Source organism: Sinohyriopsis cumingii, unplaced genomic scaffold, assembly GCF_028554795.1.
Source record: "Sinohyriopsis cumingii isolate HCF-2022 unplaced genomic scaffold, ASM2855479v2 utg000622l, whole genome shotgun sequence".
Lineage (NCBI taxonomy): Eukaryota > Metazoa > Mollusca > Bivalvia > Unionida > Unionidae > Sinohyriopsis > Sinohyriopsis cumingii.
In genome coordinates, this window is record NW_028315918.1 from 1,170,641 (window position 1) to 1,314,819 (window position 144,179).

The window sequence follows — 144,179 nt, forward strand, 5'->3', positions numbered from 1 at the left end:
TGAGTCTTGCCATGGTGATTGTAATTGGGCCCAAGTTTCGAGTTTGAAATAGTATTTTATATTCGGGACCGACGCATGGTACTCGAGTGTTGAAAGCAAAATATATTAAAAAAGATGATTTTAAAATGAGACACCGCCTCCAGTTTGATTGAAACAAGGTGATTGGTGACTGAGTTATCAAGGGTTTACTGTAATTTCTAATGTGTTTTTCTATGAAGACCTAAGCTTCTCCCAGCACGTTAGCTTTAATGCATATCAGATATGCTTTAAAGATATTTGGTGGGTTATTTATACAACGAATTACTTTTGACAATTGGTTGCGGGAGGTCGTTGGTTCGATCCCCGGCCGAGTCATACCAAAGACTTACAAAAATGGTACTAACAGCTGCCTCGCTTGGCGCTCAGCATTAGGAGGTTAGTGTTAGGACTGGTCGGCCTGGTGTCAGGATAATGTGACTGGGTGGGACATCATGCTACATGTCTGCGGTATGATGCCCCAGTGCTAGATATCACCATAAACTGCCACACTGCAGAAATCGTAGCAATATGGCTGAAAAATTGTTAAAGCTACGTTAAAAAATCCAAATCACACACTTTTGACAGATATATATTTGTAGGAAGCAGACGGTTCGTTTTGGAGACGGGCAAGGTTTAATCTGGCAGTAAATCTCTTAATTTTCGTGAATATCAAGGTTTGAAAATTGTGATAGATTTCATCTTTCCATCCATCTGGCCTTCACAACTTCAAGTCTTAATCACCATCGGACAAATTAATACCAAAATAAGAAAAGAAAAAATAAATTCACATAGTGACACTGTCTTTTTTTTCCCCCAGATCCACACCCTGAAACCCAAATGCGAAAATGAGGCCTATGCTTTCAATTACATGGACAGTTTCAATGTTCCAGGGTGGAAATGTTTACTTTTAGTCGAAAATGTATATACAACTATGAATGAAAATGTCATAGATATGTGACAGATTTACTAACACCATCCATAGGTTTTGGGTTAAATTTCTTCTCTTCGTCGTTTATTTTCGGAACCCAACATATATCTCAGGAAAAAAAACGTTATTATGAATGAAGCTGCTTTTAGCCTGGCATGTGAATACATGAGAATTGGTACCATGAAAAGGTATCTAAGAGTGAAGATTTCCCGGGGAAGATGTGATATAATTGCTGTTGTCAGATAACAGTTTTTATTTTTCGCTATTTCAGTCATTGCAATGTGTTACAGGATCTTCACTATTACTAACCACATAAAATTCACATGTTAACACATGTGTATGTACCACTGAGGTCAATTCAGGACAGTTCACCATATCAAATACAGGTCAACCGACTTTATTTGATTGTGGCACGAGAATAGACATCACCAATGGAAGCATCTCGACCACTTTCCAGTGTAAACAACCACAGCTGTATAATAATAATGGAGTCTCCTTTAATTCAGGACAAATTACTTTACACAAGCAAAGCAACAGTACAGAGGACGATGTACGTTATTGCTTAAATTTTATAGGTATATCTAGTGCGGCAGTCTTTATTATCACATCCCTTACAATCGTAGACGGAGATTTACCAAGTGGAACTAACATCATCCTGAAAATTATTATCTCACATCCCCTATCAGTAGGGATAGCACTTTTCCCGGCTTTCTACTGTAGCAAGCGAAACTCTAATTCAAATTTACTATTATACTATGCGCAAAAATCATTTTATCTCAATAAAATCTATTTCTAAATAGTTACGAGATCGGAGTTTTTGTACATAGTATTATGTATGTATATGTATATATATATATATATATATATATATATATATATATATATATATATATATATATATATATAGAGAGAGAGAGAGAGAGAGAGAGAGAGAGAGAGAGAGATTTTTCATTGCGTCGCTGTATACATTGGTATTTCCCCAGTCCTTTCCCCGTTAATAATTGCATACTGACAGTGGTTAGAAATCACCCGTCCGTCATGATTAACATAACTAAATACAAAACACTTGGCAAAGACGGATTCGTTAGCGGTGACAGCAGTTATCTATACTTGTCCAGCGGCATAATTAGGTTACCGAAAGGGTCTATACGTGAGCAAGAGTATTCCCACGTAAGAAAGCCTTGTTGGTGGGATAATCCTGTCCTACATGAATGCAGTAGATGACACCAAGGAAACGGCATTGTGCATATGACGACGTGAACATCTGCAAAAATTTTTTTCTAGCGCTTTCACTTTTAAACAAGCAAATTTTGCAAGCATGTTAACAGTAATTACTCGAACCACAAGGTGTTTGATGTAAATTAAACGTGTTGTGTGCTTTCTAATAACGTCAACATTTTAGGAAACTTTGCTGTATTTCTGTTTCGAGTATTTCTATAATGATGATCCATCCTTTCCTTCACTACCCCCCCCCCCCCGACACACTTTCCAGGTGAGAAATATAAAAAAAATTAACCAGTCGGATGCGCTAGTGCGGGACAGGTAAAATCCTACCCTAAGATTCGAACATGATGAGAGGAATGAGACTTTACAAATGTGGTACACTTTGATTCTATTAAATTCTACCTCACAAGACTTGTCCTCACTTATAACATCAATATATCGTTTTGATTGACGCGTCTTTACTCTCGTGAACTAGTAATGCCATCTTCACGTTCTCAACGTAACGTCATCTTCCATGTTATCTATCGATTTCATTTCAGAAGGCAGTTTTCAACCACATTTCCTACTACACACTAAATATGATAGTGTACACCAAATCGTACATGCTATTTTCCAAAGGTCCAGCTATTTCCAATAGATACCTTCGGATTTAATGCTTTAATTGTAGCAACAGTATCCCATTTTGTTCTAAACTCTTTGGGTTTTATTCTTCAATCATATTTGGTGGGGACTTACATCTTAAGCCACAATACGTAGATAATTAAGATGACCGCTTTCAATACATGCATTCGGATAGTTAGGAACACACTAATAATACCAAGTTAAGCATATGAATTCCATTGGTCCTTGCGGTTGATCTGTATACAAGTCCTTCTCTTTCCTGCGACATAACTCATGTTGATAATTTGGAATCTATTGCAATTGCCATTATGCTATCATATAATAATAATAATAATAATAATAATAATAATAATAATAATTAGAAACTCTAAGCGTTTTACAATAATAGAAAACACATAAAAACACAAAACGACAACATTACAAAAACAAACACCATGAAATTACACAACAAAACAATGCTGACAGTAATTAAGGAAGCAAACATTATTACGTAGTCGAAATAGGTGAGGTTTAAGAGCACGCTTGAATGAGACCAGTGTCCTTTTGTCTAAGATCAATGGGCAATTCGTTCCACGTAGTTGGGCCCTGGTATGCTAAAGAACGTTGTCCGTATGACTTTGTTTTAACTATGGGAATAATGAGATTACGAGTGTCGAGAGAGGAGAATAAGGTATACATATTGGTGAGATTCAAATACGTATATTGGACTGGAGCCAGGCAGTAAAATGCAGCATAGTAGCCAGTTAAGGGGAGGTGTGTTCAGTTCTTTGTACTCTTAGAATGATCCGAGCAGCCGTGTTTTTAACCTCTTGAAGTTTCTGTAGTAGATACTGAGACAAACCAGCTAGTAGTGAATTACTAAGGAGCACACAAATGTTTTAGTGGCATCAACTGAATGAAAATTGCAAATGGAGCTGATGCGTTTCAGCTTCAAATATGTAGCCTTGCATATGTTCATGACATGGTATAATGACAGAGTACTGTCGAGAGTGGAAACTATGTTTCGTACTGACTGTGTGAATTTAATATTGGCATTGCTGATACTTATTTATATGTTTGAGATAAATGATGTGAATGAGAAAGTCTTTATGTAGTGATCAGAATGGCAAAAGTTATATCATCATTGATTTAGATGGTAACCTCAACTTCAGTTGTTCCACTAGATTTATGCATTTGAGTGACATCAGCATACAATTGGTGAGATACCGGATGTTGATACATGACATTTGAGAGAGGCTGATTGTATAGAATGAAGAGAACGGGGCCGAGGAAAGAGCCTTATAGAAAACCAAGATATAAATCAGCTAAGTTGGAATGTTTTTCATTTACAGACACCATTTGTATCCTATTGTCTCAGTAAAACTTGAACCATAGTAAGTCTGTATCTTGAACACCAGATACATGTTGGAGACTGCGAAGTAATATATCGTGGTCTATTGTATCAAATGCAGCAAGCAAGTCAAGGAGGGTGATGACTATAATCGTTCTACTGTACAAAGCAGAGACAAGGTCAATAACTAGCGTGAACTGCAGATTATACATTGCTAAAACGACTAATTGAATTCAGATGAGACGAAATGTGGGATTGAACAACTTTATTTTAAGTCTTTTTATACATGAATGGGAGCTTAGAAACAGGACGGTGGTTCTTTAAATCGTTACTGTCAAGTGTCGGTTTCTTCAACAAAGGCTTTATCATGACGGTTTTGAAAAATGTTTGGAATTGCATGGATTGGAGATAACTATTGATACCATCAAACAGTGAAGGCAATATTGAATTAAGCACTCAAGAAGCAGTGAAGTTAGAATCTGATAGATTTAAATTTATTTTGGGTCATATTTTACCATAATTATATGTACTAAATCCATACAGACAGGTTCAGATGATGTTAAATCCATACGAACATGTTCAAAATGATGTTAAATCCATACAGACAGGTTCAAATGATGTTAAATCCATACAGACAGGTTCAAATGATGTTAAATCCATACAGACAGGTTCAAATGATGTCAAATCCATACGGACATGTTCAAAATGATATTAAATCCATACAGACAGGTTCAAATGATGTTAAATCCATACAGACAGGTTCAAATGATGTTAAATCCATACAGACAGGTTCAGATGATGTTAAATCCATACGGACATGTTCAAAATGATGTTAAATCTATACAGACAGGTTCAAATGATGTTAAATCCATACAGACAGGTTCAAATGATGTTAAATCCATACAGACAGGTTCAGTTGATGTTAAAGGTTGCCACGCATATTCTGCATCACAACTGTATGTTGACGAGGAGTCAACTGAACTTGCGCTATCAAGCTTATCTCTAATATATTGAACTTTGTCACGGAAGAAATTTGCAAACAGGTCCGGAAGGTCGACCGGATAGAAGGTCGTCGGAAGAGATGTACATTTATTCTTTAATAAATATATGTATATGTAAGCATTAAAATAAAAAGGTTGAGGTAGTAATAATATTGGCCATTGTGTCCAATGCAATTCCCGGTACTTAGTCAAACTACGTTGCAAGTTGATTTCTACTCCTTTATTTCAGAAACTCATGCTCTTGTTTTTGCATTATTTTCAAGGAATTCGAAAAAAGTAACGAAAAACGTTGACATGTTAAAACATAGAACCGTCAACTCCAGCACTGTTAATCTAGACGTTTTATTTTCTCTAGCTAAATTCAAAGTTTGAAAGGGCAACTTCAACAAAAGCTGATCCCAGAGTCACCTGGTGGTGCATGCAGTGACGTTATTTACCTGTGTCACTGGAGAGTTGTTTGATCTTCACGTACTTTTATGTCATAATTGATGTACTGTTACGTCATACTGAGTCGCAAGTAACGCATTTCGTTCCTCATGTACTTAGCAGTACACAATAAGCGGATAACAACGGTCAGTAGGTGTACATTGTACTTCATGACACATGATGCATTTTTGGAGGCAAAGACGCTCTCTTTCCTGAAATGATTTTCGGAACTTTCCATATCTCAGTATTGACCTATGACTAATGTCACCTGTCTCATTATGTATGCAGGATATAAATAAGTACTCAAAGTCTTTTGGTCATCATTTAAGTTGAAGAAAAGCATGTATCACATGACAGCCGTGTTATTTATTTTAATGTATTCAGTTTCCGTCAGTGGAGTCTAAGTGAGACATCGACTTCCAGTGAAAATTGTTTGTAACATCATTTTAAACGGGAAAAAGTTGTATCATTTGCTCATACGGTTAATCGATATATATATATATATATATATATATATATATATATATATATATATATATATATATATATATATATATATATATATATATATATATATATATATATATATATATATATATGTTGTTGTTGGTATCCGTTAGTCTCGTTGGCGGAGGAGTGTGATCATGCTGAGAATCTTGGCACGCTCGAGCACCTCGTTGTTTGTTACTCGATCGCTCCAGGTGATCCCGAGTATGCGTCGGAGGCATCGCATGTGAAAGGCGCTCAGTCTTTTCTCTTGTGAGGCTTACAGAGTCCAGGTTTCACTGGTGTACATGAGAGTGCTTAGCACGCAGGCACGGTACACGGTGATCTTAGTGTTCATGGTCAGCATGCTGTTGTTCCACACTCTCTGCGACAACCTGGAGAGAGTTGTTGATGTCTTTCCGATCCGCTTGTTGAGCTCAGCATCGAGCGAGAGGTTGTTGGTGATGGTAGAGCCGACGTACATGAACTGACTCACCACCTCAAGTTCGTAGTTGTTGATGATGATGCTTGGGGGGTCCGCGTCCTGAACCATCACGTTTGTTTTCTTTAGGCTTATGGTTAACCCAAACTCAGCGCATGTTTTAGCAAAGCGGGCCATCAGGCGCTGAAGCTCAGCTTCTGTGTGGGTGGCTAGAGCAGCATCGTCTGCGAAGAGCATGTCCCTGATGGTTACTTCACGCACTGTGCGGGTAAATCCCTTCTGTGGACGTGCCAAAGGCGTGCTTGAGCAGGACTGCGAAGAAGATGCCGAAGAGCGTGGGGGCAATGACGCAGCCCTGTTTAACTCCACTGCGGATGTCAAAGGAGTTGAATGTTGAGCCATCGTACTACACCGTGCCTTTCATGTCATCGTGGATGCACTGGATCATGCTTAGCAGCTTTGGAGGGCACCGAATTTTCGCCAGGATTGTCAAGAGTCCGTCTCTGCTGACCAGATCGAATGCCTTGGTGAGGTCTATAAAGACCAGGAAGATGGGTCTGTGTTGTTCTCTGCATTTTTCCTGCAGTTGCCTGACAGAGAAGATCATGTCGATGGTGGACCTCTCTGCGCGGAACCCGCACTGCGACTCTGGTTAAACTTTGTCAGCAAGCGTCTGCAGTCTGTTCAGGATGACGCGTGCGAAAACGTTACCCACGATGCTGAGAAGTGATATGCCCCTGTAGTTGTTGCAGTCGCTTCTGTCGCCCTTCTTCTTGTACAGGGTTATGATGTTAGCGTCTCTCATGTCCTGAGGCACTGCACTCTCGTCTCAGCACTGGCAGAGGAGGTCGTGCAGGTCTGTGAGCAGCACGCTACATCCGCACTTGATGAGTTCATGTGATGCCATCCTTCCCTGTTCCAAGTTTCTCTAAGGCCTTCTTTAGTTCGTCTACAGTAGGTTTCTCGTCCAGTTCGGTCATGAGAGGGAGGTTTTTAATGGCGTTGAGGGCATCATTGGTCACGTGGTTCTCTTTGGAGTACAGTTCGGAGTAGTATTCCACCCAACGCTCCATCTGCTTGCCCTTGTTGTGGATGGTATCGCCTGTGGCAGACTTCAGTGGTGCTGTCAGTTTCTTCGTGGGACCCATTGCTTTCTTTATGCCATCGTACATGCCTCTTATGTTTCCAATATCTGCTGCTGACTGGATGCTCTGACAGAGCTGAAGCCAGTATTCATTGGCACACTGTCGTGCTAATCTCTGCACTTTGCTTCTAGTAAACCTGTATGCCTGTAGTGTCCTCTGGCAGGGGGATTGCTTGTATTGAAGGTGAGCACTGCGACGCTCTTCTATGGCTGGCATGAGTGTGGCAGAGTTAGCCTCAAACCAGTCATTGTTCTTTGATTGCTTCTTACCAAAGATCTGTGTGGCTGTGCTGTACACAGTCTCTCTGATGTGATACCATCTTTCTTTGGCACTGCCGTTGGGGGTTCTGAATCAAACGTCATGGAAAGAGCATAGGTGAATTCCTCACCTTGTCTGGATATGATGTTTTGCTCACATCAATGCGTGGTTTACCCTCTTGCCTACAGCGGTGGATCTTCATCGGCGGTTGCTTCATTTTTTCAACACACCAGCGAGTGGTCGGTGTCTTAGTCAGCACTGTGGAAGGTACGGGTAAGAAGCACACCCTTCATGGCTGACCGTCTTGTAATGATCAAGTCCAGCTGCTGCCAGTGTTTAGACCGGGGATGCCTGCAAGACACTTTGTGCTCTGGCTTCGTCTGCAAGAATGCATTGGAGATGCTGAGGTCGAGGTACGAGCACATCTCTAGAAGGCGCTGCCCATTCTCATTAATCTTCCCAAAGCCAAACTTGCCAAGACAGGAGGGCCAAGAGTCATGGTCGGCACCCACCCTAGCATTGAAGTCGCCCAGCAAAATGAAGTTCTCTTCTTTGGGAATTTTGTCGATGAGCAAGTTTAAGTCATCGTAAAACTCATCCTTGGTATCTGTGGAGAATGTTAGTGTGGGAGCGTAAACGCTGATCAGGTTGACAGGCCCGTTTGTGGTGTGGAGGCGGAGGGATAGCAGTCTTCCATTTCCTTGTTGGCAGGGTTCTTTCATCCCCAACAGAGTGTTACTGACAGCGAATCCAACACCAAACTCTCTGGCTTCGTCGGCGTTCCTTCTTTGCCAGAAGAATGTGTAGTTCTTTTCTCTGAGGGACCCGGAATCTGATAGTCGTGTCTCCTGTTGTGAGGCGATGTCGACCTGGAGCCTTGCAAGTTCGTCGTTGATGACTGAAGTCTTTCGAACATCACTGATTGTCTGGAGATCATCTGAAAGCCCAGTCAGCATGGTCCGGACATTCCAGGTACCTAACATGAGGATTGAAAGTTCCCTTGTTGGTTTTCTTTTGTTATTTCTTGGTGCAGTAGGTGTAGTCCGCTTGTCAGGTACTCGCGTACCTTAAGCCTTACGCACCCAGAAGGCAGGCGAACTGTGGTAGGACGGCACCTTATTGGCTGGGGGCTGCCCAGTTTGAGGCGGGCGGTAGCTGTCCATTGAAACCTGTTGGTCTCTCCCACTGTCAGAAGCAACCCCTGGCGTCTGGCTCTACGTCAATCGAGCGGTGATTTATAACCGGTAAACTGCTGCTTCCCGTATTGTGTTGACGCTATGGAGCGAAGCTGGAGTGTCCTCTCCAGGGCGCAAGCCTGGGCAGGGTGATATAGAGAATCAACTATTTGGCCATGCAGCTGATCCCCATCTCCACGCAGCTGATGGATCCAAGGGAAAGTACAAGCCGATACGTCATGGCACCAGCTGCGTCGCATGAGTTGCCGAGATGACACTGAAATCAATGCCAAGTCGCCTTAGGGACTCCTTCTCCAGATTTTCTGTTGGGGTTTACTCCCTTAGCCTTCCCCATGAGAGGGTATAGTCGCAAGGCAGCGAAGGTTTGAAATCGGAGTTTTTACCTTCTCCTAGATGGGAGACCACACAAGGTTAACGAGCCCCATCTGCCCGAAGCATCTGGTTTTGAGGCGCCAGAAACTCGCCTGTCATCCCTTCTCCAGTCAGTTTAAACAGGTTCCGCCACTCGTGAAGGCCTGGAGCTGGATTTGGTTGTCAGAGGCTCTATCAGACGCAAGCCATTGGGAGATTTCCAAGGGAAGTGGTTGCTTATCTCCCACATCCGCCCCCGGCGATGATAACCCTTAGAACCCAATATATATATATATATATATATATATATATATATATATATATATATATATATATATATATATATATATATATATATATATATATATATATATATATATATATATATATATATATATATATATATCTGCCATTAATGATCTTATTAAAAATCAAGATCTCTGACATAATATAAATATGAGGGACACCAATACGAGTTAAAAGTTCTGTTGACCTTTTTATTCACCATTCAAATTAAAACTTTCACTTTTCTGAAAAGAATTTTTTTCATTTGGAAGATCCCATTTTAGCCATTAACCAAACCTTAAAATAAATTCAACAATGTATCAATAGTTTACTAACAAGAAGTGGACTGGCAATGACAGAATCACCAGAATATTAACTTGTATCGGTGCTTGTCAGATTTGCTTACTATCAGAAGATATCTGTGTTCATCTGGTTGATCCCATCCATATTTAATGGTTGTATTAGTATTAGGTAAACGAAAAATACCTTGACAATGTGAATCTTGAACAATCCTTTACAACTCTACCTGACAAACGGAGTATTTGCATGCTTGACGTTAAAATCAGCTAGTATTCCAGAATGTCAACGTATAATTTCAGGATTGTGTTCTTTGGAGTGATTCTTAAAAACGGTTTGTCTGCTACTTGATTTGATTCACTGTCGATGGTCTGGATGACCTTTTGCTAGCTCATATTTACTGTAGTGGTTTCTGTGGGAAGGAAAACAGAACAAAAATTATTTTGTCCGTTTTTTTTAAACTTTCCTGACATAACATTTCTCCCTCACACACACACACATACACACACACACCATAATCTTAGTGTTTCCCCTCTGGCGTTGATTCATTTGTTGTCTTTTCGTCGCCAGCGAGTGCATTACTATACTACACGGTCTGCCCAGCACCACAGACTTCATTAACCAATATTCCACTTGTTAACATTGGGGCCCCGTGTGGCTGAGTGGTCTAAATCGCTCTCCGTTACGGATCACTGCCATCTCACCTCTGTCTGCGTGGGTTCGAGTCTCGGATTCGGCCAATGTGGGTATGTGAGAAAGCTTGCCAGTAGCTTCTCGTGGGTCGTTGGTTCTTTCCTGGGTTTTCCAGGATTCTTCCTCCACCATTAATACTGGCCGCCATGTATAGCCTATCGTGTGCTGAAAAAATGGCGTTAAAACCCACAACAACAACAACAACAACAACAACAACTTGTTAACATCCATCTGTGGCATATTAGTGACTGGTACTCTACGGATTACCGCAATTCGGAACAGTGGAAACATGTGACGAGAAAGCTGTCATATAATTAATTTTGATTGACGCGTTGGATTCTGTGACTGATTCATAAACTTTATGGGTCTGCACATATTCCTTAGTTTAAAAGCACAAATGTCTGTACTGTGACAGTTTGCATGGAATATCCTTGTGGCGTGCAGCCATCCGTGAGAGTCTAAGAACAGGAGGAAACTTGCTCCAACTTGAATAATTGGGTTAAGTCTACTTCCAAGATTCATATACACTTCTAATCAAAACCTTTATTATGCTTTTGTTATTATATTACCATTTTGTTATAAAATAAGCAGTTTTCGTACTATTTTTCATATATTATTTTTGATTGATTAATAAAAATAGATTCTGTTCATTTAAAAGGTTATTGATTGCAATACATTTTATGACATACATACATACATACATATATTATGACATATATATACGCATTCATATATTTATTATATTCTTAAGTGTGAAAAATAAAACATTATTGGCTAAATAATTTTCATATTTTCCTCATTGCTACATTTGCACATGAGAAAAATGTGTCCATATATTTCCACACGTAAATATACAAGATTTCCCATTAAGCCACGTGACGCCTGATTGGGCGTGCTTTCAGAAGTTATAGCTGTATAAATGTAAGTCAATAATTTTGTGAGCTACAACAAAATAAATAGAATCGGCATTACCTTTTAAATGAAGATTGTATGTTGCTGACAAAATTTGACACCATCCCGATCACGTTTCTATTAAATTATTTCCCCTTACTATATGCACAACAATGGTAAATCTACTGTGATCCATATCGGAATCGAAGTTTGTTTTGGTCAGATAGGGTCAAATAGCTTCCAAAATGTCAAAAATGTAATTTTACTGCAACAAAATAGGTCATAACAATCCTACCACCCCTTAAATCGCTGATGTTTATTTGTCCAGTCAGTGAATATGAGGCGAATTGTTGAAAAGGGTGGTGTGCTTCAGTACAGGATTAATTTTGACATAAAATAAAAATACTTTCTTTTCCTGTGTAAATATCAGATGTATTTCATATACGATGCAATATGTTCGGTATTAACGGAGGAAAAACTCTGCCGTAACCGGATAATTACGTGGGGCTAGCACCCATCCACCCCCACACCAGATAAAACAGTCACGCTGCAGAAACCAATACAGACGAAACTTTATTGGATCAGAAAAGACGATCCATGTGAGAGTATTTGAAGCAGACCAGCTAAACCTGCGTTGGAACCGACTTGCCAAGAAATCTTCTTTCCACCAAAACTGCTACGAGCATTGCGACACGAATACGAGAACACTGTACGAGACACGGGAGTGAACGACCTGTCAAAGACATGACAGGCACAGGCTGGAGACCCTAGGACTGAGTATGGTACGATGAACAACATTAGGCCAACTCACCATGGCGTCGGAATATCTCTACTCATGACGGCCCAACTAGGATGACGACCACAGAACAAGAGTGGGACTGATGCTGAGCAATACAGCAACATGAAGCATCGTGGTGAGGAAAACAACGAGAGAAAGGGTTTTGATAAACTGTTTCCAGTCAAAATTCAAAACGACCACCATTTTGCAGTGTTGCAAAGAAACGAACTTGCAGACTAAGAAACCAAGGAGGAATGTTATGAGTGACTGCAGAACGTGTTTGAAAGTTTGGGCGACATAAATGCAGCGAAAACATCGGACATGAACTCATCATGGATAAAGACTGGGAAAGATGAATTACAACGGAGACCTCTCTGCTGAGTTATGTGGACTGCACGACCTTATGAATGGCGACGCAATTTTTCCCCTTTGTACGTTCCACAAGGTTATATGGAATTCACAGGTTCAGCAATAGAAAATCAAATCGATTACCTTGTATATCCCACAGATGGAGGAGAATTCCGGTGGATATTATTATGCATAAATATATTGTGTGTTTAATTTTGTTAATAATTACATAGCTAACTTCTGTCTATGAGTGTATATTCTAGTTTAATCAGGGTAACAAAAGACAATCACTCAATGTCGAACAGGAACAAGGTCCTGAAATCTCGTGTTTGTTTCATGGGGCTATAAGAGACACTGAATCCATAAAAGTATCAGTAATTTATTATGCGATAAATGGGGTCCTAATGAGAAAATGAAGTCCACCTGATATACACGTTGCTGACGAGTGGTCAATGAGCTATCAAATTGTTTTTCCTAAGTTATATTGACGGGAAATTCTTAGTTTAGCCCGAGAAATTCCCTTGGGTGATCAATTAGGGGCAATACGACCTATCACAAGATCTTTCATCATTTCTATGGGTCGAATATTAAAAGTGATGTTTCTTGATACTGTAGATTTTGTCACACTTGTAAAGTGGTAGGAAAATCCAATAAGAGGATACCTAAGGCTTATCTACAACCTATTCCTGCATTTGACGAACCATAGCAGAATAATGGTAGACTGTATGTCCCTTACCATAGACCAAGTCAAGCAACCAACTGTTGCTCAGATTATGTGCAGCCACATGATTTACAGAAGCGATACCTTTCAGGAATATTAAAACTAAAACCATGGCAAAGAAATGCCTTAATAATTGTCGTTGCCGTTTTTGTTTTTTGGGGGTTTTTTTTCGTTTTTTTTTTTCCTCACAGTTTGTGACCTTTCCAAATCTGTCCAATCTAATCAAGAGTCAAGTTAATTGTTTTGAATTTTCCAACACGTTATGCAGGAATTATTCATTCAGCAGTCGAAATCTTCTGCCTCTCGCCGTGAAAGTCAATGGGCTTTGGAAAGATTTCATCAGACTTTGAAGAATATGATTGTGTCATATTGCTAGGTTACAAGAAAACATTGAGTTGAGGGGTGTTCATTTACCGTTGTTTGCTGTTAGGGAATCAGTTCAAGATTCATTAGGTTTTAGTCCTATTTTTATTAGTTTTTGGACATACTTTCCTTGGGACATTAATGTTTCTAAAGAGTAAATTTGTTCAACCGACGGTTCAGGAATTAACATTTTGGATTATGTCTCTTACTTGAAATAAGCGTTTACAAAGGCTTATGAAGTAGCAAGATCTCATTTTCACTCCATTCAGTCACAAGAAATTTAAGGGATGACACAAATGCAAAAGAAAGGACTTTGCAGCTGCGTGACATAGCTCTCACTCTCTTGCCCGAACCTCAAACTCTTCTCCACGCTATTCATTATATTCCGTATACAAATGCAAAGAAAGTAAGTGAATTGAATTACATCATTTTCACTCATTGGAAGCTGGAACAGAAATAACTTTGCCATATAAATATGCCAAAGGAGTAGTATGTTGATCGAGACAGGCTTGTTAATTATTAAATCAGTTTAGTGGTCCACTCCCACACAGTGAAGATTTACACGACGCAATGCAATCAAACCATAGTGACTTTGGTCAAACTAATCTTCGGAATTCTGAAATATAGTACAATCTGTAACAGAAACGTTTCGCATCTGCAGCCACAAGAAAGTGTAAACTAAATCAGCTATTATCTGAATATGATCACTTGTTTCCAGATGTTCCAGAACGAAAAAAAAATCTACATTGACTTTGTAGATTTTACACCTGTGAAATAGCCGGATGAATCATCTCAAAGATGAACGTTTGAGAAAAGAAATTTCCTGGTAAACAATATCATCATTAAGCACATCAAGGGAAAAGATAATCTGATTGTAAACATGTTTAATGAGATCAAAATTAGGGACATTGGTTTTCCTCTCGGGAATTCCTAGTCTACTTGATTTTTGTCATGTTCTTCACTAAAATGTCAGTAAAGGACCTAAATTTATTTACATCTTAGAATGGAAATGAAATTTTGACCCTCATCCTGATCCTCTTAGTATGTCTAATTTTTTATATTAAGGTAGTTTTATTACTGATTTCATATAGTCAAATTAAAGCATATATATTTTCAGTTGAATCTGTTCGATCAGACCATTTTACGATTTTAACACATGCTTGTGAAATTTGGGGATTTGTAAGATCGAATATAGTTGAACCAATTCATCTTTTCTTCCTTATAACTTGGTCGGTGCCCATTAAAACTAATGGGCTAGACTACTTGTTTTCCTTCATGCATATTCTCTCCTATGCAAACATTTTTGTGATAATTATGACAATGGATGCTAGAAGTAAAATCTGTATTAGAATATATGGGTGTAGCTACATATGGAGAAATCAAGTTTTATGTCAGTTAAATGGTGAACAAAGTTTGTAGAACTGCGGTTAAAAATCAATACAGACAAATACCTAAAGACTAAAGTTCTAAGTTTTTAAGACTAGTTATGGTTTTGAAAAGATCTGTTTTACATTGCCAAGAATAAAATAAGAATCGTAATTAAGTTTAGAGCTGCAAATTATAAGTTTCATGTTGAAACCGGTAGATGGGACAATGTTTCCGATAACAAAGTATATTATAAAATATGTTAGTCGCTAGATAGAGGTGATGAAAATCAACGTCTTCTGTCTTGTTCTCGTTTCCATAATGAAAACCAAAAGCAATGTTTCCTCATTTTTGCATTTAAAGGATGAATGTTTATAAATATAAGCAATTAATGATTAGCGGTAAAAGAAGACTCTTGAAAAATATTTGCAGGTTCTGAGAAAGTGTTTTCCGAATTTGTGCTATCCCTCTGAAACATTATGCTATTATATTACATGCTATATTCATGGTCTCATCCTTATAAACCCATATGGTGTGAACGTTACAACGCAAGTGTGACAATATTTTTGACTTGCATACATGACCGATGTAATAAACAAAACCCGCAGGGAAATATGGAGAACGACGATAGCATCTCAAATTGACTGGAAGTTGATAGTGTTCTCTTTTTCTATTGTATATAAAATTACAATTGATTAGGACTCCTCAGGCCCTTCGATGGAGACAGCAAAAGGGTTTAGAACGAGAATAATTGGAAGAAAGATACGTGTTCAGTAGCTTTTATTTAGTCAATCTTTAAGGTTATTGTTGTTGTTGTGAGTTTATAGGGTCAGTATAACTGCTGGAGGAAAAATCCGGGAAAGCCACTGGGTCATTACCTTCCTCAATCGTTATTGTAGATATGATAAATAAAAAATGAAGAAGTGCTAATATGGTCCAAACTTCATGGGAGTATTTTATATACCATGAAATAAAATTCATCCCTTGTTGTCACTATATATTCATCCCCTGTTGTCACTATACAGAATATAGATAATGTAGGAGGTTAATAGATTTTGGGGTTCCACCCATAATACGCCAGTCAAAATAAGTTCTTATAAAAACAGATGTATGTATGCATGTATGTATGTATGTATGGTATGTATGTGTGTGTGTGTGCACGCACGTGCGTGCGTGCGTGCGTATCTATGTATTTTTTGGCTGCATCTTCCATATAATTCCGCCAATGTGTACGCATAATTTAAGTTTACGTGTATTTATTATTAAAGTGCTCGACGCCATTCTCTCAACTAATTTATTTAGCAAACAATTTCAACTGCTGTATTTGCCAAGTACATTCCAGACTGTTTTACATGCATTGAAACCGGTCTTAAAATTAAGTACGAAGAAAGAAAGAAAGAGAAAGAAAGAAAGAAAGAAAGAAAGAAGGAACGAAAGAAGGAAGGAAAGAAAGAAAGAAAGAAAGAAAGAAAGAAAGAAAGAAAGAAAGAAAGGCAAGTTTGTAACATTTTCATTTTGTGTCCAGGCGATGTGATCAAGTGACGTCAATAATAGCGTAAAGCTGATGCATATAAATAGACCAGGATGGAAGCTTCTGAAGCATATTTTGTAACTAATGAATTGAGAGTATTGGAAAATTTACTCGAAAGTTTGTATCAACATCTCCCTCTCTCTCTCTCTCTCTCTCTCTCTCTCTCTCTCTCTCTCTCTCTATATATATATATATATATATATATATATATATATATATATATATATATATATGTATATATCTATGTATATATATATGTATATATCTATGTATGTATATATATATATATATATATATATATATATATATATATATATATATATATATATATATATATATATATATATGTATATATATATGTATGTATGTATATATATATATATATATATATATATATATATATATATATATATATATATATATATATATATATATATATGTATGTATGTATGTATGTATGTATGTATGTATATATATATATATATATATATATATATATATATATATATATATATATATATATATATATATATATATATGCCAAACGCTTTGATCGGTTTATACTTGTCGCAATCAGGGATTGATTTCTTTGCCGTGTGCTTGTTTATAATTCAGTTGGGCAAATAGACTATTGTCAGCATGAGTGAACACGAAATCCCTCTGCTGAACCGTACATACTCATACAGAAACACTCCAATTAAGTGCGAAATTGTAGTAAAGATGGAGTTCGTATTGTAGAACCTCTAATATCTTTCCAGTTTCTAAATGTAATGTTTAATATCGTCGTCGAAATTTCTCTAATACTTCAAAACCTAGGTTGTGTCACCTACGTCCGCGAAATCACGTCACCTCCCCTCCCTCCCCCAAGTCTGCATATAAAAACTGCAAACATTACTGCTAAACTTAAGCGTTGATGACACAATACCACCATTGCTCAGGAAAATATTATGTAAGTGTAGATCTAAGATATTAATATAATCTTTAATAACGAATGGACCCTATTTTCTTCGATCTTGAATATTAATACAAATATGTCAATTAATGCTAGAGATGGAAGCCGTTTTCTTGTCTTGATCTGAATATAAATAGAGAAAATTAATATTAGCGCGTGAACATAACAGTTTCCTTTCCAAGTTTCATTAGCGGCTATAGTTTCAACAGGAAAAACCGCTAGATAATCCATATTGAACAAGCATGTTCTTTCATCCTTCAAGGTGTCGGAAAGAACCTTCGAAATGGTTCATTACTATCAACAAGCTATCTGTTTTTATGTTAGTGTGTGTGTGTGTTGCTTTTTCTGGCAATGACAGCCATATACCTGTCCTTAGCAACACCGTTAAATATTACATACAATTTTAGTAGTCTGTGTTTGAATGGTGAGTACGATTTTATAGTAACAGTAAGCTTGTATGTTCCTATTTAAAGTGTCTAACTTGACTGTTTAAGTCGTTTTGTTAAAGTACATTAGAGACAGCATTCTAAAATGATAGACAAGTTTTTTAAATTCTAAACCGTTATAGTACCAAATTATGATAAATAAAATTTGAAGTCAGAAATCGTAAAAAAGATAATCATGGATAATCAAAATACGTGTAAGTTGTTCTTATTTTAAAAAGTAAGTATCACGTATTGACTTTACATGATATATTGTATAGAACAATAATCAGAAGTAAGTTATCACGTATTGACTTTACATGATATATTGTGTAGAACAATAATCAGAAGTAAGTTATCACGTATTGACTTTACATGATATATTGTGTAGAACACTAATCAGAAGTAAGTTATCACGTATTGACTTTACATGATATATTGTGTAGAACAATAATCGGAAGTAAGTTATCACGTATTGACTTTACATGATATATTGTGTAGAACAATAATCAGAAGTAAGTTATCACGTATTGACTTAAATGATAGATTGTGTAGAACAATAATCAGAAGTAAGTTATCACGTATTGACTTTACATGATATATTGTGTAGAACAATAATCAGAAGTAAGTGATCACGTATTGACTTTACATGATATTTTGTGTAGAACAATAATCAGAAGTAAGTTATCACGTATTGACTTTACATGATATATTGTGTAGAACAATAATCAGAAGTAAGTTATCACGTATTGACTTTACATGATATATTGTGTAGACCAATAATCAGAAGTAAGTTATCACGTATTGACTTTACATGATATATTGTGTAGAACACTAATCAGAAGTAATCGCCAACATCAAGCCAAGTTAAACCCAACCACGAACTGAGACTAACCATTACAGGTAAGGCTTAAGAATTCAAAGGAATGGTCCGTATACAATTTGCCCCAAAATGGCAGAAACGTTCATGCGACTCAAACAGTTCCTCCGACACACACACACACACACACACACACACACACACACACCAGCAACAACACCAGTCTTAGATTCGTGACTACAAACCGCTAGATAGTCCATATTGAACAAGGCGTCTATTTGTTAGGTCACACCAGTGGGTTGGCCATTACCACTGTCCGTTCTATCGTACGTTCATATTTTATTTAGGTTATTCTAGGCACTGTGATGGTAAGTACATCTTTATTAAACATATTTCAGTTCTGAGTATTGAAGGTGAAGAGAATTTAAAACACCTATCTATCTATGTATCTATCTATCTACTTACCTACCTACCTACCTACCTATATATCTATATATCTATCTATCTCCACACACACACACACACACACACACACACACACACGCGTCCTTTCTTGCGAAATAAGACATTCTTGGAGGTTATACAGATCATGGCTATGAACACAAGTGCATTGTAGAGTACTTACAATTTAGCCTTAAAGTAATCTATTCGGACAGAACACCATTAATCCCTTTTACGCTTCAAATTAGCTCGACTTTTGACTTAACTGAAATCCCAGTGAATGGAAAAACGATGATAATATATAGTTGATACCTCCACTCCCTTTTTACGGACTTAAGTTCCATTACATATAGAAATCATATAGGTAACTAATTTTAGATGTGTGTGTTCATACAGGCACAAAGCACTAAGTGCTATGTCATTTTTCTATAACCGGTAAAAATTCAACTGGAACTTGTCCGTACATGCTGATGATTTTAGTGTGTGTTATTACAAGACAGGGGAGTTTTGTGGTGGACGGATAATTATTCCTCACACAATTGGCTATTATTTTTACTAAATACCGATATTCTCGAAAAACAAACAGGCCTTTGTGAGTTGGTGTTCTTGTGTGGCTGCGTTTTCGTAACCTAGCTCGTGTCCATTTTATTCATAATATCCATGTACTTGGTATTTATTTACCTGTTCAAGCTTCAACGAGTTGACAATCAAACATGAAATTTCTACAGCAATGGTGTATTGATTTTTGGCTCTGAAATCCGGAACAAGGGACCAGACTGCAAAACAATTCACAGCAATGAGTAGACTGTCATCTGAATGTACACAGCAGTGAGTAAATAATTTAAATATACAGGAAAGCTTTATTCACCTGGAATAATAAGCCAACATTATTAATTACTTGTGGTGGATTATCTATTCCTAATGGAAGTTCGGAATATACGTGTTTAAGTGTGGAACAGTCTGGACTTCTTTCGGGCAAAGGTATGTTTAATCGAAAAGGATAGGTTGCTATAGGACTTGTCGTCGTCATTGTTGTTGTTTTCATTGTTGTTGTTTACAAACTCATCGTACCGATATGTATCTATCAGTTTGTACATACATACATACATCCATAACCTCTTTAGTTGTTAATAAGCTAATTGCCTGCTATCTAGTGATTTATGGCTAGCGTCGCATTCCTAACTCCCACTCAAACAAATACACTTGAAAATCCGCAAAATGGCGCCCCCTGCCCCACCCGTTTATGTCATCCGCATCACCCGCCCCTTGAGGACGTCCTTTTACCTACCATTCTACCCACCTACTTACAGAACATACATTCATCTATACCTACGTCCATAAAATATAAATAGGCTGATTGCCTGTCAGCTAGTCCTTGCCGTCTTCAGTAGCTTCAACCACTTCTAACTTTGCTGGCGAAAGATACCTACCCACCCAACAAACATTATATATATTTTTCTCCAGTACATACGTAGAACTTTACATACATCTGTCCTCTTCAGCTTTCAAGAGGCTAATTGTCTGTAAGCTAGTCACTGGTATACTCAACAAAATATTCTTCACACGCCTACCCCACTGTCTTCCTACTTACCTACCAACTTTCAATATATTACATATATAAGATATAAGCATCGTCTTCAGGTTTTAATTGGGTAATTGTCTGTAAATGAGTCATTATTTTCTTTAACAAAGTCGTATAAACCCACTCATCTTTCTTCCTACCGACCTACCTACAGTATTTACATATATAGATATACATATTCTCTTCAACTTTGAATAGGCTAATTGCCTGTTAGCTAGTAGTTATTATTGTCTTCAACTAAATCATCTCATGCCAAACATTATTAGCGAAAGTACTTTCCCACACAACTAACCATCCATCCTTTTTCCTCTCTTTCTTCGAAGAACCCACCTGGATATTGACGTTCTTGTCTCTGGTTTTTGTAATTTTCCATCTTCTACATTAATTAGACAAAAAGTTAAGAATTTGCTAAAGTGTTGTTGTGGACGATATGTCTTTCGATTAATACACTGGACCCTCCCTTTATATACATTACAACCAACAGATGGTTAAATGCCATGAAAATTTCTCTTTCTCAGTTATCCCTACTCAAATTATAGCGGTGGATCATTTGATGTGGGGGGGGGAGTAGCTAGCAGGGGGAGGGGTAGCAAGTGAAGTCTTCTTTACAGTTACATGACAAAGGTCGTCTTGGAAAGTCTTAAAGCGCTGTAGCTTTGTGTGGTCTCTTCCTCTGGACGACCACAAGGGATTCCGTCCCCATAACCACTCAACCATTTGTTTCCGACCGCCCTGCACATTTAGATTTCTGTTTCCGCCACTGTAGTTATACATACATAAGCAAATGTGTTCCAACCTCAAGCCCGGCTTCTGATAATGAATCCTAAATCTTGAACCATTGTGCACTACTAGTATATGCATAAGTAATTTAAATTAAAATTACTTACTTAAGCTTGTGGGCATGCATTGTATATTTAATTTACTTTGTTTGTTGTTTTTATTTTTAAATTCATTTTATGCGATGGATAACTGTACATTGGACTTGACCTTGTCCAAAATCAAGTTCATTTTCTACCTGACCTGAATCGATGATTTTGGTTTTGTAATCATGTTTATCTTAATCTGAGTGCAGAGCATTGGAAATTCCCCATGAAATGCCTACCTGTTGTTTGCCACATTTTATATTATTCTTTTAGCAACAGACCTTCTAATTATAACTACGATTTTATCTTGTAAACATTTGGAACCTCCCAGAATGAAATTTTCCATTTGGTACGAGTTTGTTTGGGGTTTTTTATTAAGAAAATGCTAATTGTGACCTAAGGTCAAGTAGAGGACTGTATAATCTTGTTTATCTAGAAATTATCCATTCGTGCTCTAAAATCTAATCAGAATCAGTTGTATTATTACTGTATCCAATGTTTCATTTGGGCTGGAATTTATAGATTCAAATTATTTAGTCAGTGGAAATACAAAGTGCTCATCTAAAATAATATTCACGGATATAGAGACTTGCCTTTATAGTGAACTTCAAATATAGATATAATCTCCGTTATTATTAGTAAGATTCAACAAAAGACTGCTGGAAAATCATTACTTATCACTCCATCACAGGCACATCAACACTTTTCAGCGTTGGATTTATTTTGGAATACCACTTAAGTTGATTTCATTAGGACTTGTTTTTTTTTTAGAAATTCTGGGGTTATTTGGAATTTAATTCGCAATACCGTAAGTTAGGTGTTTTTTATATTTTCACTGCGTATTTTACCGAAATAAATTGTTTGTTGACGTTTACAAAACTCTTTGTTGGTTTTCATTTTTTCTGCTGCTTTAAAAATTTTTTTTAAAGTCTTCTTGTTTTGGAATTGTCTTAGTCCCAGGTATTATTTCACACAAAGTTTTAATGAAACCAACAAGCTTGTACAATGTCATATAAAGTGAAGAACGTTTTTAAAATCCTTCGCAAGAACGGTTAAAGTCTTTGAGAAAGGATGAATTGCTCCAGCTTGCCATACAATTTGATTTTTCTGAATTAAAAGGCTTCTTTAACAAAGCAAGAAATAAAAAATATTTTGGTCCAGTATTTGGTAGACAAAGGTTGTGTCAATATGTGCTATAGGTTTGATTAGTAAGTCTCCATCTGGCTCTAACTTGTAAATCTTGGAATTGAAATTAAAAAGGAGAATGAAATAGAGTTATGACTGAAGCTACTTCAGAAGTAGGAGATACAAAAGCAGTTGCAGAAAGAGTAGAGACAAATGCAGTTAAAAAAAGAAACTGTGCAGTTTCAGAAAGAGATAGAGAAAAAAAATGATAAAGAGAAGATAGACTAAAGCAAATGCAGATGCAATGTGAAAACGAAGAAAGATAAATCCAGAGAGAAAAGGAAGAAAGGGGATTTCAGTTTAAATTAAAATAATTAGCTGGTTAGCAAACATCACCCTGCTCACATTACACAAAAAATAATATTTTGATAATACTAAAAATGGTACGTTAGTAGCACATTTTAAGGAAAAAGTAGATACACATTTCCCTCATTTTGAAAATATTACTGAATCTTTGAATTGGCCAGGAGAGCACTGGTCTCTGTTATTAAAATGAGCACGTTTTGGCAAAGCTCGTGATATCTACACTTCCCTCTTAATATATCAAAGTGCTGATTATAATCTGGTTAACGAATATATCTTGAAGGGTCATGAGCTGTCACCTGAGGCTTATCGACAAAAGTTTAGGGATTATACAAAAAACTAGACAAACCCATGACCAATTTGCAAGAGAAAAAGAAGATTTATTTGATAGGTGATGCTTAGCCAAGAACGTTGGTCAAGACTACGAAAATCTCAGACAGATCATATTAGTTGTAGAGTTCAAGAACTGCGTCGAAAGTGATGTTAAAACTTACCATGATATGCACGAGGTCGAAACTTTAGAAAATGCAGCTCGTACAGCTGACGGTAATTCCTTAGCTTATTAAATTTCTTTTATCAGTGGGTATTCCACTCGGCCAATCTTCTGGTAAAACAAATATTTCGGCATATTACGAGCACTTCCAAGTTTCAAACTGGCACAACTTGTAGCAAGGAAGTTTCTGGTACGATTGATCAGAATTTTTTTTCTCTTCCTACGTGTACCAATTGCAAAAAGACAAGGAATGTTATTTGGTATTGATACAGATTGAAGAAAGGCTAAAGAATCTATTCCAAATGTTCTTATTTCTAAGAGGTCGCGATGATAAATTGTAAGCAATACATTTGCTGAGTCTAACAAACCCCAGTCTGATTTTATTATGGAGAATTATGAAATATTTATGCCAAAAGGCTCTATATCACTCATAAGTGATTCTGCCAATCTTATCCCTATTAAAGTGTTAAGGAACACGGGAGCCTCTTGGAGTCTTTTATCATAAAGTACTTTACCTTCTTCTAATGAGAGCGTTCTCATTCACGGCGTGGAATGCGGCTTTGTTAATGTTACTCTTCATTGTGTAAATTTGTCATAAGACAGTCTCAGGACCTTGACGGTCGGAACAGTGCCGTCTTTACCCACTGAAGGTATTCATTTATTACTAGGCAATGACCATAGAGTCGTAACAGGTGTAGGTCCTCTCCATGCCTAATGATGCGGACCACAATGCACTGCATGCCTGTATATTAGTCTCAGATAACATGTCCCATTATTGCATTGTTCTGTTCATCTTTGTATTGTTTGTTGCATTTCTTGTTTCAACTTTGTCTAATTCATAGCCATTTACTTTAAATTTTATTTTATTTTTATAATATTACAATCCCAGTTATATTCCAAAGTTTAAGACCTTGATCTAGATTGGTGTAGCAAGAATTATATAAGATTAGTCGCACACGTTTTGAATGACAGGTTGATACCATCCCCACCCCTTCTTTCAGAAGTGTAGCGATAATAAATTTAGCTTTGGGGACGTAGACCGGAAGCGGTAAATATCCCTCTTGATCTTAACACTACAGTCTGAAATTGTCCTTTCATTCCGCATAGTCGCGCAAAAGGACAGGACGTGGCATACAAGCAAACGTACATATTGACGAACTGACAAGTGTTTTAACGAAAGCACAGGGAAATATAAGCTGTCAAACTTAAACCAATATAGAAGTCATTTAAAGTGTCTGCGTAAAAAGGAAGCATGTCAAACTATTGAGGAAAATCGGTTTTTAAAACCCTTAAAGAGATCTCCCAACAATTGTCTTTAAATAAAAGCACTGCACACAATTTCCTTTAAATAAAAGCTCTGCGCACAATTTTCTTTAGTCGTTTAATTTGTTTCCAGCCAATAAATATATTATGTTGGGTTTATACAAAACTAAGAATGTTTGGTAACTGACCAGAAACGTTTCTGTTTCCTGGCCCATGTCCAACCCTGTCAGCCGTTAACTTCCTCATTTAATTTCTTTTACTGGTGACACACCTTGAACTTCAAATGAAAAGTACAAACTCAATGCACCATTCAATGTATGAAGTGAATCTTCTCATATTGAGTACGCGCACAATACACACAATTGTATTTGGTACGCAAGAAATAGATTGCAAAGTGTTTAAAATGAATTGCTGTCTAATGCTCACTAAAAGTCGCAAGCATTTGGTAAAAAAATTGTGTTACGTTACATCTGAAGATTGTATTGACTGATACTTCAATAAGGATATATAGACTTCAGACTACAACTATTTTCCCTTCTTTGTTGTGTATAACCAGTCATTATTGTACGCTTGGTACTATAACTGACATACCTTTGTACGTTTCTGCCTATAGTAGGTCATCTTAGTACATGCAATCCTGAAAGTTTTATCGTGATTTGACTGGCTGAATTTTTGTATATTAATACAATAAACAGAGTAGTCAAGAGAAATAACAAAAAGGTGCTTAACTGACTTATATTTAGGGGACATTTACATATCATTGTCTTCATTGCAGAGCTGGCTAGATTTGTAAACTTTGAAGTCTACATTTATATTACTAACATAGCTTGCTAAATTTCGAATAAGTCACCTGTAAAACACACTTTGAACCTGATATTATTTTCGAAATATCTTCCTTAATTTGGTCAACCGAATACTTGTTGTCTGAGATCATTACCTACTCCACTCATTTGTAACACCTAGGCTATTTCCACCAATGTATTGACCCTAAGATTGACAGAGAAGTTGCGAATAAAAAACTAATTCCAGGAATTCACAGTTTCTCGGTTAATTCTGGTTTCGTAAATAACATTTGGTCCGTATGAGAGCTAATGCATCTATCAGCGCACATTCAAGGCTAGTACAATAAATCAGACTTGCAAATCTGTGTTGATACTGACAGACGATTTGTAGGTATGATGTTACCTGTTTATTAAAGTGTGCAATTTTGATACATGCAAATCTTACGGAACACACGGTCGTACAGTTTAGACACTTAACTGTATTTGGTAACAGCCACATCTGTCATAAAATTCAAAATTGCCGCTCAACACAGGAGTTGTGCTAATCCAGCGAGATTTACAAATCGTCAAACAAAGAAATTGATCCGAAAATAGTATGTACATATTGAAAAAAGAACCCCTTCAACAGACGTTAACTCAGGAGATTCGAGAAATACGGTAAATGTCTAAATTGTACACGGATTTGTTGCGGACAGTTTTGTCTGCAACCTATTCCTCTAGTTTATGAATAGGTGTTATAATAACAACAAATCATCCATCAGTATCAACACAGATCTGGGGTCCGATGTTTTGTACTAGTTCAAAGTATCATCTGTAGTTTTAACATCGAAGTTGCAAATGCTGCTCCACTGTATCTTTTTAATAAACCTGCCGACGTCAACCCAGGTTGCATTTGGCTGCCTCAGTCTGGCGCTGGGAAAGGAACTTAGCTCCTATTCTTGTCACGATATAGGCAATAATGTGCTAAAAGTGCCGTGAAAACCAAAAGAATGAAGAAAAGCAATAATTATTTGCTGAGAGAGAGAGAGAGCATTATAAATGTATTTTGCCAAATATTTCATGTCTAAAGGTTCTTCAATGTCAATAATGTTACGAGTTTGTATGCATACCTAGTTTCTGCCTGTAATAAGGACTAATGAGACATTGTCTGATATCGTCGTGTAAAGGACTGTTTGAAAGAAAAGAAAAATATTCATTATCTATGCCATTTTACAAAAAGACAATACATGAAGTAAAATATGATCCCGTTTTGGGTAAAGTCTAGCGTATCTAAATAATGACATCAATAATAAGCATCTTCTACTTCCGAGTTTTACGATGAATGTTTTCACAATCCAAGAACAGTAACTCATAAATCCCTGCTGAGAATAAACATTTCCGGATTTAGAATTTCAATACATGCACAATTAAACACAAACTGTCAATTAAAATATAGTGGGTTTCGAAAAAATTTCATAATACATAACATCTGCATAAAATGTGACTTAAAATAACTATTTACAACAAAAATAAATACATCAAAAGTTTAAAAAATATCCAAATGTTTAGTCTGTATTTTCAGCTGTTAAAAATCGCCATACTTCACAACCATATAACAAGACTGGAGATACAACAGGTGGAACATAGCACACATTACGGTCACCGAATAATTATTTGCATTATATATTATCCAATTTATCACGTTAACGTCATTACCAGGAATAGGATTGTTAAGACTCTAGGTCTTAAATTAGGTAACAGAATGGAGTGAAAACAGCAAAAAAGTAAAGCCAACAAGCAATTTATTTCTCCACAATGCAACGTAAAAATGTAAGAGATGCTTACATTTTTGTTAATTGATTCCAAAATAGATCTACATGTGTCATCACACGTTCAATAGTATATAATGTTCCGTATGAATTCCAACGATGAAACCTATAACGTCTGTTTTATGAATTCTCTGTATTTTCAAAATTATTTGTTAATCCAAAGACAATGGTCACTTAGTAATTGCAATGAATAATTTAATGAAATGATTCCTCTTGCATTATATTTGAACACAACTGAAAACTCTGATAATCGATTCCCACATACTGATATAAAGCAGGAATGAATTAACAGTTTACCAAGTCCCTATTTATACACTTTTTCACTTGACCTAGTTGTGAGTCATTTCAATGGAAACTTCGAATCAATTTGTAAACAAATTTGTTTCTATAATATTGTAATCTCATAAAAAACCTATTTATAACCTACACTAATGGACAAACATTAGTCACGTTAACATCCGGTTTAATAATGACCATTTAAAGTGCAACCTACAATCATATATAAAACCTATGCACACAATATTATCTATCTATCTATCTATCTATCTATCTATATATATATATATATATATATATATATATATATATATATATATATATATATATATATATATATATATATATATATAACAGTAGCAGCATGACGAAAGGGAATGGTCTTCTGCTATTGAAAACTTGTCGTTAATATTTATAATTATCAACACTTTTTAATGACAAATCTAGATATTTGAATTTAAAACTTTCCTGCGACCTCCCTTTTGTGTTCTATGTATTTACAAGTATATTCTGTCGTTTTGGATGCTTCTAAATGTACTTCTAGATACATAAAAGCAACGCGTTTCATAAATATGTATTGATAGTAACAATCCCTCTTTAAATCTGAACAAGTTATTCAACGTGAAAGCAAACGTCTCACGTGTCCGTGTGTCTGTGAATAAGTGCGTGTTACCGGTTGTATTCATTCTCCTAATACACGGAAATTGCAGCTATTTACCATCAGGTCGTTGTGTTAAAAATATTCTTTGACAAGAGAGAAAGGCGAAATTAAGAAAGTATGAAAGCAAAATTAGTAATAACGGCAGATGTAAGTATGTAACCAAATACCAAACTATCCGCACTAAAGAGGATGATTGGCCAATACCTTATTTACCTGGTACCATATAGATTGCAAAATGGATCATAGTATCCAAATACTTACTTTTACGAAGTCACCAAAAACCTTCCAAGTACCAATACTCATTAGAAATTTCAAAATGCAGATAAGTATACGATGGTCCAAGGATAGAATACGTGTAGTAGATGATCACTCCATGAGCGGATAGAGAGAACGATAGGAAAAACCAACAGTTCGATATATATATATATATATATATATATATATATATATATATATATATATATATATATATATATATATATATATATATATATATATATATATATATATATATATATAGTTCGTTGAGTTACAATCAATGATCTGCATTTAAGAGCCTTATGAATTACTTTTGAAGGTTACACGTTACTTTTTTCTTGATCAGGTACTTAATAATGTACTTGGTCTGCTGCCATGCTATTGTTTTGTTTTTGTTTTTTTCTTAGGTCATAATAAGGTTTCTAACAGAATAAAATATGATACTTACATATTGTGTCACTATTACAACATACTAATCTCCAATGTCGACATTACCGCATATAGGCTCCCAGTGGCCGAGTTGTCTAAAGCGTTGGCATTTACGAATCATTACGATCCCACCTCTGTCCACGTGGGTTCGACATTTGGGTCGACCAATGTAGGTATGGGAGAAAGCTTGCCAGTAGCTTCCCGTTGGACAGTGGTTCTTACTGCGGTTTTCCCGTTTTTCTCCCTCCACCAGTTATACTTGCCGCCATGCATAGTCTAGCAACTACTGAAAAATGGCGTTAAGCCCAAAATAAAATAACAATCATTATCGTACGCGCATCTGCAGTCACTGTTACCGCATACTCATCTCCACTGTCACCATTATGACACAAAAAGCGGTATATTTATTTCGTTTCATTTTATTAGCACCTTGATTACACATCTAGATCCTTAATTGTCATAATGCAACACTCAGTCCAAGAAGACCAGATCTCCGTGTACTGTTGTAAGGTATAAACAAAATACTGTTCAACGGAAAATGATGATTTGATATTTTAATAAAAAATGATTTTGCGGAAGTAGACAGTAAAGTATTCCATTCAGATAAGTAAGTATCTTAACATTGAACGTTAAAAACATGTGAAAGAGGCATCAAAAGTAATATAATTAGGAGACATCCACACGTCAGCAAAGCTATGCTGACAAAACATAAACTGGAAACCTAATTTACATTGTATTTACTGACAGCATATGCTGTTTTTAATATAATATCTAAATCACAGAATTTGGAGCCACGATTTCACAATTGTAATCAATTAAATGCAAATAAGAAACCCACATAACTCGATATATAGAGTTTCTTTTGATATTGAGATTTTCACACAAAGCAGAGAATTTTGAATTGATCAAACGACCCGAGTTGGTCCAGACATCAGCCTGTAGTACTGGACTACTCTTTCAAAATATAATCATATTTATTCTTCATCTCCACCGTTTAAAATATTCTTAAAGCGTATCAAGCACTGATTGCAATTTCTAAATTAGATTCATCTAACAAAACAATATCATCAGCAACAATTAGGAGAAAAATAGATGGCTGATATATAAGTCCAAATAAATTACTCGTTTCCAGACAATTTTCCAAGTCCTGAATTAACAGAGAGAATCTAATTGGTGTTAATACATCACCCTGTGGCAGACCAATTTCGGAATAAAAATAATATGTTAAAGATCCTAATGTGAGACACACAATTTCATTCTTGGGTACATGTAATGAAGTATTTTAAATATTTGCTGTAACATCATTTTTACACATTTTATATTATAATCCGTTTCTAAATAATTACGATCAAAAAGCTTAATATATGTTAAATAAAACTGCCGTTATTAAACATATCTGTAATATTATATAATATAGCAATTGCAAATTCCTATTCTTCCTTAAAAGCGAATTGAGCATTAATTATATTGTTTTGACCCCTCAAAAATCATATTATTACAGAGACTTGTAAACAACTGAAATATCCAGTTAAGTAATGTATCTATAATTAGTCTGCCTCTTATTTTTCTTCTTCAAATTAGGTACAATAACATCGTCCGTTTAAATACAACAGAAATGACCACTTGTGAAAGTAGAATTGAAAATTGTCTCTAAGTATGGGGATAATATACAATATCTGTATATAAAATATTTATTGATTAGGTAATTGTTCTCTTACTCAATCTTCCCATTTGAATCGAAAAGGAATTTTAATTTATTCAGTTGCTTCACGTGAGTCTAATTACTGGAATATGTAATGACCACTGATATTATCAGAATCGTTATCATAAATAAAAAATGAATCTCCTTATGTGGAGAATAACTAAGTTCAGTAAAACAAAATCCCAAAACAAAACGAAACCCCCCAAAAAAGAAAGCAGTCAAATAAAGTTTACGTGTGTTATGCTTTCTGGCGGATGAGATAATTTTTTTTATATTTTAAAAGAAATGCCTCCAATACTGGCTTGGGTTTTGCTTTCAGATCTATCAGCTACCTTAGAAAGATTTTATTGCAGTCTCCTTTAGCTTTCTTGACATATTGTTTTAGGACGCGTTTGTAAGTCTTGCTTATTATGTTGAGGCGTTGCTCGTGCGTCCGTTCATCAATTTAAATTTGCTCATAATGCCTATAACATCTATTTTTATTGAGATATTTTCAAGAGTCTCTACCCAAGTAAATATCTTGCTGGGAAGGGGAGGGGTTGGCGATAATGTTGGAGTTTTTTATATATGAAAAAACAGATTATAATTAAAGCAGACTATTTAAAAAATACATTTCATTTTCAAAACAAACTTTATTTTTCATGAATATTTCGCAGAATTTTTTCAGTGATGTAGAAAATCGATGTTGGGGATCCATTGTCCTCATTTCACACCGGGCCCGCGCAGCCCTAAAATTGTCACTGGTATATGTTGCGCACCATCAGCACCGGGTTACCCATTAAGCACAGTAAGCAATTGCTTAGGACACCAGCCCAACAAGGGCACCAGGAAAAAATTCCATTAATTGTTGATGATAAAAATTAATGAATTATATATGACCATTTCGATATGCATGTACTACGAGTATTTTGATTTGGAATTATGGCAACACTGGTATTTTCTCACCTTTTCAGCTTTTAATATTGTTTTTCTTTTAGTTTCACATTTTGTAGGAAGGGCTGGGGCACCAAAATATTTTCAGTGCTTAGGGCTCCGGAAAGCCTTAACGCGGCCCGGCTTACCATAGCCATGTCCTATCTCAAGATCTAGATCACGGGAAAGGAAAACCCAACTAAATGATCTGCAGCCAGGGCCGGCACTACCATATAGGCAAACTAGGCAGCCGCCTAAGGCGCTGATTTCAGGGGGCGCATATTTAATTTTTTTTTATTGTTTATAAATTTGGAAATTGATATTTTTCCGGGGGGGGGGGGGGGCGCCAGAATCTAACCTTGCCTAGGGCACCAGATAATCTGGTCGGGTCTGGCGCCGGCCCTGTCTGTAGCTTTCGCCCGAATACACATTTGGAACTATTGAAGATATTATAACGATTCTTTGGCCAATTTATATATCGTGTATTGACAGTGTTTCGCTACAACTACGCCCCAGTCTCAAGATGAAGGGAAAATCTAACTCTGACTCCTATCCTTATCCTGGTCTAAGGTGCTCGCCTTTACATATCATTCACACATCTCACTTTTGTCCGCGTGTGTTCCAGTTTCGGATCGACCAATGTGGACATGCAAGAAAAATTGGCAGTAGCCCCTTGTGGGTAGGTGGCTTTTCCTTGGGTCTTAGAGGATTCTTTCTCCAACAGACATAGTGGCAACCATGTATAGCCTATCAAGTGTTGAAACATTGCTTTAGACACCACAAAACCAAAATCATAGCTCCCACCAACACTCCTTCAAGATCAGTGTTACAACAAAGGAAAACATAAGTCTGTTTCTTTATCCACGTTGTCATTTTTAAACCACTATATATATTCTACTGAACATTACCCAGGTCCACACCTTACCATACAATAGTCATTTGACTGACTCAAAAGAAAGTCATAAGTACGTACTAGTGCAAGAGAAGGTTGTACAATGTGCCGTTTGAAATTCCTTTGCTTAAAGTTTTGTAAGCTTTCAGTATGATAATCAAAATCAATTTTCCTCAAGGACCTTTGATATGTTCTTAACTTTACTTTTATACAATTTACGCTTTTCACCACATTCTTTAGTAGATCATCTTGCATGAAAACACATTTTTTCGAATCAGTGAACCACGTCTTATATTTTAAAAAATAAAAACGTGACAGATATGTTGATAACGATAATTGTATAACTACAAAAAGGTAAATTAACAGCCTGAGTGTCACCCATATTAATATCTAATACAACTCTATTAAATCATTCTTGATTTTTAACAAGTGACTCTAAATGCATTTAAAAGTGACTCATCGAATCGATGTAAAGTTTTGACAACCGGGGCTGAAGCAGTACTTGTGAGTGAACTTTATTGTGAGCATACGACAAATTCTAGGACTGAATGATCAGAAAAATCCTATACAAAAAATTATACACATAGAGATCCGACAAAATTCTGGAAGAACTTTCGGCCAAACGTAAATTATCAGTTACACTGCAACCGGTAGAAACTTACATATATTTCTTCAATCTCTATGTAACAAATCATTTACTAAACGTATACCTAGGTTCGCCCATTCAAGCAAAAATTAAACAGAAGCTGTAAGGCCCTTACTCGTTGATCTTTATTTATATCAGGAACATAGTCATTTCGTTCAAGTGGCAGTGGAGTATCATACTTTACTCTGTCTGAATTACAGCCAGTTCTGGAGTCAAATAATAAGTAAGAATCAAAGAAGAATTGCTATTTTAAAGACATTTATATCTGCCTGAATATCATCAAGACTGTTGTTACCAATAAATTATACATGGTATAGCCCTCAGGCTGTGGTTAAACAAGCAAAGTAAACGTATTCTTTTGCAATTCACACATAATGTTTATCGAGTTTAATGTACCTGTAAAATACCCCTTTAGACTTAATGAGTTTTTTTATGAATAGATTTCTTGCAATTCTCATTATTTTTAAAATCACAATAATTTAATTGGAATCGTTCTGATGTCCATGGTTGAAAGAAATAACTAATTTTATAAGAAGATGCGCAGTAAGAAAATTTCATTGATTCATGATTTACTAGCTGTAAGTAAATTTAGATCCTATAATGCATTTTCATTCCATCGACTTTGAGGTCTTACGCGTTCCTCTCAGGGATAACAGGTAGGTGCCGATAGTACATGGGTTGTTGCTGCCACTGAGTAGGATTAAGATCTTGGTGCTGATACTTGGGGTGTGTGGGAAGGGAGGATGTTGAGACCAGATTGTGCAGTGGCAGTATGCTCCAATGGCTGTGTAGGGAGTAACCTTAATAACATCAAAATACAGCAATTTGATTTCTGTCTGACATCCCTACCAGCTTCCTCCGCTCATTTGTACGAAGACCAAAGATTGTTTAGGGTCCTATAGGCATCGCCGGGAAGATTCTCTGACACACCATAGTTGAAAATCTTCAGCTTGTCACGCACATATCTGTAAAATTCCTCTCGATCTGGATCGTAATTAAATTTAGCTTGAATGTCCCTTAATTTCTTTTTTTTAAAGAGTAAGTGTGATTTATCTTGAAATCCTTAATCTCGTGCTCAGCACCAAATTGAGGGAGACGACTTTTCACGGCTGAATAGTGGATATGGAAAGAGGCGAATTTGTTTGACTACCTTTACTACATGACTAATTCATTGTCTAAGTTTACCAAATTACTCAATTTTATTGTGCAATATTCATTAGAATAGTCTTCCTGATATCGTTTATGTATGGCTTACATTAATCAATGTTGTTTATAGAACAGGTACCGCAATGATACAAAAGAGGGATTGACATTCATATTTACAATGTGTTAGGATAATTTCTAGACTTGTACTGGCTATTTAATCTCCACTAGCTACTCAACTATTACCAGTATTAGATTAATATAACTTGAATGATAAATAATTAAAAAGGAATTTGCCACGCCAATAAATAAATCCAGCTTGTTATTGACAGCTTTATTTCTTTTTTGTTGTTGTTTTGTTTTTTTGGTTCGATACACTTCTACGAGGTATATGTTTGATTTCATTTATTTATACATTAAAATGCCAGGCATGATTTGCCTAAACAAACTGATTTTATCATCACCCAGTTTGGAAACAGATGCAAAATAGTTTCAATAAATGATGAAGTTAATCAAATATGATGTATATTAACTTTTCATCCATTCCGTGAACTATAGGAACAAATTATCTGAACTGATTACGTTTGAATTTGAAGCTTCCGATGGGAACAAATAGTATTTGAAATAAGTTCTTCCTTCCAGTGGAGTTAAATGGGTTATTTACCTAAAACATGTACAAATTGATGGAGAAAAAAATACAGCAGAATATCTGCTCGTGAAGTTTCCTGCGATATGCATATAGTATTCATCCCTGGGAACTTTTATAACGGTAGCCAGGTACTAAACTTGGTCTAGAAAAGAGGATGTTGTGTCTAATCATAACAAATACCAGGGTAGGACGATTTTATTTCGACACGTGCGGAATTCGTTTGGACATAAGAGTGCGCGACATTCAGTCCGGTTTGTACTGGATTACACCTTAAGGTTTACCTTGTCAAAAATATGACCGTACTTTAATATCGATTTTCCCATGTGTGTGTCTCGGGCGTGCACATAATGACATCCCAAGGAATATGGATGCATGAATATTGAGATAATGTGAATATTCGCCATTTAAATTTATGTGTAATCAGAACGCCTAAATAACCTGTACTTTGCAAATGACACTGCGGATATTATCAAAGAAAACTACTTGTACTTAACTCAGTCAACAGACAATTCCTCAAAAGAGAGATTCCGACCTCCGCAGACCACTATTAGAATTCCCAAGGATACTATTGTCAGCGGGGATTGCTGAAAGCCAAATAGTGGTAAATTCAATCTACGTTGAACAGACATACATTAACTCATTCGTACCATTTTATTATTTATTTATTCACTGTACGTACAACCATTTTATCACAACCATTATTTTAACCAACCCTGTTCTCATTCAACGCTATTTTGAATGAAACCCACAATTGGCGAGTGTCATTCATTGTATAGTACAAATAGCAGAGATGAAGTGCTATCGGAAGTAGTGTGAGAATGGGTATTTCATATTTCTGGTACTAATCAGAGTTAATTCCTTCCATACACCCTGACATTTCCTCCACGCATATGTGTCCAAGACAAATCCTCTTTTGTGACAAACAAGAGTCCGGAGCGAAGTTGCAACTGCACAATTTTTTAACAAGGTTTTCAACTGGCAACCTCATGTCTGCATCCTGCGGCACTCTACGCTTCCTCAAATGAAGGTCATCTGGGGCATACTCAGCAGGTTTGATTACTCATTTTCATGCATGCAAATCAGTTGCCTGCTTTGGTTCTGTCTTGAACGCGTTAGCGCTCTAGTTCCGTATGTGCGTGCAGAGTCTTCGATAATTTTCCATATTCGCCAACACTGTATCGAACTCCACCGTGGTAATCGTTTCATCTTTGATAGGGAGCGACTAGAGTTTGGTAATAGTGCTACGACTGCATTTGGCGGCCGCGAGAATTTTCAAATAGAAACGTACTCCTTTTCTGCGTCAAGGCCAACATGGGTGACGTTGGCAATTCCGCAAATAATATATACGAAAACACAAAAGCGTTTCTATTTCGCGAGTAAAACGGATTTCTTGAGTGATTTTACCTCCCACCCATTGTTACGTTTCGATTATTTTGTTCGTGTTGTTAGCCTCGAGGACCAAGGCCGTCTTGAAGATTCATCACAGTTCTTTCATTTGTAACATTGCCATGAGGTATAATAGCTCGACAGGAAAATTTTGTCCAAATACATTGCAACTGGGTACCACACACAGACACGCGCGCGCGCGCGCACACACACACACACACACACACACACACACACACACACACACACGCACTTCTAAGAATGTTATTTAATGGTACAACCACCATACAATAATGGAAAATATCTTCCTGGGGAATATTCATGCTTCCGGTAATTGGTTACACGCTTTAAGATTTACATAGAACCACACTGATCACGTCCCTGTTTGGTTTCGCCAAAGACTGTACTCGTTGTTTTTTTTTTGTCCAAACACTTTTACACGGACAAGTACATCTTTGTTGAATACTATTCTGCGATTTTCTCTGTCGGCCGAATTAATTCTGGTAGTTAGATCTTATTGACGGAGAATTTTATCGTATTTGATGTGTTGGTGAATCCACTTCATCGCTGTAGAAACAATCCCTGGATGACTTTGCGACCGGCGTTTTCACGCGCTAATGCATTGATACCAAGCTGGCGATGATTGGCACATGGGGGGTGGGGGGAGAGGGCAAACGATGAAATCTATCTGTCTCTCGCATGGATTATATCTGAGCGCTTATGAGGGTCTGTCACGCTAATTTAACGCTCATATTCGTCAACAAGTTTAAGAAATTGACTATTGATCTTGACATCCTCTGTTTGTTGATCAGGCACCACGTCTGTAAATTCCTCGAAGTCGTCACCGCGTAGCAGATCAGAACCCAATACGTATGTACAATGATAAATCTTAATCACAAAATCCAACGACAGTTAAGAACCGATTAGAAAGACAAAGAGTATTTCAAACTGAATTTTATAACCAGTGACCTACCAACGACCCCGTTATTATATATATGAATATATTTGGAAAATCACCGTTAGTCCAGGTTGAATATATTATTATTAGACTACCAGACTGTTTGTTTTTTAATGTTGTTAAATAACCAGACCTACCATACTAACCAAATAAGATGAACAAATACGATCCGAGCTTGCGCTCCTTTAAACTGCGAGATTTTGGTTTGTCAAAGCCATCCACGTCAGGTAAAACAAGTCGACCACTTATGCCTTCATTTTTTTGTCTCTCGTTTGCTGGTCAGTATTTCTATGTGGGACTTAAATAATTGGTGAAGGCAGAGCTTGTAGCATCTGGGCAGCCTTTACATCCACCTATTGCATCATCTCAACATTGGCAACATCCACGCAGATTTTGATGAAGGCAACTAATACACCAGAGTGTCTGATTACCTTGTTTTCAGTGATTTTAGCCAGGCTGCTCGCTTCAAAACAACGTTGTTGAAGACCACGTTAGATGCTTGCTGTATTACAGTACAATCTTGAAAAATTACAAGCTCGTTTGGGTTGACACCAACAACAATCTGGTTGGTCCAGTCGGTCAAATCGGCTTTTGTGGCAAACCTGGTCAGATCCACATCGGAGCACAGTTTAGTCGCTGTGCTTTCTCTTCCTTAAATATTGACAGACATTTAGTATATGTTTCATGTATAGCTTTCAAGTGATACCGCAAAATTGGTAAGTGTTTCAATAACAAGTAATAAATCGGGTACAACCCAGGGAAGTCTTTGGGGGAAATCTGCAGACCCGAGTCAACGCTTTGAGCCCGGTCTATCTACTACCACAGTTTGTAATATACTCGTGTGACATGGTTGGCTCCCCAATTCAGCACAATTTCTTCTGATGGTTCCTGATACTCACTTAACCGCAGAGAAACTTCAGACACTCGTAACTGTCAAAATATGATCGCAGTACTGGCCTGTCCGCCAGTTACATGAGCCATAGGTTGAAACGCTACGAAGACGCGCTTTGATAAACATAGAAAGATGTGTTTCATCGAGTCTATTGTGAGCTCAATAAACTATAATGTTGACATTGCTCCAGTATTTTATAAACGGCACAAACGCAAGTCTTTGGTTAGCGAAGGGGTCATCACAGATGCACACAATATCCTTTTCGATAATTTGTCGTTTTGGGTTACACAATCGTGTGTTTGGCCCAGACAATAACATTGCGGATACCTCTGAAAACAATCAACAAATACGTGACTGAGAGGAATCGTACATGAAAAAAAGACAATGTATCTCATTGAAGTTGTCGTTGATTAACCGAGAAACCAAAGCTGAAGTTCGGATTTGGATTTTGAATAGCGGCACAACCATTTTAAATTCTGCTGTGGAGATTCAATCGAGATGATATAGCTGAGTGTACAGACTTGCACGTGTGTGAAAATTTTGAAGTCTTTGGCGGTTACCAATGAAATCATACATCGGATCTCTTCACTGGTCGACTTCAGTGTCATACGTGCTTGATGGAAGTCCAACACCGTTCCATGTGGCGCCAAAGTCCGACAAGAACACGAACGAGATATTCGCGTCAAGACCTCTGAACGGCCACGATAAAATATAACGCCAACTGTGATAAATGCACAAGGACGCAACGATCTCAAGTCTCAATTGTACGCGAATATCAGCGGCGGAGAGACCACTTGGAATTCAGGCTTCGTTGCTGGCATTAATTTCACGAAGAATAAGAAGTGCCTCAGAACTCATCATCCGTGTTATATACAGAAGTATGTATTCAGTGAGTTTGTGTGTCAACGCACAAAAAGTCTTTGGGTCCATAATGTCGTCGTGAGCATAATAATGACTCCTGGCACTTTGCTGCCTATGTGAACTGACCCCACAAGTATTTATAACATGTTCACCAGTTCATTATGCCGCTGTTGGTCTACATACACAAATTTCGATCCCGAGGATTTGAACTCAGCAGGTATATGGCGTCCACTGGAAACTCCGCTCCTACAGCCGAAGGTTCCATGGGAGGCACTGCTTTTCCAACAGAAAGCTTCATGTCTTCACTGCTTCTACCATGATACTTGTACTCTGTGTGATTTGTGGGAGAGGGTATTTTTCGATGGGAAGAATATTCTTCATCGTCGTGGGTAAGCGTAGCTTCGTGATGCAGAGTTTTCTCTTTTTGTTACCCGAAGAGTTAGAGAGAACGACGAAAAGTCTCCAAGTATGGCTGATACTTTTTTGCACCACATAATCTCTATACGTCAACCATGTTAACTCCGGCCACATAGTATCATTGATATTTTGTCACTTTCAACCCACTCCCGAAATATAATTTTAGCTCATTCACTTTTGAATATACTTGTTTGTGTGTGTGTGTCAGCGGGTAATTACTGCTTTAACAAAACCTTTGAAGTTAGGGCTTTACGGTTTGTTGGGAAAAATGGGCTGAACTAAGGTGGTGTTTCTTCTGAAATACTTGCAGTTGCCTCGTCATTGTATTCGGTGTCCTTTGCGATCCCATCGCTCTCGATGGCGGCTATAGTTGCATCTAAGTCTTCTTGAATGAGTTTCATAGGTGCTACGGTTTTTCTTGTGGATTTCTTGATTATTTTCGACGCGTTTGGCTATCTTGACAATAGCACCAGGTTGTTTCCTTCCCGTCATTACTGCCAGTTGCGACGCGGTTTCACGTGTGAGTTTGGTCAATGTTGTAACCATTTTTCCCAAGCCCACTACTGCTTCTTCCGGTGCTGATTCACGCGACTGATATTACCTTTGGCACATTTTCGGACAGCAATATGATCGCAGAGACGTTCCAATTGTTCGCGGTAAGCTTTGCGGCGTCGATCAGCAGTGTTTGTTATGATATCTCTTGGTGGTTTTGCGACTGTATACATTTATCAAGACCGTTAAATTGCTTCACACGTTCAGACTCGATTGTTGGATATACTATATTGGTCATCATCACATAGGTTCAATGATGTTTGCTAGGACGTACGCTTCAACCTCCCGAATATCAATATATTGCAGTTGTCCTGTATCATTCTGTGCAAAAGTGAATATCTTAGGGTACTCGATGTCACCGTTGCTGTTTTGTTCGTGTATGTGTGTGTGAATGTCCACGTTCCCGTGATCACACATGCAAACTCGCCTACAAAAATTGGTCTCATCATCCAACGCCATACAAATCCTGTCACGGTCACCACATTCGACGAACAGATGTTGATGTATATCATTTAGCATTTCCAACTCGATCTTGGCTTTCGAAAGAAGAGCATCCCAGGCTATTCTTGGTGATACGAAGTTGTGCTTGGGATCGAGCTCGTACACCCGCATGGCACTACCGCGAACCACCTCAAATACATTGCTGTCAGTAGCACATCTGTGCGCAGATACAAATTGTAGCAGTCACAGAGATTACAACAACGAAACCCAACCAGACGTTGTTCACACGCGCGTAATCGAATGTGGAAATAGCTGAGTGGGACAGCGAAGAATAGAATGCTTCTTTCAGTGGCAAATGATTTTTCATGTACTCGTACGGGTAAATTTCTTCGCGTATGTGCAACTTCGGAGCCTCCGGTTTTTTCCTTTGTCACAAAGTTTTATCGACGAGTGATTATATAAAGCGTTTATTATCGGTGGCTTTTACCCCGCATGGTTGCTGAGTTTAGTATGGCTGAAATACAAAACTGTATCAAGTCAATGAACTTCAGCTGGTCAGGCCAGATCGTCATATACTGTTCCATATTGTTGGGAATTACAGTTATTACAGCGTTTAATGCGGATGTGATTCCTTGCATGATAAAGTGACCATCATACTCTCAAAGCCTTTGAAGCACAACTAAAATTCTTTTTACCTGGATAAATTTGCAATTGTAGATTGAATGGACTGTGCGCAGTTTCTCTCTACTTGCCAGTGTGCCATTGAATGACCATGATCGCGAAATTTAGAGCCCCAACTTCCAGTTCCATCGGCAAACGAGAAAGCCGTATCGCTGAAAGATTCATCACAGATCCAACAATACATCTCCACAGAAAACTTGCAAATATTTTATCTAGTCATAATAATGTCTGCGGGCGATGACATTTATTGCCGGATCCATTTTGCTGTAACCTCGAGCGATTTAAGGAACACCTCTACCGTGTACTTGCTGAGATAAACATTGACGGCTCAATCGCTCCATCGCATCTGATAGCAGTTTCACAAAACCCGCAAGAAACTTGTTGAGTAATTTGTGTGGTGCTTGATTGAAAAATGGATGATGGCTAAGATTTCACCGATGAACGTCCAAGTATTCAAAGCCTACGTACAAGTTATATGGCGATTTCATTTTCTGTTGCACGGCGGTAATTTTCAGGATGTTCTTGCCAGTTTTTGCATGATTATACGCTGTGGCTTATCATTAAACACTGGTCGCCAAGCGGCTGTTGCGTGCTAAATACATGCAGACTAGCCCGACACTGATACTATATCATTACATGCTTGATGCGTTGGAAAACCATCGAGGAAAGATGTTTGTTATCTACGGGTAATGTTGCCATGCTTCTGGACCGTCCATTGTTTCCCAAAAACAGGAGATCAACGTTAGTCCACTAGCGCGAAGCGGTGGATAGTCGAATCGGTCGAAAGCTGCTGTTCCAACACATTGACGGTAATATCAGGGTTAAGTTATTCAACGCTTTTTCTATATCAGTAATCTGTACGGTTAATTTTATGTTCCTGGACTTGAGTTCATCGAGGTGCTGCCTGTATTTTCAAGTCTGATCTGTTATATCATTCACTCCTGGGATGCAGTACGAAAAAGATACGCCCATTGGAAACGCCATTTGTCAATGTTTATGCTTTACTCAGTATCAGCTGTTTACTAAACGCTAGTGTTACTGAGATAAACATTGACGGCTCAATCGCTCCGTCGCATCTGATAGCAGTTCGTACTGATACAGAACTAGTACGGGGAAACCATAACTTGAACTTCTATGCATCTGGAAAGAGACAGCCTTTTGCCTGTTTGGGTGTATACCTCCCGATGATCTGTTGCATAAACTTCATCGATTTAATCATTGATGGAGTCCGTGTCTTCACGCTTCAAGAACATAATGGCATTCCTCCAAAACGACGCTTGTGAGATTATAGATGTAAAAGAATATATTGTCAAGCATACGGGTAGATGCGGTTGGTGACTTCATATGTTCGTTGCTGATGACAACTTTCTTATTCATTTTATTCTTGACGTTGATCATGAAGGTCTTGTCTTCCCTGAAGATTTTACTGCCTGCACTGGATTTGTCACTGTCTTTAAGGTCACAAACGGCTCTCACTAACACCAACGACTCAGTTAACGACAGCGAAGAAAAACTGTCTTGCATGATATTATACAATAACTTTTCATGCATGTTATTATATTCTTCACGGAGATTTCGTGATTTCTCCAACGCGATCCTTGACCTATATAGTATTGTTTGTCCCTCTTTCATATGCAGATATGATCCATTCAGACTAAACAGCAACTTGACATTTATATGACGGCAGAAACGCACCATTGGTCAGACAATTTAATTCCAGCATCAGTCACGCATGGGAATTCTTTCAGGATACTACACGTTCATACGATAGTATTTTCCATTACATTATCTACTACTCGCTGTGATTATTTAATATAACCAGTGCCCAAAAAATAATTAAGCACAGGCCCAGCGTTGCTGACCTTTAAAAAGTAAAAGGCCTGACTGGAACCTACAAGCCCTGACTTCAGTATCTATATGCCCCAAATTTGCCCTTTTTAAATATTATTTGCCACATAACGCAGCATTTTCTGAACTTCAAATACGAATTCAATAGCGTTCAAAAAGGTGTTTGATTGTAATGTATGTGTCAGTAATGCTCATCAACACACTCACTATAGACTGGATGATACAGGAGTTCAAACCTCTCTGCTCGATTCTCAAAGAGAATCCGGATCAGAGCCGAATTGTTCTAGATGACAATAATATTAGTAACGTCAAAACTGTATCTGATGCATCCAGATTACGAAATATGCTTGTCTTTATAGAAAAAGAATACACATCACATTTGGGACTGACCATTTCATTGGGGAAAGGGTGGGGGGCGTAATATTTTTCAAGTTTAATGGGTGGGGGTTGCTTTCCATACAATACAGAAATAATAATCTACGTAAAAATGAATATGCTTATTATTGTCTTTCAAATAAATCTGTGACACGGCTGAAATCATCCCGAAAAGCATAGGCCAGTAAATAGTTAGTATTTTAACACGAGAAAGAAAATAAATAAGAATAAAGAGATAAAGAGAACAAATCTGAATATTCAATTCAGCGTGTCGAATATGTTACATACAGGTGGTGCTCCTATTTCGACATATATAGTACCCACAGGAATAACGTATTTTGATGTTATCGGCAGTATGCGTAAAGAATTAAATGGGCCCCTTTCCTTCGTCTGTTTTGCTGGCGTTCTCCACAGAGTAAAATTCCGTCAACCAGAAGTTCCGAAGTGTATTATTGCTGTGCTTTACTTACTTTGCTGATAGTTGTTATTTGCTTCCTAAATCACCTTCATAATGAATCATGCTTGAATACTATTCGGACAGCTTAAATAATGATGATTGAATACTATCCGGACAGCTTAAACAATGATGCTTGAATACTATCCGGACAGCTTAAATAATCATGCTTGAATACTATCCGGACAGCTTAAACAATCATGCTTGAATACTATCCGGACAGCTTAAATAATCATGCTTGAATACTATCCGGCAGCTTAAATAATCATGCTTCACGTTTCATACAGGGAGTAAAATCTTACTTCTAAGAAACGTTGCCGCTTTTCAATAATCTTTAATGCAATTAATGTAATGACTGTTATTCCCCTACACGTATCTACCATCTCTTTGATTTATATACATTTGGTTGCTCCACTTCGTGAACTTTATCTGTGTTAATTAGAATAATGGGCTTACCAACTACAGTCTTCAATCATATCACACTAACTATTGTCAGCCAATTAAGTAATGCTTGAAATGGTAATTTATACCTGACCAATTTCCTTTTAATTGCCGCTAATTAATCTGCATAAGAAACAGTTTTGTACCAGCCTTCAGCCCCAATCATGACTGTTTACCGTTTATACAAGCTACATGTAAAGGGAATATACTGAAGTGTTTTTTCTTTTGGTGTCAATTTTCCTAGATTACTAAAAAGATCGTGTTTTTCGAAACACAGCCTTTTCTGGCGGTTTAGGGAGAAACAAATATTGCTGTAGCATCACAAGCTGTGTTAAGGCAGGTATGTCTACATCTAGAAAATAAATTTCCACACTTTGTCAGCGCCATCAAATGTTTATCAGGTAAATTATAACTTTTTTGGTCAAACCCGACGGGCACCACATTTAGAAAACAGAAAGGGGTAGACCTGAGATTAGAGGGACCTCTGGCATCGAGCTATCGGTTTTATTTTTAGCAATGATAATAGTCCCATACAAAATGAACTGTCCCGCTAAAGGGTTGAATATCCATAGTATTTCTTTGAGGACCAAGGCACTCTGCTACTTTAAGCTGTTGCTCACAGTTTCGTACACTCAACAGAAAAGATTCGATTTGGTACAAATTTGTAACCAAGCATCAGCCCCTAAAGTGTCAAATGATACCTTAGAGAACTCAGAAGTTGTTTCGCATTAGATTACTTCTCCAAGAAGTACTCGATCTTGGTACTTGTGATCAAAACTTAAGTTTCATTGTCATATTTGACGTTCATATCATCTGGAACTCATCATGTGCCCGACATTTCCTCGGTGAATACAAAATTGTGGCATCATTTTCCGCGGTAGTGATTTTAACCTGGAATGTCTCGATCAGGAGTGTGATGATGACTCTCGACCAAAATGCATACCATGCCAGTGTCCACTTACAACATCTTCGGTAGCCAAGGTTCCGATATGTTAACTCTATCTACCCGTTGACGGATCGATCCGATATTAGAGTGCTTTGTCAAAGCGATATCTAATCTTTTGGATTTCATGAGTTGTCTCCAGTAGTATGTAATGCCAAATGACCGGTGCATTGTTACTTTGTACATCGGCCGAAAATGGTGGAGGCAACTGACTTCGAAAGGATACTTTGTAAGTTAAACATCGACAGAATGACTATGAAGCAGACAGAAGCAATTATAGGTGTATTTGAAAGAAAGTATGTATTTGTTCAGACATATACCGGCAGTGGAAAATTGCTAATTTATTAGTTCATTCCATTTGTATGCTCCTTTTGTATCCATCATCGGGGAAAAGTAAGCCAATTTAAACAACTTGATTTTGATTGGATACGGCGGTCGCCACATAAAATGAAATTGACAGACCCGAATCGCTCAATTGTGAGATCGATCGGCCAAGATTTAGATAAGGTTAGCACATCGAAACCTTGGCTTGCGAAGATGCACTGACAATGGAATACATTCTTTTCGAGTGTGTCGACTTCCATCCTGTACGGCAGAATCAATTTGATGTAAACTTTACGCAAGAAATGTATAATAATGTACTACCAGAAAGAGTTTTGCAGCTTTTGAGTGGATGTGGTTATATAAAGAAATTGACCAAGTTTTCTTAAAAGAATTTACATATGTTACCTTAGTTTTTATTCACATACATTCTACGGAATTGTGAAATGTTACGCTTAATATTTTTAAATTATTGTACTTCATATTTATATTTCTTTTGAAATGGTTGTTCCTAAGGATTTTGCGCAATTTATTTTTATTATCGTTATCTTTAGTTAGTACCATACAGCCACTATTGTGTTGATATACTGTAACATGCGACCGCTTCAATACATACATAAATACAAACATACATATGTATATACTTGCATACATAAATAAATAAATAAATAAATAAATAAATACATACATACATACATACACACACACACACACACACACATACATACATACATACATACATACATACATACATACATACATACATACATACATACTTTCAGATATAAGTTACCATATGTAAGTTATTTTGTTCTTCAGCAAGATGAACATGTATTATGGGTAATATTTTCATGCATGTGACCTTGATAACTGCCTGTTTGGATTTTCGTTAAATTTCATTTTTCTTCTGTTCGGGCAGAGATATTCAAAGAAATATATTTATAACAATAGGCTGTTTTGTGGATATTTCAGGTGTTTGAATCAACAAGACTTGGTAATTTCTGATCCTCGAGAGAAACCAACATGAAGAAGAGAATAATATTCTGCTTTATGGCTGTTAGCTTGCTCCATGAAGGTAATTTTTACATCCGGGTTCGATGTGTCCAATTTAGGTATATGTTGTAATTTTGTTCTTGTACTCTTCATTACCCAGACAGTTTGGCTAATTGTCAAAATTTACAATGTGTACAAGAGACTGTTATGCCATCCCCCCCCCTTTTTTTTACGACACGCACACACAAATCAAGAATAAACAGGTAACTAACAAATAAGACAAAAGACAAAATAAACCAAAGAGAATAAAACCATAGCAAAACAAAGCAAAACATAACGTTATTGTATTTTAATAAGCCTATGGTTTGTGTTATTTGTACTGATATCCCTGTTTATATGTTTGTTAGATTTACAGATTATATGTTGATTATGGATACTGTGTTGGGAAGGTATTTCTCAAGCCGAGCAAATGGACACTTTTTAGGAACAGACTTTATAATGTACATTATGTACATTATTCACGAAACTTTATCATTGCATAGAATAGTTTCTTAAACTTGATCCACCATTATTACTTAACATGGTGAATTCTCTTAATATTTTTAAATATACGTGTTTACAGAGCATGAGATAGGAAAAATATTTGTATTAGGTGTTTGTATCGTTGTTTTGTACTGCATGGTGTGAAGTACTAATATTCGGCTTGGAAATGATTGCTGTTGAATCATACAAATGTGGAACAAGAGATAAACCATGCAAGCATTAAAATTAGACCTTAGTTACGTGTGGTCATGATCTGATTAGACAAATTATTATAGTATTTGCACGTTTAAGAACACTTCAGTTGACATCATATGTAGTCTTGAGGTCCTTGGAAATATGGAAAACAAAGGACTTCAAACCACGTCCACACAGGTGTTTTATTAAGTCGGTGTAAGAACAGGTATGTATAACATCATCTTGAACATACATCATTACGACTCTATGGTCTTAAACTAAGTAACATAAAGAAGCAACACTAACACATGTTTTAAAATGTGACAAATTTAATTAATTCTCTGAGTTTCAAAATGTAAATTTAAAATAACTCACAGTATTGTGAATTAAATCCAAAATAATTCCACACAAAAAAATGTATCATGTGTCCAGAAGAACACAACATTCCTAATAAATTCCAGGTCTCGAATGTACTGATCTAACCAGTGTTATTTAATATGTTCAGGTGACAACAGTCTTGATATATTACGATGGCATTGTATAACACTCTTTTAAATGTATTCACTATAATCCCAAATTGTTGCTTTGGTCCAGAGTCAAGGAGCAAATTCCAGAGAAAAGTCAAAATAAATGATTCCTCTCAAAGTAGATCTAAAAACATTACATCCATCTGTAGACTAAAACTCCCAAGAAGATAGGAACAAAGAAAAAAAAAAAAAAAATATATATATATATATATATATATATATATATATATATATATATATATATATATATATATATATATATATATATATATATATATATATATATATATATATAAGTTTACTTTCAGCAAAAAAGCGGCAGATTTCAAATGTCACCTTTGCATCTTTAGAAATTCCTTTCTCCCGAGGCATGGCATTCATTATCCTAGTTCATGAATGGGATCAACTAAACTCGAAAAAGGTAACAAGATCCCTTTCCAACATAGGGACATTAAGAAGAAGGTTTCTTGCATGTATCAGCAAGGAAAAGAGATGTTAACCTATTTCAGGCTGGACAAGGTTATCCATATTACGTCGTTTGAAATTCCAACTCTATAGAAATCGTTAAACGTCTTTATTAAACCTTTATAAGACTAGGAGATTATATTTTATCTTTATAAGACGGGGATATTGTAATTTACCTATATAAGACGGGGATATTATAAGTTACCTTTATAAGACGGGGATATTGTAATTTACCTATATAAGACGGGGATATTATAAATTACCTTTATAAGACGGGGATATTGTAATTTACGTATAGAAGACGGAGATATTATAAGTTACCTTTATAAGACGGGGATATTATACTTTACCTTTATAAGACGGGGATATTTTAATTTACCTATATAAGACGGGGATATTATCAGTTACCTTTATAAGACGGGGAAATTGTAATTTACCTATATAAGACGGGGATATTATTTGGGATAACAGCAACCATTATGAAGAATAAAACTGAAAACGAACAACATACAAGCTGAAGCAGGTAAATTTGTATGTGGGGCAACACAATCTACACCAGATGCTACAAGTTTGGAGGAGACAAAATGGGAAAGACTATTAACAAGGCATGACAAAAAGAACTTCTTTTAAATATCGTCGCGTGGTTCCAGAATACATGCGGGTTTTGGTTCTGCCTATTGTCCAGCAGATAAGTAATACACAGGTTCGTAACAGAACAAAACTCTTAAAATTCCTTGCCAGGACAAATTGATGCTATAGTTTTTTTTACCAGTGTCTGTTGGGAATCGAATCTTCTATCTTAACAAAAACTCTTGTAAAAATCACACTTAAATACAAATCTAGAAACGGTCCCAGACTGTTACTATGAAGGAAAAAAAAAAAACTGGCAGATAGTATACACACAAAAACTTCAACATGCTTGGAGTACATTAAACAACGATCTTTTCAAAAACCATTTGTCATGTAGCAATAGATGTTCATGCGGTGAAGCAGAAACCACAAAGCATTTTCTCTTACACTGTACAAAATATGGTACCCTCAGAAACCGAACAATAGTTGGCCCAGAAATGCAAAATTACAACGAGGAGATTCGTTTGACCACTACTTATGTCTTAATTCCTCTCTGTTATATCGTCGGTACGTATTTAGTTCTTGTAAGTATATATCATGAACACGTCTGTACGTTTTTAGTTATTATTAGTGTAAACTCCACGAGCTAAGTTCAAAAGTCTTTTATCTTAGCCCGTTCCACAACTCTATTATTGCCACCATCTATAATTTTTTCTTTCTTTGTTTCGTCGTCTTTTGTTTTGCATGAATGCATTAATATATTTCTGCTGTAAATGTTTATAAGTCACTGTCAGACATTATTACAAAATTGTATATACAACTTTCTTTCAATATATAATTTGTATCAATCTTTGAAACTGTATGCCTTCCTTGATCAAATCAGTCACATTATGAAAATAAAATTTAAGGTTAATGAGGAGAGATCTTGAAATAATCTTATGCTTGTTGTGCAATCCTCTGTATCTCTTGTTTAATTGTGTGTGCTTTCCACAATGAATTTTGTAAATAAATACTATTTAAATCAACTCAAAAAATGACGTGATGGTCTGGTTATAGAACCGAAGATTCATGGTTACCGAAACATACACACTGGGTAAAATATCGTCCATGAAATTGAAGAGAAGCATCTTTATGATTGAACACTACTACAACTACTACTACTACTACTACTACTACTACTACTACTACTACTAATAATAATAATAATAATAATAATATAAATAATAATAATAATAAAATAATAATAAGTAAATAAATAAATAAATAAATAAATAAATAAATAAATAAATAAAGCAGAAGTATTTATGCAAATATCTAAGGTGAGACTAAACATCGAATTGTTACAGATTGTTTGTGATATTGTTTATAATCGTGAGAAGGGAGGAACAGCAGCGAGCAAGCGCGAGATTTTGTCGTTCAGGTCAAAGTCCCTGTGTGCTTTTACCTACAGAATCCAGGTTTATTTTTTCCTTTTGTGTGCGCTCTTAGACCATTCAATCCGGGTTGGATACATACATACATACATACATACATACATACATACATACATACATACATACATACATGCAGAGAGAGCATGTCATGTGAGAACGAATTATGAATTATGCACAAACATTTTTTTCTTTTTCAGTCAAAATTTGTAATGCCTGTGTTGCGGAAAATACTACAAAAGGTAATTCCTACATTGTTGTACACTATTATCTATTATACATGGTCTTTGGACGGTAGGCTAACAACATTGTTATTGTAAATAGAATGGATGTTTATACTAGATTGGATCCCAAGTGAAATATAAATGTTTATATGTTTCTATATATCAGATATATCAGAAAATAGACTATGATTTTTATCACGTTTTTGGTCGAGTCCTCCATCTGCCATAAATTGTCTGAAATAACATGGAATTTCTCTCCGAAAACGTATCAACAGTTACGGAGATTAAATGTACAAATTCATGGCAACGCTTCGAATGCTATCTGATATAATAGACGTAGCTTCTAAGTTATAAAATACTGTTACAAGTAAAAGAAAAGACGTGGCATATAGTAGTCATTGGTAATTTTTGTCCGACTTACTTTTCAGGACTTGTTGTTATTGTTGTTGTAGGGTTTAACGCCATTTTTCAGCACATGATAGGCTATACATGGCGGCCAGTATTAATGGTGGAGGAAGAACCCGGGAAAACCCCGGAGAGAACCACCGACCCACGAGAAGCTACTGGCAAGCTTTCTCACATACCCACATTGGCTGAATCCGAGACTCGAACCCATGCAGACAGAGGTGAGATGGCTGTGATCCTTAACGGACAGCGCTTTAGACCACTCGGCCACTCGGGGCCCCCTTTTCAGGACTGCTTTCTCTCGAAGTAGGATTTTTCTCGTGTACAAGTATTGGTAGACGCTGGGGAATGCGTTTCTATATATCAAAAGTTGCTAATATATGTTATCAGAATGTGAAAATAATTTTTAAATCCAACCTTTTAATGTATTTGTGTTTGAGACCATCAGAAAAATCATTTGCATGAAGGAAAACGTTTAAAAAGAAAAAGTCTGCCAAGCTCTGAAATTTTGTCTTGCAGACACACACACACACACACACGCACACACACACACACACATATATATACATATATATACATATATATATATATATATATATATATATATATATATATATATATATATATATATATATATATATATATATATATATTAAGTGATATTGGGGGAGTAGATAGTAGAAACCTTCCCTTTTGTTGTTTATAAATTGTCAGTAAAAAATTATCGGTATTCATCTGAGAACAGCTGTAATTTGAAGCATTTTTATGCTTATATACGCAAGACGTGATGTTCCACTTTTGTTTAAAAATGCAAATGTTCTTTAGTTGATCTCTACCTGTAAAGTTCAGGGGAAAAAATATCTTACGGATAATAGCCTTACACTGGTCAGGAGACAACTCCGATTAAATCTGCTAACCTGTATAGAATTAAGTGAGCCGATGTGCAAATGACAACATCAAAACCTGTTTTTTAATACAACATTGTCTTATTGTTGAAAGGCCATCTCCAACAAATCATATTAATTGGATTAATCAGCTAATTTTAGGATTAACTTTTGGATGCTCACCATTCAGCCCTAACTCTTCAAGCTCTAACATAACAATTACCCACGATAGCACCTTTTTGAGTGTTCCCATTGTGGTTGTAATTGGACCCAAGTTTCGAGTTTGAAATAGTAATTTTATATTCGGGACCTACCCATGGTACTCCAGTGATATACACTTCATTGCCGAAGGTAATACAAATATGAAAAAGATGATTTTCAAATGAGACTAAGTTTGCAGCTTGACTAAAACGAGGTACTTGAGTGATTGAAGACCGTGTTATCGAAGTTTTACCACAGTTTCTAGTACGCGTGGGTTTTTTGTCTGTGAAGACAAAAGTTTCTCTCAACACGTTGACTTATGTATAAATTATGCATTAAAAGATTGCCCTTATCTTGCAGCAGATTTATTATATTTTGCACGAATAACAAGGTTTCAAAATTGTGTGATAGATTCCGTCCGTCCGTCTATCTGACCTTCACAACTTCCGTCCTGCACACAATTGAATAGTAATATTCTTCTTCCAGGAGTGATGTATTCTAGAGGACTATTTTCAGATCCGTAACCTGTGACCCAAAATAGGAATCGAGGCCCAGAATATCACTTACATGGAAAACTTAAATGTTTCAACATGGAAATGTCTGATTTTTAAATGAAAATAGTACACACAAGTATGAAGAAAAGAAACACAGATATATGACAGATTTAATACCATCCATACGTTGCGGATTAATTTTGTTCTCTTCGTCTTTTATTTTTCTCAATCCCAGGTTTGTCTCAGAAAAAGTGGTGACATTGTTCTTAGTCTGACATGCCTAAGGATTGGCACAGTGAAGAAGTTTCCTTTGGATGAAGATGTAACACACATGCTGACGTCGGATAAGAAAAATTAAAATTATATAAAGCCATCATTTAATGTGAACCTGTCACATGCACCATACATTTCAAGTTTATTCAGTTTTTATTATTCTTTATTTCAGCTATTGCAATGTGCACACTGGACAGCATTACAGGATCTACAATATTACTGACCACATTCTATACAGCCGTGAATACGTGTTTATGTACCATTGAGGTCAATTCAGGACAGTTCACCATAACCAATACTGTTCAACCGACTTCATCTGATTGTGGCACGAGAATAGACGTCACCAATGGAAGCATCTCGACCACTTTCCAGTGTAAACAACCACAGGTGTTAAATACTACTGGAGTCCTCTTTAAATCCGGACAAATTACTTTACACAAGCAAAGCAACAGTACAGAGGACGATGTAAAATACTGCCTAACGTTTATAGGTATATCATCTAATGTGCCATAAATATCTATTATCACACAAACACACACACACGCACGCACGCACGCACACACACATACTCTCTCTCTCTCTCTCTCTCTGTCTCGTATTGGGTGGATATCGAGGACTCGTGTATGGAACCGCGTATCGAGGACATTTATTCTGGCGATTTTAGAGCGAAACGAAATATAGTTTGTGGCAGTAAATTAATAGCAAATGGTGATGTATCAAGGAGGGAACTGTATTATCAATTCTAAGGAATATGAAATTTAGCAACGCAAGCGAGGACTCACACGTTTCCACAAATATTATGTATAATCGATGCAAACTAAGGACGCACGCTATTTGACAAAATCACGGAGACCGTGGATATTGGTACATTATGACCAACGAGGACATGTTTGCATATCTAGTCCAGTCTTAACAATCAATACGACTGCTCAGGTGGCCTAGTGGTTAGAGTGTCCGCCTCGGACGCGGGAGGTTGCGGGTTCGAACCATGGCAGAGTCATAACAAAGACATAAAAATGGTACCAACAGCTGCCTCGCTAGGCGCTCAGCATTAAAAGGTTAGTGTTAGGACTAGTCGACCAGGTGTCCGAATAATGTGACTGCGTGGGACATCATTCTACATGTCTGCGGCTTGATGCCCCAGTGCTCGACATCACTATAAACTGACACATTGCTGACATCATAGCGATATGACTGAAAGATTGTTAAAGCTACGTTGAAATCAAATTCAAATCACATACTAGTATTAAGTAACTGTAACCTCCATAAGGGTTTCGTCTACAACTGTTCTTTAGGGCAATTACATTATTATATGAATATATATCTTGTTGTTATTGACTGGCTGATCAATTTATTGACTGACTGATTGTCCTGCAATTAGACTTTAGTACGACATAACATGCTTCGGACTAATCCACCACATTGGAGATCATACTGTAATAAATTTGGAGTATGCGCATTTGGTTATAGCGACCCGTTTTAAGGAATTCTTAGATTTGTGTGATTACTTGTTTAATTACTGGAACTCGGTGCAGTGGAAATATTCCTTAGCCTGAAATAATTAGCCAATTAGTAGGAGCAAACGTCAATAAGTGAAGTGTTAGTGAGTTTCCATGATGCCTTGGTTGACTCTTATTGAATTCCGGTCAAAACCATGGAGTGTCCCTGAAGTAATATAGTCTCTACTAAAACCTAATGGCGTACATTGTTGATGTGACTGCAGTAACAATATTTATGGTAGATGACCGGTAAATTACAAAGAGGAATAAACAAAAAGGGACTCGGTAGATACCGTTTATGTCGCCATGGTGGCAAATGTGACGAAGTTGTACTGGCGACATGTGCCTTTAAACCAAGAATTGACTGGCCTAAGGTGGCGCAGTAAAAATAGTTCCCTGTGTTAGGGGATAGTTGTATAGTTTCTAAGGTGTGAACTGATAACGGTGCGGACATTTCATGAAGAGAACCGATGCAGATATGCGGTTGATAGGATTTAGGCAAGTTTTGAGATCTATGGTCTTGCATTGATTAGCCAAAAATGTATGTATAGAATGGACACGTCGGGCTTTTTTTATTTACAACTAAAGTTGTATAGAAGTCTTTGGAAATTTGAGGTAAACTTTTGACTTCTAGCGGAATCGTGCCAGGGTTTGACACTGCTCGGTCAAGCAAATACCCCTGCTTGTAACAATACTATTTGGTTGGATTTGAGCATTTATGGCAGGAAACTCGCCTTATCGGCAATGACTATTCGCTTTTTGACAAAATAGAGTAATATCTTTGTTGCATAATACGCGTAAGAATCTCTCTCTCTCTCTCTCGCATGTGCAGATGTAATGTTGAAAATAAGAACAAATGTTTGTGGTACCCATATTGTGTATTTCACGGAGACTTTGTATGTTTCAAGTCACTTTGGTTGAATAAATCGATGATGCATACACTAGTATTTCTATTGTAATCTGTATAGTGTTTTATCTCAACCTCAGCACAAAGAATAACGATAGACTAAAACATCGATAAAAACAACAACAACAACTTATCTATGTTAACTGAATTGAACCCTCCTTAATAGCTATGAAGTTCAGTAATTGCAGAAGTGAAGAACAGAGTTCTATTAGAGTACATGTATAGAGTTAGTGGATGGGGATACTTGTCTAATACCATTTTAGAAACAGTTTATCCCGTTTTATTGTTTTGGAGCCATGATTGAACAAGAATATACTTTAATGGTACAACACTCTCTTGGTTCACCCTCCAGATCACTTAGTTTATACATCTGATAATTCAAGGTACCACGTAAAGGTGTTTTGTGTCGCTGATAGGAAGTTTTAAACAGTTTTTTCCCCGCGTCGCCTTCTTTAAAATACATACTGAAAAAAGACTAAATGAGTAAGAATATTACAGTCTAATGCAGCTCTAAATAAATGTTCTGTTAAGTTATAAATACAAGTTTGTCCAGTAGAACATCCTGAGCGTTTCGGCTGTTGTTAAAAACCTCTAAATTTGGGAAAACAATATAGATTGATGCCTTGTTTTTACATTTTGTGTGTTGTTTTAATAAGACTTCGTTTACATCAGAACTATCGATACAAATATAATTCATGATATGTTAAGCAAAGTCATCAAATCACCAACTGAAACAAGTATATACATTTAAAAGAACATTGAATGCACTCAACAGTTTATGACTGCTTGCACGTGTTGTCGCAGGTCTTAAGAGCGTGATAATGAAAAACATATTGCTGTAATTAAATGTTTCATTTTGGGACTGATCATCTTGATGATAAATATTTGACCTCTGTATAATATTTTTACCTTTCTACATATTTACTGAAGTTCTGTGCATGTAACTTCAAAATTCGGTTAGTGATAATTCGATCTCACCTTAACGGGATTTGTCACTTGATTCACATCTTTTCTCTCCTGTTTTAGTACTAAGTAGGCAAATGATGAAAATGGGGCTGATATAGCTCATTTAATAATCATAAAATAAAGTTTGCATATCAAGGATGTCTTTTCAATAGCTTTACGTGTGTAAAATCTCGCCGCAAACAGGACGTTTTAACTTTACAAATGGGTCGGATAATTAGGCAATTTCTGTACAACTCTACAATGAATTCATACGTATTTCCTATAGCATTTTGATGTACCTCTTTCGTACATGTCGTAGATTTATTTGCCTGTAATGGACGTGTATGATATGAATGTATCGTGAGTTTCCCATCACAACTGTCTCACATGCATGAAATATTAATAAAAAAAATACCAGGGACTGGTATATGCACTAGCTTATCTTCTTATAGTTTATCTAAGTAGTTGGTACCTAATGCTTGGATCTAAAGGGAGATAATACGTTTTTGCAACGTGTAATTTGATAGCGTAGATCTCTGTAAGTTTTCCACCGGACAATCGAGGACATGGTTTCGAGCGTGTGTATCGCCAACCTTGGAAGAAAGATACACTCCAAAATCGCGAACAATTACCAAGCGTGTAAACGGGGAGCTTCCAACAAATCATGATTTTACGTTATTCTAGGCTAAACTAGTTGTGAGAAGCACAAGTGTCCTCGGTACGTTAGTTTGTAATCTCACGAATGTCCTCGATTTACACCAAATACAAAAGCACGCACACACACACACACACAGACACACATACATACATAACATACACACAAATACACTAGCACAGTATCATTAGAGATGGAGATTTTCATTGTTAGTAGACAGCTATTATCCTGACATGGTAGGCCTACTGTAACGACAAGTATTGCAGGTATGTGCAACTTACTCAAGTGCGCTTGACGTAGAGCAATTTTTGAGCCACACCGTATGACGTAAATGTATCCCGGTCGCGGTCTATAGGCTGTACATTCCTGAATTATTGAAATACATATTCATTGTTGAACATTGAGGTAAATTATTTGATCTAATTTCTAAACATATGTGATATAGATTTCCCATGTAAGAAAACCGCGTGGAACACATCTATCCCAGAAGAGTGCAATCGGTGATATTAAGGAAGACGTCACTTTGCATATGATGTCATGCGCACCTGCAATTTGTCAAGCGGTTTTAATATCAAAAAGACATATTTTGACGACATCTAAACATTAATCATTATCAATATGTTCATTCTAATGACGTAAACCTTTCAGAAAACATGCAGTATTTATTTTTACGGGTACATCCATACTGATGACCGATCTTTGCATTCCACGCTTTTCTTTCCTGGTGAGATATAAGAGAAAACGAATCCATCACGTTCACCAGTGCGGGATAGGTAAATCGTACACTCAGATTAGAATTTGATGCCAGGAACGAGGCTTTACAAATGTTGTACACGTCGATTCTAGTAAATTATATCTCACGTGACTGCTCTTCTCACTTATATAACATCAAAATATCGTTTTGATTGGCGCCTCACTACTCTCGTGTACTGGTAATGACGTTTTCGCTCATTATATATGCGTTGGTGAGGGATACAAGACAGCGGCGGATCCGGATAAAAGACATCGTCACCGAAGGGTGGGTGAGAGGTATAAACAAGTAAGCGGAAGTGCGAAATCTGTAGGATGGAACTGTCTGTTTGGTTCTGTGGGAGAGGGATGCAAGTCAGCGGAAGATCCTACATATTAGACGTTTCCTGGTCATAATTGTAACCACCTTTCTGTATAGAAAGCTCTTGGAAACATGCATGTTGTTAGTTGCACAGTTTTAGGGAATTAGCGGGTGCATGCTTCGACCAGCAATCCACGTTTTACAAATTTAGCTAGTACATATCATGCTTGAAATTGTGTATTTTGTTAAATTAATGACTGTATTAGTACCATATTTAAGACATTTTTTAATTTTGTTAACACATTTCATGTGTTGATTGATACTGTTGACGTGGTTTAGGTAGAAACATTACATCGAGGTCGTATATGACACAGAGCATAACATTTTAAAACAATACAGTTTAATAATTGTGAATTTACTTCTAAGGATTTTTATTCATTATTTTTGTTATTTCTTTATTCAAACGTAAATTGTTGTGTGGCCTTGGCAAGAGTGAAATCTAGCCAGGTAATACATGTTGTATCCAATTTTCTCTTGTAACTGATTTTCTGCTTGCAATCAACGCTAATCATCTCCTGATTTATCGATCGATTTCAAACACAACTGTCATGCGAGTTAAATTCGGTACCTAAAAATGTTATTGCTATATTTAATTACGATTTTTTTCTTCTAAAAAAAGCGTACCATATGTGGTTGATCATTACAGGCAATGTTACACATAGCAATAGGTCATGTATATTCAGTCGCTGACAGTTTTCATGATTCATGTAGAAAAATATTTATAAATGCTAGGACTTGAAGTCTACCTTAGCTGTTTGGAGTTCGTTTTTATGCATTTCTTAATGTCACCTCATTGATTGTATACATGTACACTTGCAGAAGAAGAAAGATGAAATGTGCCTAAATATGGAATGATGGGCCTGAATAACACTTAAGGGCATATATACATCTATATGAAAAGATCAATTTGTGTTTTATTTGACTATCTCAATATTAAAAATATAATAGATTGCAGTGTTTGTGCCTGTAGATTAGTTCAAAATAGGTACGTTGGATACTGTATGTTAGTTCAAAGAGGGTAGGTTCGATACTGTAGATTAATTGAAAATGGGTACTTTAGATACTGTAGATTAGTTCAAAGTGGCTACATTGGATACTGTAGATTAGTTCAAGTGGATACGTTGGATACTGTAGATTAGTTCAAGTGGATACGTTGGATACTGTAGATTAGCTCAAAGTGGATACGTTGGATACGGTAGCTTAGCTCCAAGTGGGTACGTTGGATAGTGTAGATTAATTCAAAGTGGGTATGTTGGATACTGCAGATTAGCTCAAAGTGGGTACGTTGTATACTGCAGATTAGCTCAAAGTGGGTATGTTGGATACTGTAAATTAGCTTAAAGTGGTTACGTCGGACAATATATGCTAGCCTGAGGTACAACTGGGCGAGCTTGCCATGTCCATTTTCCTTGTAAGAGACAATAACGTCCAACAGTAAAGACAGTAGAATGTACTTAGTATATCTCCACTTTTTGTTATTTAGTAAAGTGTATATAAAATTACTTTCTAATTTTTTTATAGAGATAAGATTACAATATTATTTAAAACTAACATTCTGAAATTTGTATCACTTAATGAAGCATACATATTTTGATGACGAAAGAAGTCGTTATACAAACTGTTCTCCAGGTGGCGCTTACTCACCTCTCGAAATGCCAGCAATAAAATATCCAAATTGTGTATTATTATAATTTGATATACCAATGCTAGCAGTAAAATTTCCAAATTGATAGAATGTGATATTCCAATACTAGTAATAATATGTCCATACGGCGTATTGCTATTAATTGATATACCAATGCTAGCAATAAAATGTATATACGGTTCGTTCGTATATATTGATATACCATCGCTAGCAATAAAATGTCCGTAAGGTGTATTGTTATAAATTGATATACCAATGCTAGCAATAAGCATCACATACAATAAATACCGATCCTTAATGCTATAAAGGTCCTGCGATCACTATCAGTTGTTATGGAAACGACTCACAACCTCCTACCACTACCACCACAGAAATCACATCTACCACCACTGTCAGAATCTCAACGACAACGTCAACCACTAAAGTTCCAACAACCACCGGCATCATAGCTACTCCAGCGACCACTACAATAAAGCACCCACCAACGACAACCACACCTATATCTAGCGATGTGACATCCAAGTCCACCACGGTGATGACCTCGGGCACAACTAATCATCAAGGCGACAATACAAACATGACTGTGGGTAGGAAAAACAATGACCTTGATTTAGGTTCGTATAATATGGTTACAGGGGTACATTTATGGTGAAATTTATTCGGTTTGATTTTTTTATATATTTGCCACAAGTAATACCATTATTACAATAAAAACTAGTAATAAACATCATTATAACTGGCGTAGCTAGGCGTAATAGGTACTTGTGTGAATCTGATGTACCTAGCAACGCCACTAATGACTGTGTCAATTCATGATATTGCCATCTTCATCGTTGATGCCGCTTCTTTCGTCTAGACTCCTCAGGCTTGCTCTCTGTTTATCAGAAATATGTGGAGTATACCATTCCTTGACACGTTGCCAAATAATATGAAATCTGTAGACCTCCATTTTCATTGATAGAACATTTGTTTAAACTTACTGAAGCTACATATAACAATGATTAAATGAATTTTTCTTTAAGTAAACTTCTTTTCTCGATATCTTAAAGAATAGTTTTAATTAAGGCTAAACGCGAGAGATTGTTGGCCTAAATCTTTTGAACGGTCTAAGTAATATTCTTCTAGCTGGGGTTAATTTGACTGATTGATTGATTGATTGATTGATTGATTGATTTTTTTGGTCAAAGCAATTAAAGAAGAATAACTTTCGCCCTTTGTTTTCGTTTAGCTGCAGATTATTCAAATTAGGGGTACATTTTCCACCTGTGTGTTAATTTCATCAATTTGTGACGTGACTAAACAATTAATCAATATAGGTTTAAAAAATGCACATAAGCAACAAATGTGCTTTAACTTAACATGATCCTGTTTGGCCGTGATGCCTTAGCATTATTCGAGAATGGGTTTGGCTATTTGGTGACAGCTCCAGTCTCCATTATGTTGTCCTGGCAGACCAAGGAATGGTATAAGACCGATAATTTCTCGTGTTCAGGTTAGGTTTGTCTTCACAGTTTATCAGGTAGACCGTACACATGGATTAGGCCGACTCTCTCTTGTTCATAACCTCAGATAAGTCGTACAAATGGGTTAGGACGACCATCCCTTGTACATAGCCTTAGGTAGATCGTACAAATGGATTAAAGCCTCGGGTAGATCGTACGATTGAGTTTGGCTGTCCGTCTCTCGTACTTAACCATAATTATTTCGTACAAATGAGTTAGGCTGACTATCTATTGTGCATAGCCTTAGGTATATGGTACAAATGGGTTAGGCCTACCGTCTCTTGTATATAGCCTCAGGTACATCGTACATTTGGATTAGACCGATCATCTATTGTGCATAGCCATAGGTAAATTCTACAAATGGATTAGGCTGTCCATCGCTTGTTCGTAACCTCAGGTACCTTGTACAAATGGATTGGGCCGACCATCTCGTTTGCATAGCCTCGGGTACATCGTACAAATGGATCAGGTCGAAAAACTATTGTTCAAAGCCTATGTTACAGTGACTAAAGTAATGAACATATGTATTTCTGTTTTGCCTTAAGTTTGCCTTATGCTTTATGAGGCAGGCAAAACAAGGTCTACATGCAGACATTGAGTGGTTCAAAGAGAACATGGCATGCACTTCTTTTACCAAAGTAAGATTGATATCAAAATATTCAGTTGCTCTTACATGTTTGTGTTAGTTTGTTATAACAGGATATTTTGCTTGCATCGAGCGAATAACGTATATATTTCATCGAGTTGATGGAAAGCTCGGTAATTCACGAGATGAAATATGTCAGTTGTTCATTGGGAGCTATCAAATGTTCTTTTTCTTATGTTTAAACGTATCAGCTACCAACATGTATAACACATTTGAGTTGCGTTCTTCGTACAGTATTGGCAACATGTATAACGCAATGAAGTGGCATACTTCGTACGGTATTAGCTACATGTATAACGCACTGAAGTGGCATACTTTGTAGGTATTACCAACAGGTATACCGCACTGATATGGTATACTTCCTACGGTATTACCAACAAGTATAACGCACTGAAGTGGCGTACTTTGCACGGCATCTTGCGAAATAATGTCATATATTTACCGGTTGTGTTCTGTTCTGTATTATTCATATTTGTACAGAAAATATCAGCAGTAACATAATTTTTACCTAACTCAAGGTAAAAAGCATAAAACTAAACATCTGAAGAAGAAACAGAATAAGCATTTTGTAGAATTTGAACCTGATAATATTGCGTGACAGATGGAAGTATTTACCAAAAGACCAATTTTGTTTTAAAAGGTGGGTCAAATTTATTGGTTATAATGTTATCAGTGTTTACTGAAGGCAGTAACAATACTGTTCATAATTCACTCCAGTGAATTATCGAAATTACTTGTGTTCGAAATCCGCTAACGCAGTGACAAAAATAAAATAACGATCATATACTCAACATGAAAAATCCCAGATTCTATAATTTAAGTTTGGTTCGTTTACATACAGTATGTTAAAATACCCGTTATTGATAATCTCCGAGGTTTAGAAAACTATAAAATCCAGAGGATACCATCGGCCATGGATGGGCGAACATTTATTACTGTGTGTCTGGACCGAAGGTCAAACCTTGCACCCTGGGGAGTGATAGCAAGATATTTCTGTGTTCGTACATGGGAGGTGACGGCGTAAGAATTTCATGGGTATAGATAGCGGCCTAAAGTTGTGAGATAACAATGTATGGAGTCATCCATTTGTTGAGGGGAAAAAAAGAAAACTTTCCATAAATGTGTTACACTAATAATACATGTAATTAACTTCCACAAAAGAAAGTTTTATTTCGAGACACGGAAAATGAATTTAAAAAAAATTAAAATAAAATTTCCTATTTTAACTAATTTGGTTCATTTTTCAAAATGATGTCAATCATTAACCATACAAACATTATTAATTTTTAGCTTAACAACCCTTGCAAAGCTGAACAATTCCGATCACGGAATTCCATCCTGAGAGTATTTTCTGGTTCTGTGCAGTTTTGTCACTCTTATCAGAAATATAACATTAATTTGAAGACTTTGTTTCATCGATCTCATAAATATAAATGACTGAAACGTCGATTATGATGAAGTAATCCAATGTTATTTCTTTCTCAATTTTCAGCCGTAATCATTGCACCTACACTTGGTGTTGCATGTCTCATTGCAGTAGTTATCATCATCTTCCTTATTTGCCGAAGGTAAGAACTGCTTCTTACATTATCGTCTGTGCTGTAAGCAAAACATGATCCTATTTACATGCCCATTCTTTGCAACATGCTTGTAACGAAAGCAAATAAGACAGGATGTTATGGGTCCTGTTACAAATATTATTAATAACGCTACATCAGAAGCTTTCTTTTAGGAAAAGATGTACAGAATATTGTGTTTGACCAAATCATATTTTTAATAAAATTGATAACACGTGTTTGACGGTTAGTGTTTGTTTTAGAATGGTTTTCGTTTCATTTTAGACACATCAGGAATGCAAGCAAAAGGCAGATGGTAAAAGATGAGAGAAATAATAACTTTGCTAACTTATCCATCCATACAGAGGAAGGTTCAAGCTTTGGTGGATTGAATAACGTGCGCATTATATCCGTACCCGTGGTCAGTGAGGTAGGTTATGATGGTATCATGTTTGAGAACGCAAACCATTCTGGTCCTGAAAGCATCCGTTCGCAGATGACAAACGAACAAGACGTTGGAAGAAACCAGGTCAAAATAAACCACACAGAACCCGTTGACCATATTGAAGTTGGTAAAGGAGACATGTATGCAGTTGTCAAGAAAAAACATGACGCTGTTCATATACAACATCTACGGAAAAGCGTGATTCCTAACAATCAAGAAAATCTCTACGAAGCCTTAGAAATGAAACCAAATCAGCATGAATCATCTACGCATTTACAGTTACGTAAAAATGTTAAGCATCAAAAACCGAATAGTGGAAAGAATGGTTCCATCTTGAATACCAGTTCCAGATCAGACACTTCTAATTCTTACCCCAAGTCTTCCGGGATGAAACCCATGGCCCTGAAGATAAAAGAAAAGGAGATTCAGAACGAAGAGCAATTGGGTCCGCAAGTTAAATCCTCGTATTCGGGAGATACTTATAATTCCAGCGATAATGAGTCTTTTGGAACAAATCGCAATTCACACATAATAACAGAGTTGTAGAACTCTCAGGATATATACAAGTGAATATTGTTCCATATGGAAAGCAGTAACCTAAGTGCAGAACATCACGGCAAAATACATCTTATGAAGGATTTTCTGGGTGGTTTTTGAAAAAAGAAGTTTGCAAATATAAGGAATCATTTAAAGATGCATCATTTTCCTTCAAAGTAAGCTCAGACAAGATGTCAGGCAAATGTGAAAAAGAAATAAAATTCAGAGTCTAGAACTAAAAGAATAGGCGATAAATATTTTTATTTTTATTATGTAAATATTCCTTAAGATATTGAGAACATTCTTGTATTGAAAAGCACTCATGCTGTATGCAAATTTCCCACGTGTGATATTTAAATTAGCCTCATTATTTCACATATATCATCACATATATGCAAGAGTCACGAGACGATTTTCATCATCATCCAAAAATCATATTCTACTCGTACATTATTATACATATTTGCAAAAACTGTGCTTTCCTATAAAGTTATAAGCATTTTGTGATTACCCTTTTATAACGCGCACAAAAGCCAAATGCAACATCGACCCAGATCTGCCGACGCATTTTAAGCCAGAAAATAAGATGTTGTGATATTTGCATTAAGTCATAGATAGCATAAACGCAATATACAATAATCTATCATGATATAATGTACTAAACTACCACGGTGTAATGCCGTAATGGATCATGGTATAATGTCGTAATCTACCATGGTATAATGCTGTAATCTACTATGGTGTAATGCCGTAATCAACCATGACGTAATTACGTAATTTACCGTGGTCTAATTGCATCATCTACCATCCATGGTGTCATGCCCAAATCTAGCATGGTCTAATGCCAGAATCTATTTTGGTGTAATGCCATAATCCACCATGGTCTAATGCCGTAATTTATCATGGTGTAATGCCGTGATGCCATACTCTACCATCATATGTCGTAATATACCATGGTATAATGACATAATCGACAATGGAATATTGCTATAATCTACCATTGTATAATGCTGTAATCTACCACGGCACATTTCGTGATCTGCCATGGTATACTGCTGAAATCTACCTTGGTAGAGTGACTTTATCTACCGTGCCATAAGGCGCTGGATGATCAGATCGACGCTCCTTGCAATTTTGTGCGTATTATATAATGCAAATATGGTATCGCTCAAGGCCCGGTGCTCTCCAAACATATGTTGGGCACTAAACACGAGCTCGAGCTGAGAATCCCATAAATGGATGTCATACTCATAGTGCTTCTACGTCATAGAAATGTGACAGTTTATTATAAGGACACAAGTTAAAAAACAAACAAAACACTCTGATAGTTATGAACTTCCGGCTTGATTCCATCAAAGTTATAGAATGTCCAAGTTTTGGACGTCTGAGATTGAGCTTGAGGGTCTTGCTGGAAATGTTTACATGTCTTGGTTCTCATGTTGATCCTGGTTAAAAGATGATTTATTCAATGCAGCATTTATATTTAACTATTTAGTATGTAATTTTATATTGATAGTTGTAACCTTATGCAGAAGACCGTGTCATGCATTTCTTGTTTGTTTTGTTTTTTTAAACAAATATAAGGACTCCGTGTAATTATGTCCTACCTTGAAGGCCATTGTTTTATATAGAAAGGTACTAGCAACCACCTTTATCTGTCCTATTACCCACGTGATATGTTTCTGATGATTCTTATGCTTGTTATGGAGGGGAACATATTTTAAAGTCCTTGTCCGTCTTTACATTCCTACGCAAGTAAATATGCCCTGATCTCAACGGTTTTAACTGTGTAAGGCTTGAAGACCACAATGCATTTTAATCACATTGTAGTGTAGTGCCTACTCTAATGAACAGCCAGGTCAAATTCAACTTCTGCTGTCAATATTTGACTGAGTTATGTCCCTTTCGTGATTAATGCTATCATATTGGAGGAGGTAACTGTGTCCATAGAATATAATACAGGTTTATGTTTCTGTAATGATAAATTATTTAGAAAACTCTTCTTCCATATAGCGATATTAAGGTATGTTTAAGTAATCTCCCTGGCAAAGGTAGTACGTAAAGCTAACAATTCGTGAGCGTGTGTTACAAAGACATTTTGAATCGATGGATTATTTATTTTTTGTTAACCCTTCTTAAGTTAATCACTGTTGCAGTTATACATAACTGTTCTCATTTTTGTAGTTTTCAATACTCACTATGAACATCAATTCTTATCGTTGTGGTTTTCAATACTACTTGTAAACACCAATTGCAGAAACGATAGTAGACAAATAATGACAACAATGCCATTTGAATATGATGGCTAGATAAGAATATTTCTAAATGAAAAATCATTCATATATTTAACAAAACACAGTTCATTTATTTTAAAAGCATCTTCATATCATGTAAAGTAGTATGTAACATTTATTGTAATGTTAACATAAAGTTGTGATGTTTGTATGCGATTGATATATTGTAGAGTGAAAACCATGTGATACTATGTATTGAAACATTATAGCTTTCCTTCCTATTTTGAAATTTTAGCGACATGGATACTTATGTATCTTTTTATTCTATTTATATTCCTATTTGTACAGAAAATATAGGATAAAAGACCTCTATATTATTGTTTATGTATTTATTTTCCTGCATGAATTGCATATTTATTAAGGAGGTTTCAGAGAAACCATGTAAACATATGGAATATTAAAGTCCAAGAATATATTCAATCTTTAAGCTTTACCGGACCTTATTTTTCTAAATTTGTCTGGGGATTTGAGAATATAACGGCAAAATAATTTAATTTCGAGTGTAAAGATGTTATTTACCGTATATGAAATATCCTTTCTTTTTTAGCTCTTATTGATTAGTAAGTTTTATTTCATTAGACTGAAACAATATTGACCTTTTTTCAACTTGATAGAATCATTGCCGGGAAAATAAATTTCCAAATTAGAAATCTGACTTTAAAAAAAAAGTTACTGCCAAGAACTTTAAAGAGACGTCGACTCACCCATTCCCTATACCCTGTTTCCTTAGCTCTATAAATCTTTTCTAACATAACAGAACGTCTACTGATCTGTATGGCTGAGTGTTACATAGCTCTATTAATCGTTCATAACATAGAGCGCATCCCGATCTGTGTGGCAGGTTGTTGTACTGACTGATCTACTTCTCAGTAGAAATCGTATTTAGCTTAAAGATAATGTGCATATGTACAATATGACTGACTTATTAAATACATACATACATACACACATACACACATACATACATACATACATACATACATACATGCATGCATACATTTATACATACATACATACATACATACATACATACATACATACATACATACATACATACATACATACATACCTCGAAGTGTGTAAATCTTTCATGGAAATGGAACGAGGCCTGCCGAGTTTTGTTTTAACGAATTATGCGGCAGGACATGTCATTATGAATATTATAAATCACATTGCTCGCGTACCGTGTTGGCCAAGGTACTTGAGCATGTCTTCTTAAATGAAGCATCACAGTCAAATCATGTAATCAACTTTGCCGGCAAGGTGGATCTGTTCGTGAATAATAATGTGCGCGTTGGCAAAGATTCGCTGTATTTGTGATTAAACAAACACAAACACAAGTGCACAAATACCCAAAAAGACACTTAAATAAACGAAATAATATCTATGATTGAAGCAATTGCATTTTGGATCTTGGTAGAGTACAAAAATTAAACACGTTATTCACTGACTTTCAATAGATAAAGCTTTTCCCTTATATGAGCATGCCGACTGCATCAGTTAAAACAGATTATAAAACAGCGTGGAATACTAATACCAAATCGTATGCAAAAATCTGACATGTATGAATCATTGAGACCCATAGTTGCACTTGATCATCTTCATGTCCCGTCATATGCTATCCCACAAACGTATGCCATGAAACAGCAACCGTACAACAACTGAAACAATTTCCAAATGCAACTAATATACGAATACCATGATGTACAAGAATAGCTGACACACTTGCATTACTAGGTGTGTTTGAAAATAAATAGAGCCGCCGTCGTATTGCATCTACCAATGTTACCGAAGCTACTGAGTATGTTCGTGAACGTGTGCGTCATCTTATCGCACGTACCACCGCTTAAACTGTACAGCAGTCACAAGTATCCAAATGTAAGTTTCACAAGCGCAGTGGTGAATTAAACAAATTACGTGTCAATTATCCTAGACGCCTACAAAGAAGGCATTGAGATCAACAGCTGATATCAAATAAGATTCCTGGAATTATTTCGGCGTTACAGCACTCTCGTAGCTCCGGAGTCAAAGCTGATTATTGTCCTTAATGCGCATTTGTTTAGGCCGCTTAGTCGTGACAAGGATGGATTTAAAATCACAACACTGTGGATTTAAAGCATTGCTCATAAATGTGTGAACCACAGTCATCAATTTCATCAATGTCGAAATCCACAAAGAAATTTAAAAGATTCGCGAGACGTTGGAAAAATAAAAAATGTAGGATTAGGTGGACACTTTACAGTCAAAGTACATATCATCATTTTGTCAGCCGTTTCGTAGATCGAGTTTCATATCCACACCAAATTGTATTCCACTGCGGTCAGTAATAAATGCAAAAACATTCTGATTACAGATGTTTTGCATTGGAAATTTTTCGGCATTATATCCGGCTAGTTATAATCAAGACTTGCCTCGAAATACCAGAAGCACCTGAGTAGATTTAAATTTGGCAATATTGAATTTCCTGTTCATGTTTTTAAGGACACACTGAGCAAATATGAAACATTAACCTCAGGTATCGTGTTAATGTGTTACCTTTTGATAAAGGCTTTTATCCTCTTTAATCTCCATATGACAGTGCAAACGAATCCAGATTGATTTGTTGTTGCTCAGTGATATGTATGGATAAAGAATTTTGCCCGGTTACTTAACCAACAGAGCAAGAAATACCCACTTGTACATTTCAGATATGTGTTTAGTATCCAGCAACTGCTCACTCACCTTGACTTTTACTGTTGTGGGATCAGTGAAAAACCGTAACGGACAAAAATGCGAGAACCTGGTAAAAACAATCTCAAGTTTACCAGAATACAACTAAAGATGAAAGTCCCTTTTAGCATCTATGATACTTTGAATGTCTCAACGTTCTAGTGGAAGATACATCCAACGACCATAAAATAACACAATATGCTGACCAAACCCCGTACTGGTTTAATTATACAGCAGTTAGGTGTTACGGGCAAACTGAGCCACCAGTGTTTTATTGTGGCCGGGATACAAATGAAGTTTTCCTTAAATCAATCAAGGATACGGCGAAATGGATCCGGTACAAGCTCTATTCACGCTCAGACATAATTATGACCAGTGATATTAGTGAGATTTTCCCGCAAACAATCACTGCTAGATCTGTGACGGTTCCTTTGGGACTGATAACGATGGTAGAAGGCAAAGCCCTCTCACTGAAAGTGGAAGTTAAGCTACTCGAGTTCGTGACCTGTGCCACATCATTGGCGCGTACAGATGAGTTGCACACAGCTAATTTATTTACAAATTTAACCAAATAAAACAAAACATTACTGTAGTGCTTCATAACTTGTGTTGGTAAGATGGCCATTTAATAATGCAAGCAGTAGCATCATCGAAAAAATCAGCAATAAATATTGATTCAAACAACATTGAAAATGACATGTCGTTTAGGATCGGACAATTACAGTTCATTGCTTCATTAAAGTTTCCTAACTCGGCCTTCGAAAACTTCAAAATTACCCGTCAATATTGTGCCAGCAACACGGACCTGTTAACGAGAAAAAAGGTGTGTATCCATACGAGTAAATAAGCGAGTGCGATTAATTTGTTGAAACTCAGTTGCCACCGATTGAAAGTTTCTCATCTCTGTCACGTGAATGCATTATCACAAACAACTACGGGCAAGGAAAGTTTAGTCGGCATTCAAAATGCAAAAACATGCGTAACTATCACGATCTGTATCTGCGCACCGACGTGTTGCTCGATGATATATTTGAAAACTTTCACGCACTACACGTTTACCGGCTCAATCCAGCGTATTACTTCTCATTAAGTGAGTTGATTTTGGATGTGTTGTTGTCAAAAATCACGGTTGAGTTAGAATTGCTCACCGATATTGACCAATATCTGCTTATTGAGCACTCACTCCGAGGCGGAATTTCCATGGCCAGACTCAGATACATGGGCCCAAATAATCCAGGAATGAATAGGTGTGACACTTCTGCCCTGAACAGTTACATCATGCATATTAACTTCAATAACCTTTAAGGTTAGGCTATGATGCAACACTTACCTGTCGGAGGATATCAGTATATTGATCATACTGACGTTGACCTATAAAGTACGTACATCAGCAGTGACCACGAATACTCCTCTGAAGTTGATCTAGACTACCTTGAACAACTTCGCCACACTCATATCGCAATATTCGTTAGCGTCAGAAGCCTGGTCGGTGCCTGGTTGACGAATATCGATGTATCTGTGCGCAATCGTGCATGAATCAGAATATATATATACATAGTGAATGCACCAAGCTTGTTCCAAGTCTTAAGACAAAACACAATTAAGTAATATATGTACAAAATCTGCAGTAATAGTGAGCAAGGTCAGTTTCGAAGGCTCATCACTGATCCGGCTTTCGAATCCCGTAAGATCTTTGATGGTGAGCTTATTGCCGTTCATTGTAATAAAAACATCAAAGATGTTTCATACCAACACTGATTTGTTGCTGTTGCAGATAAACGTCGATAACATTTATTCATATATTGCAAGCATACTCGCTAACGAATTTGATAACAACGATTATCCAAAATTATTCGAAAGAGCATAAATCTTCTATTAATACCAGTTAAAGGTTGTTGGTAAGAAAAACTTATGTTGAGTGTTCGGGTAAATCAATCGAAGAATTCGTGGGACTTCGACCTAAAATATATTCAGTTGTGTTAGGGACAGAAACATTATAAAGACCAGAGGTATTCAGTGAGTATCGTGCAAAAGGGTCTCGGGCACGGCATGAACATGGAATGCCTTCGCCAGCGATATGAATTTGCGCTCACTGCAAATATGATGCGATGTCGGAAACATCACATGGGTGTACACCGACGAATTAATACCAAGCAATGGATACTTCCCGAAGGATTTACCTTTTCCACATTTGGGCATCATGCAATTGTGAATCAACTTACGCCGGAAAGTCAACTAGTGCATTAATATAGGTCTATTGGTTGCAGTTCCATATTCGCTGGAACGTATTGTAATTCCTCTCGCTCAAATCTCCTGCTGGGAGGCTTTGCTGTTTGTTATTACTTGTCTTGGAGTATCAATCCGTTCTGAGACAGTACATACATCGACGCACCATAGAAGGCCAGTATCACGATGTTGCCCACCTTCTAACTCACCAGCTGCATACAGATACTGAACACATTTATTGTCCTTTATTTGTATTACATTTTACTTGTGAAGGCCAACAAGGGAGGCTTGTCCACAATTCGAAACACTCATAGCCTTCCTGCCGTCTTTCATGATCCATTTAGCTTTCTATCTAACTGATTTCGCAATTGCATGTAAGTTATGGATGAGATCCACTTCAGCACGTTGAGGCACACGGATATCATTTGATGCTTGAAACACAAGGTGTTCTCGGTAATATGCAGCATCAACGCGATTTACCAGGCATTGGTTGGTTGCAAGAATCAAGTCGTACATCCTGGGTCCACATTATTTGTATCCGGGAAAGTACTTGCTCCACACCGAACACAAATTTACGCGATTGCGGATATACCATTACGGTTTTGGATATGCAATTCATGTTTGTGTGCTAAATCGCTAACAATATAAAGACATGATTGTACTATACTACAACCGTTATTATTTAGTGGCGTCAAGGAAAAGGAAATTCTCAGATGCTTTCAGAAATATGAACGATTTTTCCATCATTGAATTCTCTCACAAGCATCACGTAAACCACTGACACACAGTAATGGAACCAGTTCCGTTTTCCAAACTCAGTTCTTGCGCTAACTATTTCCCCAGCTGGATCAATAAAAACACAACTGTTGCTGAATATGATTTCACGTGGTTGACATGGGATCGGTTGTACATGATTGCACCGTCGGCAGATGATCAACCATGTTGTGATGTTCTCAAGTATTTTAAAAGCGTTATGTGACAAAGCATCATTTGTTCCACAATTAATGATGTACCTATCATTGACGATTTTGATGGAAGAAAAACAATCTTTCGTGCATGAGCATATGATGCATGACAATCAAATCAATCCCGCATGAATAATTTCACCGGGTCGACACAAAAATATCGATGTGATCCATTGACTCCAAGATATGATAACGTGCCTAAGATAGTGCGTCATAACTGTAATATGCTGATGATGTTCCGTGGCATTGACACACAGGTCCTTGCAAATAGTCATCAGACTTGGCGTCCCACGTGCGAGAATCACTGAGAACATGTATAGTTTACTCACGATTGATTTGACAGGTGTTAAAAAAAATTAATTGCTAGTTTAGACACAAACGTATCTCGCGTGACAATTTAAGTGTCATAACAATCAAACAAAATGTCTCAGGTACTGCTATAGAAGGGTATATGAAATGACTCTGTTAACCGCTCGTGAACAATGGGAATTTTTTCAAAATGTTATAGAAAGCTGAAAAAGTGTGAAAGACGTGTTACAGTCATGCCAAACGAGAATATATCATGGTGGGTTTTAAACAAATATTTGGAACGCTGATTAAACCAAAAAAGGAAATTGCCTAACATGCAGAGGATATTAACAAGCTCACAGAAACAAGGGTGGAGCAGGTGACAGCGCTAACTGTAGCAGAAGAAGAACCGTATCAAATATGTAAAATAGCAAAACGCCCCAAGGATATCATGAAAGCCCACAAGAGCAACTGCAGAGACTATTACATGCTTGCCAGCAGAGATTGCTGAAGTCAAAGAAAGTATATGTGACACTGGAGTGGCAATTGACAGGATACCAGACGTGTCACCTTTTGTGCAAGTCGTATATGCGAAAACGCCTAAATATTTTACTGAAGTAGCTCGCCAGGCGCTTTTCAGAGATCCTATGAACGTTGCTCTTAACAGACCCGATAACCGGAGAGAGCTCAAAGATACATGATAAATATATGCACAATCAAAGGCCTAAAATGGTATTTAGGGAGTTTGCTGGAAATAAACGAGCTACCGGTAATCAGTGGAATAATTTTCTACAAACATATCACGTATATTTGGCCTAAAGCAGGGGTCTCAAACTCAAATTGCTCTGAGGGCCAGATTAGGACTTGTAAAGTAACCCGAGGGCCGCATCATCGGATGTATTTTTTAAAATGATAAAAGTCAATAAAAAAAAACAATATGATAAGAACATAGTGCTGTACAAATTTTGTTTAATCCATTTATTAAAACAAATGTGTAACGTGGATGTAATTACCGTATTAGTTTTTGTTCTGGCTACTTAGCTGGCAGCGTTTTGCATCAACAAGGACCTCAATATTAGGCTTGAATTTATGAGAAGAAACCAATCTCAGTGTTGCTTGCAAATGTTCATCAGTGAGTCGTGACCTTAGCACAGACTTGTTAACCTTCATGGATGAGAAAAATTGTTCACATACGTAACCTCGGAAACCTTTCTCGTGAAAGAAACGTGTAGAATTCCGGAATTCCCACTTCTGCATATTTTTGCTTCAAGATACTATCACACTGAAGTTCCACCAACTCCATTTGCAATTCCTCTGCAACATTGTCAATTTCTACAGCAAACGGCGTTGAAAAAAGTTGAAATTGCGGCTGCAGTACCTTAAAGTCTTCAAAGCGCACATCAAACTGTTGAAGTAAGATAGACAACAAATCTGTATATTCTTTCAAGCATTTGGGTTCAACTTTTTCTAAGGATTTCAGAGTTGAGAAATGGGCCAAATTACCCTCACCCAGCTGCTTCATCCATAAACGTAGTTTAACTTTGAACGATTTCACATTGTCATACATCTGTGTGATAATCTGATTTTTACCTTGAAGCTTCAAGTTCAATGCATTCAAGTGATCCGTAATATCTGTTAGAAAAGCAAGGTTGCATTGAAAAGTAGAATCAGTCAGCAAAGGAACTGCCTTATTTTTCATTTTCGTGAATGAAGCGATTTCATCTCTAAGTGCAAAGAAACGCTTCAAAACATTTCCACGACTGAGCCATCTAACCTCGGTGTGATAAATTAGTTCACCATACTCAGAATCCATATCTGCAAGAAATGATGTGAACTGCCTGTGATTCAGCCCCCGAGAACGTATAAAGTTGACTGTTTTAACTACCACATCCATCACTTCTTTCATTTGTAGACTTTTACTACAAAGGGCTTCTTGGTACAAAATACAACGTATACTAGTGAAGTTGATTCCTATTGTTTCAAGGCTGTTTAGTTTGTTTTTCACCAATCCAACTACCCCTACATTTTGACAACACATTGACGGTGCACCGTCTGTGGCCAAAGATACAAGTTTATCCCATGGCAAGCCATATTTCTCAATGCATTTTTCCAGGGCTTGAAATATATCACGTCAAGTTCTAGTACCCTTCAGTGGTATTAAATCTAGGAATTCTTCTGTCAGTTTTAAACTGGAGTCTACACCTCTGATAAACACAGCACATTGTGCGGAATCTGACATATCTGTGCTCTCGTCGAGAGCAATTGAAAATGCTTCAAAGTCCTTAGTCGTTTCAGTTAGTTGTTTCTCCACATTAGCTGCTAAATCTGTAATCCTGTTGGCAACTGTATTGGGTGACAAGCTTATGCCTTCAAACAGTTTCTTTTTACCAGGACATAAAATGTCACTTGCCTTTAAAAGACATTCTTTTATAAACAAACCCTCTGTAAAGGGCCGTGATGACTTTGCTATCATTTCACTTATAGCGAAACTTGCTCTTACTGAATCTTCGTTGCACTGACTAACATTGGTAAAGAAACTTCTTTGTTTGCATAATGCTGATTTAAGTTGCATAACTTTATCCTCTCTAATTTTGCCCTCGTAAGCGTCATATTTCTCACGGTGCATTGTTTCATAGTGCCGACGCACGTTATACTCCTTCGGAACAGCTATCGTTTGTTGACAAACGAGACATTGAATTTTATCGCTGACCTCAGTGACAAAATATAAATCCTCCCATTTGACTTGAAAAACTCTCTTTTTGTCCACGAGTTTTCTTTTTCTCGAAACAGAAGACATTTATACGGGCTTTTATGTTTATAAAAATGCAGCAAAATCAACTTTATAATTCAACATCAACTCGATCACTTTACTAAAAAACCGGAACCGGAAGTCCGCATTAAGGGCGACAATTAATAGAAAGACTACGAATAAATAAGTAAGTCAGAGTTTCTTATGGTTAAAATGGCGCTAACGTTAAAGTTCAAAAGGCGGCGAGAGAAAAAGAAATAAATGAATAGACAATTTTTTGAAAATCCCAAAATGCGTCGCGGGCCGCACAATATGCCCGTGCGGGCCGCGTGTTTGAGACACCTGGCCTAAAAAGATAAAGATGGTAAACATTTATGACGAGCGTATATGGCATTGAACGTACCTCAACCAAAACAAAATATTTAAAAAAACGAGAAGAAGAATATTTTAGACAATGAAAAGACAGAATACTAAAAACGGTATCACAAGAAGAATCTTTAGATCAACTTCAACTAGGAGAACAAAGAAAACAAAATAAACAAAACTTTCTAAGAGGCGCAACACATGCAACCAAAAGTGAAGTGTTGGCTCTGCCTCCATTGCCAAGAATTGAATTATTCGAATTTAACACACCGGACGAACTAGCCATATTAGAAAGATGTCACAAACAATTTATGACGTAGCTAGAGCAACAACCTTGACCCAAATTTCATGCACCAGAAGAGCAATCTGAATGGTTAGACGAAATAAAAGTGGAGTTATCAGCAACAACCAAAACGTGTATCATCCTCAGCAACACCAGAATCACAATTGTCATTCGCAGTTAATAGGGATTAGGGTTAGCCACGTTATTTGCAGTTCATATGGATTAGGGTTATACAAGTTATTTCCAGGTCATATAGATTAGGATTAGTCAAGTTGTTTAGAGGTCATATGGATTAGGTTAGCCAAGTTATGTGCAGTTCATATGGATTAGGATTAGACAAGTTATTTTCAGGTCATATGGATTAGGGTTAGACAAGTTATTTGCAGGTCATATAGATTAGGATTAGTCAAGTTATTTAGAGGTCATATGGATTAGGCTAGCCAAGTTATGTGCAGTTCATATGGATTAGGGTTAGACAAGTTATTTTCAGGTCATATGGATCAGGGTTACCCAAGTTATTTGCAGCTCAAATGGATTAGGGTTAAACAAGTTATTTGCAGTTCATATGGATTGTGAAAGCACGAACCACCAGACTACCGTCCCATTATTTAAAACGTATCTATCATATCACAGCCATATCGTCCCATTAGTTAAAGACATGGTAGCAATACTATCTAGACTATCTCAGCCTACCCATCCGATTATTGAAAAAGTGATAGCAATCATCTGTCAGTCATCCGTCCCATGTTTGAAAGACATGATATCAATCATCTCTAGACTACCGTCTCATTATTGAAAGACATTATAGTAATCATCTCTCATCCTAGCCGTCCCATTATTGAAAACATGATAGCAATCATCTCTCAGCCTACCGTACCATTACTGAAAAATATGATAGCAATCACCTCTCAACCTACCGTCCCATTACTGAAAACATGATAGCAATCATCTCTCAACCTACCGTCCCATAACTGAAAACATGATAGCAATCATCTCTCAGCCTAGCCGTCCCATTATTGAAACATGAAAGAAATCATCTCTCAGCCAACCGTACCATTACTAAAAACATGATAGCAACCATCTCTCAACCTACCGTCCCATTACTGAAAACATGATAGCAATCATCTCTCAGTCTAGCCGTCCCATTACTGAAAACATGATAGCTTTATCATCTCTCAGCCTAACCGTCCCATTATTGAAAACATGATAGCAATCATCTTTCAGCCTACCATCCCATTACTGAAAACGTGATAGCAACCATCTCTCATCCTACCGTCCCATTACTGAAAACATGATAGCAATCATCTCTCAGCCTAGCCGTCCCATTATTGAAAACATGAAAGAAATCATCTCTCAGCCTACCGTACCATTACTGAAAACATTATAGCAATCATCTCTCAACCTACCCTCCCATTACTGAAAACATGATAGCAACCATCTCTCAACCTACCGTCCCATTACTGAAAACATGACAGCAATCATCTCTCAGCCTACCGTCCCGTTATTGAAAACATGATAGCAATCGTCTCTCAGACTAGCGTCCCATTATTGGAAAACATGATAGCAACCATCTCTCAACCTACCGTCCCATTACTGAAAACATGATAGCAATCATCTCTCAGTCTAGCCGTCCCATTACTGAAAACATGATAGCAATCATCTCTCAGTCTAGCCGTCCCATTACTGAAAACATGATAGCTTTATCATCTCTCAGCCTAACCGTCCCATTATTGAAAACATGATAGCAATCATCTTTCAGCCTACTATCCCATTACTGAAAACATGATAGCAACCATCTTTCATCCTACCGTCCCATTACTGAAAACATGATAGCAATCATCTCTCAGCCTACCGTCCCATTATTGAAAACGTGATAGCAATAATCTCTCAGCCTACCCTCCCATTACTGAAAACATGATAGCAATCATCTCTCAACCTACCTTCCCATTACTGGAAACATGATAGCAATCATCTCTCAGCCTACCGTCCCATTACTGAAAACATGATCGCAATCATCTCTCAGCCTACCCTCCCATTACTGAAAACATGATAACAACCATCTCTCAACCTACCGCCCATTACTGAAAAAATGATAGTAATCATCTCTCAGTCTAACCGTCCCATTATTGAAAACATGATAGCAATCATTTCTCAGCCTACCGTCCCATTACTGAAAACATGATAGCAATCATCTCTCAGCCTACCGTCCCCTTATTAAAAACATAATAGCAATCATCACACAGATATCTTAATTCGTGCCAGCTCCCTCCCCCCACCCCCCACCCCCCCCCCCACACACACACACACAAACACATCACGGTCGGGTTTCGGAAGGAACTGACGAACGTACGATAGATAGTATATGCAGATATGCAGAATGTATGCATACTCCTATATATTTTGTATGATTGTTCATTCAAATGTGTTATCATTGTATATATGGCTGTTGGCATGTATAAATATATATTTATGTGTATAGTATACGCTTGCTGCACAAATGTTAACTAACGCTGTTAAATTGTTACAAATATATGACCTTAAACTAAGGAAAAGAAAAGAACGAAAACCATCACGTTCTGATACAATAATCAACAGCTAATGTATTTCCCTAGAATACAAAGTGAAAATATGAAAAGAACTTATTGCATTTTGAATTTAATCACAAACAGTCATAAAAGTTCTCAAGTCCAAAAGCAGATACTATTCCGAATAAAAAGTTCCAGTGGTGTTCTGAATGAATTCCAATTTTTGAAAGTGTTGATGTATCAATAACATGGAACAGTTTTGATGTGCTAACAATCTTGATGTTTCACAATGATGTAATCCGAAATATTTCTAAATGACTTCACAACAGTCTCTCGTTGTGATTTAGTCCGAAAGTATTATTGAGCATTTTATTATTCGAATGAATAATTTCAATAAATAAATCCACTCAAGTTGAAACTTAACACAACTAAAGTACTGATTCTACTTCAGCTGCAACAATAGGAATGAGTAGTTCTAAGAGTCACACTAAGAAGACCAGGGTGATAGTCATCTTCATGGAAATTCCATTAAGCTATAAATAATATTCGTTCCTGGAATCTTCTTGGGTCAGAACCAATGATGTATCTAGAACTCAGAACCAAGTAAACATGTATACTTTGCTATGTATATTTAATGTGCATTGTTTGTTGGCTTTTTCAATGATTATATGTCATGTATATACGTATTTAGTAACTGATCTTAGCCCATAATCAAATTAATGGTCTACCTAACAAGTGACATTTATTTTGTAAACAACATAATGGACAGCTAATATTTCTCTATGATTATAGATTGAATATTCAGATTATTATTAATTGTAATAATGTTTACATCAGTTTGAATTAAATATACAGTCTTGATTCTGACCTTAGAAAGTCCCAGAAAAGAAATTTTACGTTACGTTGACAGACTATTTCCAGAAATGGTAATTGCTACCTAGGTCAAGTGGTGGGATATATTATTATTCATTCCTGTTTTAACATCCAAAGCAGACTCAGTCGTGGCTTTATGTTTTGTTTTTAATTTGGATGTCTTTATTTATTCTTATTATTATTCATTTGAATTACTAAGTGCTCAATAGTATTCTTTGACTAGGACATTCACTGAAATTACAGTGAATTCAGAAAAGGACATTTTGGATTATATTATGGTGATACATAAAAGACTGTTAACACATCGCTACATTCTAGGCCATTGGCAATCGAGACTACATGCTCATCAATAGGTTGATTATAGAATTTTGCTGGAACACAACTGTAATTTAATAGGAACTCTATACATTTGGCCTAGTTATAGATCTTTAAGGACTTTTTCCGATTTAATTCACAATACTATAAGTGTTTTAACGTTCTCTTTGTATTTTATGGAAATACATTATTTGTTGAATTTTACAAAACTGGTTGGCTTTTGTTTACAACATATTGTCTTTATTTATTTTTATTATTATTCACTGGAATTACTAAGTGCTCAGTAGTATTCTTTGACTAAAACATTCATTGAAATTACAGTGAATTAAGAAAAGGACATTTTGGATTATATTATGGTGATACATCATCATGACATGGTCATGTAATCCCAAACTCCAACCCTCCATTAAGGATAAATTGCAATCGCACAATTAAACATGCATACCAATACATACATAAATTAAGAATGTAATTATTGCAATGCAACCCAACAAAATGCTCTTTTCAGTCAGCAATTTAAGAAAATTTTTAAAAAATAAAACAAAAGCAAACAATTAACGTTCTTTGTACCCTCCCTTTGCTTGGTCGTGTGTGTATTCCAGCTGAAAAGTTCGTCTTAACACTAGACACGTCTACGCTATTTTGAGCTAGAAGTAAATCCACGTCAGTAGATATGAGCTGGTTTGTTTCGATTGTCATACATTTAATTTCAGAGGCAATTCATATGCATAATGTTTTATTGACGCCAAAACTGATACATTTCCGAGTTCGCCTTGCAGTTTGTTTTCAATGGAGTCAAGATTAACCATATGAGCAAAGTGTAGAGTCGTTAGCGAAATGATCTGCGGTTGTGTTCACTGGATATAAGGCTAAGTCATTGATAAATAGTAGATAAAGAAGGGGCACTAATGCCGGTCCCTGAGGAACACCACTTAAAATATGATTTGATTCGGAAACTTATGTAAACATGCAAACAATCTGGTGTCTAATAGTGAAATACGACGTGAAATAACCAACTGAGTTTGAACATAACTTGTTGGCTGATAGGTTTCTAATGAACACGAATGGTCAACCAAATCGAATGATGTAAGTTGTTTTTTTTAAGTCGATGAAGATTGCGCCAGTAAGTTAGCCTAATTCGATCATCAGTAGCAGATGGTCTGTAAGTTTTGTCAATGCAGTTTGACATTAACGTTGCTGTCGGAAACCTGATTGTGATTTATGGAGGACTTGATACATTTTAAGATATCAGAAATAAATGCTTGCTGACATGTTTTTCAAGAATTGTGGCATTTTATAGTACTTTATTCCGAGATAAATGTTGATCTTTCAAACATTTTAAATGTTGAAAATCAGGGGATGTTAAAGATGTGAACCGTTTATTACGATATAAAGAGTGATATTATTTCATAACTGTTTATCACACTTTGTATTTGGAGTCATAACAAATAAGTATAATTCAAGCATTTGATTCTGAGCCCTAAAACTATATAGGGCTCTTGTAAGGCGCGAGACTGGGGTCCAGTGGGGTGGGGTAATTATACATATATATAATTCTACTTACAACTGACACAAATGACACATAAAAGAATAGGGTACACTATAATTAACTTGAAACAATAAAAAATATATATGTGTATAAAATAGAAACAGAATATATCTCTCGATATCGCTAATGGTTATTCTAACGGTAGCATTTTTACGAGTTATATTTACAGTTGAAATTATAATTTCAATACTAACTATATTCTATACTTTCGGACCCGATACAGCGAGGCGTTTATTGAAATAGGAAAATCGAGATCGTGGAATAAAATGATTCTGAGTGGAAAAAGATCAAAGATCACTGGTATATTTTAGCGTGAGCAAAGATTGATGTGATTTACATTGACCGTCTTGCACATCATGCAATCACCTTGCAATGCATGACGTTCACAATCATGTAACCAATTTAATATTTAAAAAGTCCAAATCAAGGTGCGATACTATCTGTTTTCAGAAATAATCTGGCAGCTCGCTTTTGGAATTTATTAATATTATCACTTCGAGTAGTACTGCAGATGCCCAAAATGATGAAAACATAGGCTAAAATTGGTATTGGTATTGCAAATGGCCGAAATAGAACACAAATGAACTAAGATTTGTACCGCAGTTGCCCAAATTGGTACACCCATAATCAAAGATTTATAAAATATAGTTTGAATAATGTTTAACAGGTGCAATGCGTTTACTAATTAAAAGACAAATGTGACTAATGTGGATGTCATAACGAAGGCTACTATCCATGCAAATACATTGTAATTTTTGAAAGTGTACAGAGGGAAATTTAAAGTCAGTGAATATAAACGTTAGTGCAGGAAGTGTGGAAAAATTACGAAATTCTCCAGAGATAATCGCCAAAGGATTAGAGCTTCCCTAATGTTGGGAATGATGTGTGATCGGCGATTATAGAGAAATTATAGTGCTAAGACATAGAAATGTGTCGTTTATGACGACTGTGAAAAAGACAGATACTTTGAAAATGTTGCTTTCCGCGAAGACACGATTTACTGGATCAAATGCTGTTTAGCAGGTTTCAATACTGACACGTATCCTGTGTCATGTTTTTTAGGTAAGACTTAAGCAAAACAGTGTTTGATAGACGAAATCTTCATTAGAATATATTGTTAATAAACAAAGTCCTTTATAAAATCTATGAAAGACAACTCCAACAATGTCGAAAGTTTTTATAACATCAATAAAGACAACCCCAGCAATATCCAATGTCTTTATAACATCTATAAAGACAAAGAAAACAATATCCAGTGCCTTTATAGAATCTATATAGACAAAGAAAACAATAGCCAAGGCCTTTATAAAATCTATGTAGACAAAGACAACAATATCCATGCTCTTCATAACATCTATATAATTAAAGACAACACCATGCATAGTCTTTATAACAACTATATAGAGAAAGACAACAATATACATGGTCATTATTACATCCATATAGACAAGAACAACAATATCCATGCTCTTCATAAGATATATATATATATATATATATATATATATATATATATATATATATATATATATATATATATATATATATATATATATATATATATATATATATATATATATATATATATATAGACAAAGGCAACAACATCCATGGTCTTTATAACATCTATATAGACAAAGGCAACAATATCCATGGTCTTTATAACATCTATATAGACAAAGGCAACAATATCCATGGTCTTTATTACATCTGTATAGACAAAAGCAACAACATCCACTGTCTTTATAACATCTATATAGACAAAGACAACAATATCCAAGATCTTCATAACATCTATATAATTAAAGACAACACTATGCATGGTCTTTATAACAACTATATAGAGAAAGACAACAATATAGATGGTCTTTATTACATCCATATAGACAAGAACAACAATATCCATGCTCTTCATAATATCTATATAATCATAGCCATCAATATCCGTAGTCTGTATAGCATCTATACAGAGAAAGACAACAATATCCATGCCCTTCATAATATATATTTATATATAATCAAAGACAACAATATCCATGGTCTTTATAATATCCATATAATTAAAAACAACAGTATCCATGGTCGTCATATTATATATAACATCTAAAGAAGACCATGTACAAGATTATATGACCTTTTCATTAGGCTACTGCAGAGGTTCCCAAACCACGGCCCGCGGGCAACTTGTGGCCCGTCAGCTCTCAGAATGTGGCCCGCGAGGCCTCTATGTTTACTATAATGTATTTTAATAATTTCAAAAATTTATTGACGTTCAAATAAATAAATAATACTTAGACGAAAGTTGCAATAATGCGCGATCTACAGTATTCTAGAGTCTAGAATGTTATTTCTAAGTCTAAGAAGTCTGTCATTTTGTTCGAGCACTCGGAGCTCCGTCGGCGTTCGATAATTCACTCTGCGCGTGGTTGTTGTGCTCGGATATAATGATGGAATGCACCCGCTGAGTTAGCGAACGAAACGTTTGGAAATTCCTTTTTCCCAGCCTTGAACTTCAGTAACTGGTTGTGAAGAATAGTTACAATTGTAAATTAATTATATTAATATCGGTTTTCGAAAATGATTTAAAACTGTTAAATGAACATTTGATTTAAAACCGAAAATGACTGTAGTGTATGACTGACACTGACTGCTTTTAAAGTTTTAAAATTTGGTTGCTGAAAGTTAATAAATTTAAGAATGATATTACACGACTTTTATAATTTGATGAATATTGATACGCATTCATAATTTTATAACGTTGTGGCCCCCTTAATTAGCGAAAATAGTAGATATGGTCCTCTACTTGAAAAGCTTGGGAACCACTTGGCTACTAGAATTAAAACAATTCATTGAAGCGTCATCTCGTATTCAATATGTACAGTTTCATTATTCAAAGAATAGGGAAATGAATTGATGCGTTAATGTCTGAAATGCTTCTTGATGAACATTATGCCCCTTTTGCCAGAAATTAAACTAGAGTAATATTTTCTCTTATATTCCTTAAAAAGACACGTTTTCGTGTTCTGCCAAAATTAATAATTCTGCCAATCTTTGTGTGAAGTGTCGAATTTTGAATTACAGTGAACTTTAAAGTTGAATGCATAGAGCATTAAAATTGTATCGCATTTAAGCCAGAAACGTCTTTGTGAAGGATCACTTCGACCTTTCTTCGTTCATCTCCACCATGACAGTGTAAACTTCAAAGGGGCAGCATTCCAACTCAATGAAATTGACCGGGGTATCTTAACACGGTCCTTTGAAAGTAAACATTTGAGCTAAAAGCCATTACCGCTTGGTAGGAACCTATGTCCACTTATCATTTTTTCAAAGCAAAATTATTACGCACTGTCGTTCACAGATTCTGAGCTGTCTAAACCTGATGAAAGGAATTATTTCTTTTGGAAAAATTAGGGACCGCTGCCTACGATTGGGCAGAATAAATTAAGGCGTGCATTTTAGAGCAATCAGACTCTAAAGCGACGACCTTAGTTGAAATTCTTTAGTCTGAAATCTCCTGAAAGAGGAAAGAGTCTTGATTCTGAGGAAAGCCTAAAGAGAATAGTGTAATCCACGTTAAATAAGAAAGGGACCAGGTGGCCGTCTTGTAAAAAGAAAGTCAGATTGGTGCTAAGACGCACAAGTTCTGAAAGAGAACAGCAATAAGATACGCAATTTTAGTTTCACGTAATATTCTATTATTTTATTGTTTGTTTTATGCAGATGTGTTTGCTATGACTATGTTTCCATATTGTGTATCGTTTATTCAGTTCATGGAAATGTGTTGATGCTATTTATTATGATTTTTATTTTCATTTAATTTCATGGAAAGTGTTGATGCTAGAAGTGTTATGCAATTTACATTTTAATTTTTCAGTTATTAGTTCATTAGTAGAATTGATTGCATGCGATCCAAATGTTCATATGTGTAGGATTTCATATGCTTATATGAAATAACGTCCTTTGTTTGTTAGGACGATACAGATTATCGTGAGTTAATGAGAGTTACCTAATTATATCTGATTTTGTAATGTTTGAATAATCTTTTAGGTTAAGGATTGCGGTGAGTTACAATTTGTGAATTTCATGCAGTAGTAATCGAACATGTAGTAGCATGTAAAAGAATACGGTAATATTCGATAGACGCTCACGTGGTAATTTAAGACCTGCCGCTGGAAGCGAGGTCAATGTCCTACCGTACTATGTCAGAATTTACGCAATGTGTGGATAGCCAACATGCTCTGAATAACGTAAGTGAATTTTATATACGTCTTAGAGAGTGGAATATACCGAAATTATGACGTAATTTTGTCCTTTAAGGAACAGCTTTCTGAGAGAGAGACGGGACAGTCTGAAGACAGAAGTCCGAGGAAAAGAAGGACCAGGTCAGAATAAAAGAACCAGGAAGTCCATGAAGGGGGCAAAGCATATAGCCTAGGAAGGATGAACAAGGAGACGTTGATATACGGTCAAAGGGAGGGAAGGTGATGCACATCAATCGTAGACATTGCGCTCTCGTAATAATGATGAAATAAATCCAAACTGGACACACCTGTCAAATTCTATTGATATAATCTAACTTGAATTGGAATTGCGTTATTTATTTGTTTTGAGTAAATTTATTATTTTCTTGTCAAAGGGGGCTCGTATTGCTTTATTTATTCCCAGTTCTCTCGCTCAGTTCTCTGTTGAAATTCAATTCTTTTTTCACTCCCGCCGGGCTATAATATCGAGGAAGGTCATACTCTAGATAATGCCAGCCAAATCCAATTAACCACCCCTCTTACTAAGAGGGCGACGTTACACTTTGTATTAGTTGTAGAAGTCAAACATGTTGCTAACTATTTGTGTATCAACAGTGTACCATTCCAATTGTGTGTCGCTTGATCCTTTTCGATTTAAGCGGAACTTGTTCATTAGGTGAGGATTATGTCAGACCAAACCTTTAACGCATTGTTCGGTTCCACTGATACAAATGATGCGATCGCGACCATTGTGGTAGCTGATAAAGGAACAAATCGGTATCATATGACTGAACTATTTGTATATAATATTTGTATGGTTTACCAGATGTGTTCGTTACAAGCAGACCGGTTAATAGTCATTTTGAGCAAAGCAGGGTGTAATGGTTTTGGATGTCGGTTATGGGTGAATAGTTTCAATGAGTGATCAGATGTTAAGTCGGTTTGTCTTGTTAGCTTATTATCAAGTTGGGTACGGTTATGAGAGACGAACCGATCTTCCCAGTTTGGATCAGTTAATTCATGTCAAAATTTACCATTATGATCCATTCCATGTTCATATAGAGTGACATGTTCAATTACGGTATCGAAAATACCAGTTTAATTAGCAGGTGAATTGGAGATAAACTAAAAAATTAGGGTTCTAATTTAGAGATGAAAATCTCTGTCCATATAAATTGTATGGTTTCGCGTTCAAGATCTAATAGACGTATCTAGTTGAAATGACTGGAAATATAAATAAATATCCCATCGCTGATTCAGTGTGTTCTGTTCTTTCTCTCCTAACTGTAACGATCAATGATAATTCAGGAATCATCAACTGAATTGTCTAAGAACGTTTCACAGACACTATAAGTATAGACAATGCTTGACGTAGGAATTATTGATTTACAATATGTAGACACATATCTTGAACTTTAAAACATAAGGAAGAATCGTAGGCCGTAAGTTATCAGCAACAAAATTTGAACATATTACACGGGAATGATCAAGGAGTGATGTAGAGACACATGGGAACTACTGCTTATTGTTATTTAACACAATCAGTACATTCTTAAAGGTTTGGTGCTTTGCGGCACAGCAGCACCACAGTAGCTGTCCCAGGCCAGGTCCAATGTTAGTGTTCGAATCCGCACCCTTTACGGTTGTGGATCTGGCAAGCAAACCATAGGGCTACCGCGGCTCCACATTAAAAGTATACAATCCATGCAAATACATTTTATGGCGGACAAGGAATTTTCGATTATGAGTATGTCACCACCATGACATCCAGACTTAAACACATTGCATGAATATGTCACTACCATGACATCCAGACTTAGACACATTACATGAATATGTCACTAACATAACTACCAGACTTAGACACCTAACATGAATATGTCACTACCATGATATCCAGACTTAGACACCTAACATGAATATGTCACTATCATGACATCCAGACTTAGACACCTAACATGAATATGTCACTACCAGTACATCCAGACTTAGACAACTAACAAAAGCTATATCTGTCATTGGAGCTTATAAGATATATCATGACTTATTGAGAGGTACAATCTGTCATTGAAAGGCTACGAAATCTATCATGACTTTCCAAGTGCTACGGTTTGTCATTGAAAGGTTGTTGAATTTATCATGACTTTCCTAGTGATACGGTTAGTCATTGAAATGCTATGTAATTTATCAGGACTTTCCGAGGGGTACGGTTTGACACTGAAAGGCTATTGAATATATCATGACTTTCCGAGTGGTACGGTTTGTCAATGAAAGGTTATGGAATCTTTCATGACTTTTCTGGATACGGTTTGTCGTTGAAAGGCCATCTAATCCATCATGACTTTCCAATATTAAGTTTGTCATTGAAAGTTGTCTATTATAATATCTGTAATTTCAGCAATGTCTGTTGTACAAGACTTTGCGATTAAATCCCTGTTACGGCCATCTATATCTATATCGAATAGTTTGAACTCTTTACATAATTAAATCCGTCACGTGACATAGGAGAACACCGCCTCTTTGCCAGTTACCCACGTATCACCACGTCTCAGCCAAGTATGCACGTATCACCACGTCTCAGCAAAGTATGCACGTGTCACCACGTCTCAGGCAGCTACCCATATATCTGAATTTGCTTGAGGATAAAACGATGAAGGAATCCATCTTAAACGTCACTGTTTGTTTCAAAACGTAAGACGAAATTGTCAGATACTTTGAAGAAACAGTGGAAACTTCACTTCATGCAATGCCACTTTTATTTAAAGTCAAGCCAATATTTTATTGAAGGGAACAGCAAAGTTTGCCTGTGCGTACTTTAACTATGGGCTTCAAGGTCCTAAATCAAATGACTACTTTTTAAGAGGTGTTTGTTTAAGACAGGGGTTGCCTCCCATGCAGTATGACTAGATCGCTACATACGAGTTGTGTATTATGGACTGTGATGTGATTTTTATTTTTAACGTAGCTTTAACAATTTTTCTGTCATATCGCTACGATGTCTGCAGTGTGGCAGTTTATAGTGATGTCTAGCACTGGGGCATCATGCCGCAGACATGTAGCATGATGTCCCACCCAGTTTACATTATCCTGACACCAGGCCGACCAGTCCTAACACTAACCTCTTAATACTGAACGCCAAGCGAGGCAGCTGTTAGTACCATTTTTTAAGTCTCTGGTATGACTAGGCCGGGGATCGAACCCACAACCTCCCGCATCCGAGGCGGACGCTCTAACCACTAGGCCACCGGAGCGGTTGTATTATGGACTAAATTTGTCTATATCCCTTTAGTATCAAAGCATAACAAAGCATAATTAAATAATTATTGCCAAATTTCCAATTGAGTAACACAACTATCCATACACCGATAAAAGCTGGATTCAAAAATGTAATCTGTACCAATAATTAGATCGTAATCAGCCATATTGGCCCGCGTGTATTGATATCATAAAACTGTATTTCTTGTCTCTGTAGGGTAGAACACATTGTCAGAATTTCTGTCCTCAGTAGTGTGTAAATAGAATTAACAATGGCAGGTGCTTTGTCAATCATTTTAAGGATCATCGGAGGGAATGATAGATAATACCGCCTGTATGATTCTACTGTTTTAGCACGACGTTGGTTCTTTACTATGGATAGATTACTTTACAATGTAAATACACATATTTATCACTATACATTATTGTGCTAACTAGCCATGGATGCGGTAAATACATTAGGAAGTGCACATGCATTGATTTTATTTGTTCAGTATTTAACTTAATGAAGATTCAGACGCTGACATCTCGCCGCACCTTCACAATTGAATACACAATGTCACTTTAGGTAAGTAGCACTTTAAACACACGCTTTCATTATACACTTTGCATTGATGTACCCACGTCTTCCAATTTAATTTAAGGCAGCTGTCTTGAACATTTAGTTTATGTAAAGAAAGAAAAAAATCAGCATTAATGACATATGGAGGACTCGGTCCGCAGTTTCTGCGAGCTTCAAACGAAATTAATTGATTGTCAATAAAAGCTTTCCATTACACAACAAAATAATTATTGTTATTAGGAGTGAAATAATCTAGTTCTTTTTCAATGCTATTTTGAAGATGTATATATTGATCGGCCACGAACTATATGCTTTAGTATGCCCGCCATTTAACACTTTACAATTATTGACTGGTTCCTGAACTATATACTTTCTTATACATGCCATTTAACAATTTACAAGTATTGACTGGACCCTGAACTATATACTTTCTTATACACGCCATTTAACACTTTACAAGTATTGATGGGCCCTGGGCTATATACTTTCTCATGTAAACCATTGAAAACTTTACAATTATTGATTGGGCTGTAATCTATAAACTTTCTTATGTTCACCATTTAACACCATCAGAGTGCATATTACCTTGTTAACACTATCAATGTAATATCCTATATTACCATAGCATTATGGACTGAGATGCTATCATATAATAGTGTCTACGTATTTTGGGCGTCAATCTATAACTGATACCGGGTTTTAGGAAGGCTACTAGTGTATAAAAAGCATTCATACAACCAGAGATATCGGTGTGTCACACACATCGAAATTCTGCTATTAGCCTTCACTTTTCATGTTTCTTTTGTCCGATGACGGTCTATATTGGTAGACAAAATATATTTCCCGAAATTACTTAATGACACAGGATGAGAAACATACAACACACAAAACACGAGTGAACATATTGCCTGCCCGTATTTACCTCTGTTGGCAAGTAAGTAAGTAAGTAAGTAAGTAAGTAAGTTGTTGTTGTTGTTGTTGTTCTAGGGTTTAACGCCATTTTTCAACACAAGATAGGCTATACATGGCGGCCAGTATGGAGGAAGAAACCTGGAAAACCCAGGAAAGAACCACCGACCCTCGAGAAGCTACTGGCAGGCTTTCTCACGTACCCACGCTAGCCGAGCCTTGGACTCGAACCCACGCAGACAGAGGTGAAGTAAGTAAGTAAATAAATGTGTATGTATGTATGTATGTATGTAGGTAGGTAGGTAGGTAGGTAGGTAGGTAGATAGGTAAGGTAGGTAGGTAGGTAGGTAAGGTAGGTAGGTAGATAAATATGGGTGTATGCAGGTACATATGTATGCATGCTATTTTATATATGTATGTATGTATGCTAGATAAATGTGAAAAGGAGAAGGGACATTCGGCATAGTGTAAGATTTTGCTACAACTTTTTTTTGACTATGAAATATTCTCGCTCTCAAAGTTAGTTAAAGTCATTGAATATATCTTATATAAGAAGTCTTAAACTGTTATTACATATGAAAATGCTCTTGTTAATTTATTTTAAAAACATTGGGATATAACCCCATTGTATCGTAACAATCAAAACCTCTGAATAAACGTGCCGAAAACATTTAAATGTTTTGGCGCAAACTGCCGTTTACTACTCGGACTAATGACCATACTATATATATATATCATAATTAGTGAAATATAAGCGTTGCAGGACTCCCTTCGTGTCGCGTTTCTCGATAACGCGTATGTCTATTTCCCTTTGAAGGAAGGACTCGCTACATGTTATATTTTTCGTTAATGCATATGTATATTTCCCTTTGCAGAACTCACTTGATGCTCGATAATACGCAATATGTGTGCATATTTCCCTTTGCAGGATTCCCAACATGTCGTATTTACCAATAATACGTATGTAAATTTCCCTTTTTGTTAGAGATTTTTGATTTTGAGTGTGTATAAAATTCTTAAGTAAAATTTTCTGAATGAAAAATGTTTTGCCAAAAGATGCTTGATTTTTGTATCAAGTCATTGTGACTACCGATGCATGCTTTTTGTATCAAGTCTTTGTGACAACCTATGCATGATTTTTTTATCAAGCCATTTTGACTACCGAACATAATTTTTTTATTAAGTCAATAAGAACACCGATATTTTTGTATTAAGTTAGTTTGACAATTTTTTTTTATTCTTTTCTGTATTAAGTCATTGTTAACACCGATGCATGCTTTTTTATTAAGTCATGCGACCACCGTCGATACATGAATTTTTTATTGTAATAAGTCATCGTAATCAGCGATGCATTCTTCTGTTGTAAGAAATAATTGTGACCGGCGATTCCTTTCTTAATTTTTGTAATTAAGTTTTGAAAATATTCCCACCATTTACCCAAAGAAAAATACAGTGATAGAATAAACTTTACTTTTCATCATGTACCGCTCCGGTGGCCTAGTGGTTAGAGCTTCCGCCTCGGAAGCAGAAGGTCGTGGGTTCGAGTCATACAAAAAACACATAAAATGGTACTAAGGTCTCACTGGACAGTTTATCTGGTGAATTTTCATCCGACGATGACCAATTACAGAAAAATGAGAATAATTTTACACTGAAGATGCAAATAAAAACAAACTAATGATTTTTGTAGAAAGCATACATGTGAGATTTTGACTGCAGTAATCAGGTTAATTCCTGATGCAACTGGTGGTTTTTATACTGAACCAACACTGCCACCAACCCCTAAATTTTACATTCATTTTTGACAAGAAATAGCTATTTTGAATATTTTTCTGTGACAAGGCAGCTAAAAGAATCAGTATGTGCCTTATGCATGAATAAAGTTCACTAGTACTATAACAAATTAGCATACTTTTCATCACCCCTCAACCATCTAGACTTTTAGATATTTACCTCTGTAGCAGACACACATAAATACGTAAGCCAAGTCGAGAGCTCATTTGCAGCCCAAGTTACGCATTTGATCTCCAATGTAAATCTAACTGTGACAGGCAGTCACCAACAAGCCAACCTATTTCCAAGCCTAACTCAAAGTAAATCTGAACCACATTATAGATTTAGCTTATGTGTGAATTTATAAATGCTAGGCTTGTGATAATTAGGTTCATGCCTTCTACCTTAAAAATTAGGGGGGTGTCAAAATACGAAACTATCCAGTGAGACCTAACAGCTGCCTCGCTTGGCGCTCAGCATTAAGAAGTTGGTGTTAGGACTGGTCGGCCTGGTGTCAGAATAATGTGACTGGGTGGGACATCATGCTACATGTCTCCAGCATGATGTCCCATTGCTTGACATCACTAACATACTGCAGACATCGTAGTGATATGACTGAAAAATTGTTAAAGCTGCGTTAAAAATCCAAATCCCTCTCTCTCTCTCACACACACACACACACACACTTTTCAATAACAGAGGACAATACAGTATTACAACTTTATCAATTTAAAATTTGCACACAAATTACAGATATTTTCTCTGTCAGTCTTTTGATTCAATTATTTTAAAATATTAGTTTCATTTACAGGGAGAAATTTTACGCTGGAATTCTTCTAGAACTTACAATATAACTGTAGTTAGGATTATATTTGATGTTATGTTGAGTAGTGATAACAAACATGACTCGAAGTTTATTTTTAAATCGAACCTCCCTCCCACTTTTTGCAATCTTGTCGTGTTGTGTTTAAGCTTGTGAAAGGATCTATTGATGATATACAAGACAACTGTTTACTTTGCGTGCTGATTTATCATAACATCTGTATTTAGTTATTTGTTCTCTGGAAATTAATAAACGAATAAACCGAAGTAATCAAACAGTGCGGTACCTTCGCAAGGCTTCAAGGTGCTTGTTCATATGTATACAAATTGTTGGAAGGGAATCAAATATATAGTAATTGATTCCGTCCTTCGCTATTACTTAATTACGTCCATTGATATCACAGCAATGTGGCTCATTACTGTACATTTTATAAATAGCTAAATTATATCCGCTGGAGGCTTGTTAGACGCCTCACCTTTCGTCTGGATCTACCAACATATATGGCTGTCGATCCGTTCCTTTGTTTGGCAAACATAGAGTCTTTAGATTACATAATAATAATAATAATAATAATAATAATAATAATAATAATAATAATAATAATAATATTAAATGACGACTTAATGGAGTGCTTAGTCTTTTTAAAAAAATCTAAGCTTTTTACAACATCACGTTAGCGCGAAGACCAGTCTGCATACAGACAACATACAACATGAAAATGTCACAAAAAACACAATAAAAAACCTAAATGATTTATTACACAAAATAGCAACATGAAACATTCAAATGGGTTTACACAAAATATACTAATTGCACACCATGAGTGTGCAATGTAGTTTCAATCTAAAAACAATGAACATTGGATGAATCTCAAATTTATTCTTGCTGGTGGAAAAGATGTGTCTTGAGAGCACATTTGAATGTGATCATAGTCTCTTTGCGTCTGAGATTAAATATTCTTGAATGCGATCATAGTCTCTTTGTGACTGAGATCAAAGGCTCTTGAATGCGATCATAGTATCTGTGTCTGAGATCAAACACTCTTGAATGCGATCATGGTCTCTTTGTGTCTGAGATCAAACACTCTTGAATGCGATCATGGTCTCTTTGTGTCTGAGATCAAATATTCTTGAATGCGATCATAGTCTCTTTGTGTCTGAGATCAAAGACTCTTGAATGCAATCATGGTCTCTTTGTGTCTGAGATCAAAGACTCTTGAATGCAATCATGGTCTCTTTGTGTCTGAGATCAAGAGGCAGCTCATTCCAAGTTAATAGGCCCTGATATGCAAATGAAGCTTGTATTTAAACCAGTATAAGTACAATAGTGGTTTTAAATGATAGATAGATAAATAGATAGATAGATAGATAGATGACATTGGATATGGTATGATACGATACACTTTTATACAATGTAATTAAATAGTATATGATTAGATATGCTAGATTATAGGGTATGATGAAATATGATATAATATATAGTATGATGAGTATGTTATAATATACGGTATGATGAAATGTGATACGATATACGATATGGTATGATGAAATATGATATAACATATGGTATGATGAGATGTGATATGATATTCTATATGGTATGATGAAATATGATAAATATATAGTATGATGAAATATGATATACTATATGGCATGATTATGTGACGATTTAAATGAACTATATTCAACATGCTTTCTAATTTCCTACATAAATAGTGATGTGTATAATTGACAATATTTTCCAGAGGATAGATTTGTATTTTCAAACAAACATATACATGAATTTCAGTTACAATTATTAACCAGTTAAACCTTTCATTTCTATGGACAGATATTGACTACTTCAGTTTGTGATCTAAAATTCATGTAGGTCATTCCAGTTATCCTGAAAAATATTATAGCAAATATGACATCAGCTCGTAGCCATCCAATTATCTTCCACAAATAATGGATGCATTTGGACCACAAAATAAGGAAAACTATGAAACCCTGGAAAAGAAAAAGAAAGTGGGAAATTATCTCCTTGGCCACGTGATCGGAGAGGGAGCATTTTCGAAAGTGCGACAGGGACTGCACATTATTGCCAGAGAGAAGGTATGCAACAAATACCGTGAATCAATCACGCAGCTATGTATGCAGCATACTCGATTTTAACTTTAAAAAATACCTGACCATACATATGGTTAAAGTAAATTACACACACACACACACACACATTTCAAAAACTCATTTTTGATAGATATACCTAACTGTAGATGTAAAAATAAAATGAGTATTGACAAATGAACTATCCCGTTGTTGAATGTGAGATCGTACATCTTTTGTTGAAGTTATAGCGGATTGTTGTTATAATGAAATTTTCAAACTTATCTTTAGACAAACTTCTTTTTTGTAACTACACAGATTTTGAATATAACATACGATTCGCTAAACGTATTTATGGAATATTGAAATGCGCCATAATGTATACAGTCAGTATTGAAACATTTAGTAACCTTAAGTGAATTCAATTGATCTGAACTCTGGTAAGTATAAGTGGCTTGCTCACAGTATTCAGATTATATGTGATACACTTGTACCTTTATTAAAAACTGTTGTCAAAATTTAGCATGGATAAAGAAAAACCAAACTGAGAAAAAATCAAATAAGTTTTATTTTTTTAACTTAGTCACAGAGAACGTTACAAAATATCTAAATTGTGGGTTTTACTTTAATTTTCGAAACGCTTTGTTGCTATATGGTTTATATTCAGGTTGCAGTCAAAATTGTCCCAAAGAAGGCGTTGCTTATGCGGGACTACTTGAAGAAGAACATCCGTCGGGAGGTCATAATGCTTCAGAGACTTGATCATCAGAATATCATTCGCCTGTACGAGATAATGGAGACGAGCAACAGCTACTATCTCGTCATGGAGCTGGCTGGGGGCGGAGAGTTCATCAAATACCTGGCTGGAAAGTGGGTTTCATTTCATGCCAGTCATAGCTCATACTCTTAGATGTTACTGTTGAAAATCAGGAACTAGAGTAAAAGAACCAGTCTAAGTCGGGTGTCTCTTATGCACTATATTCGTCATATCATGATGTCCGCTTACGCAAAATCTTTGGCCATATCTTCCATCATTGAAAGTAAAGAATTCAGGATTTGTTTCTTCCTACGTATTTGTCCCAAATCTTCAGATTCTGCACTAAAATCACCTTAGAGAAATTACTGCAGAAAGTTCATCATAAATATAGTATTATAAAGTTATACAAGAGTACGGTTTTCTCCAGGTTTCAATTTAGTACTAAATCTAGTGTTGTGGCAGTGATATTATAGTACAAAATTCATATATAACGGCATTGTCATTAGAGTTGTTGCAATAGCATTATGATACAAATTTATCACTGAATTTTCTTCAGGGTTGTTGCAATGGCATTATGGTAAAAGTTTCTCTATCACAGCATTTTCTGCAGTGTTGGGACAAAGGTATTTTAGTACAAATTGTTCCTATCACAGCATTTTCTAACTCGTCCTGATTCCAAAATTTCTTCTCCGAAGTACGCAAACATCACGAAACGTGGTCTGAGTAATTACATTAAGCGGTGATGTATTTAAAAAAAATTAAAACTGTGCACAGTTATTGCTTCCTCCTTGTGTGGCAATTCACGCTTTTGTCTTGGGGGGAAATTCACCTGCTAAGTACGATATAAAATTTCTATATCGGGATACGTGCATTTTATATGTCAAAGGAATCTTTGTATTTAGAGCTCGCTGTAAATGCATCCTCTATATTTAAATGCTCGTCAAAGGGCACATAATATTCTCAGACTTGGGTAATAAATCATATGGACTGGTATTAGTTAGCCCTACTCTGGCTGCTAATCAACATGAACTCGTAGTAGCTAGTCCAACTCAGGCTGTATATGTTGTGGGCTCGTATTATCTAGCCCTCATCAGATAATATATCATATGGGCACATATCAGTCAGCCCTTCTAGGGCTGCACATACTATGGACTCGTATTAGTTAGCACATCTCTAGCTTTATATCACGTGAACCAATATAAGCTAGCCTTAATCAGGCAATACATCATGTTGACACGTGTTAGTTAGCCCTACTTTGGCTGTTTCTCACGCGAACTCGTAGTAGCTAGCCCAACTCAGGCTGTTTATGATGCGAGCTCGTATTAGCTAGCCCTAATCAGGTAATACATCATATGGGTTCATATCAGTTAGCCCTTCTCAGGCTGCACATCATATGGACTCGTATTAGTTAGCCAACCTCTAGCTGAATATCACGTGAACTCATATTAGCTAGCGCTATTCAGGCAACATCATGTGGACTGGTATTAGTTAGCCCTACTTTGGCTGTTTCTCACGCGAACTCGTAGTAGCTGGCCCAACTCAGGCTGTATATGATGTGAGCTCGTATTAGTTAGCCCTAATCAGGTAATACATCCTGTGGACTCAAATTAGTTAGCCCTACTCAGGATGTACATCATATGGACTCGTATTATCTAGCACTAATCTGACTGTACATCATGTCTTCATTTTTGCTGTATTAGATAACCCAAGGCCCAAAATATATGAAGCATGGTTTTCTGTGAATGTACTTGCCCCTACGCCCTACAACTACCGTCTCATAACGGGGATAAGTTAAAAGTAATTGTATTAGCAAAAATAACGGCTATTTGTTATTTAAAATTGAGAAAGACTAACGTGGAAATTGAAATAAAACCACAAAATATTAATAATTCTGGTAAATACACTAAACTATATTTAAAATGTATTAATTTTCATTGACTGTAATTATTAACAGCCACTAATGAATTCCCTCTTTCCTCATCTGGAGTCCAAGTTTTCCGATAGGATCCCTATTTTATGGTAGCTGAGGGTCACATGCTTACATCAAGTACATGTATTTAAGGTGTTCTTTATTATTGTAATTTATTTGTTATTTTATTTTGTAAAGTAACAAAATATTTAACATTTATCTCAACGTATTACGAACTTGTTATACGCTTTGAAATTCCGCTTAAATCGAACTTCGGAACAGTTACTCCCTTCACTCATCTTTTGTAATGCTAAATTGCAATTTTGGATTTACGACCGATTATAATTTCATCTGTCATAACAAAGGAAATTCTTGGAAGAATGGGAATGCCGAAAGTTCATGAGAGAAATAGCGTCAGCCTTGGATCACATGCACATCTCCAATATTGTACACAGGTAAATGCTTTTTCTATTAATTTGAAATGGATAATTACAATGTTGTATTTTGAATCATCATTTGCAACCATTCAGTCATTTTTAAGGCGAAAAAAGCAACAATAATTAACCTAATTATTTGGAAGCATGTAAACTCGAGCTACGCTCTAAATGTGTATGATTGATTAACCCCTGTAAAATAATACCACGTGGTGCCCTGTAAATATATTGCAATGCAATGCCCTATCGCTGTATCACAACGGAATGCCCTATAACCGTACATCCATAGTACAATATAATGCCCTATAACCGTATTACATTTAATGCACTATAGCGGTATTACAATGGAATCCTTACACAATGTCCTCTTACGAGTCTATGCTCTTAAAATAAGTTAAAAAAAGAGTGAAGAAAACAAGCTTTGTAACATTTAACAAATAATTTATTTCCGTGGAATACAAAGTGAAAAATGAGAGAAAAAAGAACTTACGATATTGCAAATTAAATCCAAAATTAATCCAAGAATTAAAGATACAAGTCCTAGTGATAAAAGATCCCGAATAAAACTCAAGAGATTTAAAATTGAAGGCATTGACGTGTCTGTTGTGGCCTGCGAAGTGCTGATGTGTCAACAGTCTCTTGTTGAATCAGAGAAATATTATTCCAGGTTTGAATTCAGTATAAATTCTAATGAATGTCATTATCCAAGAATTTTGTTAGAGCACTTTTGTATTTCTAGAGAAAATAATCACTCGAATTCAATTCAGCCGAAACTGGTCACACCATAATACATCTTAAAGTGATAGATGTTAAAGCACGACTGCTAAAATCCTCACAGTCACAACATAATATAGTTGTCTGCTTGACCTCAGGTCACAATTAGCATTGTCTAAAAACAACCATTACCTAATGGAAAATAACCTTTTAGAATGATCTTAATCAGCCTTATTTATATACAACTAAATAGCCTATACAATTCACATAGGAATTTCCAAAAAACCCTCACCCTGACCAACCTATTTACTCTTTGTTTACCTGAATAATAATCCTGATAACAAGCTCATACACATTGAGAATAATGAAGCTATTAAATGAAATTGAACAAATATTTAAAAAGTCAGTCAGGTCAAGCAGAAATGAACTCAATTTTGGACAAGGTCAAGTCCAGCAAAAAATGTTATATTACAATAACATGGAATGAAATAAAACAATTTAAAACTAACAGACAAACAATTAAATTAAATATACGTAATAGTACTCTCAGAGAGATGTATACTCAGAGACATTTAATTAATTAATGACTAACACAAAGTATACTCAGAGAGATTCCATAAATGACCGAAAAGGCCGAAGAATATTTAATGTCAATGCTTGATTCCCCTTATTGGTTCTAGGGATAATTTAGCCAATAATATGTGCCGCGAGAACCAACCAAACAACTTCACTTTCGACATATAATTTAGTTTCGTTCCTCGATTTAATCAGTTACAAGACGAAGCTGTTTACATTTTTATTTCTGTCGTATTATTGAGTAAATAATACAGGTTAAATAATAGTTTATAATCGTCCGATAAAATCTGGGTTTATTGGCATTTATTTAATTATGCTCCATTTACTAAATAACTTTCTTTCGTAATTAGAGACCTGAAGCTGGAGAACCTCCTTCTTGATGACGACATGAACATAAAATTAGTAGGTAAGTATAAAACACAGACTCACAATGAACTTAAGAATAGTTGATTCAAATAATTAAATAATTAAAAGAGAGATTCAGTCAAAGAAAATCTAGGTCTTATGAATGTTTTTAATAACACAGCTCACACTGCAAGATTATACAGTTTGTCCATTCAAAACGTATTTGTTTGATAACATTGTCACGTTTACTTGTAATTTAACACTGCATGTTCCAGATTTTGTCATGTCTATATTTTAATTTAACATTGTATCTTCGAGATTTTGGTCTGAGTAACGTATTCTATGGAGACTGTAGTCTGCAGACCCAATGTGGCTCCCCGGCTTATGCTGCCCCAGAAATCTTTTGTAACCGGAAGTATGGCCCAGCCGTTGACGTGTGGAGCTTGTAAGTAGCATTTGGAATGATGTCACACTCAATTTTATTATATAAATCCATTGTTTTCTTCTCAGTAGTGAATTTTCCATTGTGTCCAAACAGTAAGAAATTATATCTTATTCCAAAGCACCTTCACAGATGAACTCACGGTAAAGTTCTTGGCATAGGTTATGCAGCATGATTTGAGAGGCTGGTCTATAAACAAAGCACCGTACATTCATTGAGTCACAGACTTCACTACTGGATCATTATCAAAGTGTCATTACTCACTGTGTATTGTTGCCGAAACACAGACAGACAACTATACAATAATATCTTAATTCTAAAAACTAAACAATTGTCTTTAAATCAACACCACGAATGTCTAAATTTATCTCATGCATCACCACCAAAAGGAGAGAGAGAGTACTGAACTGGAAGTAATACTTGTGATCTGATTCCATTTGTATTAGCTAACATATTACTTATATATATATATATATATATATATATATATATATATATATATATATATATATATATATATATATATATATATATATATATATATATATATATATATATATATATATATATATATATATATGTTTGTGTGTGTGTGTGTGTGTGTGTGTGGATTGGTTAACTTTGATATATTACCATTATCTCTATAAAAAAAATCTTTTGTTCGTTTTGGGTTTTTTAAGCGGAGGTTTCCATTTATTGAAAAAAATTCCCTTTTTATAATTCATATTTTGCCCTAAAAATACATCTAAATTAATTTGTCTCAGTTTTCAGTTGACCCTTTTTCTCCCACATAACTTGCTCAACATATGACATGGAATATAAGTCATCGTTCCCTTATGATAATCACTGTATAATTCAACATAATCTCTGTGCATAAAAATTTTTTCCTCGTAGTTTTCTGCGATAAATTTCTCATTTTTAAAATGTTAGAAATGCGTCAGTGACAAAGTTGTCCATAAACACTACAGCAAACGTTATAAAAACGTCCATTCTAAATAGAACGTAAACTCACATTGCTTATCAGCAAGCAAAATATTAACACTCTCTATTCATAAACTCAGCAACAGAAAGAAGCAAAACCATCAAGTTTTGTAAAACTTGCCAACATTTTAATTATCAATGTTATAGAATGAAAATTTAGAGAAACTTACAGTATCATGAACCAAATACAAAACATTTCAGATTTTTTTAATCAAAGTCCAAACGAATGAAAATAAAGATCAGATCCAACAATATAGTAGTCAGCTAACAGCCCTGACATGTCAAAATGACGTCGTCCAGAACTCCTTTGAATAATTCACAATAGATCCAAAATAATATTGTAGCCCAATGAGCATTATCCATTTCCAGTGAACAATCCAAACGAATGTTTTTCTTCTCAAATATTATCTAAATACAATAAAAAATACGTCTTCAGACTTTACGTTACTACAAGAACACAAGAAGAAAAAAAAGAAATCAGCCCAGTCCGAGCTACTTATATACAGGCGAAAAAAACTAAAACTCGCATATTATAACTGCTACTGCTACATGACAAAACGCAAATTTCCGGCAACGTAAAAGAACTCGTATGATTTAACCCATCCAATAGGAACTAATTTCTTTTTTCTAAGATACCACCTGACCGACATGTCTAATGGGAAAACCCGAAACTCGTAAACATAGTTACTAATAATTATATTATTAGTAACTGTCAGCACGTATTCAAGCACACATCTTTCACAGTTTTACGTTGTAAACATATTACTATAGACCACATGCATGCACACCAAACCAAATCATAGATAATCACTATAATTTACAATCACGAAAAAGATTTTTTAAAAACTTATAGATACAATCATGTACAAGGAGTTACCAAAAATATGGATATAGATAAGAAAATGCGCATTTTGTCTGTAAATCACGCCAAACACATTTGCGACACGCCCAAGATACGCCCAACACCTTTGCGATACGTCGAACACACGCTCAACACCTTTGCGACACGCCTGAGATACGCCCAACACCTTTTCGACACGTCGAACACACGTCTAAAACCTCTGCGACACGTCGAACACACGCCCAACAACTTTGTAACACGCTCAAGCTACGCTCAACACCCTTGCGACGTGGCATTCTTCCTTTATTTCGAACTGCATTACTATATATATCATTCATGTGACATACATAATATAAAGGCGATGCTCTTCCTATCTTACATGGTTTTAAAACATGAATATCTCATATTTTTCGTATTTAAATATCTCATGTTTTCCTACTTGAATATATATGATTTTCATACTTGAACATATCATGGTTTACTTACTGGTATATCTCATGCTTTTCTTGCTTGAATATCTCAGGTTATCCCTACTTAAAAATGTCAGGATTTTCCTACTTGAATATCTCTTTCTGTTTTCTGTTAGCTGAAGAATTATTATGACGAAGGTCTTTTTAGAAAAATAAAGATTTATTTCATAAATATTTTTAAAGAAACCAAGATACAAAAAGATACAACAAAAAGACTTCCTATCATAGCAATTTTCACAAAAAAGAAAATCACCCGACTTTTTGTTAGTACATTACTGTTACTAAATTCAGCTGTGTGTCGCAGAATGAAAAGCGTTATTATGATAATATCAAATACAATTAAAAATAAATGGGTTCCATAGATGGCTCCATTTATTATGTTGATCGCAAATACGATTAAAAATAAAAGATGGCTACATTGGATTAAAAACGACCATACAATTATGCCATGCATACGTATATGAAAGAGAATTATAAGCAGTTCGTGTAATTTTATTCCAAGCTGTGTAGATATAGGGCGTGCTTACCGACTTAGTTTTTGCCGGCAAAATTTTTGAATTATACTAAAATTGTGTCCTATGATCAACGTAAGATTAACTTGTCAGTAGTTACCCAGAATACACTTTGTTACGGGCTTTATATCGGCATGCGAATGAAACAGTATCTACCTGAGTCACATGAGTCATAATGCCGCAAGAGCTGAGTACCACGAACATTTTGTGTCGCCATATTTCTGAACATGCCGTTTTATGTAACACAGTATACCCAGTTATTTTAAGGAACAGTAATTCAATGTTTTGGGGCAAGGGCTGGCCTTTTTTTTAAAAAATATACAATATCTGGAAAAGTGTCTTAATCTGGTTTATTGAGAAATAACAGCATATAATGAAATAAAATTAATTATCTTGAGATTTCAAAAAAGATAAACTAACTAAGGTCAAAACATAATTGCAGACCACCCCATCGAAACTTGATTGGTCAGCATCTTATCGTAGATGAATGTGCATTGTCTATGTTAATTGTTGTATATGTTGTCATCTAAACTGGGATGATTAAGTTGACGCCATAGCTGACACCCTGTAAAAGACATTTTGCTGACATTAGAGTTTGTTGATAAAAAATAGGAAGTGTTGACACTGAAGCCAACAATTTACAACATTACTGATATATTAAGCAAGGAACTTTGACTACGATGCTAACATCCAGCCTAGATATTTATCAGAGATGGTCGGAAAACATAAGTCACACTTAATGAACAAATACAAAATATTTAGTGGGCTTAAGGAATTTCGTAAAATTCAAACAAAAAACATTTTAGGAGTATTCGTAGTCTCAAAAAGGAGTACAGTTTTTAAGACATTAACATTCGCAATTTTGTAACTAACAAATTACATTTTTTCAAAATGGTTTCCAAAAACTTTGGATTGTGCTAGAAGATCTTTGCATTCTCATTTGGGCAATAAGTTGGCATACGTGACATGTGTCCTAAATGTGATTAAAGGATTGTACGTATAATTACATTGTAACATTCAACATTAATTTTGTGACAGAATGCAAATCCTTCGCAAGAAATTAAAATTAAATTTGAATTACTTGTCATGTAAAATGAAACGACGATGGTAATATCACTCAATTTGTAAAATATTACTCGGAAATTTCAAAAAAGTTATTAAGATGGAAAAGTACCGTGATACGTATCACAGGAGAAAAATACCACAGTAAACGGTTATACCGGTAGTACCGCGCACCTGTAATAAAATCATTTGGATAGAGATTAGTATTTTGAGTTGATGGCTTAGAGTCCCTTGCGGTCCATTACATTGTACTCTACGTGTAAGTCTCTTGTATAATCTCCTGGCGAGCATTTTATCAGGGTAATCTGCGCTGAACCGGCCTACTATCCAAAGGGAATTTGGGGATTCGTGCATTTTCGTTTGCTTCAACGCATGTAAACCAGAATGAAATCCGATCCCATGTGCACTAGTTAGCTTCAAGGGACATTAACGTTCATGCGCTGGTAATTTGAGACGGTCTATTTCTTTCAGGGGTGTGTGTATGTTTGCCATGCTAACGGGTGAGCTGCCCTTTGTGCCAACACCATCCAGCAATTTTACTCAGCTTCATTCTATCATTTTGAAAGGCTGCACAATGCCAGAAGGGATATCTGATGGTAATACACTTCGCAACACATACACAGGTTGTCAATAATCCCACAACAAAAAACTCGACTATACTATACTACACGTACATCTTGCCAGTAGTTGGTGTTTTACAGAAAATTTACCCCGGTTTTCCTCACTGTTTATACGTGTTATTTTCTATTTAAAAAATCTCTATATGTTAGGTATTGTTAAAAGAACGTTTAATTCCTTATTTCCTTATTTTTGGTGTACGACTGATGGGTGTTATATGGGTTACAGATGTATACAGCATGGTTTGACTTTAGATGTGCATTTGTCTAAAGGCTGCAGCTCTTCTTGGTGATATTGACTTCCTGGAATTAAATGATAAATGGTGAAAAAAAGAGTCGATAACATTTTTGGACCTGAGATATTTGGTAATTAATTCATTACACTTTCAGAAAGTGGAAACTGTAAATAAGACTATACTTTATTACACATACACACTTTGTCAATAGGCCTACAACAGTAAACCAGGCTATACTTTATCACACATACACATTTTGTTAATAAGCCAACAAAAGTAAACCAGACTATATTTTATTACGCATACACATTTTGTCAATACGCCTACAACAGTAAACCAGACTGTACTTTATTACGCATACTTTATTACGCATACGCATTTTGTCAATACGCTTACAACAGTAAACCAGACTATACTTTATTACGCATACACATTTTGTCAATACGCCTACAACAGTAAACCAGACTATACTTTATTACGCATACGCATTTTGTCAATACGCCCACAACAGTAAACGAGACTATACTTTACTACACATATACATTTTGTTAATCAGCCTACAACAGTAAACTAGACCGCTCCGGTGACCTAGTGGTTAGAGCGTCTGCCTCAGATGCGGGAGGTCGTGGGTTCGATCCCCGGCCGAGTCATACAAACGACTTATAAAAATGGTATTATCAGATACCTCGCTTGGCGTTGAGCATTAAGATATTAGTGTTTGGACTGGTCGGCCTGGCGTCAGGATAATTTTTCTGGGTGGGATTTCATGCTACATTTCTGCGGCACTAAAAACTGCCAAATTGCAGACATCGTAGCGAAAATTTTTTAAAGCTACGTTAAAATCCAAATCACACACACACATAAAAGAGTAAATCAAACTATACTTTACCCTGCATAACGTTCATGAGCTGGTAATTTGAGACACATTTCGTTAAAAAGTCGACAACAGTAAACCAGACTATACTTTACTACATATACACATTGTGTCAATAAACCTACAACAATAAACTAACTATACATTATTATATACATATAGTGTAGTAATGTTCTCTGTGTAAATGAAATTATAGAACGCACCGTTCTGTATTAAACGGAACAACGCTCTATTGTGTTGTACTGTACTTTATGGTATCTTGGTCCATCACACAATAAGTTATACACATACTTTCAGTAATTTTACCAGGAAAACTCAAATTTAAGAACCAAACATCACATGCAAACAGCTTGGTTTTGGAAGTAAAACCTTAATTGTCATGGTAAAGCATTAGAATAGTTCCATAGATAAAAGGTACTTGATCGAATTCTGTATTCAGAAGAAGGTTCTGGGCAAATCCCTTTTCATTTTAGTCACTATCCGGTTTTGGAATTTAGCGACAAGAATTCGAAATTTTGTCAAGTCCTATAAAAAATTCGGTGTAACTTTGATTGAAATGTACAAAGCCATATTGATTGTGAAGTAGAGAAGGTTGCTTCTATGCATTTAGGGAATTCATGGAAATTTATCCAGACCTATTTGGAATACAGTGTACTCTTTATATTTTATCCAGGCCTATTCTGAATACATTTTATTCTTTATAATACTGCTGTTTCTTGAATACGCCTTAGATATTATGTTTGAGTTCAGCATCCGATATAGAAAAGAAATCGAAAACATACAACTAAAGACAACGAGAAGGGTCGCCAGTATGTCTGTATATTCTAGTTAGGAATATTTATATTATTAAACCGTGTTAAATTCTATTTCTGCTTGACAACAATAAAATAATACCTGATGAGAGTTTTTAAACGTTTAATTCGTATATCAACGTACGAATCCGTGGATCTATGTTTAAAGGACATGAAAGAAAAGCCCGTTTGTAGATCCCAACATTCATTAAAACTTTTGTATCGATGAAAGCTTTGATCTTAAAGAGAATGGAGAAATCAGCTAACCAAGACATTTCAGTTTGCTGGGAAGATGATGAGATCACGTTTGCAAAGCCAATGTTGGGGGGCTGGGGAATGACTAGTTCAGTTCATTTCAGTAATTTAAAAGTAGGATTATTTTTTTATTTGCAAAGTCATACAGGTAAATAAGTAAGTAAATAAATAAATAAATACATAAAACTCAGTGACAGAATTTTAACAGATATAAAAAGTTCCAATTTCTTGTTTATCACACGTATCAAAGTGGTAATATGTACCATTTCAGAATGTGCCGATTTGCTTCGTAGAATGTTGATGCCAGACGACAGGCAACGGATCAAGGTTGACGATATATTAGTTCATCCCTGGATGCGACATGGTTATGAAGAGCCAATTATCACTCGTCAGCCTCCGACTGGGAAACTGTTCCCGCCAATTCCAAAAGGCTGCATCCTGAATTACATGACAAAGGTGTTCCATTTCATGGAAAATGACGTCTTTTATTCAGTGATAGAAAGAAAGGTAAACGCAGTGGCGGCAGCGTATCACTTGCTACAAAAGCGATTTGATAAGGGACTACATATGATAGGTTTCTCTCTCGATATGTATGGGACGTCTCTAGCTCCAAATCACAGGGGAGATGCTGACGCAACGGCATCAGCGGGATCAAAAAGGACTGAAGTATCCCTTTCTAATTCTAGTGGGCATATGAACATCAACGATTTAAACATGGGTCAAATAGCAGGGCTGAAGTACAGAAATTATTTAGATTTGATAAAAGATTCAAAAGAAAGGAAGCAGTCTAGTGCGAAGAAGAATAGTCAGAGGGATGTTAACATAGCAAGACAACGAACAAGGACAACCCTTAATAAGCAAAAAAAGCCGGGCCCAAATCAGACGACGGCAGACAAACCAGAGTTTATTCTCACCTATGATGATAACGATGGTTTCAAAGACAATACTAGTAAGTACGAATGGGACCCGGCAGTCCTTGTTTCCAGGGATGAAAAACCCAAAGCAGAAGACAGACGTTATATGAATAAGAAGGGCGACAGCACAAACGCGGGAGATAGTACGGCTGTAGATGACAATAATGACCATTTCATTGCTGACACAGGTGAAAAACACGGGTCTTCAGGCAGCGTTTCAAAGGAGACACAAAACTATAAGGTTGCTGTCAAAATGACGCACAACCCAGATATCGCACCAAAAATCAGCAAACACAATATCAACCACCAAGTTTCGCAATATCCGGCTCAGTTTCAGCCCCAGCCACAGCCTAATATTTCCAAGTTTTCAGCATCACATCACCAGCCAATCCCGTCTATACCCATAAAATCGCAGAATTCTCCTAGATCGCCATTAAAACCCAAAACCAGTAAGTTATTTCGGTCTGAGAATTATACTTTTGACCCTTTAACGAAGCAGAGAACATTAGCCGTTGACGATCAGTACAATGCGGACGTTTGGCAGACCTTCCATAAGCAGAAGGCTCGCCTTGCAAGAGGTGCGACCTTCTCGCTGGCTAGAAGTAAAACCCTGACCTATTCCAGTCCCATTTCTTGTCCGAAGGAACTAACGCCAAGAGAAGCCAAAGCGTTTTATGAAGAAATAGAACAGGCGCATGTTGTAGGCACAGGTAACATGTCTTACATATGCGTGTGTGTACAAAGAACGAGCTCGATATATTTAAACCATATTTTTCTGTAAGATGGAGACTTCATACCTCAAATGGTATTGGAAGTTTCAAGGTAAACGTTTTTATTATCTATAATTTCTCTGGTAAAGAGGGTTTGACGGCGTCCGGTAATAACTAACAATTATAAAGTCTCATCATCCTATACCTTATAAAATTGTGATCTGTCATCGTAACACAGAATTCCTTATAACACGTTGATTCTTTTTGGTGGCTCCTAATATACGTATAACAAATTCGACGCATCACCTCTTCCATTTCTTTGATTCGGATTCAAATTTGGCATCTTTAGTAATAAATTAAGCAAATAGTTGCAGCGGTGTTGAAAGCCGTACGCTTTTTTTTACAAGTATGTTTTTCCAGATTGCCTCAGTCTCATCAGCCAAATTTTTAAAATAAAGTTTACACATGTCATCGTCCTTGATAAAATTGTCATTTCTTTCAGGACGTCGTCTGACAGAGAGAGTCAAGATGTCACCTCGCGATGATGAATTCGCTTCATGGCGCAGGACTCTTCGAACAGCTAGTGGAACCCGGCCGTTTCTAGAGCTGGTTTCCGCCGGAACCTCCCGGCCACAAACTCAGTACGGTTCTCTCCGTGAAGTGGATGTCCAGACAATTATCCGAGTACCTGGCGTTAGCGGTTCGCAGGATAGGTTCACACCATCTCCACCACCGCCACCGCCTCCATCTCCACCACCTAGACAAACGATGGTTGATGGTGTTATGCCGATAATCAAAGTGGAAATAACAGCTTCAGCAAGAATTTGAGTATTACAGTGTTCAACAAAACTCTTGTCAAGATGAATGTACTTAATTTTGAACGAACCATTCAAATCTTTGCTTTGTATGAAGCGTTTGGGTTTAAGGCATACTTTCTTCTCAAATATACACATATTTATTTACTTAATAATTCTTCAGAGTTGATCAGTATTTATTTTAAATAAAATTTGTTATGATTTTGTACCATTAATGCCAACTTAGAACAGATAGACCGCAACCTAAGCAAAAATACATTATAGCAATCCATACGACGATGTACGATAGACAAAATCGCACCATTACTACATTATTATCAAGGAAAATGCTTGAGACTTTCTAGTTCTACTCCCAGTTTTACATTGCCCCCACTCGACGTATTTTCGTGATGGATTTAATTCTTGATTTTCTGCGAAACAATAGGTCATGACGTCACACATAACGGGACTTTCGAGAATGCGAACCTAACTTATGTGCTGCGTGGTTTCTTGAAAGAATCACCTGGGTGTCCTGTCGTGTGATAATGATAAAAGTGTGCTAACCATGACAATTTTATTAAACTCGTTTCGTAGATTTCTTATAAATGATTCATGTATTAATTTAATCTCCTTGTCCCCAACGGATACCTTACAGTTACAATTACAACGTCGAAAATGGAGTGATTCAAAGCTACTGTCTGAAAGGTGTGCCAGATTGTGAATTAGAAGTGCTTGTAGGAGACTGAAATGGCTTATTAACAATAAACTGCTGAATAGAAGACTTACTGACAAAAGAAACTGTGTGAGTCAAGGAATAATCGTCAGCTTAAAAGCATCATTTTTTAAAGTTTCGACCTTTTGCTTATCACAATAGGTTTTAACGTCATCATTAGCGCAGTTCTTCAGTTCTTCGATTAATATGAGTGTTCTGAGGTTATCATAATTTTGACCAGCCTTGTTAACTGAGCACCATTTATCAAATAGTTATTCTTTTTCTCTTGCAAATTCGTCATTGGTCTGTCCTACCGATCCGGTGGCCTAGTGGTTAGAGCGTCCGCCTCGGATGCGGGAGGTTGTGGGTTCGATCCCTGGCCTAGTCATATCAAAGACTTACAAAAGTGGTACTAACAGCTGCCTCGCTTGGCGCTCAGCATTAAGAGGTTAGTGTTTGGACTAGTCGGCCTGATGTCAGGATAATGTGACTGGGTGGGACATCGTGCTACATGTCTGTGGCATGATGCCCCAGTGCTATACATTACTATAAACTACCACACTGCAGACATCGTAGCGATATGACTGAAAAATTGTTAAAACTAAATGTTAAATCACACACACACACACACACACACACACACACACACATTCATTGGTCCGTCCAGTTTCTCGCTAACAGTTCCTAAGCTTTAGTCGATATGTCTCAGCTCATAACCCATTAAGATACGTTCCTTAGCCACATGATAATCTGCACTTTGTTGTACTGACTGTAGTTTAGACTTAACGAGCTTTGTATACTTTGTAATAATGGAGTCCAATGTTCCCTTTCAAATTTAAAATTTTCTGCAATTTTTCAAAATAAGGAAAATATTAATCTACTTCTGTTTCTTTAAAAGGAGGTACGAACCTATCATTTCTAGTAACATTAAAAAAATAAACTTGTGTGTAGGGGGCAGTGTTTTCCACCTTGATAGTTCTAATTCTTGTAATCTAAATTGAAATACCCTTTCATCATTTTTTCTTTCTCTCCGCGTCTTTTTCCTTCTCTTTGTCTCCTTCTCTTTATATTTGTATTTGTCTATCATCTCTTCCTTCTTTTCATTCTGTAGCGGCATTTTTCTTCCTCTTTCCTCTGTCTACAAATGCATTGTCTCTCTCTGTTTTCTTTCTCCAATTTGATCTCGATTTCTCTCTCTCTCTCTCCCTCGTTCTGCAAATGCATTTATCCTTCTTTCTGCAACCGAAGCTTTCTTAACTCTATTTCCCTCTTTGACTTTATTTTGATTCTATTTCTTTTATGTCAAAACCCGATACATGCTTACTAATCAAACCTAAAGCACTTTTATCCCAAACGATTCTTTTTGCCAAATATTGGACCAAAATATTTTTCTTGCCTCGTTAAAGAAGCCTTTGCCTCAGAGAGATCATATTGTCTGACAAGCTGGAGCTATTCATTGCTTTTAAGGACTCTAACCGTTCCTGGTTTGGGATTCAAAATAAAGTTCTCCACTTCAGAGGACAATGTGAAAGCTTGTTGGTTTCACTATATATGTCTCACATATCTGAAATAATACATGTTACTTAGAAACTTCCAAACAAAGTGAAATTAAATTTCAAGAACAAAGTTTTCTGAAATATTTTAGAGAATTTCGAATCCCGTGGACGATCCCACATTTTCTATTACGACTCAATAGTCTTAAACTAAGAAACAGAAAAGAGGGAAAACCAATACGTTTTGTACAATTTAACAAATAATTTATTTCCTTTGAATACAAAAGCGAAACTTTAAAAAGGACTTACAGTATTGTGCATTAAATCCCAAACAGTCACACACGTTTTATCACAAGTTCAAATGAATAAAGTTTCAACTGAATTCCAGCAGTGTTCCAAAAAAGTTCCAATAATGAATGTGTCAATGTACCTGTAGTCTTAAACGTGCTACTGTGTCAGTGGCCTATAGTGCGAAGATGTGCTAACATTTTTGTTATGTATCACAATAATATAATCCAAATATGTCCCTGTGTGCAATCACTATAATTTCAAATTAATGTTCCAGTCCCAGAATATTATTGACGAGCACTTAGTATTTCCAGTTAATAATTATTTGAATAAATAATTCCACCCAAATGAAATATTGAACACAACAATAAGTCTGATTCTACTACAGATTTTGGGACCGCTCCCGTGGCCTTAGTGGTTAGAGAGTCTGTCGGTCTCGTCTCAGGATAATGTGACTGGGTACGGACATAATGCTATATGTCTGCGACATGATCCCTCAGTGCTAGACATCACTATGAACAGCCACACTGCAGACGTCGTAGCGATATGACTGAAAAATTGTGAAAGTTACGTTAAAAACCCAAATCACACACGCGCGCGCGCACACACACACACACACACACACACACAAAAGATTTTAATGCAAGTATGAGTAATTTCTCAAATAAACAACATTCTATTAAAAACTAAAACACAAAAAAGAACCACGATGACGGTTAAAAGTAAATCTCTAGAGCAATAGGTTATTAACAAAATAAGGTTTATTACTACAATTATAAAAAGGATCATAAGAAATATCAGGTATAACAGGTTCTTCCGTGGGGAAATTCCAATACGTTAGACTCAGATTAAAGTAAACATGTTTACCTCGATTTTATGTACGCACAGAATGGGAAGAAGTCATTTTAAGTTCCTATAGAATCTTATATACGGGCAGAATGGAGACTTAAAGATATTTTCAATTCCTATAGAAACAAGAGTGTAGGAGCAGCAATTATTTCTAATAGTGATACTGAATTTAAGACATATCGGTTTGAATGGGTTATTTAAGGCAATTATATTGATAGTAGATCTTACAATTCAGGGGAAACAAATCTAGTATACGTGTATGACCATTGTACAAATATACATTGTTTTTAAAAACAAGATCCGTTATTTCCCGTATAGATTTTGATTTAATATTCGACTTTGGGACTGATTTACAAAATTACATTCACACTAATAATCCTAATGCAAGAAACAAATTTTGTATATAATTAATACAACAAATATCAAAGATGAATGAAAAGTTGCATCGATCTAACCAGTCTGCCTTTATTATATAACTAGAGCTTAGATATAATGTGAGGGGAAGAAAAACAATAACTCATGCGTAATAGAAAAAGAAAATGTTAAGCTTTTAATAATAATTTTGAAGACGTTAAAATTATATTTATAGCTGAAATAAACAAGAGATTGTCAAACAATAAATATACTCTATATAAATAATCAGCTTTTCAGAAATATTATAATTAATTATACAGGAAAATACTATAAAATATCTTAATGTGAAAGAGTAAATTAGTAAAACAATCAATTAGAATATAAATTCGAAATATTAAAACAAGAAGTTATCAAAATAGTATTAGCATAAGAATTGTTAAAATAGCTGAAAGATGAATTAGAGAATTCAAGAACAAAAAGGGTGGTGATGCTACGGTCAAAGACAGTATATTCTAACTTTTCTGAAAAAACTTTTTTATTTTTTCAGTCTTGAATATAGAAACTATGTAAAGGATGTAATTTGATGACAGCAACTAATTTATGTATACAGCAAAAATGTGAATATAGAGGACATTTAAGTCGATGTTGAATTGAAAGATAATAATGTGGAAACATGATGATGCAAATGCATAATATCGTGAAGGGAAAATGATATTTGAAAACTTGATGAATGCAATACAAAATATGCAAAACAGAGAAGTCTTAGACTATATGGTTTTACGGTTAAATTCTTTAATTTTGTTGGATGGTATCTAATGATTTATACTAAGCTGAATACATTAGGCAATCTTGATAGGCAGGCCCTCAGTTACTCAACCTTACTCCATGCCCTCAGCTTCAACCTTAAGCCATGCCCTCAGTTTCAACTTTAAGTCATGCCCTCAGTTACTTAGTCCTAAGCCCTGCCTTCAGTTTCTCACGCTTACTACAAGCAACCCCAGTTACTCAACCCTACTCCATGACATCAGTTACTCAGCCCTACTCTATACCCCCAATTACTCAACCCTACTCAGTGACCTCATTTACTCAACCCTAAACCATTCCCTCAGTTACTCAGTTTTGATCCATGACTCAGTTATTCAACTCTACTCCATGCCCTCAGTTACTCAACCCTATTCCATGCCATTAGTTACTCAACCATACTCCATGCCCTCAGTTATCAAATCTACTCCATGCCTCAGCTATTCAACCCTAATCCATGCCATAGTTACTTAACCCAAATCCACTTCCTCATTTACTCAACCATGCTCCATGACCTCAGTTACTCAACCCTAATCCATGTCCCTAGCTGCTCAATTCTAACCCATGCCCTCAATTAGTCAACCCTAACCCATGCCCTCAATTACTCAAAAACCAGCAATTATTACTTGTAGTCATGACAAGACAACCCTAAATTTATTCAGAAACAGGGAATTATTACTTGTAGTCATGACAAGATGGCCCTAATTTATTCAAAAACAGGGAATTATTACTTGTAGTCATGACAAGATGGCCCTAATTTATTCAAAAACAGGGAATTATTACTTGTAGTCATGACAAGATGGCCCTAATTTATTCAAAAACAAGGAATTAATACTTGCAGTCATGACAGGATGGCCCTAATTTATTCAAAAACAGGGAATTATTACTTGTAGTCATGACAAGATGGCCCTAATTTATTCAAAAACAGGGAATTATTACTAGTAGTCATGACAAGATGGCCCTAATTTATTCAAAAACAGGGAATTATTACTTGCAGTCATGACAGGATGGCCCTCACCTACTCAAAACGGGAAATTATTGCTTGTTGACCCAATCCTGATAAATGAAAAACAGAGACTTTCTGGAAACATGGAGGCCTATATCTTTATTGAACGTTGTTTACGAGAGCATCTTCATACATAGGTAATAGAATGTAAACAACTATGCATATATACATTCCTTAATGAAGACCACAATGGTTTTAGATGAAGTAGCGTTATATGTGAAAATAAAGTAAATGCTTATGACCTTCTCTTCGAAATAAAAATGTTAAATATACCAGGACTTATATTATCTATTGATTTCGGAAAGGTTTTTGTTTCCATTTATTGAACTATTATTATGAAAACATTTAGTTATTTTGACTTATTAAGATTCACTGAAAATCTTGTGAACTTTTTAAGAATACCTTGAAAATGGTAAACATTTAGTGAAGTTTTTTAAAATGCAGCTACTAAAACAAATCATGATTTACGTTTTACACTGTTCTTATTATACTAAAAGGAATGTGGTTTCAACAGGACATAGCAAACCTATTATACTAAAGGGAATGTGGGTTCAACAGGACCAAACACACATATTAAACACAGACATAAGCTTGACCTGGAAAACTTCAAGCATGAAATTGAAGCGCGTTGAATCAGGCAATAAAAAGTATTGATGTATGCAAGAAGATGAGTGCTTATTTAATTTAAAAATTGAAAATTTGGTAACGAATGAGTAGATTTGTCTTTATGCAAAAAGAGTATTAATTTTAATATATACATATTTTGTTATTTTATTATACACATATTTGTGTGTTTATATATTTGTAAAATAAATTAACTTTGCAAATAATTGTTGCACTCCGATTGTCCATAAGACATGGCTTACTGTAATCACACAATACAATCTTGTATATTTTTAAAAACTTTTGAACACGCCTGCCAAGGATCCAAATGGAAATGTACCAATTCGAATACTACTAGTACCCTTATTTACAGATAGAAGCTCTTCAGAGTTGGAAAGCAGTTTTAAGATACTCAGGTACAAGAAGCTGAAAATAGTATTGTCAAGTGTTAATTAGCTTGCCTGCTTATTAGCTTGTTTTATCATAATTTATTGTCTCTTGCCCCTGTATATAATTACGTTAAATCCGTGTATCATGTTATAGTTTGGTGACACATCCCACACAGCTGTCTTCATTTGAATAAAGTATCAAATGTTGAAAAGAAGGCGAAAATAGGTCCACTGTATCGCATGAGTTTGACATACACTAAATTCATAGGAAAAACGTATTTGTTAGGGATTGAACGCATTGGCGTTGAATTTAAAATTAAAGTCATTTTTCCCACGAAAGACCTAAGAAACCAATAGCCGAAAAACACAAATTATAATAATAATTTCTGACTTTCAGATATTAGACACTGACAACACTATAAAAAAATTAAATACAGAAACGGCAAAAATTGCACAGTGCATTAATATTGCCTTCTCTTTCACGCAATCTGACTAAGGTATACATCTTTTTATGGTAATTTGGTAAATTCCAATATTAGTTGAAAGGCTTTTAAATATATGTAAAAAAAAAACTCTTTAAATGCCTTCAGATGATGACTGCTTATTCATAAAGAGTAGTGGTGAATACTGCTCAGTAGGATAGTAGGTGTGAGTACTCTCCAGTAGGCGTAGATTATGGTCAGTGGGTTGTGGGTGCTTGATCTGAGATCAAGAGATGGGCCATTTTGTTACTGACCATAACCCATACCTACAAACCAGCACTGAGTGCTATAATCAATACCCAGAATTTCTCACCAATACGTCGTCTTACTGACAGGCACTTAGGCTCACTAACCAAAACAGTGTTACCTATTATCGCACACTTTTAATGACCAACCTACTGTCGTAATGGCCATCACCCACAACTACTTAACAATACATAATCTTACCGACCGGCACCCATATTTACTAATCAACGCCCATGTCTACTTTCTTCTGGAAATGCTGTTCGCAGCATATTTTCATTTATATACAATGAATTGACATTACGTACGAAAGATTCCTTGACAATAATTAAGTAGTACTATCAAATATAATTACAATTCATTTCACTCTATTTAATATATGAACATATCTACTTGTGTGAAAGGGGGTGTAAACTATTTAACAGGTATGATAACCAATATTCACCCTTACCAACAAATGATTATTCTTATCACTGAACACTCACCATTACAAAACAAAACAGAATGAGGGGAAAGAATAGGTGAATGTGTTGATTACTAACACAAAATCATACATACATCACGTCCTACACGACTATAAGAGATAATAGCGTTATTCAAAATATCTTTGGCAAATTCCGAGACTAGTCTGGGATTAGACACATGAAAAACAATTGGTAATAGTGTATGCTTGTATGTGTGCGTGTCTGTATGTGAACATTATGTATCATGAAAGATAAGGTCATGAACTGTTTTTGAAATGTGAATATATTTGTGTTGTACCTTGAAATAAAACAAAGGAACAAAACAAAACATGAAATTTGTTCTTTAAAATGTCAAACTATTTCCTTGCACTATGAAATAAAACTATAAAAATGTAATGTAAATACGTTATTGTTACAAGGTGAACAAAATAAAAATATTTTTAAATATCTCTTGTTCTTGGTGATTGTTTCAGAATATTTCAAAGTACACGAAAGTTAAGGCTGCATCCTTTGCTCTCAAAGTGATTGAAAAAGGTCAGGTCATCCATGCCAAGAGGCATGGTATCTTTGCCATCATTTTATGATACTTATTCCTGGATCTAGTGCTTCAGGCAAAACGAAGTTGTCAAATGCGTGAGCGAATACGAATCACTTTGGTTATATCGCCCTTCACAGGGTATCGTGTGGTATTACAGAGAACAAGACTCACGCTAATATTTTCGTTTACAGAAAGCCACAAATCTCACTTTACATGAAAAAATACTCCATGTATATTGCATACCTGAAATGCGCATAAGTGTTGCCGTTTTCAAACTAGTACAGAAAAGTTTACATCTCTCTCTCTCTGTCTCTCTCTCTCTCTCTCTCTCTCCTACGTCGGCTTTAACTCTTGAAACGTCTCTGTGTATTATTTATTAACATTCCATTCGGCAAGAACAACGCATACACCGCCCAAATAGTGAATATGCACTCTATTGTTGCACTGCAAGGTCTATACGTAACTTTTTTTATTTTCATGTTTGCACTGTCAAACATTGAAAGCTCTATTTCAAAATATAATGACAAGGGAATAGTTTTTATTTTCTACTGCAAACATAAACACTTAACACCCATATGTATGAAAACTTAAAATCAGCTGAGTAAACGTTGATATCCGAAACAAGGTCAGAATAAGACGTACAGTGAAGAACCTATACCCTTCAAGACATGCAAGAACCAAGAAAGTCAGAAGACAGAGAATAAAAATAAACCATACCAGCAAAGGAATTCAAATACAAAAGCTACAGACAGTGAAAACAATGGAAGAAAATGTACTTTTGTTATAGTGATAAAATTTTATCGTGACTCTGATTACAAGAGAAAATACGAAAGAAAGAAACGCGTTATTTTTTTTTTTTTTTCTTGATTTGCTTTTCTTGCTTAAGATACAGAATCCTACAAACGATTGAATCATAGTGAAAGGGGTTTAAATTTGCTTGATTTGGCAGTCATTGAGCAAAATCTATTTCGTAAGAGCTATAAGTTGCCCTGAAAAGTAGCATTAGATGGTTTCTTTCTAAACAGAAAGAACTTATAGACCTGAAATCATCAAAATCAACCGTGTTAATCCATTCCTATAACCAGGTCCTACTTCTCAAGCTGCCCTTAACAATGCTATCCAAATCCTTTACACACGCACACACACAGGTCTGAAAAGAAAAAGCGCGCACTAGAAAAAATAAAACTACTTAGAATATTGGTGATCAGCTGCCGCGCAGCAATACTTAGAATGGTTTAACTTGGTCTGAAGACTATCCGACATCGCGTGCTGTTGCTTTCTTATGCTTACAACGGTGCCATCATCAACTCTCGTGATGCAGCTTTCGACTGAAATCGGTGGGCCCACGGACGTAGCCGATCAACATCGGAATAATTCGTACACATGTAAAAAAAAATGACTAGGTATCTCAATTCGAGGGAGAAATTGCAATGCTCATAATGTATTGAAACGTCAATATTATATGGTTTTAATGGGACCCAACTAAGTTTAGGGCCAATATCTTTCAACATTCAGTATTATTCAGATGATTTGGCATATACGACATTTTTCATGTAACGGCGGCATTGGGGCTTTACAAAACCGAATTAATGTTAACAAACAATACCGATATTGCATAAAATAATTTACCCCTTAGTGGGAAAATTTGGCATACATTTCAGGCCAAAGTACTGCTTCCTTGTGTTTGCTAATTCAAGTTGGTCGCACATAGACTTAACAGATCACAAAGACGATATTGTTTGGCGTGTGCATACTATAAAATAATGCCCTGGAATTAAATAAAAGATTTTTGTATAACATTCAGGTTTTCTCTGCCAACATTATGTACAACCTTGTACAGGTTATGCACACAAGTAAAAAAAAATTATAAATGGAGTATGAACTGCACCAGAAACGGGGTAGTCTGTTCGTCATATATGTTAATCCTGCACTAAGTGGGAATTCTAAGTTTTACGTGCATAGCTCAATTAAGCTTTTACATGGAGTGCACGAGCATATTGTAGCACACCTGTATTATTCGTGACAGTCACATTATCTGCTTTATTTTGTTTTCAAAAATAATTTCCTTTGAATAAATGCATAGACTATTCAATATTATTATATAAGGTGCCGTCGGATTTATGCAGATCTGTAGTACTAGTAGTAATAGCACCTGCAACAATACTTATTGTTACTGTTGTACTTATAATTGAAGTACTAGCATTTCTAAGAGCAATAACATTAGTACCAGTTGTCTATCTATCAATACGCTGATGCAGTCAGACTTGACTATTAAGCAACGGTTTGTGTGTAGTCAAGAATGCAGAAAGGAAGGTATCAGTAAGACAGACAGAAAAGTAATAATATAAATAGGTACAGGTTATTGAAAGAGTGTTAGTTTACGCTTTCGACCCTTCATCTCAGACCAATTGACTATCATGGCGGCGGCGAAATAAATGAAAATAAATCGACACAACCATGAAAATCAATAGCTCGTACCTGTTGCTGACTATTGTATTCGCACGAGATGTTGAAAACTCCTGCTTGTGAAGTCAGGAGCTTCTGCAATAGTTGTTTTCGGTACTTTGTTCCAAGTACCTATTGTTGTATGAGCATTTGTTTCCTGATGTTCAAATACGAACAAATGAAATCTACCTTGATTTTGAAATTATAGAATTTGCACCGATTGATCAGCATCCATACATGATGAATCCCGTCAAGCAGGAATGTTAGGTAACGAAAATTCAGTATTTGTTGAAGAATGGTTTTGTGAACCAAGTAAAAGTAACTGGAGCTCATCATTTATCATAGTGTCGAAACAATATAATACTATCCACATATGCACAAACAATAGAAATGAAAACAGCCTTACATAAACAGATTCATTTCCAGTATCCAAGAATCGATTACTGCATTAACAAGTTGGAAATGCAAGATATGTCAGAAAATTTGGAAATCAACATTTTAGGACTCTTGTGAAATCCTTTAAAGGAGTGTTCGACAAAGCCGTTATGATGTGTCAAAACTGTTGTTACTTCAACACATTCAATGATGTTGTTACTTTAGTGCATTCAAGAGTTGTAATTCATTGAGACCACTCTGTTCTTTTGGACATTTAGAATAAAAAATTTATTTAGTTCTCCATGCCATATGTCTTTTTGTATTTGCATTTATATTTACCTAAAGAATGAAATTATTTGTAATGTTTTACCAAAAATTTTTGGGTTTGCTTCTTCCTTCTATTACTTAGTTTAAGACCATACAATCGTAATAATACGGATGACATGCCTCTTTTACGTCATTGAGTCAATTTTAAACATACCGACTAATCATCTAAATAGAAGATCAAAGCATAAGTTGGTTAGTTACCATCTTTGCTTTGACAGTTGTAACATAACGTTACAGAATTTAAAAATACTGTAAATGAAAGTGATACCTCCGTAGACGTTTAAGAAATAATACAAGACCTATACATTTGACGAGGTAGAGTATCAGAAAAAAAATAATGTAACATTTGAAATGTTGATTCTATAATATAGAATGAAAAAATATTACTATGTTAAAATAAATTGATCTGTCAAAACTTGTCAGCACGAGCGATGAAGCATGTAGGGCACAAATATATAACAAACAATTGCTTTAATTCTATAAATAGCCCAGATATATTATCTGATTACCAAACAAAAACTACTGCTGCATAGACTGCTAGACCGATATAATGTCTGCAGTGGAATAAGTTGTAAAATTTCGAATCAATCAATATCAATTAATTGTTCTTTATGTTTTGCATTATGATTAAGATTTCAAAGGTATCACACTTCGACCACAATATTATAAGAGTGCTACAGATCAAACAGGTAAAGCCTGGACACCAGAGACACAATAAAGTTAAATACTTTTCCTTGTATTTTAAATCAACTCATGAATGTTACAGGGCAATGGTTTACAGAGGTGCTGATTGCTAGGTAGGATGGCAAACCCTTTCAGCTTCCAAATCACTTTCAAGAACGAAAAACCTATGGTATTCACAAATAAAGATGAAAAACATTTTAACTCATCAAAACCCACACCATAGAGATAGATGTTTAAGGACAAAGTTCGAGACCACGAGCCCTGGAATTAATAGAGGTCTTATTTATAAATACTGTAATTTAAATTACATATACGCAAAATACAATGGTCTACAATTGTTTTAGAAGTCGTCTGATTCAGTAATAAAGTGTGCTATTTATTATTTAAAATCAATCACTGACAAATAAGAGACCACGGTACTGAATGATTTCTAGAACTAATATAAGGCAATTTGTTCAGCAGAGTGACGTAAGCTTAGTTATGATTGCATCATCCATGACTTGTAGGAATAACCTGATGCAATATACATGTTATGAATGACGCAATACCAGATTCAGATTGCATCAGTCATTATTTTGCCTAAAAGCAACTACTGTCCTAACATCGTCATAAATGTGTTCATAGATTCAGTCACAGATGTATTTTAGTCATTTCTTTTTAAAATTGAGATCCCTTCCCTTTATAACTCACTTATCCTCCGTCTTTCCCAAATCAACGGTCCTATATACTTATCCAGTATCATATCGTTAAAACTAGAGCAATCAACAATTTTAAGCGTCATTTTCGTTCTCATTGACCAATAATTAGTAAAGTTTGACTACGTTTATTTCGGAAGCACTTTGGCTGTAGAGCAGTGATATATTCCGCCGCATTGCGGTCCTGGCCAAGGGCGCGTGTGCCCTTTTGGGGATCTCTACCGTGTGCGTGGCGTGAAAGTTTAAAAAAACTGCCGAGCTCATTCTCAAGCTATATGCCGTGTCTTGCGAGCACACAGCTAAAATTTGCTTAATGCGGATGGCCCTGTTGGTCCTATCTTCGCAGGATGTAACGATCGATGTGATTCATTCCCGAAAAAGCGCCTACACTGATGTAGTGTCTCCTTTTCGGTTTTATCTCTGTACAATGTAGCGGGAGTTCAATGATATAGGCCAGGTGCGCTTCAGACTCTTCATGCGTACCCCTGTGAGCTTGAGCATTGGAATAGGCTCGCGACGGGACCCCGTCGTGTCCGATCCATCTTTCGTATTCAGCGTGAATAGGCTAGTCTGTGTATACTCCATTTTGGTGGCTCCTGCTACTTATTTTGGTGATAGAATGGTAAACCTCTTTTTCTCTCTGTGAGCCTCTTGATTTATAGAGATCAGTCTTAACAGCGGATCTTGCTATTACTTACCTCATTGGGCCTCTGTTCTATCCGCCCGTCGGATGGTAAATATCTTGCGGTGCAAGTCAACGAGCTTGGCATTAAAGACTCCAATATATTCACCCTAAAATATCATACGAACTTGATGTGGTCGTCGCTTCAGAGGAGGTGGGTTTTCGGACAATCGCTCGTAGAGGTGGGTGTCCTTCGCCCAGTCTCAAAAGATATTCTCCGTTTCCACATGCAACACCAGACAGTTAACATCGGTGTATAGTAGTTTGGCCTTAACACCGTAATGCGTCTGTAACTGGTTGTAATATTAAGTGTATATTAAAATATTTTAAAAGGCCTAGTAAAGCCAGGCCCCTAGGGTAACGAACGTGAAGGATTGAAAGGCTTGGTCAGTTATGAATCGTAATAGCTTGTCCTTTTCAGCATCATGTCAGACCTGTTCGACAATGGTACGCTTGTGAAGATTCTATACACATTGCCAAAGACTGAATTATTAGCAAATTAAAGTGGTGGTTTCCAAAGCTGTTTGTGGCTTAGGCCTGGAGGTTTGGGAATTCTTTTAGTCCCCAAGGATAACGATCGTGAATGATTAAAAGGCTTGGTTAGCTATGAAACATAATAGCTTGTCCTTTTGGCCATCATGTCAGACCTGATCGACAATGGTATGCTTCTGAAGATTCTAAACATTTTTCCAAAGACTGAACTATTAGCAAATTAAAGTGGTGGTTTCCAAAGTTGTTTGTGGCTTAGGCCTGGAGGTTTGCGAATTCTTTTAGTCGTATGGGAACTTCTAGGGTCTCTGGTCAAGGGTTAGCGATAATGCGCATCATGAGGCAGGCTTCGAGCTAGAGGTTGCGGTCTTGAAGAAATTATTGCTCCTTTTTCAGCAAATTGCTTACAAGCTTTGTGCAACGAGTATAATGACCCCCACCTTGTTAACTAAATCTCTCTGGTAAACAATGCCTAGATGATCGGCCACAGTATTATTCCCTAGTCTGAGCGAATACTAAATTGAAATATCTGGATGAAAAAATATAAATTAGCTCACACGACCTACTGCTAACAAATAATTTATCGGCATAAAACACAAACATAATAATAATTAGTTCTTAGAATGCATGATTCATATATAATTTAACACAAATCAGTTTAAGCCCTGATCTTAAGACACATCGCATAGAAAATGTATGTATGAAATTAAGACACATGACCTTTATTGCTTTGAGGTTCTCTCTTTTTCCATTTACAGAATCATCTCCTTATACCTCTGGCTAAATGTTTCTCATCGACTATCAACTACAATATCTTTGGACAATCTTTACGAGGATCTCACCAGTCCCGGAGTCAAAACGTTTTATCTCTCGTAAAACTAGGCTGCCTGATTATGCTGTATAATTCATTTTTTAAACACTAGACTTTGCCTAGGAAACAAACCCCAAACTAACACACACCCCTCCAGGGTCTCGAAAATTCTACATTTTCACGTTGCCACTAATGTACAGATCTCTGCAAAATTTCAACTTATCACAAATATTTCAACATGTACAAACACTATTTCTGCAACATTTCAGCCCCAGACAATTTAAATAAATAAAATCTGATCTTCAGTCCTGTTTGATATAGTTATCAAGCGTCACCTCATTAATATTCAATCAAGTCCCTACCATGCATACAGGTACAACATCCTTAAATATGCAACGGATTGACCCCGGTGCAAAATCGCTTGCGACAATTTAAAATCACTCAATGATACAATGACATCTGCAAAATTCACTCTGTTGCACTTGGGCTAGTGGGTAGTCGATGTTGGCGTGATGTAGCTCTTCAAGAAATTTAGGGTCAACCTTCAAAAGGTAGAACTTTGAACTTCGGCTTTGTTATGCTGCCTAACCTTCATTTTTGGCCATTTCTGGATAGACCTATCGAAAGCCTCCAGTGGGTAAGTTCGGCATTATTGTCCTGTCGTAGCGAATGTTTAATGTAGATATACAATCTACTTGGTAGGTTTAGAGTGGATCGTACTCCGGAAACATATAGTTCAAGACTGAGACTGATGCTCTATATGGAGTCATTTGGTGGGAGAATAGCTAGTTCTCATCAAACATTTTTCCGCAGTACATATATTCATGCAGAGAGACACACTTGGCTGTCAGAATAGAGGGATCATCTTTGGTATACAGGAGGGTTATGCGGAAGGCACGCTGAGGAAGAGTCTTAGCCACCCTTGCCAGGATGCATGGTATGAGATGAGAGCTGTCTAAAACCTGGAGCTGGCCTATTGAGAAGGTCATAAATGTCTTTGAAGATATTCCCAGCGCTGTTATCAATGGACGGTTGTCGTAGTTTCGCAGGCCGTTGAGTAAGATGTGTACCTTGGGTACTTTGCTTTTTCAGGTCTTAGTAATAGCAAATGGTTACAGGTGTTATGAACTGACTATCGGTAATGGTCAGTGATATGTCAAGGTTCCCACACTGGTCGTTGTCCATATGCGTTTGGCAGATATGCCACGCCCTTGCCTCTTTAACAACATTTGTGTTGGTTGATGCCATAAGCAAAAGGGATTGGGTTTGCTAATACATAGCGGATGCCTACGGGCTCTTTCTCTAGGAATTTTATGAGCTTGCGTACAACGACATTTGCTCTTTACCTAACGCGCGGTTTTGGTGTGGTTTTTCTATCACATCGCTGAAACATGAAGCCAACGCAGCATAGAAGTTTGACTGGCAGTTGTATAGGTATCGCTGTAGGTAGCATTAACCTATAATCTGTTATCATACTGGAAAAGCCTCAATATTAGTATAAATAATATATTGTACTGACAACTGATGAATGAGGTGCACAAGGTATCTTTTATTCTTTCATGTCTATGTAAGGAAGATCCTCTGAGGTTTCGAGCCCATATCACAAGAGTCTTTAACATGGTCCTCGAGAAGGTTTGATCTGGAGAAGACGTGGAAGCATAGGCAGAAGACGTGTTCTGATTACATGTTCCTTTAACTCTTGTGTACCATCCAGAAAACAACATTGATCCATGCGTCTTCAGTAAGCAGGGGCAGGTAGACAGTCTACTTCAGATCTTCTTCAAAACTCATTTAGGATTAAGCACGTGGTCCCATCCCAAGATGTTGACAGGGTTAAGGTTCTCAAACTTTATTATATCTGAAGCCTTTGCAGGAAATGTATGATTTCCAAGGCGTGGCGTTTCCTGATGCCTATTCTGTTGGCTATCAATGTGGGCGTTATCATCGGTGGACTATGATACAGATAGGACGGTCCACTCAAACCATCTATTGTCCTGGTTTTCTACGTATATGTCTGTTCGTAGCAAATCCACTTATGAGTGGAATATGCGCATTACATCCCAACGCGTAGTAAAATAAATATGCAGCCATAACAATGTACAGCTCACTATGGGAAAGCTAATGTTAGATATGCGTTGAGTGGCAATGGTGCCTGTTTCGCACTTTTAGAACATTTCAAGAGTCGGATTCAGTCTATATATTGTTGTGCGTGTATCAATGCCAAAGGATTTTCGTCCATATGGTATTGTCTGACATGCTACCAACATCATTTGCCACTTATTTAGTATCCCACCCACGGTCTCTATTGGCATAAAGAACCTCTTTTATATTTTGGCTACCTCACTCGGTTAGGATGATGTAATCTCTCCGATATAACCGCTGCCCTTCCAAAGCGGCCCAGAGCTAGCACTGATGTGTGTGAAAGTAATCTTCAGGAGGTTCTGAAAGAGTTTCTGTTTCGCTGGATTTTGATTCACTCTGTCTTGTGGTAGATCTTGGTGGTGATGCTTCAGGCTCACTCGTAACACCTAACATGCACTATTGCTAATACATCATTTAGCTTACGAGGCTGCACAGAATATCATCGCCGTCTCTTGGATTCTTCTTATGTTATCTTCTCGGCAAAGCGTGAGGGTTCTCGCTTTAGTTTTTCCTCTTCTCGTTGTCGCTGGTCAAATACTAAGTCTGATTCTTTCTGTCATTGCACAAACCTCTCATGTTAGTCCTTCGTTTTTTTCTGAAATAATTCGCCAAGGGTACCAACGCAGGCTAAAGTTCTTGCGGAGATGACAAGAAATCAGCCAAATTTAAATTGAAATGAGTCTCTTCTAGGAAAGGAATATTACAGCTGCAGTAATAATCGCAGTCATAGCACAATCACCCAGTGTATAGGAGGAATTCGCAGTAGGTGAACCTCAATTCATTATCTTATATGCTTCAACCATCGGTATGGTACTCACTTGTTACTTTCTTTCAGAGGTTTCTTTCTGAACTCACGACATGGGCATTACTTGTTGGTATCCTATCCCTCGCTACATGTGTCTTGCATCTGATTTCTCACACTTTGATGAATTTGAGTTTGAGCCTGATACGAGAAACATTTTGAAAAGAATGAGAAATGCGGAGATGTGACTTTATGTTCCTTTTTATATTCTTCTTATATCTTCAGCTTTGTGAAGTCTATTTGTCTTCTAAGTCTTGCCAACAATGATGTTTACTCCATGAACAGTGCCTAAATAATTCAGATTTGGTAGGTGTGGTTCTGCCTTGTCCAAATTAAACTCCAGTACAATTCCCAAATCTGCCGGTCTTTTCATTGTATTTGTTAGGACCATTTTCAAGTGCCGTGAAGAGTGAGTTTTCGATGACATCTGGGCGGCCATAACAATCATCTAGCGTATGCCATACTGATTTCAGACATGCTACAGGATTACACACACATATTGAACTGATCTTGTTCATATCATCTGAAGACTCATTTCCCATCCAATCTGCAAAAGCTAGTTCCTTCCTTACAGAAACGTCCAAATGTCTTATTCCTTGCCAGATATTGATCTTCATGCTCTGTAATTTTTGAGACGGCGGTCGAAGTTTAGGAGTGTAATGTTGTTCACGTGTACAGGGCGAACATTATTTTGGAACGTCTGTTGGACATGCTGGTTCGGCATGCAATCAGTAAGGTATTTAAGCAGCACCAACGCTGGCCGAAACAGCTTTAAGTGATTTTTTTGTTTTTTGTTATTGTTCAGATGCATCTGGTCTATGCAACAAGCGTTTGTTGTGCACAACATTGTGGATGAACCCTGGATCCGGTTGAAGAATCGTATATGCATGTGATTATTATGTTCTAATGTGTCTCTCTGTGTAAGCATGTTGGGACTTCAAGCACGGATTAGTATATATGTAGGGGTGTGCATGCGTGAATCATTTCGGTGATGACTGGCATCCTTGGTAGGTGTGCGATGGACCGGTCCACATCAGGAGCACATAACCATACAGCATGTCGAGGTGATGATGTTTCACCATCTGTTTCTCTCCATTCCTCTAGATGAGAGAGTAAGCTGGTGTACATGGCGGAATGGTCCAGTACATGGTCGCTGGTACGCTTGCTAGGATCATGTGAACGCACGTGTCTATCCTACTCCGATTCACCCGGTCGTCTTGTTCTACAGCTGCTTTAAAGATTTTGTAATGCTCTGGTCTTTCTAGCTACATGGCGGCCTATCTTAAGCTGTTGGTGACTCGCATTCATTCAGCCTATGCTTCGGCACGCACAAAGGAAACAACAGTAAAAGAAAAGAAAAGAAGTTCAGTAAAACTCAACAAATTTAAACATATACAGTACTTTGAATTAAATCCAAAAAATCCTAAAAGCTGTATCACAAGTCCAAAAGTATAGAATATTTCTATGATTTCCACTAGTGATCCGAATGAATTCTAATCCTTAATGTACAGCTTTACCAAAAGACTTCAATGTGCCCATATTACAACTGTCTTGATGTATCACAACGATATAGTCCAAGATGTAGAAAGAGTGCATTGACACAGTGTAGCTCACGTGTATTATTCATGTCTGTTTATAGATTGCAAACACAATCCCCTTTTCGGATAAACGCATGAACTCCACAAAATCATTAAAAAATGTACTTGGTTTTGTGTAGATCAGTAGTAGTAGTAGTAATAATACTTTTAATAGAAGTTGTACTAATAGTAGCACCTGCTGCAATACCCATTATTACTGTTGTATTTTTAATTGGAGAAGTAGTAGCAATTCTACAACAATGCTTGTTGTCGTATTGGTGTTGGCGTTGGTTTCACTAGTAGTAGTAGTAGTAATAGTAGTAACAGCTATTGTGCTAGCAGAAACAATAATCCCATCATGAGTAGTTTTGTCTCCTAGGAATCTCTTCCGTACATCCAGCCACGTTTACATATATAACATACCCATTTCACAATTTTCGTCATTGCCTCTCGTGCTAAGATGATATTGAGAACGAGACAAGGTGTGTAAAACCAAAACAGCACTTCGACGAAATTAATACACTTCAAGATTGTGTGCGTGTGCGTGTGTGTGTGTGTGTGTGTGTGTGATTTGGATTTTTAACGTAGCTATAACAATGTTTCAGTCATATCGCTACGATGTCTTCGATGTTGCAGTTTATAATGATGTCTATCACTGGGGCATCATACCGCAGACATGTAGCATGATGTCAAACCCAGTCACATTATCCTGAAACCAGGCCGACCAGTCCTAACTCTAACCTCTTAATACTGAGCGCCTAGCACGGCAGCTGTAAGTGCCATTGTTAGAAGTCTTTTATATTACCCGGCTTGGGTTCGACCCCGCGACTTCCCATATCCGAGACGGACGCTCTAACCGATAGGCTACCGGGGCGGTCACTTAAAGATTTAATATATCCGTTTATTCAACTTTAAAATGTTATATGAGCGTGAGTCCACTTGACCTTTTAAAGTAAATTAATTAAACAGTAGGTTCATAAGAAGCATTTTGGGTATTGGTTTCGAAACAGTGCGTGGGATTTATTAGTATGTACCCCCTATTATATACATGGGAGAGCCGAACCAACTGAAAATTTGAATTAGTGCTATGTCCTGTACAGTACATAACAACATGGCCAGACTACCTGTTAATTAAGCACCATCTCATGGGCCAGCACGGGAACATCGTCGGACAAAAGCCGGATTGAGGTTGTAGAAAGCACTGGATGACCCACCTCTACCCCATATCCACAAAATAAAGAAATAGAATCAAATAAAGATATCACTTCACTTTATTGCGAAGTCCTGTTTTATTTCCCCTTCGTTGATTCGACCCTCATTCGAGACATTTAGTTGAATTCAAGTAGAAAGCTCCTAGGGGCAATGCTACTGTCCGCGCACGGCAAAACATTTCTGTAATTTAACAAAGTACGTTTTTATTTATCACATCGATAGATAGATAGATAGATAGATAGATAGATAGATAGATAATATGCATAGATAATATATATATATATATATATATATATATATATATATATATATATATATATATATATATATATATATATATATATATATATATATATAAACGCTCTCCGTTACGGATCACTGCCATCTCACCTCTGTCTGCGTAGGTTCGAGTCTCGGATTCGGCCAATGTGGGTATGTGAGAAAGCTTGCCAGTAGTTTCTCGAGGGTCGGTGGTTCTTTCCGTGGTTTTCCCGGGTTCTTCCTCCACCATTAATACTGGCCGCCATGTATAGCCTATCGTGTGCTGAAAAATGGCGTTAAACCCTAAAACAACAACAACTATATATATATATATGTATATATATATATATATATATATATATATATATATATATATATATATATATATATATATATATATATATATACACTTTTGCACTGGGCCTATTGCGTAATAGTGAAAACGTTTCAAATGGAAAAACCTTGAAAAACCTAGTCTTACCGTAACCAACACTGACCTTGAACGTTTGAACGTATATATATATATATATATATATATATATATATATATATATATATATATATATATATATATATATATAGAGAGAGAGAGAGAGAGAGAGAGAGAGAGAGAGAGAGAGAGGAGAGACAGAGTGAGATATATATATATAGTGCTAACATTTACTTCACTGCTTATGGATGAACGTGTTTATCGTGCTATCTATATGTGAACAACCATTCTTAATGCCATAATGGTTGCATTTCTACGATGGCCGATACCGGCCGCCAGAATACAACATCAAAGTAACATGAATTTGTACATGTACACATTTTATACGTGACGGATCTACATATTAAAGTAAGAGAGATTTGTACATGTACACATTTTGCTCGAATGTGTGCGTGTACAACTCTCTTTTACTTCACAAGTAAAACCAATTAACATTCCTTGCGCAGCAATAAATTAGAAAGAACAATTCACCTCTCTGATAACCTATCGGTTTATTTATTTGTTCGTCTGAACCCAATTACACTGCTCTCTATGTTACCAAGAAAGCGGGAGGAAACCTACATCACAGTTATAACAAAGTCGTAGTTGGATCATCTCAGTTATAAGTAATCATGTGTGCACACCTCTCTCTCTCTTTCTCTCTGACTGTACATACACATGTACATACATACATACATACATACATACTGTTGATGTGTATATAGTTCTAAAACTATATATATATATATATATATATATATATATATATATATATATATATATATATATATATATATATATATATATATATAAGATAATAGATGCGAAGGTCATTATTCCTCGCGCATGGAGATTCTATATTGCTTCGAGCAGTATATATCATAGAATGATTCGTGTTTCCTTTTGTACGAATTGATACTAAGGTTATTACTACTGTTGATTGCTTTTTTGTTGTGTGCACCTATTGCATTGTATATATATATATATATATATATATATATATATATATATATATATATATATATATATATATATATATATATATATATATATATATATATATACATATATATATATATATATATATATATATATATATATATACATATATATATATATATATATATATATATATATATATATATATATATATATATATATATATATATATCTATGTATATATATATATATGTATATATGTATATATATGTATGTATATATATGTATGTATATATATATGTATCTATATATATGTATATATGTATATATATATGTATATATATATGTATATATATATATATATATATATATATATATATATATATATATATATAGATATATAGATATAGATAGATAGATAGATAGACTGGCTTTTAATATAATTGTAAGCCCTGCACGTTCAATGTCCCTACTTTAAACATGATATTTGCTAAGATCATATTCTATTGTTACCATTCCACGTGACCTCTATATGAGCTGGCCAAGTGAAATTCTGGTCTTACGTCCTTTGCGCTTCGTCGATAGTCCTCTGTACGTTCTCTTTTTTTTCTGTTCTAGAATCGTTATGATCTATTTCACCCATTTTAGCGATTTTAGCTATCTGGTATGGCTCATCCGTCTATAAATGGCCTTTAATTGCACATAAGTCATGTGATGATCATGCATGGCCGCCATATTTAGGTAACATTACAACCAGCAAAATATGTTTAAAATAATATCTTCTTAAGAGCCCCCCCCCCCAATCAATAAATACATGACCATATGCTGCATCATGTTGTCAGCTCTTTAAAACATTGGGTATACATAAATGGAATGTCTCGTCCGTTTAGGTCAAATATACAATATAATAATGGGCTTAAAGACTACCTGAGGGCACGTTAACACTAGAGAAGATACCGATGTTGATTGAATCCACAACAACACTGGTGAGTAATATGCAGTTTTACGCTATCAGATAGCTACCGACAGGTTACGATACCAAAAGATCTCATATTTGTCTATATACATATTTATTTCAACCATTATAATGCTAGTCATAAACTGAAGTTGTCTAAAATGTACAAATGTACATTTTCCTAAAATTTTCATACGTCAGGACAACATATGGAGTAACTTTAAAAAAAAAACTGCATACATTAATTTCCATTGCGTCCTTGTACACTTGTATTTTACTCTGAGTTACTGATTGTCGCCCATTATTGACTATATACTCCTGAAACGTCACAAGTGAAACCATTTAATACTATTTTACAAAGTAGGAATTAGAAAGAAAAATGCAGAATTCCTGTGAGGAATTTATTCGTTCGTTTGAATCATTTTGGCTATAAAAATAATAAACACGGACTTGTCACATAATAAACGGGAAGAAAAATACGCAGCATGTATATTAATGGAAACCAATCAATCTGTATCTGTATCCATTAAGAAATTGTATTCAGGTGGTCGTAATGGAGAAATAATAATAATGATTGTTATTATTATTATTATTATTATAGAGTTCCTTCATAAATTACTCGAAACACGGCCGAGTCATACCAAAGACTTACAAAAATGGTTCTAACAGCTGCCTCACTTGACGCTCAGCATTACGAGGTTAGTGTTAGGACTGGTCGGCCTGGTGTCAGGATAATGTGACTGGGTGGGACATCGTGCTTCATGTCTGCAGCATGATACCCGCTAGACATCACTATAAACTGCCACACTGCAGACATCATAGCGATATGATTGAATTTTTTTTAAAGCTACGTTAAAAACCTAAATCACACACACACACACCTTCATAAATTGCCAGTATTTTCTGTATTCTTCTATTTACCCGTACCATTTAGGAAAGCGTAAGGTACATAAAGATGGTTCAAAATATTTTTGTATTTACTTGACTGGCCATAGAGCAGAAAATCTTTTGTACTGGTCTGCTTTCTGCCGTCTGTCGTCCCTCAGTCCGTTACCACATGTTTGTTATCGTCGCTCCTCCTTCACTACTTAGATGATTGCCATGAAACTTTACGTACACATTCATCCCATGGTCTACATGGTTCAAAATGAAAATGGTGCTGGTCGCCCATGCAATATGACCACCACCTTATTTATCTGGAAACTTTTGTTATCGCTACTCAGTGAATAGTCATATCAACATGGCGTTTTTACTAAAAGGGTTTTTATGACCCCTATCTGGTCATAAATGAAGATGGTGCCATGGTAGCCATCTTCTAATCGCTGCTACTCCTGCATGTATGGTCATATTGCCGAATGGATTTAACTGAAACACTTCTTGTGAAAATGTCTATTTATCATAATAAAATAAATACATAAATAAATAAAAATGGTTCTGATATTATGTCTAATATGGCCGCCATGGCAGCCATATTGAAGATCTTGTTAGCGCTACTTCTCCTGAATCAAAATGGCGTCTTTACTAAAAGACTTCTTAAGATTTCTAATCGGTTCAAAATGAAATGGTGTTGGCCATAGATCAGAAGAGCTTATGGGATAGTCTATTGTCCATTCTCAGTCGTCTGTCGTCCGTCGTCCGACTTCCCTTGTCCGTCCGTTCGTAGGCACAAGTTTGTTATTGTTACCCTTCCTGAACTACTACGAGAATTGCCATGAATCTTTACATGCACATTCATCTTATGGCTTATATGGCCCAAAATGAAAATCGTGCTGTGTGCACATCCAATATGGCCCCTACAATGGCCAATTTGAAAATATTGTTATCGCTACTCATCCTGAATGGATAGTCATCTGAACACGCTGTTTTCGCTATAAAAAAAAAAATTTAAAAAAAAATTACTATGCTGTCTAATTGGTCCAAATTAAAATGTGTCCAATACGGCTGTAGCCGCTGCTCTCTTAAAAATCTTGTTTTTCTTATTTCTTCTACATGGTTGATGATATCGTCATAGGATTTTCACACAAATTATTTCTTATGTTGGTCGCATAAGAAAATAGTGTAAATCTGACGTCCAGTATGGCCGACATCCATCCTGAAAATCTTTATACCGCTAGTCCTCCTAAATAAATGGTTGAACAAGATTTTAATCGCTACTCCTAATCTAATTGGAGTATTGTCATGAAACTTTACATACACATTTATCTCATGGTCTACCTCTCCCGAAATGAAAATGTTGCTGCAGACAACCGTATCTAGCCATCTTGAAAACCTTGTTATCCCTACTCCTCCTGAATGGATGGTCTATGACACGTGGTTTTCACTAAAACGTCTTATAATGTTCACTTGCTCCAAAATGTAAATGGTGCCAATCTGACATCCGTGTTGAAAGTCTTCTTATTTCTTAATTCTCATTCATGGATGGTACTATAAAAATTAAATTTTCACTGATGTCGCGACTTGGTACTATATTAAAATGGTACCGATCTGCCGTCCATTATAGCTACTATGGTAGCCATCTTGAAAATATTCTTACTGCTATTTCTCCGGAATGGATGGTCATATCAGCATTGCGTTTTCACTAAAAGGCTTCTTATCAGCTCTAGTTGGTCTTAAAGGACAATATTACTGCCGCAGTCACATTTTTGTTTTTACTCCTACCCCTCGTACATAGATCGTTATATCAACATAGTGTTTTCACTAAATAACTTCATATGATGTCTAGCGGGTCCTAAATTAAAATGGTTCTGATCTTGCCTCCAATATGACTGCCATGGCAACCATCTTGAAAATCTTCTTATTACTACTCCTTCATGCATACTGTTACCTCTACTTCTTCAAAATGGATGGTTATATCTGCAAGGGATTTTCAGAAGTATACCTATTATTATACCAAGTGGGACCTAAATGAGAATTGTCCACTCGTACATCCAATAGAACTGCCATGACGACTATTTTAAAAAATCTTTTTGTCACTACTTCCTGTAAATGTATAATCATTCTGACATGTGGTTTTCACCAAAACACTTCTAATGATGTGTACTTTATCCTAAATGAAAACAGTGCCACTCTCATTTCCAATACGTGCACCCGGCAGCTAATTTGACTCACACGTTAAAAGGAAGGAGCGATCTTATCTGTCACTGGTGGAAATTCTTTTCGCCCAGTAGAGCGTCAGACCCTTATGAAATGTCTTTTTGTTGTAGTGTCGTACTTGTTTGATAACGTTTTTAAACATTGCCAAACAGAACGTTTCTTCTTGATAACTATTTGTATAATGTTTTGACTGTCTAACATGTAATATGCAGTGTTAATCTCAGACTAACAATTACCGAACCTATCATGCAGCCCACTTCACGAATGGGATTATCCATGTGTTTCACTTTAGTTTCAACATCTAATGATATGCACAATTAGTAATAAATGTTCTTTGTTATAATTAACATTCCGTCTTTATTCTTTTTTATATTTATAACTTCCTTCATTTGAAAGACAAATCCTGAACAAAAAACTAATGGCAGTATAAATTATATGAATGAGATGTATATAATAAATCTCACAAGTTATTTGAATATGTATTGTTTATAATTTTAATAGCACCTCGACAGTGCCAAATATTTAAAGTCAAACAAGAAAACTATACGTATTAGCCCGTATTAGCAGAAGCATATGACTCTGATAATAGTCACACATCATGAAGAAATCTGTTAAGAACAATGAAACTACAAATGCTCAAAAAGTTTATGCCAATAATTTACAACATTGTTATGCTCATTTTACATTTACGACGAAAGATCCACGTATAAGTAAATATGTCTTTACATTAATAACGACATTTGAAATATCGGGTCATAGTAAAAGCATTTAAATATTACGTCATGTGCGAACATCATTACTTACGTTCCTATATCGGTCTTTTCAGATGGAAGACGAGGACAGGTCACAATAGAGAAAATTCTTAAATTCGCAACAAGGGTATCCAGAGAACCATTTCTTAAATTCAGCAGGAACCCAACCATCCAACAAGATCGTCCATCAGTATCAACACAGATTTGTAAGGTTGATTTTTCGGACTAATCTTACATCTGCTTGCAATAAATGTGTATAACACACATGACGTTTGCTGCGACTATTTTTCTCGTTTCATTCGTTTTTAAAACCTGATTCGAGATTTAGGTGTACGGTTTGGTTTTCTCAGATTTGGGTTTTGTTTGTGTATCGTCATCGCACTGCTGTGTCCGGCTTTGTATACAACAATTATATGATACAATATATTTCTAAGTAACGTAAACAGTGATAGGTAGCAAGTCCACGAGTTCTGGTCAGGGAAGACATGTATACTTTGGATGAAAGTAATTGCATAATTTGTGTATTTATATTTATATAGTCAATCGCTGAAACGTTTTTGGTAATAAAAACTATTTCACATTTGCAAACTCATCGATCTATCATCTTAAAGTGCGTTCAATATCCTAAATTAAATGCTATCATAAACGGATCTTACCTTACTATTACTAATTTTCCATTTTGCCAGTTCGAGATAAAGTGATGAAACGAATCAATTTTTTATATAAATAATACGAAAAGAAAGTAGCACTGAATGTCACGAAGTTAAGTGATATTGAATGGGATTTTTACATAAATGCTTGCATGCGCGCAACATATTGAATATAACCATTTAATGTTGTCGATCAAAACCGAACATGTCATAACCGCAAAATCAGTGCATGATTATCAGAAGAAGGTGCATTTTTACGATATCTTACGCCACATGAAACTGTTCAACCTTAGAAATTCCTCTTTAATTGTCTTAATAATTTTAAAACATTATACTATGTATTGCACCAGCTCGATTTTCTGTTTTCAGGCTCAGCACAACACGGAAAGTGAATAGGTCCATGTACCGGTACATGTGTAGAGAAATGTGTTAGTTCAACAGGAAGTCAGAAATATTGTCATGAGATACACTAGATTTTTAATTGGGAAGTTGATCAATGAGTTATTTCAAAGTTGTATTTACAGGAACAAAATTAGAGTGTCAATGTTCCTATTTTGCACATTAATGCTCCGTAAGCTGAGGCACTGACAGAAGCGGGTCACAAGGTCAATACACCAATTTGCTTTATCATGACACCATTTTCGAATTTGTTTATGACACAGTTTCTTACAATTAAAGACATGCAGACATTGTTCCATTTAGGAACTAGCTGGATCCTTTGTCCGCCCAACTCCCTCGGCACAAACTTTCCAATAATTAGCAAATCTGAATAGAAGAACTTATAAATGTTCACAGCTGCTATTGTCTATGTCACTTACAGATTATAAATTATATTCATAACAAAGTGTATATGCAAGGATTCTGTATATTACCTAGGTGTTGCCTGACATATATGTCGACGATAGTTGTCCGCACGTGCAAATAATCCGGATCTTTATAATCAATATTTTACTGTCTCTGTCTCCCACATTGTCTCTGTATATATATATATATATATATATATATATATATATATATATATATATATATATATATCCTGAAAACAGGAAATACATATTATAGTTCTACTTTATTTCTTCTGATGTTTTCTATCCTCGATAAGAATGCTCCTCATGTAGGTACAGTATACTTTTATAACGCAAGTCAAACAATATAATGTACCTACGTGATGAGAACATATGAAGAGAACGTGAGAGCGCTAGCTACAAAGAGTAAAGCATGAATATATTCACTGTATTTTGTACAAAGAATACAGAGAGAGAAAGAGAGATGTCGATTGTACGGATGCCTAATATGTGGATTTTTATGTGCTTTTATTACAATGTACATACCCTATAAATGGAACGTATTTGCCGATCGAGGCACCAACATTATACAGAACAACTGAAATACTTCCACTACCTTTTGAGTAATTTCGATCATATGTACAACAGAATATACATACGAAATCTACGTCCCTGACTGGTCCTGATACTCCACATTTAACTCTATTATTGCACTGCAGAAGTGTAGGTTTCGTGCAACTTCATTCCTTTCATGTAACACAAACAAGACAAGCTGTATTGCATGGGATAGTGATTAAAAAGCTCGCGGCACTTTTTTTTAATGTGTAGACTCCTCATGTACGCATTTTAGCAAAATGTATGCATACGTTCTTCAACTTTTAGATGTACACTGGCATTAACACGATTTAGCAAAATTTGTGCATGTACAAATTTGTGACTTTGTTTTTGTAATCTCTTGGCCAGTGTCACCCATAATAATAATTCATACTGGCAAGGCCTTCTTATAGCAATAATGTCACCTTTAATTGCGCTTATCACGTTGCTGTTGAAATACCTTTTTTATTGAGCTTGCAGCCTAAATATGCTATCATTTATCAAAATCATTGAATATTATAAGTATTGTGACGTTGTTATTGTCATCAAGTACGTGTGTGATGCAAATGATTCTATACTTAAATTTCGTATTTTTATACGGATCTGTAAAAGTCCACGATATGTGCATACGCATACGACTGCACTATGATAATGTTAACTGGCGATTAGCATTTATCGGTAAAATCTTGCCTGTATGAGACATCATTACAATCTTAGCTGATTTGATTCATAGTTAGTCTTTCGCTTGGCTAGTAACAAAGTCTTGCTTGCCGACCAAGCTAGTTTGTTGACTCCAAACAAGCATAGAAGTGGCAAAACTTTTTTTCTGGCACTGATACCAATTTAATGGTCACTGAAGCAACCATCTGGCTTCTTGTTATTTTTCTATATTAGGCTATTAAATGAAGCAATGCATTAACTCTTTTGATTTTCTTGGCCTACGTAGCAACACGTCAGCTTCTTCAGTAGTCAGTAATAAAAATGTGTGCGTGTAGTAAGACCGGTTTCTTCGATTACATTTATATTATTTTCAATATTTGACTTTTGCATGAGGATATCTTCAGTCGTTAAAGTGTTCTGACACCCTTAACAAGTGTTTCGCTTCCCTAGGAAAGACCTGTAGAACCTTGTGTTCATTCGTTATGGGTTAGTCATACCCAATTCAGTTTGCGTTCTGTATTTCGTTTGTGTATCATAAAATCTGGAATGCCTTATTATAATTTGTAATAAAATCTATCCTCCCTTTATTCATGAAGAATTGCATGCATTGTTGCTTCCTGTTTTAGGGATTACCAGCAACATCCATAGTTTATAACATATCCACTACCCTGTTACTCAGTGAAAATAGTTTTCCCTGCTCCCAATGTGTATTTAACATTTCAGACCAACATAAGCAATGTTAGCGATATCAGACCCACTCTGGCCCCTTATTTGCAAATTCGAGTCTTTCTTTCATTGACACATATAAACTTAAACTGAGTGTAGATACTGAAGCCAAACGGAACACATCATACAGAGATAGTTACTTCAGCACCACTTTATTCGTACTGACAAACACACTTTTAATGAACCTTGCAATTGAGGTTAATTTATGGCACAGTTACTCCATGTATGGGAATAACCGAAGTGACGGAACGATACTGAGGGAAATTATATGATCATGTGATATTCCAGTAATGGAATAAATTTGCTAAACATTATCAAATATGTAACTGGTGAAATATATTATTAGTTGAAAAGTGTCAGGAACTTTAGTTAATAAGTATAAAGAATACCTCTTGACCGTATGACCCCTTTCTGGGGACACGTCTCGAGATGCTACATTCCAAACAAGAGGTGAACTGGATCAAGAGTTTTTAGAATATGTAATGAAGAAAACGTGTGACCAAAGTGTTAAACCTCTTGACCAGATGGTTAAAGTAATAAACCACACATGCAACAGTAGCAAAAAGATTTGCACGTTACCTTAGGTCGTTAAGAGAAAGAAAATATATAAAACAATCTTTATCATGCTTCTTGTTTTGCGACTATAAATTCAAGCAATTTAAGTTTAAATGCCCATTCCAACAAACTGAACAAGCTGTACATTTTTTTATCTCAAAGGAAGAAAACAGCGGCTGTAATTCTTAAGACTGTTTGTATTTCAAGAACATTAAAGCCGATGATTGTATATGACAATAATTTGATTTGCAGAATACTCTAAAGTACGGACTGAGGGATGGAAAGTAGTTTTCATCGTTTCAAAGCACACATTGAAAATGTTGGTAAAGACTCATTTCCAGGATATTAAACTACTGTTGCAATGCCTCTTTCCATTACTGCGCATCAATCCAGCCAATTCTGCGAATCTGTGAAACACACTTCGATCACGCAAATCAGTTCTGGTGATCCACTTCTGCTTGGTTCTCGACATTGAAAAAAATGCGAAGTCTATGTCGTCTTGACAATATGTGGAACCTGCATATATTAAAAATAAATTTGTCAGTACATATCTGGTTATATAAGCATGCATATTTTCATTTTATTGGCTTATCATGCAAAAACAAAAATGGTATCTTTCACTGATTTTTTGTCTTCAGAGAACTTCATTCAATGTGTTCAATATAGGAATAACAACCTGACAGGAACACCCTAGACTTTTTCACTATGATCTGTTATTTCTTACAAACCAATGTCTATTTTCGTATAAGGTTGGCAATGAATACTGTGACTGAATCCAAGAAACGCTGAACTATTTGCAGGACTAATACAAATATAACACTGTCGAATCACATAATCACCAATGTGTGAAGAAGAAAAAAAATAACATTCAAAATCGGTATTCAACATGTGCACGAATAAGACGATGAACGAACACGGCAAGCAACTTCAACCTAATGTATGTATACGGGTATTTTGCAGTGAAACCTATTGGACCTCTGGAACCTCTGGCATTTCACTTTTCACTATTAATTCTTTTCAGTTCTTCAATCTGTCAAAGTCGGATACTCAGAGTTTCTAGAGAAAGACGCAACTACTTTTTAATGATACATGGTATCAGATATCATGTTACATGGTTTCTTTTATAGCACAATATTCATTAATAACTGGAAATACATAAGGACTTCAATGCAATCATAATGCATAGACCCTGTTGTAAACCAAAGGGAAATAATAACATAATGTTATATTTCTCACATAAGACATGTATATTTACATCTCCATCAGAGACACTAAAATAAATTCCTTTTTTCGAAGGCGCTTGCAAGCTATGAATACATTTTGCATTAACTGCCTTGACTTGCATGTATTATTTCTAGAGACAACTTAAATCATAAACCTCAGAACAAACCACGCACAAGGTGAGAATTGAAATAGCTTTGCCACATTTCACTAACAACGGTTAGTCAATACCTATAAACTATAACCAAAATACCTGTAATACAGTTAGCTCCCAACTTACACGTACTTGATTTAACCATGTTTCGCGTTGACGCGAATTAATGTGAACACCCCAGCAGAAAATACACCTCTGTATTTCTGTATTATTCCAAAAGCAATATTTTATGCGTCATTCGGTTAAACACGCGAACGCCTTACGAGATGCGCAAACTGAGGCAATAAAGTATTGGTTGAAAAGGTTTTATTGTTGGTACCTTCGGTGTCATATATGTAAGTCTAAGCAACGCAACCCCTCATTTTTCTATTATTTCCTATGAGAAAAAACAAATTCAAATCTAGTCGTGCGAATTCGACATATACGAGGTTTCTCAGGAACGCAGTATACATGTATGTCGGGATTGTACTGTACACAACATGTATCAAATACAGCAAAACACTGTTAATCATTGTGTGCCTAAAAACAATTACCAGTTTCTTCGGGAAGCAAGTGTAGAACAATAGGTCTGCCATTTGGACAGACTGCTTGTCTACTGCGTGAAATATTGTGGTCGTTCCATCTTTCCAGCAACAGTCCAGTTCTTCTTGCAATATTTGCATAAAGCAATACCTGATAGCCTGCAATGACACCAAACAATGGTAAAGGCTTGCTCTTCCCATGTCTTTCCAAAAACTTACCACGATCGTATCTATGCTTGATACATGCGGAGAGCCAAGAGATTAGTTAACACGACCAAGGCAATTATCTTCGAAGGTTAGCTCAGATAGGATCCAATTCTCTAATCACGTACATTACAGGATCTCTGTTAACACGCCCCCATATATATATATATATATATATATATATATATATATATATATATATATATATATATATATATATATATATATATATATATCAATGTGGGTGTGTGAGAAAGCTTGCCAGTAGCTTCTCGTGGGTCGGTGGTTCTTTCCGGGGTTTTCACTGGTTCTTCCTCCACCATTAATACTGACCGCCATGTATAGCCTATCATGTGCTGCAAAATGGCGTTAAATCCCACAACAACAACAACATATATATATATATATATATATATATATATATATATATATATATATATATATATATATATATATATATATAGAGAGAGAGAGAGAGAGAGAGAGAGAGAGAGAGAGAGAGAGAATTAATCTCAAAAGACACAAAAGCTGAAACTGTAACAGGTGATATTACTTAAATCTCTAATTTAGGAATGTTACTTCAGACCTTAAAGCATAATCCCATGTCAATTATTCTTGCAGAAAGTAGTCAACAGACTATTTCTGTATTATTCCATAAACAATATTGTATGCTTTGTCTGTTATATTTACGAACTTTGCAAAGAGTGTACTTTCAAAACAGGATAAATTTTAAAATATTTAACGACTAGCTCAGAGACATTCTTTCTGGTTTAACAGCCTCTACATACATACGAACGTGTATTTTCATTTGTCGAAATGTGTTATTTGTCTGTAGCCAACAGTGTGTGGCAAATCAGGTAATAACGATTGGAATGAAAAAGAAGAAACTATTTGCTGGATAGAAATAACATGCACAATAATTCAAATGATAAATATAATCGGATCCACAAGGGACAGATTTAGCATAGAAATTCGCTCTATATATTATTCACGTAGGCACGACGATTATCAAATAATAATAATAATAATAATAATAATAATAATAATAATATGGACTTAGGACATCGCATGATCATTAGAAGCTCTAAGTGCTTTACATTATTATATAACACAAAGAAACATATACAAAGACAAGATTAGAAAAACAAATACCATGGCATTACAAAACAAAGTGAAGATGCCAGGTCTGCTTCGATGTCATGCATTCGTTTGGTTCTATGCATCATGCGGATGTTTTCTCCTAGTAGTAGAGATGGACGGTTAGGGACTGGTACGGTGAGATGGTATATGACGCAGAGGTGATGAGATCAAAGTTCGTTCAATGAAGACGTTAGAATATTATCATCAGACCAATGAAGAATCCAGTCTAAAATGTGACCAGGAAGATGGGTGGGCTGGATAACTGACTGTTTGAGGTTGAAAATGTGAATACAATCATGGAATTTTGACGTGTATGGATTTCCAGGACAGTCAAAGTGAAAAATGAAATGTCCATGAATGATCAGGTTTCTACTATCAAACTTCCATACTACAGGAGGTAGAAAACTGCTCCAAAAACAAAAATTAAGTCACGTTTTTTTTTTACCTGGAGGAGGGCGGTCGAGGCAGAAAAATGGAGTGACCTTTGTTCCACTGTGAATGAGGTTTGAACCAGTTTAAACTATGTGTGTTCGAAAGTGATAGTTGTAGTGTCTTGAAAACGGTGAATTATGGAGTTCTTTGCGATGACAGCAATTCCATCTCCTAAGGATTGGCGTGGAAACGGCTTTATGGAGT

The 144,179-nt window shown here is 36.1% G+C and overlaps 4 protein-coding genes across 6 annotated transcripts in view; 2 read left to right on the forward strand and 2 right to left on the reverse strand.

Annotated features, from left to right (window-relative positions):
• Positions 1 to 19,776: 19,776 nt before the first annotated feature.
• LOC149773647 (uncharacterized) lies at positions 19,777 to 67,097 on the forward strand. The gene is made up of 7 exons (XM_089946129.1): positions 19,777 to 20,314; positions 46,723 to 46,825; positions 50,653 to 50,694; positions 53,106 to 53,423; positions 60,004 to 60,309; positions 63,336 to 63,411; positions 63,685 to 67,097. Exons 2-7 carry the CDS (start codon positions 46,774 to 46,776, stop codon positions 64,388 to 64,390), a joined length of 1,500 nt encoding a protein of 499 aa, XP_089802255.1. The 5' UTR covers positions 19,777 to 20,314; positions 46,723 to 46,773; the 3' UTR covers positions 64,391 to 67,097.
• A 6,952-nt stretch (positions 67,098 to 74,049) lies between these two features.
• On the reverse strand, positions 74,050 to 74,901 carry LOC149773648 (general transcription factor II-I repeat domain-containing protein 2B-like). The gene has a single exon (XM_089946241.1). The coding sequence runs from the start codon at positions 74,899 to 74,901 to the stop codon at positions 74,050 to 74,052; it is 852 nt and encodes a 283-aa protein (XP_089802367.1).
• Positions 74,902 to 89,453: 14,552 nt separating this feature from the next.
• LOC149773649 (uncharacterized) lies at positions 89,454 to 115,176 on the forward strand. 2 transcript variants are annotated; one of them, XM_089946114.1, is made up of 9 exons: positions 89,454 to 89,584; positions 94,953 to 95,176; positions 95,835 to 96,037; positions 98,199 to 98,288; positions 99,908 to 99,963; positions 100,221 to 100,347; positions 104,682 to 104,806; positions 107,255 to 108,607; positions 109,110 to 115,176. In XM_089946114.1, the coding sequence occupies exons 2-9, from the start codon at positions 95,030 to 95,032 to the stop codon at positions 109,433 to 109,435; spliced, it is 2,427 nt and encodes an 808-aa protein (XP_089802240.1). In that variant the 5' UTR covers positions 89,454 to 89,584; positions 94,953 to 95,029; the 3' UTR covers positions 109,436 to 115,176. The 2 variants fall into 2 exon arrangements, with proteins under 2 accessions (XP_089802240.1, XP_089802239.1); XM_089946113.1 differs by having other exon boundaries at positions 89,463 to 89,584; positions 94,914 to 95,176.
• Positions 115,177 to 140,413: 25,237 nt separating this feature from the next.
• The window catches only part of LOC149773650 (uncharacterized), an 8,458-nt gene continuing 4,692 nt past the window's right edge, over positions 140,414 to 144,179 (reverse strand). The window contains exons 4-5 of one of the 2 annotated variants that reach the window (XM_089946096.1): positions 142,212 to 142,358; positions 140,414 to 140,819 (exon numbers count right to left, since the gene is read on the reverse strand). In XM_089946096.1, coding sequence (XP_089802222.1) covers positions 142,271 to 142,358 — 88 coding nt within the window. In that variant the 3' untranslated portion in view covers positions 140,414 to 140,819; positions 142,212 to 142,270. The remainder of the gene's footprint in view (positions 140,820 to 142,211; positions 142,359 to 144,179) is intronic. The other variant, XM_089946094.1, reaches the window with a different exon arrangement.

What these genes read in the sequence shown, in the direction of transcription:
- LOC149773647 (XM_089946129.1), top strand. Translation starts at nt 46,774, where the DNA reads ATGAAGAAGAGAATAATATTCTGCTTTATGGCTGTTAGCTTGCTCCAT. An exon ending in ATACTGCCTAACGTTTATAG is followed by an intron (nt 53,424 to 60,003) that starts GTATATCATCTA and finishes AATGCTATAAAG; the next exon opens with GTCCTGCGATCACTATCAGT. An exon ending in ATCTTCCTTATTTGCCGAAG is followed by an intron (nt 63,412 to 63,684) that starts GTAAGAACTGCT and finishes GTTTCATTTTAG; the next exon opens with ACACATCAGGAATGCAAGCA.
- LOC149773648 (XM_089946241.1), bottom strand. Translation starts at nt 74,901, where the DNA reads ATGTGTTGTCAAAATGTAGGGGTAGTTGGATTGGTGAAAAACAAACTA.
- LOC149773649 (XM_089946114.1), top strand. Translation starts at nt 95,030, where the DNA reads ATGGATGCATTTGGACCACAAAATAAGGAAAACTATGAAACCCTGGAA. An exon ending in ACATTATTGCCAGAGAGAAG is followed by an intron (nt 95,177 to 95,834) that starts GTATGCAACAAA and finishes GTTTATATTCAG; the next exon opens with GTTGCAGTCAAAATTGTCCC. An exon ending in ATCTCCAATATTGTACACAG is followed by an intron (nt 98,289 to 99,907) that starts GTAAATGCTTTT and finishes TTTCGTAATTAG; the next exon opens with AGACCTGAAGCTGGAGAACC.